This window comes from Eucalyptus grandis, chromosome 7 (genome assembly GCF_016545825.1).
Source record: "Eucalyptus grandis isolate ANBG69807.140 chromosome 7, ASM1654582v1, whole genome shotgun sequence".
Classification (NCBI taxonomy): Eukaryota; Viridiplantae; Streptophyta; class Magnoliopsida; order Myrtales; family Myrtaceae; genus Eucalyptus; species Eucalyptus grandis.
This window is the reverse complement of record NC_052618.1, coordinates 47,109,788-47,253,966: the sequence shown is the minus strand read 5'-3', so window position 1 is coordinate 47,253,966 and position 144,179 is coordinate 47,109,788. Positions and strand designations below refer to the sequence as shown.

Genomic DNA, 144,179 nt, shown 5'->3' with positions numbered 1-144,179 from the left:
GCTCAAGCCAATCTATATCATGAACTCCGAACTCAGTCTAGGATTATAAGAAATCGCATTAATTTCCGACAAATGTAAAAAAAAAAAAAAAATAGGACATGGTCCTTCAAATTTACTCTTTTATGTTTGTAATTTTTGAATTTCTCATTCAATCTCTGTCGATTAAAATAATAAATGATATAAACAAATGTTGGATTAATATTTTTAGTACAAATTAATTATATGCTCTTCTTAATTTTTTTTTTTCATATATATATTTAATATATAACATGTCGGAATGTGTCGGATTTTTTTTTTTTTTTTTTTTTAGAATTAACGTGTCGCGTGTCATGTGTCCATGTCGGTGCTACATAGAGTATGGGAACAACAAGGTAGAGGAAGTTGTGGTGTTCAAGAGGAGCAGTAGCAGCTGCGTGGAGATGAAGAGGGTTCATGGGATCTGGAGGATCGGGAAGATCAATTTATCAAAGCCTTAATACAGTACAATATGAATTAGGGCATTGTGAAAGACTCAATTTATCACCCTTAATAACAGGAGCATTTCATGGTTTGCAATGCTGCATATTGAATCTTTCTAAAATGTGATTAATATATGCCCTTTGAGACAAACCCAATAAACGACGAGAACGATTTCTATGGATCTCAATGCCAAGAACAAAAGATGCCTCACCAAGATCTTTTATGTCAAAAATTTTCGATAACATCTGTTTTGTCTCATGTAGTAAACCAATGTTACTACTAGCAAGTAAGATATCATCTATATAAAGTATGAGAAAAATGTATTTCCTCCCATTGACCTTGGTGTATATACACCGATCTACTTTGTTATTAATAAATTCGAATAAAGTGACAATATTATGAAACTTTAAATACCACTATCTAGAAGCTTGTTTAAGGCCATAAATAGATTTTTTTCAATCTACATACAAGCTTACCTGAGTCATCTGCTACAAAACCTTCAGGCTGCACCATATAAACCTCATCATTAAGGTCTCAATTTAGAAAAGTAGTTTTAACATCCATCTGATGTAACTCCATATCAAAATGAGCTACTAATGCCAAAATCATTCTAAAAGAATATTTAGAAGAACTTGGAAAAAATGTTGCTTCATAATTTATTTTTTCTTTTTGAGTCAAACCTTTAGCTACCATTATGGCTTTAAACTTTTCAATATTCCCTTTGGAATCCCTCTTAGTCTTGTTTACCCATTTGCACCAAATAGGTTTACAACCTTTAGGCAATTCAACAAGCTCCCAAATACCATTGTGTTTCATAGACTGCATCTCATCTTTCATCGCATCTAGCCATAAATTTGATTGAGGACATGAAATAGCATTTGTATAAGTCACATGATCAACAACGTAGCAAATATCATAATCATGCTCTCCTAGGTAGACAATATAGTTTGGTGGTATAGCTGAACATCTTTTCTTCATCAACCTTCTGAGTGGAGCTACTTCAACCTCATTCTGAATCTGAGGGCCTTGAGTGATTTCATTAGGAACTGCCTCAACAATAGGATCCTAGGCCACAACAGGCTTAGTTTGTGGCATATGAGGCTCCATAATTGTCTGCACAGGATGAGATAAGGATTCAGTAATTCCTACTATACTATCATCTTCAATAATTTGTGAGCAACTACCCTTTTCAGCTACATCAAATTCCAAAAATTTTGCCATATGATATTCCACAATTCTTATACCTCCATTAGGGTTATAAAAACAATACCTCTTTGAATGATCTGGGTAGGATACGAAGTAATACCGAGTAGTTTTAGAATCCAACTTGCTCAATGTTGGATTATATAACTTCACTTCTGCCAAACATCTCCAAACTTTAAGATGATTCAATCTAGGTTTACGTCCAGTCCACAACTCAAAAGGAGTCAATGGAACCGCTTTAGTATGAACACAATTTAGAATATAAAGAGTTGTTTTTAAAGTTTCACCCCACAGAAAATCAGGTAAATTGGTCGTACTAATCACACTTCTCATCATGTCCATAAAAGTGCGATTGCGCCTTTTGGCCATACCATTTTGTTCAGGACTTCCAAGCATAGTAAATTGACCTATTATCCCAAAATCCTCTAAGTATTTAGCAAACGACCCTTTAAGTTGTCCAGCATTACCATACTTGTTAAAATACTCACCGCCATTATTAGGCTTGACAACCTTTAAGACTAATTCTAACTATTTTATTCTTTAATTAAGTACAAAATAATAGTCATTAATGACTTTGTTGAAATAAAATTTCTGCATAGGATTCGCTAAGATTAACTTAAATGACCTCTAACATGTCAGAACTAAAGACTGCTGTTTTATTATTTATCTCGACCATTTTACTTCCACAATAATTTATAGAAATCTTTAGATAACTGTTAAGAGAAGATAGAATATCAACATTGTCAACTTTTTTACTCTTCATTTGGACATGTGTGAGATTATTTCTTAGACAAAAAACTTTTAGAAACAACATTTTCAACCATATACAAGATGTATATATAATTATGTTAAAAAGTCCTTGCAGATGTGTCATAATTTCGGTATTAGACAAGATATAAATTCAAGCCACTAAGGCTTCTATCATTTTTCAGCAGTGTAGTTAGTTGGTAAACCACTTTTTAAGTGTTCCTGAATAGAACGCTTCATGGACAGTAAGCAAATTTTATTACTCTTTTCTCAAGCAGCAAATCATATGTCAACTACTTAAAATTTGAACCAATAAAAATCTCAATAATAATGGAGTTATTAATTACAGAAAATGTGACTGAAAAAAAGTAATGTATATAATTAGCATCATGTGAGTACCGTGTAACTTGACGTACAAGTACACATCCAAAAAATTACATGCAAAATCATATAATCACCTTCAGGCAAAATACATTATATGCAATTGTACACTTCCCACATGATAGCGGTTATAAGAATATCTTCGTGAATTCATTACCTTTAGGCATATGAACCATTAAGATCAGTCACTCCTCTTCCACACCATCATGTATCCCTCCATGAACTAATACACAATCACCTCCTTTGGGAATATGACTACGCATTAGACCAAGAGAGATCCCAATCATTATATGAGACTGATATTTCTCAAACCCAATCAAGCGTGCCACTTTTGTGGTCACAACTTAATTGAATCCTTGAAACCCTCTCATACTAAGAATATAAATGTTACTTCTTATATACATTATATACATGTGATTTTAACTTTAGTGATAAGGGTGATAAATCACTAAAATCACATATCATGCAAATTACACTACTTTATTCTTTAATAAAATTAAACTTTATTATATATTAATAATGAATCACACTTTTATAATATTTATGTGATAACATACCTTTAACACAATACTTGTATTTCCAAAATCACATAAAATACAAGAAAAATACACAAAAATACACTAAAAATACACGTATTTAGGGTTTTATATGTATATTATCATTCAACATGTAAAATAAATACACCATAAGATAGAGAATGCTCATACAAACCTACAACCATGAACCACACGCACATTAGAGCTCTCATGTGCCCGCACGCGCCGCTTGAGTGCACGGTGCGTGGAGCTCATGCGCAAGATTAAAAGGCCAGTCAAAACCGGTTTGACTAGTTCCCGGCTCGATAGTCCGGTCCAGCCGTCCGGTCTGACCAATTGACCGGGTCAGGTCAGTCAACGGGTTGGATCAATGAGTTGGGTCGGGCCCAGGTCTCTGACATCAGCCCTCGTGCGTGTGATGCATGTGTGGCGCCACCGCGTGGGGTGTGTGTTCGACGCCCTGGCGGTGTGTGGCAGCGCGTGGGTGCGCATGGGGCCTCCCCTAGCGACATGGTGCCCACATATTTGCTCATCTCACCGAGTACAATCCGAATTTACAATTTAATTTGATTTTTATTGAACAAAAAAATATGAAAATCTCAAAATTAGGGCAAAATTCTATACCTTTAAATTCTAGGTTATGGTTGCTCTGATAGCACATGTTGGATACAAAATGTGCAATCCCAAGATTTCTATAACCAGAATAAGAACACAGATGATTGAGTAGAAATATTAATATACTTGATTTGGAATCCATCGTTCTTGATGTGGAAGCGAAAAGCGATAATTCACGCGCAAGTCCTTCTCCTCTATTGCCCTCCGTATCACTGGCTTAATGAGACGGTCCCCTCACCCTTTAACGCTAGGTAAACGCTCCTTATGTAAGGATATTTGTGAGAATTAGGGTTAAAGGAGAGACTTGAACACTATATATAAAATTTCCAACCACGCCATCTCATTACGGGCTAAGCTCAACTCGGTTCACACTAACCAGTCCCATATTAGACTACTTAAGAAACATTCTATCTCACCTTAGACCAACCCCGTAAAAATAGTAACCGTAAAATAATAAATTACAATATCAATTAATGTAGTCCACGTTAGGGAAACTCTTACAGAAGAAGGATCGCAAGAAGAGTGTTGATAATGGGTTCGATGCGAAGAGCGAGATGTGGGTCGCAGATCACCATCGGGCGTGTCCAGATTAAGATCTCTTAGCAGCGTCAAGGGAGGCAAGAACTATTACGGCTCAGAGGATGGGAGCGATCATTGGACATTTTCAAGGGCCAAGACCTCTAGCGTCAATGGTTGTCTCCTTCTTGTTCCCGAGAGGAAGAGTTGCTTCAGCGAGGCGGAGTTCAAGTGAAGCGGGTTCGGCGAATCGGACACGATCAGGAGGAGCTACTTCAGTGAGGCAGAGCCTAGGAGGAGCGGATTCAACGAGGCTGAGCCTTGGAAGAGCGGCTTTGATGGCAGTGAGAGGAAGGAGAACGGGCTGCTCCTCGAGCATCATATCACTTCTAGCTTATACCCCATTGGCAATAAACCTGCCACCAGGAGGATTTTCTCTCTCAAGGAAAACGATTTCACTGGCTGCGGCGACATGGGATTCATCGACTTGAAGTTCTTGTCGACTGAGTTGAGGTAGGATGCAAAGATGGGTGCCCTTTGGAATTCAAGATCAGCATTGGGAAGCATAAGAGGAGGGGCCAGCGAGGGTGGTGGCACCGGTACCGCGCAGGGGGCCAATTTCAGGAGCAGGTCATGTTGGGTCACGGTGAACGAGAAGGAGGTGAAGGTGAAGCGGGGCAGGAGGAGCTCATGGGGTGGAGGTGGTATTTTTGGCATCATCAGCACCCAAATTGGATGATGGCTGTGAAGAAGAGGGACGAGGCTGTGCTGTGTAAAGAGTGAAGGACAAGACGGTGTCGAGGAGATCCAAAGGTTTTTGAAAAGCCAAGATTTATTTGGTTTTGTTAATGGAGATATTCCTTCACCCTCTCGAATGCTGCAAACAGAGGATGAAGGTTGTGAAACTGATCTTATTAATCCCGAGTATACCGACGGATTAGAACAGATCGTTGATTTCATCATGGATCTCTGGAGCTGTTACGAAAATATTTTGAGCCTAATCATTGGATTAGAAACATCAGCTAAGTATGGCAAACTCTTCGAAAAGGTTTACACGGAAATCAATTGCTAGAGAGTTTGAATTAAGGGGGAAACTGCAAACATGTCATAAGCATGAACAAACCCTTGCTGATTATCTCAGGGAATATAAATCCATATGTGATCAGTTGAATGCAATAGGCAAACCTCATGGGATGATATAACCAAGATGTTTGGTGTATTGGAAGGTTTAGGTCCAGAGTATGAGAACTTTCGGACAACCATATATTGTTTAAAGCCTCAGCCAGAGTATGATGAGGTTATTGCTCAATTAGAAAGGTTTGAATTGAGACTCAAAACTTTTCTAGGAGTCGTTCAACCCGAATTTGGCGTATTTTGGACAAAGACAGTTTCGGTTCGCTAAAGATGCCACAAATGAAAACTACTTTTCTCAAGCTTCTGGATTTATATCTGAAAGAGGAGGATACAGAGGTGGTCGAAGCTATGGTCGTGGCAGAACTGGTAACAATAGGGGTCGTGGTTTTGAGAGATATCAGAATTACAGAACAGATATCTTCAGTCCAGGGCAAGGAAATCAACACCCTAGACAGAAAATGTTATCCCTACAACAAACCAAGGGTTTAGGCCCTATACTACTTACTCACGAGGTACCAAAATGTCAAGACTTATCCTTCGCAAACTCAAGTAAAAATTTGCAGAATGAAAAAGAAACAAGTAGCATTCGACTAGAGTGTCAAATATGTAAAAAGTCTGGACATGATGCTCTTCGCTGCTGGTATCGGTTTGACAATTCTTATCAAACAGAAGATATTCCAGCAGCCTTGACAGCAATGCATATTGAAGACTCAACAGGCAGTGAGTGGTATCCTGACTCTGGAGCTACAGCTCACATTAGTGCTGATCCTGGTATGCTCCATACTTTTTCTAAATATCAAGGACATGATACTGTTATGATAGGCAATGGATCATGTTTACCCGTAACTCACATTGGCAACACTGCTCAAAACAAAGAACAATACATTACCTCTTAACGATGTTCTAATTGTCCCGAGATAAAGAAGAACCTCCTTTCAGTATCTAAACTCACAGATGACTTCCCTTGTTCTTTTATTTTTGACAAAACTGGTGTTTATGTAAAGGACAACAATACCAACACAACCGTGAAGCTCGGAAGGAAAATTAGGGTCTTTATCAAGCTAATCCACAAACCACGAAGCCTTCTTTACTCGCGACAAAAGACAGTCGGTGAAGACATATGGCATCAGCGTTTGGCTCATACAAATGCTCAAGTAGTTAAGCATCTACAAAAACAGAAGCTTATACAATTTGCTTCTTCATCTCAAGTTGTTTGCAAGCCCATTTGTCAAATAGCCAAAAGTTCAGCTCTATCATTTCCTTTTTCGGATTACGTATCAAGTTCCCCATTAGAAAGAATTCATTGTGACATATGGGGACCATCACCACTGTTCCTTTCAAAAGTTTAGATATTATGTGATTTTTGTTGACAATTTTTCTCGATATTGCCGGCTATATCCCATGAAGTTGAAATCTGAGTTTTATGATATATTTGTTCAATTTCAGAAGCTAGTTGAACGACAAAAGATAATCATCGATTAAAATCTTCCGAGTGATGGAGGTGGAGAGTTCGTAAGCTTTAGATTTCAAAAATTTCTGAGTCATCATGGAATAAGACAGTTCATATCATGTCCTCACACTCCGCACGTAATGGAGTCTCCGAAAGAAAGCATCGACACATCATTGAACTTGGATTAGCTATGCTCTATCACTCAAAAGTTCCACTGAGATTTTGGGTGGATGCATTTGTGACGGCAAATTACATCATCAACATTCTTCCCACACCAAAGTTGCAGATGAACACACCCTATAGCAAACTTCATCATAGACAGCCAAGGTATGATCATTTAAGAGTATTTGGCTGTGCATGCTATCCTTGCTTAAGACCATATGCAAGTCATAAACTTGATCCTCGATCTCTTCCCCGTATCTTCTTGGGTTATAGCACTCAGCACAAAGGGTATCGATGTTTGGTCCCAACTAATAATCGTGTATACATCGGAGGCACGTTGTCTTTGATGAGTATTCCTATCCTTTTACAAAGAAGCTGATCAATGAATATGGACATTATACAAACTTATACAAACTATGGAGTGAAGGCCTACATTTCCTTGAGTCATCAAGCACCGAGTCACCAGCTACTAGATCCACTCATCAGTCAGCCACACACCAGATCCATCCTGATTTCCATGATTGCTGTACCTATCATCCTTGTCACGACAAAGCAATCTCGCATCATTTCCTCAAGGAATATGCAAGATGAGACAATGACAGAAGGACAATTTATAGATGCTGTGCCTCAACATTGTTCTATTTCTCAAGAACAAAATACTACCAGTTCCTTATCCTCACACAATGATCTACGAGCTGAAGGAAGTTCTAATGAAAGGCACTCCAACTCCAATTCCATTCTGTCATCCTCTCAAGGTACAAGTAATACTCATCATATGCAAACTCGACTAAAGTCTGGAATTCAAAACCAAATCCAAAGTATGCTTATTTAGCTGATTATCCAGTTCCTATGGAACCAAAGTCTATCAAGTCAGCTTTAGCTAATCAAGCCGGTATAGGGCTATGAAAGAAGAGATGGATGCACTTGCTGAAAATCAAACATGGACATTGATTCCTAGAACTAACCGGATGCATGTAATAGGTCTGCGATGGGTCTATAAGACCAAACTCACACCAAATGGCAGTCTTGACGGACTCAAAGCTCGTCTAGTCGCCAAAGGCTTTCACCAAGAAGAAGGACTAGACTTCACCGAGACTTTCATCCGCTTGAAACACACAACAATTCGAATAGTGTTATCTCTTGCTATGATAAGACACCGGCCAATACACCAGCTTGATGTTAAGAATGCTTTTCTTCATGGAGATTTGAACGAGACAAAGTGTACATGGAACAGCCACCCGGCTTTATCGGTCCTCATCGCCAAACCATGTCCGTTTACTCCACAAGTCTCTATATGGTCTTCGACAAGCACCAAGAGCTTGGTTTGATAAATTCAGCAAGTTTTTAATCGAAAATGGTTTCTTACGCAGACAGCCGATCCATCGTTATTTGTTCTACATACAAATTCACATACGCTTCTCTTGCTCCTATATGTTGATGATATCATCTTGACTGGAGTTCACCACATCTCTTAACCGATCTTATTCGAAACTTAGTCTTCGCTTTCATATGAAAGATCTTGGGTATCTTCACTATTTTTTTGGGTATTGAGGCCAAACGAACTTCACGACTCTCTTTCGTGTCAAACTAAATATGCTATTGACTTGTTGAAACGAGCTTATATGGCCGATCGTAAACCGCCTCAACACCTCCGCCTCTTCGATCAATCTCCATGGCCGACACCGCAAATCTACTTACGATCCTATGGAATACGTGCTTGGTTGGTGCTCTTCAATACTTAACCATTACTCGACCAGATCCGGCATTTGCTACTAATCTTCTCTCACAAAAGATGCAACAGCCTCCGTTGGAGATTTCCATCGCTAAAAAGAGTACTTAGATATGTCAAAGGTACTATACATCTTGGAATCTATCTCCATTCTCAAAGTTCAAAAGTACATCTCTATGGTTTCTCGATGCGGATTGGGCTGGTTGTCCAACAACACGACGTTCCACAACAGGTTTTTGCACGTTTCTTGGATCCAATCTACTATCCTCGTCGGCCAAGAAGCAACCTACTGTTTCTAGATCTTCAACTGAAGCAGAGTATCGTGCACTTGCTTCGACCACGGCTGAACTCACCTGGATCACATTTGTGCTACGAGATATAGGGATTTCTCTTCAGCCACCTACTACTATATATTGTGACAACAAATCAGCAATTTCTCTCACCGCCAATCTAATATTACATGCTCGAACCAAGCACATTGAAGTTGACTTTCACTTTGTCCGTGAGAAAGTCTCTTCGGATCTATTCGTATTCGCATATTTCTACTCATCTACAATTAGCTGATATATTTACCAAGTCTCTATCCCGCTTATCTCATCTTACTCTCCGAACCAAATTGGGAATCGAATCTTTTACTCTTCCCAATTTGAGGGGGAATGTTAGAGAATCAAGATCGAAGCCAAGTCTCGCAATATTGAGAAGTCAATCACGGAGGTGAAGTCCTCGACAATTATAGATGTGGATCACCAAGGCGGTCAAGAAGCAAAAAGAGTTGAAGAAATTGATAACTCATGGATAATGAGTTTCATCAACGGTGGAGATCATACAGATGTCAAAGACACGGATTACCAAAGTCTCAAGATTGCTGAGTCTCAAGATTGCTGCGGATTACCAAAGTCTCAAGATTGCTGTTCTGTTTTGCTTAGCTGTAAAGTTTGTTAGCGAAAGTTAGTTAGTTTGTTTTTCTAGTTGTTAGTCCTCTGTTTTCCGCATATATACGAGAGGTATTGTAATCGGTTGATGATTATGGAGAACATCTTCTTTTGTTCAATTGAATGGAAATACAGAATCGAAAACTTCTTCACAGATCATCTACTGTCATTCTTCATCTTCATCTTCTGTATTCTTGATTCTATAAGTTCTCATGGTATCAGAGCCAGGTTTTTAATCGAAAATGGTTTCTTCTGCAGCACAGCCGATCCATCGTTATTTGTTCTACATACAAATTCACATACGCTTCTCTTGCTCCTATATGTTGATGATATCATCTTGACCGGAGTTCACCACATCTCTTAACCGATCTTATTCAGAAACTTAGTCTTCGTTTCATATGAAAGATCTTGGGTATCTTCACTATTTTTTGGGTATTGAGGCCAAACGAACTTCACAGACTCTCTTTCTGTGTCAAACTAAATATGCTATTGACTTGTTGAAACGAGCTTATATGGCCGACTGTAAACCAGTCTCAACACCTCGCCTCTTCGATCAATCTCCATGGCCGACACCGCAAATCTACTTACGATCCTATGGAATACGAAGCTTGGTTGGTGCTCTTCAATACTTAACCATTACTCGACCAGATCCGGCATTTGCTACTAATCTTCTCTGTCAAAAGATGCAACAGCCTACCGTTGAGATTTCCATCGCTTAAAAAGAGTACTTAGATATGTCAAAGGTACTATACATCTTGGAATCTATCTCCATTCTCAAAGTTCAGTACATCTCTATGGTTTCTCTGATGCGGATTGGGCTGGTTGTCCAACAACACGACGTTCCACAACAGGTTTTTGCACGTTTCTTGGATCCAATCTACTATCCTGGTCGGCCAAGAAGCAACCTACTGTTTCTAGATCTTCAACTGAAGCAGAGTATCGTGCACTTGCTTCGACCACGGCTGAACTCACCTGGATCACATTTGTGCTACGAGATATAGGGATTTCTCTTCAGCCACCTACTACTATATATTGTGACAACAAATCAGCAATTTCTCTCACCGCCAATCCAATATTACATGCTCGAACCAAGCACATTGAAGTTGACTTTCACTTTGTCCGTGAGAAAGTCTCTTCGGATCTATTCGTATTCAGTATATTTCTACCATCTACAATTAGCTGATATATTTACCAAGTCTCTATCCCGCTTATCTCATCTTACTCTCCGAACCAAATTGGGAATCGAATCTTTTACTCTTCCCAATTTGAGGGGGAATGTTAGAGAATCAAGATCGAAGCCAAGTCTCGCAATATTGAGAAGTCAATCACGGAGGTGAAGTCCTCGACAATTATAGATGTGGATCACCGGAAGGCAGTCATGAAGCAAAAAGAGTTGAAGAAATTGATAACTCATGGATAATGAGTTTCATCAACGGTGGAGATCATACAGATGTCAAAGACACGGATTACCAAAGTCTCAAGATTGCTGAGTCTCAAGATTGCTGCGGATTACCAAAGTCTCAAGATTGCTGTTCTGTTTTGCTTAGCTGTAAAGTTTGTTAGCGAAAGTTAGTTAGTTTGTTTTTCTAGTTGTTAGTCCTCTGTTTTCCGCATATATACAGAGAGGTATTGTAATCGGTTGAGGATTATGGAGAACATCTTCTTTTGTTCAATTGAATGGAAATACAGAATCGAAAACTTCTTCACAGATCATCTACTGTCATTCTTCATCTTCATCTTCTGTATTCTTGATTCTATAAGTTCTCAGCCACCATGTCGAGCGAAGACCGGATCAGATCGGATCGATATGGTCCTTTTTGGGTTATTAGAGTTGATTGCTTCACTGCTATTTCCAATATTTTGCCACTGTCCAGCTCTTTGTATCTCATAGTCGTTTCGTTTTTAAGCGACGGTGTGGGATCATCATCGAAAGACAAAATAATAAGGAACAAAGCAGGGGAAACAATAACGGTCTTGGGAACTCTGTTTTCTCTCTCCTTTATTCAAACGCATGGGAATTGCTTCTTGATCGCGCTGTAGCTGAATAAAGAGAGTGTGCTTAAACAGACAGTCATGGAGGAAATAAAAATCTGCTGCTTCATTTGCTTTGTCTTCGTGTGTTCTTATTCTCGTGCCGAAATTACTGTCTTTAGAGTGTCCTGCTACGGCACAGCACGGTTGATCTCTATAGTCGGTCCGGCTCTCTCAAGGTCCAAAGCAGCGAGGAAACGGAGGAAGGAAACGAATGATTTTTCAGAAGTTGACAGATTGATTCGTGTGTGCATCTTCTCTGCCTTCTGCATTGCTCACTTTAGCATCAGTGTCGATGGGGGGCGACCAGGTGGCGGAGGTGAGGATGCATAGTTTACCCCCGCACCACCGTGACGAGAGACGCCTTCTCACACCACATGCCTCGAGCGCTCTGAGTGTCTCTACTTCAATCTCAGGTTAGAAAACTCAAACGAGCACACAGTACATAATAGACCTTGGTGAGAAATATTGATCTAGGGGTAAGTGATTCTAGATTATGTACATGTTCCTCCTGGAACCTATCTGTATGAATAGGTTTCAATTTGGAACTTAAAATTTACCTTGCATACCTTGGAACCTAAGACTTATCCTATCACAAGTTTTATGGTTTATCAAGATTTCACTTATATAATTAATTAAACGATTGCAGTGAATCATTATCTTTAATGATTATCATTTACTGTTATAATTCATTGACCATAGCTTATATTTAGACGCAGAAGTATTATGAAATATTAACAAAGTAAAAGTCTAAGTTATAAAATGAAAGCTCATACCAATGGTTCATAAATATATAGTCATCATTCATTGCCACAGAGTACCGCTGGATCATGCGAAGACATAAGTAAAAAAAATAAATACAAAAACCTGATCCAAAATTGAGGTTACAAGTTCCAAGTTCTAGATTCTAGGTTCCATCAACCTAATACTTGAAATCTATCTATCGAAATAAGCACTTGAATTTTTGGAATTTAGAATCTAACCTGGAACAGGATAGGTTCCTATCAATCCGATTTTCAAATTTTGGGCCACTAATTTGGTTTTCAAGTTTCAGGTTCTAGTTAGACACTATTCTCACCTCTATGCTCCTTCTATTTATTACAAAGACTGAATCAAGACTCGTTAAATTGTAAATTGTCATCTTTTTTGCAAGTGTAAATTGTTATAAAAAGGGTAAGAGCACTTCGTTTCTAAACCTGAGCGACAATATAATCAGGCTCCAAACCTCTAGGCCAAGGCTGACGCCCACTAGTGTTTTAGGCCCATTGTTTTAGCTAGGGGTGTCAACGGTTCGGTTCGGTTAGGTTTTTTTGAAAAACCGAACCGAACCGAACCGTTATAAAATTTTCCGAACCGAACCGAATACGAACCGAACTGAAATTTTGGTTCAGTTTTTCGGTTTTCGGTTTTTAGTTTTTTGCATTTTTTTAATTTCCTCTTTCCTCTCTGCATCATCTTCCTGGACACTCGCATCATCAAAAACCCCCAAAAGATCAATGACTGAGAGAAAAAAAAAAAACCCTCACCGGACCCTTCTCGACCACCACCGGAATCTCCTCGGATCCGCTGCCCGCGCTGTCCTCCCCGTCCTCGTCCCTGTCATCGCCGCCCGTCGCCACGTCGTCACAGATGGAGGAGACGGCGTTCAGCAGGTCGGGGGGCAGGGGGAGGTTGCGGGAGATGAGGCTGAACCAGCGACTTCATCTTCCTCCTTTCTCTCTCCTCTATCTTCTCGGATAAGACCCACTCTCTTTATTCAAAATGCTCTCTTGCAATTCGCCTCCATCTTTGCATCCATCTTCGCCTACTTCTTCTTCGACCTCCAGCATTGCTGCCTCCTACCCAACTCCTCTCCCGCCCTCCAAGTTGACGCTCGGGTCGGCGAACCATCACCGTCCCGGTTGCACTGTCGCTGCAGCGGTGACTCGCTGCTACTACCGGGGGGGGGGGGTCAGCTCTCGAGCCGGGCCACCATGGATTGGAGGGAGGCACGTGAAATCGAGCCAAAGGAGACGAGAGTCGGGGGAGAATAAAACCGAATTTTTAATGGTTTATCGGTTTGTGGTTCGGTTCGGTTTGGTTAACTGATAAAAACCGAACCAATAAAAAAATATCGATTTTTAATGTGAACCGAACTAAAAACCGAACCGAACCGAAAAAACCGAATTTTTCGGTTCGGTTCGGTTCGGTTTTTGACACTCCTACAGAGTACTTCATAAATGGGCTGTGGATCGACCTCCCGAGGCAGGCGCGTTTTTGTTATTTTCTAGTACATAAGACGGATTTACATCAATTTCCGACCGCTGCGCTTGTCCCATGTAATCTGCACGATGCAGATATGGGTGGCCCCCCGTGATTAACTCACCGCATGTATGTATGAGATTGGGGAGAGATAAGCAGAGTTGCTAAAACTAGGAGTGTCAAAAACCGAACCGAAAACCGAACCAAACCGAAAACCGAACCGAACCGAACCGAAAAATTCGGTTTTTTCGGTTCGGTTCACATTAAAAACCGATATTTTTTTATTGGTTCGGTTTTTATCGGTTAACCGAACCGAACCACAAACCAATAAACCATTAAAAATTCGGTTTTATTCTCCCCCGACTCTCGTCTCCTTTGGCTCGATTTTGCGTGCCTCCCTCCAATCCATGGTGGCCCAGCTCGAGAGCCCCGCCCGCTCCAAAGAATAGCAAGACACCGCCACCGCCGCAAAGGACAATGCGACCGGGACGGTGATGGTTCACCGACCCGAGCGTCAACTTGGAGGGCGGGAGAGGAGTTGGGTAGGAGGCAGCAATGCTGGAGGTCGAAGAAGAAGCAGGCGAAGATGGATGCAGAGATGGAGGCGAATTGCAAGAGAGCATTTTGAATAAAAGAGAGTGGGTCTTATCCGCAGAAGACAGAGGAGAGAGAAAGGAGGAAGATGAAGTTGCTGGTTCAGCCTCATCTCCCGCAACCTCCCCTTGCCCCCCGACTTGCTGAACGCCGTCTCCTCCATCTGCGACGACGTGGCGATGGGCGGCGACGACAGGGACGAGGACGGGGAGGACGGCGCGGGCAGCGAATCCGAGGAGATTCTGGTGGTGGTCAAGAAGGGTCCGGTGAGGGTTTTTTTTCTCTCGCCGTTGATCTTTTGGGGTTTTTGATGATGCGAGCGTCCCAGAAGATGACGCAGAGGGAAAAAGGAAATAAAAAAAATGCAAAAATTAAAAACCGAACCGAACCGATTCGGTTCGTATTCGGTTCGGTTCGGTTCGGAAAATTTTATAACGGTTGGTTCGGTTCGGTTCGGTTTTTCAAAAAACCGAACCGAACCGAACCATGGACACCCCTAGTACTCTGGCCCATGCGAGGACCCATATTTTTCTTAGCTTTCTTTCCAGATGTATGCGTGTAGCTTCGACTAAAATGTCACGTGGACACGACGTGGCCCGACCCTACATCGTGTGGTCCAAGTCGGACCGATTTTCCGGACCTCGGATTTCCCCCTTTTATTTTGAGGATTGCCGCTGGGTAGGGACGGATCCGCCGTATCTCCTTGCTGCTTCTATCGTCGTACTAGAGTTTACGAGGAAATGGGGCGTATTTGAAGGGTAGGATTCAATGAGATCAGTCTTCTGATTCTGTGTTGCTGGATATTGTGAACTTCCATCCATCTTCTTGGCCGAAAAAAGTGACTACGAAAATAAAGACAAGGAATATCTTTTACGAATGATACAAAATAAGACCGTTCATAACGTTGCAGAGATGTTTTGCATGCGTTCTTTCCCCTGGCCGCTACATAACGACGTTGCCATTACACTTCCACGATAGTCCTTGTTATGTGAATCAGAAACACCTAAAGATAACCGCCGCACATCTTTTGTTGTACCCCAATCCACTCGCAACGGTACAATACCGACACATTGATTGGACTTATTTTCTCAAAAGCTTAAGCTTTTATGAATATGATTGGTTGAATATAGAATGTATGGTATGAGTGCGAATGCCGATGAGCTCTCCTGTGTTTATCAATATGCTTATGGCTCTTGTTACTTATCTGGTAAATTTCATGGTTGTCTATCTAACATGGTTACGCTTGCACTTATGCGACCCGACTAATACAAGGGAAGGGGCGCGACTAGTTTGGTGGAATATTTCAGTTGTATCAGCACTTGTACCTAGGGGTGTCAGTAACCGAATCGAAAATCAACCCAAACCCGAAAAATTCAGTTTTTTCGGTTTGATTTTCATTCGGTTCGGTTTTCATTAAAAACCGAAATTTTTCGGCTCCGTTCGGTTTTTAGCGGTTAATCGAACCGATCCGAACCAATCCGAACCAATAAACCGAAAAATAGAACCATTAACCAAACCGGCAAAGGGCCAACCCTATTTCTCTCCCGTCTCCTCTCGTCCTGAAGGTGCGACGGCGATGACAACGGCGACTGTGACTGCAACAGCGACAGGGATGGCGATGGTGGTAGGGACGGCGATGGCAACGGTGACAAGGACGGCAACGGCGACAAACCGAAATAGCGATGGCAACGTTACTACACTTTCTTCTGTTTCTGTCGGAAGCTCCAGTGGCGGGTTGGACGATCGGAAGCTAAAAGAAGAAGAAGGCGGACGGGACAGCGATGGAGGGAGACGCGCTCGCCGAATCGCTGAACGATCTCTTCCTCAACCTCTCCACGATGGTCAAATCCGAACTCCAGGTACCCCGATCTCGTTCCCTCGTCCTCATTTCAAATTCCTCGAGGTTTTCTGCTCCATGCGACGAATGAATCCGCCCTCGAGATTTCCGCGATCGATCGGTGGGGTTATCTGATCTGACGGATGATGGAATTGGATGATGGTGTCTTGCGTCGGCCGATTGGGGGGTCCAGGGCGCGAATTATCAGCTGGAGCTGGTGGAGAAGATGAACCAGCGAGTGGCGGAGGAGTACGTGGGGTTCGGCGACGTAGCATCGGGGCTGAGAGTGTTCGTGTCGTGGAGCAGCTGAAGTCCAAGAGCGGGGGCTTCGACGAGTACATTGCGGCAGATCGAGGCGATCGAAGAGCAGGTGACGCACTTCGAGTCCGAAAACCAAAAGTTGAAAACTGAAAAACCGAACCGAACTGAACCGAAAAGTTCGGTTCGGTTTGGTTCGTATTCGGTTCGATTCGGAAGATTTTTCTAATGGTTCGGTTCGGTTTGACACCCCCTACTTGTACCTCCGCACAGCAAGGACAGGTTTGCAATACGCGATAGAGGTGACCATTGGGCTAAGATCAGGCCTCACTTGTTGCCTGAGCCCGCCCATATCATAAAATTTACAAATGAATTGGCGAGCTCAACTAGGACCGGACCCAAGATGGGTAAGCTGAACTTTCTCACGTAAGACCTTTGCCCGAGTTCGCTAATTTATCTTCCGGGACTAGGCAGCTCAAGATGACTAGCTGCCTTTGGATGATCTCTGATCCCTGGCCTCGCCCCTTCTCGTGCCCATCCCTACACATGCAGTATAGTTTTGACGATGAGCTCATTAATCTCAAGCCTTAGCCTCACGAATGGATAGAGTATTTATAATTCAAACCAAGCATTTTGCAATAGATGAACAATTATTATAGTTAGAGATAATACATCATTCGATTCGAATTCTGTATATCTCTCAAGATTGCACATTATCTTCCTTGATTGATCCTTATTGATTGTAATTGATATTGTAATATTTTGTTTCTCTAAATAGTCATCCTGTGATGATGGTAAATAGACTCATATACTTTTATTATTAATATATTGAAATGTACAATAGTTTCACGTTTCTCTCTTTCCATAGTACACACCCGTGGGTGCATCCGGGGGGTCACATGGCTCTGCCAGCCGTGTTTCGTTCCTTCACGGTTGCTTCACAGTTTCAATTGTTTGAGACTCTTCCACTATTCATTTCAGAAAATAGATATCACCACTATATTCATCGCCCTCAAACTGACCAAATCATAAAATTTTGTTGACAGAAGCATTTTGCATAGGCTGCATCGCTGTTGACTTTTTTGCTGCTCGTTTCGGAATATAGATATTGCCGTTGGATTATCGCCCTTAGACGAGCCAGATCCCAAAATTTTGTTGACGATTGCATCTAGCCTTTTGTCATGTAGCCAACACCAAACTACCCACTGGGCACTGTTCGGTTATTTATTTATTTATTTATTACTTACATCTTTGCCAACTCCACAACTCTTCCGCTGCTCATTTTGGAAAACATATATCGCCACCTAGTTCATCCAAACCAAATCTTGAAATTTCATTGACAGCAACATAGGCTGCATTGTTCTCATTGCTTCGCCAAGTCCACAACTTCAGTTGCTATTCGAGATTATTTCACTGCACATTTTGAAAAGCATATATTGCCATCAAATTCGTTGCCCTTAGGCGAGCTAGATCTTGAAATTTCATTGACAATATCATCTTGTATAGGTTGCATCGCTCTAGTGATATTCAAATCTTAGATGAGTCAGATCCTAAAATTTCATTGAGTTGCTTAGCCAATACCGAATTGCCGATCCAAGCATTATTATGATTTTATTTTACTTACATATTTTTAGTTTGGGGATGTATGAGATATTTAAGATATTTTCTAGAGATATTTAATATATTTCTCATATTTCTTGTAATTGTGCATATATAAATGGGAGGTTCTTCATATCTCCAATTGTGCATATCCTTGGTCATATTTGATTGATTCCCTGCACATTTTTAACTCACTTATCTTGTGGTATAATAAGAAACATATTATGTTGCTTGATCTAGCACAAAAGTAGAACCTCGCCTATCATACGATGGATTGCACATTACGTTCTTTGATTGACTGTAATTGATATTGTAAAATTCAGTTAGTTTACATAGTCATCTTATAAAGTTTGTGAATAGATTCATGTACTCTTCATCGTTAACGTATCGAAATATACATAAATTTCTCTACCCGCGTCAACCTTATTTATTATAAATATGACCCACGAGCTATGAGCGCCGGCTACTCGTCCCCAACCCTGCATCCTCGAAAGCTACGTGACCTGGTTAGTGCTATTTATTGATCACCCACCACTCAACGTGCAGTGCCAGTCGAGTTTTCGCCGGAAGCGACTACAAAAAAGCAGCCGCCATTTAAACAGCAGAAAAAATATTCAATGTTTAACTGCATGCACGCTTGGCATACTGTTCTATACCTTGTTCCTTCTTGGCTACTGCTATGCCTGAACAATCGAGCCATTTATATCTTCTGATGCCATCGGGTCGACTCCTGCGGCTGAAGGGGCTGCGAACGGGGGGTGGTTGAGTTGGATCAGTGAGATTCAGCTTTCAATCAAAGCGCACATGTGACCGGCCCCGAGTCCTGCGCAATCGTGATTGATGCTGTATTTCCTAAATTTGGCTTCGAAGGTGTCAGATCCTTTAGGACCTTTTCATTAACGGGTTTCACCTATGTTTAATGGGGTTAGTTTGGGCGTAAGAGAAGGATAATACATTACGATAGACACTCCCTACAGAAACTATCTAGGGCAAGGTGGTTCGTGCAAGAGAAGAGAGCAGCGAATCACTGGTGGAGACAGAGACGAAATAAACTAGGACCCGCGCGAGGATTATTCTGGAATGAGTTATATATAGATTCACGCCAACCAAACCCTCGAAAGGAGTGCACGAACGATAAGATTCCGTCTCAAAGGCCTAGGGAAAACCCGCCCCTACTGTCTAAACTTTTTAAACATGCAAATATGTGGGGCCGCAAGAATTTATTCCGTTCGAAGAAAATAGACATGAAAAGGGAAGGCAATATAGCAACATCGTGGCATTTCAAATAATTGGGGAGAAAGGTCCAACGAATTTCATCTCGACGTGGAAGAATCAGGCCATTCACAGTTAACGGCACTACTCTTTCTCGGTGCAGTATGAAAATTTAGTAGGCTTGCACATAGACAAAATTGAAACGACAAGCCCTTCGCGACTAGATTGAATGGACACAGCAACATCGTACATGCTTATTGGTGGGTTGAAATCTTACGGGTGATAATGGCCTTAGTTGGTGGAAAGATTTCTCGATTTTAGGGGCTTTTTTATGAAAAGAACTCGGCATCCCTGTTCACCCATATTGATCACGGCGTTAAAAGTACCATGAATAACTTGGATGGATGGATGGATGGAAAAACGCCTTGCTTCAAAAGATTTTTTGGAAATGTTTTCCGGCGTCTAGTCCCCAGAGGATTTGACAAAGAGCACAACAATATTGCTTCTCAAGAGAGCCCCAGTTTGTACCCAAAAAAAAAAAAAAAAAAGAGAGCCCCAGTTTAGTTAGGTTTTGAAACCCAATGGAAGATCGAAGCGAATCGGTGCTGATTGCGGATGAGCGAAATCCAGTCAAATTAAGTAATTGTTTGGGATCGGGAAAAGTGCCAAAAAAATTCCTAAACCTTTTGTCTTTGTGTCGATTTAGTCCTAAACCTTTATTTGGTGCTGATTTAGTCTTAAACCTTTTAGGTTTTGCCAATTTAGTCCATTCCGGCCAATTTTGGTCGGATTTTGCTGACTGGATGCCCACTTGGCGCGAGGCTGCCCTTGAGGCTTGAGCGGCGAGGCTCACCCTTGTCGGATCTCGGCGAGGGCTGAGCCTCGCCCATGGTCGACGAGGGTGAGCCTCGCCAGCTCGCCAAATCTGGCAAGTGAGAGGGTTCAAGCAGGGGGAGAGAATCAGAGGGGTAGACTACCGACAACCGCACCTGAGCCGCGGCCATCGGCCTACGGCCACACCTAGTTTTAAGTGTTGAAGCTCCGGTAGGCCTCGGTCCTTTTTGTGCCCTGCGTTGGTCAGACTAGGCTGAAGCCCGCAGTCGTCCATCGCACAAGCTCCGTCCTCGACCTTCCTTTGTTTGATGTGCACATCCTGGATTGTTCTTCAAGGATTCAGTTCGAGATCTGAGGGCGTTCAATCTGGGCGGGACCTAAGAGAGAGAGAGAGATAGAGATCGAGAAAGAAAGAAAGAGAGAGAGAGAGATAGAGATCGAGAAAGAAAGAGAGAGAGAGAGAGAGAGAGTCCTCTCCCGGCCAAGCCGAGGAAACCCTGGCCATGCGAGACCACTGCTGCAAAGCTGCCGTCCACTGCTACTCGCCGCTTCACCGACCCACCGCCATATCCGGCGAGCTAGCGGGGCTCGCCCTCATTGCCCAGGCCTCGAGGGCGGCCGCGCGCCGGGCGGGTGAGGCTCGCCCTTGCCGGATCTAGCAACTAGCTAGAGGAAGAAAAGGAGAAGAAAAAAAGAAAAAGAAAAAAAGAAAATTGAAAAAGTATTAAAATATTAAAATATTATTAAAAGTTATTTACGTCGCGCCGATTAGGTCACGTCAGCCGACCGGTGTGCAATCAGCAAAATCCAGCCAAAATTGGCCGGAAATGATTGAATTAGCACAACCTAAAAAGGTTTAGAACTAAATCGGCACCAAAAAAAAGTTTAGAACTAAATCGGCACAAAGATAAAAGATTTCGGACTTTTTTTGCACTTTTCCCGTTTGGGACCGAATCGGTGGATTTGATCAAGCTCAATCCAATACAAAACCAAATCTAATGTTCAGCTCTTTGAAATATCCTACATCCTTTGACAATGAGGCTTATATATTCTTTATATATATATCTTTCTTCACCAATTAGTTTAGACGTTTAGGTTGGACTTTCCAACAAGCTCAATGCCTAATTAATTAGTTAATCAACAGAAAAGACCATACATACTTAAAAGCTAGTCATATAAACATTTAAGATAATCTACATATAAACGTTTAACTAGTCATTTAAACGTTTAGATTGGATTTTCTAACAAGCTCAATGCCTAATTAATTAGTTAATCGATAGAAAAAACCATACATACTTAGAGCCAGTCATATAAATATGATTATACATTACTATCATATTTTGTAACACATTTCTTATAGAAATAGAAGATACACTCAGATTGATATATCGTTGCACTCTATCTCAAAAATCAATTCAAAACTTTTCGAGGTTGATTAAGCCATTTTTTCCTTTTTCATACTTGAGACCAGCAAGGCTTGAGTAAGTGACTAAAGATCGTAGGTCAGATGCTTCGTTCTTTCGTTCGTAACCAACTTATTGAAAGTAGATTTTCATAAGCGAAAGCCGCAATGCAAGAAATGCCCCAGATTAATCTTTGGATCATGGTAATCTCTGTTTAAAATTCCACATGGATTGATGATATATTCAGAAGGTCATCTTCGACTGATAAAAGACGCATTGAAAAGATGAGGAGCTTTTTACTCCTTTAAGCGAACAAAGCCATAGCTAAAGAGAAAAAGCATTTACTACTCAGTCTACTACTACATCATTTTATTTAACGCGAGTCGAGGTTCACGATAACCCCGCTCTCTGTCCCATGAAAATATTATACATGTCACCGCAATCGTACACAGAGACCATGATCGATTGTACGCCTGGGGTCGGCCCGCATTCGACATTCGAGGGAAAGGAACACCGACCATTAGGGTGACTTCATATCACCTCCGCAGTCAGCGTAGCCACCAGGTTTCACGGTCGCCACCGGAGCCGAGGTCGCAGAACGTGAGGGATATGATCTCCACCCCTGCCTCAGCGATGACGCTCACGCTCGCCCGGCGAGCCACGAACCTTCGGCACAGAGGGCACGTCACGTTCTTGTAGCCGAGCCACTGGTCCAGGCAGGCCCTGTGGAAGACATGGTCGCAGCACTTCAGCTCCCTCACCTCTTCCCCGGCCCTGACCTCACACAGGCACACCGCGCACTCCGCGGGCGGTCCGCCACCGTACTGGGCTGTGTCGAGCCCGTGGATTATTCTGAAGGCTCCTGGCTCGCCGTAACCGTGCGAGTGGCCGAGGACGGAGGACCTGAGGGAGTAGTCCAAGGCCCATTTGAGCGGCCCGAGGAGGGCGGACAGGCGAGCTGCCACGGCGGCTTTGAGAGGCAGGAGTTTCGGGACCTTGCGAGAGAGGGAGGAGGAGATCGCCCAGAGCGCGGCCAAGAGTGCGAGGGGAGAGAGGGTGAAGATGAGTGAAGAAGACATGGTTTGTCGCGAGAAAATGACGTGAAAGCTTAAGCTGGAACGTGTGTCACTTCTGTTGTTGGAACGACGGTGCGCGCGCGCCTTTTATAGACGAAGATCACCCGTCGATAAATTGCGAAACTAGAGTAACGTTGGGCGCACGTAACTCTTATGCTAAAATGACATATTACCTTAATTGACATACTGTAAGTAGGTTTTTAAATGTGTATTTAATTCAATGTTCAATATAAAAAAAAAAGGTATATATTAGGGGTCAGCATAGTTCCAGGGTTAGCCAATAATTTGTACATGCTAACTCTTATACTGACATGTTAATTTTACCTGACTTTCTTGCTCAGCTTATTACACAATTTTCACTTTTGCTCTAGTACTGCTACAGTACACTGCAGTGATGCTATAGTACACCGGTCCTAGAATATGGAACCCGTTTCGATGGGTACGTTCTGGGTAAAATTAGGAACGTTGAACATCGAACCTAAAACAAGTATTTTTCTTTTTCTTTTTTTTTTAGTTTCACGCAATTTTACAGCATTTCATGACGTCAAAATGATGAGTGTGTAATATGAAAATCACTCATCTAAACTTCTATTTCTTACGATCATCCTCGTATCATTGCGCAGTGATTAAGACGTTTGGGTCGCGTTCCATTCTTCCACCATTGCCGATTTCTTAGACTTTGGAGCTCCTCTCAAAAGTCATGGCCCCACGCGACCAACCCATCTAAAAATAAGAAAATCACGACGGACAACATTAGTCGACTTCGACAGTCCCTTTCCTCAATCTTTGCATGCTTCACGAGTTTGACCCCTCACCAACGAGGATAGGACGGAAAAAGACTCCCCGTCGGGTCCCTCTTAGGGCACATTTGTTTGAACCTTTGGAGAAAATTTTTAGGAAAATGCGGAGGACTTTAAGTTAAATGAGTTTTTTAAAATACAAAATGTGTTTGGTAAATTATAATTTGTAAGTCTATTGGGAAGTACCTTTGAGTAAAATAGTGTTTGGAGAAATTTATGTCTACAAAAGACTTTTGTGATTAACAAAGAAAAAAAGTAAAAATAGTTGGCAGGCGAAGGGTAGGCGGCCATTGGTGGTGCTCAAAATCTATCGCCGGCGATCAACGTTTCAGGTTGCAAGATCTCAGGCAGCTGCCGAGGACATCTTCTCCTCCTCTTCATCTTAAACCACCATCATCTTCTCCTCCATCTTCTTCTCCACCATCTCAATCTCTCTTCTCTAGGACCATGAAGAAGTAGAAGCCCGGTGATCCCAATGTTAGAGGGCTCCACTCTCTTCGACCTCCTGATCCTTGACTTCCTCGACCAGAACCTGCTTAACTGTAAGTCCTCCCTCGTTTGCTACTCCTTCCACGCCGACAAGTCCCACCACTGCAAGTTCCTCTGCTCCCTCCACACCAAGCACCTCCCCACCACCCTCACTCGCTACCCCAATGTTGCCACCCTCGACGTGTCCCTTTGCCCTGGCGTCAACAACGCCTCCCTCGCCATCGTCGCCGGCGCCCGCGAGGATGCCCTCTGCTCCCTTGCCCTCCGCGTCACCAATTCTTCACCACCGCCGGGTGGATCCAAGTCGCAATGAATCCAGATCTAGTTGTCGTGAACATAGATCTGGGTTGTCGCGACTCAAATTTGGGTCGCCACGACTCGCGGGGGGTCATGCGACCCAAATCAGCGGCTCTTCGCCGTGGTCGCACAACGACTTAGATTTGGATCGTCGCGACTAGCAAGGGGTTTCATGACGCCGCGACTTGGGGAGGTCACCTAACTCTTCGGCGACGGTCGCATGAGTCGTCGTGACCACACTGGTGTCTCTCTAGCCATCGTCAGCCCTTTGCAGCCAGGTACAACCAAGCTAGCCACCTTCAATGGAGACAATGAACAGTGTCACATAACAAGGGTAAAAATGGATAAACAAAAAGTTCATGAAGACAACTTCGGGAAAAAAAGATTGCATAGTACCGGCATGGGCATGCCGAGAAATCTGAAAGCCAAGGCATCCTAGGACTTGCCTAGGATGCCTTGGCTTTCAACCTTCTAAATGCCCACTTTTCTCTAATGGGGTTTGCAAAATTTTTGCCAAACACTCAATATTTGACCCAATGGTCCAAAGTCCCTTCCAAACTATATTAAAGAAGAAAGCAGAGGATAAATAAGAAAGGAGAACAAGAGTACTAGAGGACCAACCCTAAACTCCCTACACTATATTATATATAAATATACATTAATATATATACATAATACATATATTCGGGGTTAGTCTAGATTGGACCGACCTTAAACTCCCAGGATCGATGATTAATTTGCATAGTGGTGGTCCAGAGATCTCAGAACCAAGAACCGATCAAATCCTCCCACAAATTAGACTAGAACTAACAGGATTGGGCCGGTTTAGGGTCGGTCCAAGCTAATTCAAGCTCTGTTATCGTTCCCTCTCTCCTACATGCATGTATTGACTTAAGCATCGGAGGGCCATCCACACGGCACCGAGCAGATTACATGGGCGAGCGTAGTGGTCGGATTCGCGTATAGACAGTTAAGTCGTCTTCGAAGTTGATGTAAACCCGTCTTATGTACTAGAAATAACCAAAACCGACTGGCTTGGGACGTTAGTCCAGAGTCCATATATGCGGTACTGTAGCCCATGACGGACCCATATTCTCCTGGAAAATGCTGAGATAACTACGCCGTTAGCTTTGAATAGGAATGGCCAAACCTCAGCCACACATTTTCCATCTTCAAAATGGGAGATTTTGTTAAAAGGTTTCCCATTTTTACTATATAAATACATTTTCCAAAGCAGGTCACCATCAGTTCGGTAGAGAAAATATTCAAAGAAGGTTCCGAATGTCTAGAATCATTCACAAGGAGACTTATAAAGCAAATCTTATTGCCTTATTTAAAATAACAAATCAAAGTGATAATATTCAAATAATAAGGAATATATGAAGAACTTAGTTACAACTTTTAATATAGTAAATATTATTCTCCAACCATAAGAAAAAGACTAGGTGGATATTGTTCCCAGATATTAAAAAAAAATTGATAACTTTGGGGAAAAAATAGGAATGTAATTATCTTGAATATTTTGAACTTCTAACTATTCTAGGATTCTGTAATCAAATAAATAATAACTGTGGAGAAAGATCCGTTAATCTCTACTTCTTTTAATCTTGTTAAAATGGATGGAGTTCGTATTGAAAGTAACTTCAGTAATGAAAATAATGATGTTGATGAAGACGAGATCAACAATATAACCGAAGAGGCTAGTAATGAAAGTGTCACGTTACCAAAGAATATGAATTTTTTTTTCCATTTAATAGATCTATATAGTGGCATTAATGATTTCTTTTTAGTAAGTAATAATATTTTTCTACTTGTATTTATTTATACTTTGGTATCGAATTTATTTTTATTTCTTTATATTTAAGAATATTGATTTTTGTGAACCCACTTATGATCTTGTCTCTCAATTTGAGCTTGTAATAAGGAAATATATAAGGAAAAAATAAAAAAGAAAGGGAAACATACAGTCAAAAATTGAAACCAGTTAGAGAAAGTCGAGGAAGCCCACCGATTTCCGAAAAACATGTTTGTAAAGGATGGTCATGCTAGCCCCTAAAGCTCTGTTATCTTTCCCTCTCTCCTACGTACATGCATTGACGTAGGCATCGGAGGGTCATCTACACGGTCGTGCAGATTACATGGGCGAGCGTAGTGGTCAGATTCTCGCACCGACAGTCAAGTCAAGTCGTCTCTGAAGTTGATGTGAACCCGTCTGATATAATAGAAACTAACCAAAGCCGACTGGCTCAGGTCGTCAGTCCAAAGTCCCATTTACGCAGTACTCTGGCCCAGGCATGGACCCATATTTTCCTGGAAAATGCTGAGATAACTATGCCGTTAGCTTTGAACAGGAATGGCCAAACCTCAGCCGCATATTTTCCATCTTCAAATTGGGAAATTTACTTAAAAATTTTTCATATTTATTATATAAAAATACATTTTCCAAAGCAGGTCACAATCGAATTTGTTGAGAAAATATTCAAAAAAAGTTCAGATTGTCTGGAATGATTCATATGGAGACTTATAAAATAGATCTTTGTCTTATCAAAGTGATAATATTCAAATAATAAGAAATATATGAAGAACTCAGTTACAACTGTTAAAATAGTGGATATTGGATAAGAAAAAGATTCGGTGGATATTGTTGCCAAATAAATAAATAACTTGATAACTTAAAAAAAATTGGAATGTAATTATCTTGTATATTTTGAATTTCCGATTATTGTAAGATTTTGTAATCGAATAAGTCACAAATGTGGAGAAAGGTTCGTTAATCTTTTTATTCTTTTATTTTTTTTATTGCAAGAAAGTAAGAGGTATTCATTGTCGTCAAATTTTAGTTTGTATCTATATATTTTAAACATATAATGCTTAATTTTTTCTTCTAATCTTGTTAAGATGGAAGGAGTTCATATTGAAAGCTACTCCACTAATGAAAATAATGGTGGTGATGAAGACGAAATCAACAATGCAACTAAAGATGCTACTAATGAAAATGTCACAACACAAGAGAATATGCAAATTTTTTTCATCTATTAAATTTAATAAATCTATATAGTGCTATAACGATTTCTACACTTGCATTTATTTATATTTTGGTATCTAATTTATTTTTTATTTCTTCATATTTAAGAAAATTGATTTTTGTGAACGCTCTTATGATTTTGTCTCTTGATTTGAGTTTGCAATAAGGAAACATATAAGTTAAAAAAAAAAAAAAAAAAAAAAAAAAGAAAGAAAGGAAAAGGAAACATTCGGTCAAAAATTGAAACCAGTTGAGGAAGTCAAGGAAGTCCACCGATTTCCAAAAAAAACATGTTTATGGCTTCCCTTTGATCGTCAGACCGTCATATTTTCCTAAGCTTTCTTTCCAGATGTACGCGCATTACTTTTGACTAAAATAACAAGGAGACACGACGCGGCCCGACCCCACATCATGTGATCCAAGACAGACCGATTTTCTGGACCTCAGATTTCGCATGTTTATTTCAAAAATTGTGCATGCGACTACGCCAGCGGCCAATTGCATAGACAAGGCGGCTCTTGCTTCTTCACCAAGTCCACAACTTTTCTTGTTTGAGACGTTTTGGAATACAAATATCACCACCAGATTCATTGTCCTTAGATGACCCAAATCCTAAAATATCATTGACGACAACATAGGCTACATCGCTCTTGTTTCTTCGACAAGTCCACTTTTAGCCGCTATTCTAGACTTTTTTGCTCTTCTTCTTTTTTTTTTGAAAAATAGATATCACCATTGGATTCATCACCATCTGACGAGCCAGAACCAAAAATTTCGTCGACAACATCATTGCTCGTTTTGAAAAAGAGATATCGCCACTCGCCTTTAGACAAGCTAGACCCTATAGCCAACACTGAACTGCCCACCCAAGTATTATATGATTTTACTTTGGTTTCATACTTTGAGTTCGGCGATATTAGAGATACTTAAGATATTTTCTAGAGATATTTAAAATATTTTTCATATATATTGTAATTATATATATATATATATATATATGAGGTTCTTCGTATCTTCGACTGTGCATATCCTTGGTCATACTTGATTGATTTAATCCACCTCCTGTTTAGGTAACTCGCTTATCTTATGGCATAACAAGAAACATATTATGTTGCTTGATCAAGTATGGAAGTAGAACCTTGTGCTAGAAATGACATATGGTGGATTGCGCGTTATGTTCTTTGATTGATTCTGATTGTGATTAATATTGTAAAATTTAACTGGTCTTGATAGTCCCCTTGTAATGCCACATCATGTATTCTTCATTGTTTAATATACAATAATTTCTCTATCTGCGCATGATCCTTATTTATTATGAACATGACCCACGAGCTATGAGCGCCGGCTACTCGTCCCCAACCTTGCATCCTCGAAAGCTACATGACCTGGTTAGTGCTATTTATTGATCACCTGCCACTGCACTTACCCAACGAGCAGTGCTAGTTAAATTTTCACCAAAAGTGACCGCAGTAAAGCCGCTGGCATATTAAACAGCGGAAAAATATCTCAAGGTTTCACTGTATGTACGTCTAGCGCATACTGTTCCCTACCTTGTTTGTTCCCGGCTACTGCTATGCCTGAACAATCGTGCCATTTATATCTACTGATGCCATCGCGTTGACTACTGCGGCTGAAGGGGCTGCGAGCAGGGGTGGTTAAGTTGCATCAGTGAAATTCAGCTTTCAATCAAAGCGCATGTGACCGTTTCCGAGTTCTGCGCAATCTGATCGGTGCTATACTTCCTGATTTTGGCTTCGAAGGTGTCAGATCCTTTAAGACCCTCTCCTTTCGTTCACGGGTTTCACCTATATAGCTGATGGGGTTGGGCATTATGGTAGACATTCCCTCCAGAAACTATACAGGGCAATGTAGTTCATGCAAGAGATGAGAAATGCAAAGCACCGGTAGAGATAGAGATGACGGTGAAATAAACAACGACCCGTGCGAGGATTATTCTGTAACGAGCTAAATTTAGATTCGCGCAAGTCAAGCCCTCAAAAGAGTGGATGAACGATAAGATTCCGTCTCGAAGGCCTAGGGAAAAACCGCCCCTACCGTCTAAACGTTTTAACATCTACATATGTGAGACCGCAAGAATTCATTTCATTTGCAGAAGATAGACATGAAAAAGGAAGGCGATATAGCAATATCGAGGCATTTCAAGTCATTGAGGGGAAAAGTCTAATTGTCTTTAATCCCGACATGGAAGAATCAGGCCATTCACAGTTAATGACTACTCTTTCTCTATGCAGTATGACAATTTAGTAGGTTTGTACTGCTACAAGTTTGAAGCGACAGTCCCTTTGCGATTGAATGGAATGGCCACAGCGACATCAGGCGTGCTTATAGGAGGGTTGAAGTCTTGGGGGTGATAATGGCCTTAGTTGGTGAAAGTGATAATGACACATATAATCTCTTAATTTTTATGATCCTGAACTTTTAATTTAGTCCATAAACTTTAACATAATACTCAATGTAGCTCTTGAACTTTTAGTTTATTTAATATGATTCATAAATTTTTTGTATATATTCAATATAGTCCCTCAACTATATGAAAATGTTCAATGTAGTCATTGTATTATCTCAACATCAGAGACAATCATAGACTAAATTGAATATATATCAAAAGTTCATTAACTGCATTGAACAATTTAAAGCTTAAGGATTACATTGAACAAATTAAAAGTTTACAGACCACATTACACATTAGGCTAAAGTTTAGGGATCACAATTGAATAAATTAAGGATTAGTGCACACTAAAGGCGTGTTTAGTAACCATTCTACTATCGGGAAAAAATTATGATAAGAAATTATTCTTTTTTATTTTGTTTATAGGAACAATTTCTAAGTATTTTAAGGCGTTTGGTAACTGTCCAAAATTTTTACTTTCGAAATAGAATTGCATTTAATACCATTTTCAAAATTTCTAATTCAAATAATTTTCTTTTAATTTTTAAATAACTTTATTACTTTTTTCTTATTTTCTTTTCTTTCTCTTCTTCTTATTCAAGTTTTGGCCGATTGCCCACCAGGGGATGACCAGCAACCGGCCAGACGAGGGCTGGTGACCTTGCCAGTCCTTAGGGAGGCCGCGCCTTGTCGGTCTCTCGTGAAGCCGTGTCTCGTCGATTGAGCCTACTAGCAACTAGGTGAGGTCAAGCCTCACCTAACCATGGCTTAGTCGAGCTTCACTAGTGGCTGGGCGAGCCTTTGGTGAGCTCGCCAAACCTCGCCCTAGCTAGGTGAGACTCTAGTGAGCTCGCCAGATCTCACCCAACCGGTTGGCGGTGGTGACTAGCGACGGCAATAGTGGAAGAAGAAGAGAGGGGGAAGAAGAACAAGAAGAAAGAAGAGAAAAGAGAGAAAAAAATAAGTTGGCTTTAATTCTAAAATTCTTCTTGAGAACAAAGAATCAACTTTTTTTTACTCTTTGATTCTGTTCCAATCTCGGGAACAAATTTGTTTCCAGGAATAAAAATTTTATAGAATGAATTTCTATTCCAAATCTATTTCTAGAAACAAAAAGAATAGAAATTTTTACTATTTGGCCGATTGCCAAACGCACCCTAAGCCAAAAGTTCATAAAACATTTGTGTCATTCTCTTAGTAGGAAGTTTTTTCAATTTTAGGGGCATTTTACTGCAAAGAACTCAACGTCTTTGTTCACTCAAACCGATCACGTGTGACAAGTATGATGCAACTTGGATGGACGGATGGAAAAACGCCGTGCTTCGAAAGATTTCTAGAAATGTTTTTTGGAGTCTAGTCCCTAGTGGATTTGACAAAGAGCACGACAAAATTGCTTCTCAAGACGGCCCCAGTTTAGTCATGTTTTGAAACCCAATGGAAGATCGAAGTGAATCGATGCTAATTTCGGACAAACGAAATCAAATTAAATTAAGTATTTGTCTAGGGCTGAATTTGTGGGTTTGGTCAAGCTCAAGACTGATTCGATAAAGAATTAAATCGAATGCTCAGCTCTTTGAAATATCCTACGTTCCTTGACCATAGGGCTTATATGTTCTTTATATATATACATATATCTCTCTTTACCTATTTACTTAAGCATTTAGGTTGGACTTTCCAGCAAGCTCAAATGACTAATTTATTAGTTAATTGACTGAAACAACCCCAAACAACTTAAAGAAAGTCTTATAAAGACAATATATACTTGGATTGATATAACGTTGCACTCTATCTAGAAAAAAATTCGAGACCGAACCGAACAAACTTCAGCTTTTGAACATTCGCAAATTGTCAAGGTTCGTTAAGCCTTTCTCATGCTGAAGACGTGCGAGGCTTGAATAAGTAACTAAAGATGGTAGGTGAGATGCTTCGTTCGTTCGCAACCAATTTTATCAGAAGTAGATTTTCATGAGCCAAGGCCGCCAGCATACATCGCTTTTCCTCAACTTTTCGAGGGAAATATACGTGGAGCGTGCTTAAGTATACAGATGCAGGAAATGCCACAGATTTAATCTTTGGATCATGGTAATCTCTGTTTAAAAGTCTACATGGAGCGATGATAACTTCAGAAGTTCATCTTCTTGAGGTTCATCTGCTAAAAAGATGCATAAAAAAGATCACAAGCCGATCCTCCTTAAAGCGAACAAAACCATAGACAAAAAGAAAGCATTTAAACTCAGTCTACTACAACATTATTTCATTTAACGTAAGTCGAGGTTCACGACAACCCCGCTCTCTGTCCCATGAAAATACCATACATGCCATTCGCAATTGTACACAGAAATCGTGATCGATTGTACGCGTGGGGTCGGCCCGCATTCAATATTCGAGCACACCGCCCATTAGGGTAACTTCATATCACTTCCGCAGTCATCGTAGCCACCACGTTTCGCGGTCGCCACCCGAGCCGAGGTCCCAGAACGCGAAGGATATGACCTCCGCCCCAACATCGGCGATGACGCTCATGCTCGCCCGGTGAGCCACGAACCTGCGGCACAGAGGGCACGTCGCGTTCTTGTAGCCGAGCCACTGGTCCATGCAGGCCCTGTGGAAGACATGGTCGCAGCACTTCAACTCCCTCACCTCTTCCCCGACCCCCACCTCGCACAGGCACACCGCGCACTCCGTGGGCGGTCCCCTGCCGTACTGGGCTGTGCCGAGCCTGTGGATTATTGCTAAGGCTCCTGGCTCGCCATGGCCGTGCGAGTGGCCGAGGACGGAGGACCTGAGGGAGTAGTCCAAGGCCCATTTGAGCGGCCTGACGAGGGCGGACAGGCGAGCTGCCACGGCGGCTTTGAGAGGGAGGAGCATGGGGACATTGCGAGCGAGGGAGGAGGAGATCGCCCAGAGCGCGCCCAAGAGTGCGAGGGGAGAGAGGGTGAAGATGAGTGAAGAAGACATGGTTTGTCGCGAGAAAATGACGAGGAAGCTTCAGTTGGAACGTGTGTCTCTTCTGTCGTTGAAGAGGCCGTGCGTGTGCCCTTTTATAGACGAAGATCACTCGGCTGTAAATTGCGAAACGAGAGTAACGTTGGACGTGCATTAACTTCGATACGTAATCGACCTATTAATTGATACGACATACTATAAATAGGTTTTATATGTGCATTTATATTCAATGTTCAATAAAAAAAAATAGTCATGAATGTATTAAGGATGAGCATAGTTCCAGGAAAGAATTGGGACCAGAGAGTTGGATCGGTGCCCACCAATCTAGTTCTAGGTTTCATAATATGTATTATAGATATCAAGTTCCAAAACTACCTAGAACTGGAACAAGTCTTTATATTTTTCTTGATTTATGTCTTCGCGTGATTCTATGGCATTCCATGGTGAGTAATCTGAAACCACTAGTCTATGTTTTCATTTCTGGTGATATCTATGTTTTGCTTTATGAATATTTTATAATTTTTGTGTGTCTAATATGAGTTATGATATCAAATGATGATTTACGACGATCATTCAATTAAGAGTACATGTGGAATCTAGATAGACTTTAGTATCTATGATAGGGTAGGTTTTAAGTTCCTAGGTATGTAGGATACGTTTCATGTTCCAAAGATTATGGAATCGGATTTCAAGTTTTAGGTGGAAGGAATTTGAAGCCGCTTATCCCTAGCATGTACAATTTTAGTGCACTAGTTTTAGATATTTTCATTAAATTGTCACCATTTAAGAAAAATGAAGAACTTGTCTCTTGGTCCATGGTAGATCGGGCGAACAGAGATTTTGGATCCAACATATGGTTGTGCTCTGCTCACGGTTCAATTCACGGTTGGCCAAAGTCTAAATAAGAAAACCCTGAGGAACTAAAGTGAGCAATCATCCTCGTATGTTGGCGCAGTGATTAAGACGTTTGGGTATGATGGTTTCGAGTTCGATTCATCCACCATTGCCGATTCCTTAGACTTTGGAGCAGCTCTCAAGGAGTCACGGACTGGCAGCGGGACTCTATGAAGTACTCGGTATCATGCGGATGGAGAGGACCACAACACTCGATGATTATGATGGGAGAATAGTAATAATTTGAACAATATCGAATCAACGCAGCGGAATAAAATTATCTCGCATCTTGTGTAAACCTAATAGGAATCAATATAGTAGAGTAAAATAAATACCAAGCACGCAAACACAAGACGATGTTTTACGTGGAAAATCTCCTCGATGTGAGGAGATAAAAAACGATCGGAGTCCACCCGAAAATCTTCACTATCAACAAAATTGGGTGAACAATGTTATTCTCTAGCAAATACTAGAGGTACATAGCAGCAAACACCTCAAGAAAATTATTCTTGGCAAGTACACATAAACTTTACAAAGATCAAAGATAAATCTGACCTAAAACACTGGTTTTGATCAATCCACGAAAAATCTAATGTAGGGAGTTTCAAACGAAAATCAAACCGTTCAGATTCGAGAAAATTGCGCCACGAACATGTTGACAAAATTTCAGCTCAATCAGACCACAAATCGACCTCCGATACCATATTGATGTAAATAAGATATTACATAAAATCCAAGATTTTCTGCTTTATCTTTTTCTCTTTTTACTATTTTCTTTTGTAGCTACCACTTTATATAAATAATGAGAAACCTTATTTCTTCATATAACTTATCATATGAACTCAAGCCCTTTTTGGGCTTGTAATTCATTGGGCCTCCTCCATATAGGAGTGAACCCAGCTAACAGATTAAGCAATAACCAATTGGCATCAGATACGCCATATAAAAACAGATAAGCCGCGTAGAAGAGAGGGGGAAGTTATGTGACGGATTGGGATGGGTTTACTTGCGACGGAGAACATCGCTCTACTTCAGCAGCCTCCTTCCTCATTCTTTGCCTGTTTCACATGTTTCACCCCCTTCATTAGCGAGGATGGTATGGAGAAAGAGCCGACCGTCGGGTCCCTCCTAGTCCTGGTCCCACTCCCGTCCTCGCCTGAGTGCATAATTGCGGTGATTTCTGAATGAGGTCCTACCATCGCGTGGGTTGAAGGTGGGGCCGATGCTGAACCGGAGGTCACTTTCGGGGACTTTGTTTCTTGTCCCGCTGCGGGATTCCTAGAAACTTAGAAAGGAACATGGGGCGTTTGTCCTTTGCGAGCAGCCGCTTGAAACACGTTCTAGTCCGAGGAATTGTTTCTAACGACCTCCACTTCATTATAATATGGTCCCGGATGAAATTCCGATCCTAGGATCGAAAAATATGCTTTTTCATTTAAAGGCCGGATCATAATGTTCTACGAATTGTGTTGGTAGTGATTAGCTTAATGTACTAGAAGAAGTCTGTAGAAGAAGTCCGTATATTACCCATGTAGTCGAAGCAATTGGGGAAAAGAAGAAGAAAAAAAGCCATGCGAGAAGCCTGACGTGACGAACGTTGTCCCATCAGTTGAGGAACTGATTGAAGATATTTTTATGCTTCTTCATTTTCAATCGTCTAACGCAATAGGAGAAGAGACATAATGGGAAAGAGATGTTTTGTTCAAATGCAATATGTTTTCATCCTATCTGATTTCGTACCAAGCATTAGAATGGGTACTTAGGGTGCGCATGATAAAATTTCTACTTCTCATTTCTCTGTTTCTCATTTCCTAACATGTTTGGAATAAAAATCTATTAAAATCTATTTGATAGCGTAATTTGATTTTTCTATTTCTGGAACAGATTTCTATTTCGAAATAGATTTGAAGAAGAAATCAAAAACTAAATTTTTTAATTTATTTATTTCAGATTGAGAAATCAATTTCTGTGTAGAAATCAATTTTTATTTTAGAAATTTTGTCATGCGCACACTTAAGCATCGACCTTTGTTATTTACAGTCATTTTCATGCCATAAGGGGTTACATCATGGGCTGGAACGTGTTGCACGCCGTGACGTTAGTTATGCATTAAGCTAATGGAGAGTGGGTCCTTTGGCCAATCGTTTTTGGGAGCAAAGCAGGAGATTCATCCGGGATTTGGCCTTTTACCGTCCGGTCAAAAGAAACTAAACGAGCACGTTCACATCACAACGGCAGCAAAAGCAACAGTTGCGTACGACGCATCGGGTGGCCAGTAGTCGTCAACGAACGGCACCTGTGGCTGTCTGAGCTATGAAACACGAGGTTCCTGTTCTTTTCCTTCGGATATATTTTTCGTTCCTAATATTAGAAGACATGGCAGCTCTTTCAGCTTCGTCAAAGTAGAGCCGTAGTTCCCTTTTGTTATTTGGCTTTCGTATTCCCCTGGAAGTCCCAATTCCAAAACACTTCTCACGCCGTTGATCTTACATTGCATTATCTAACAGTGCGTGCCTCAAGTGGACAACTCTGTCTTAGCATTTTGATAAGGCTCCAATGATGAACTCATAAATCTCAAACTTTTAAGTCGTGGGTTGTTGTAACTTTGGACCTAATATTATAACAATAGTGAGATGTTTATAATAATGTCTAGAGGGATCCATCAACTTCCTTTCAACTGAGTCATAGTTCCAAAACATATATTTAATTACTAAGGTCCATCAACTTCCTTTCAACTCAGTCATAGTTCCAAAACATATATTTAATTACTAAAGTCTTGTATTGGTTCATTGAGAATGGGGTTGCTGGGATGGAAAACTGGTTCCCAACTTATGTGGTTCCACTCTTGCAAAGCACCTTTTAGTTTTATACATGGAAGAAAAGGTTGAATAAGCCTCAAATTTTTCCAACTTCGGCTAGGCTTCCAATGTAAGAGTTTTCCTAATGTGGACTACATTAATTATTATTATAATTTACTGTTTTTACGGCTACTGTAAAACATGGCTAGTCTAATGTGAGATAGAATGTTTCTTAATTAGTCTAATATGTGGCTAGTTAGTATGGGCCGAATTGAGCCGGACGGGCCTATTTGGAAACTCTATAAATAGTGCCCATGTCTCTTCTCTAACCCTAATTCTCACTTGTATCATCACCTAAGGGGTGTTTACCTAAAGCTACACGTGAGGGGGCCACCTCATTGAGCTAGTGATACATAAGGCAATAGAGGAGGACTTGCGCGTGGAACATTATATTTCCTCTTCCGCTTCAAGAACAATGGATCCCAAAACAGGTGGATTAATTTTTCTACTCAATTATACATGTTCTTGTTCTAGTTATGGAGATCTTGGGGTTACATAATTTGCGTCCTATATGTAGTATCAGAGCCTCCATAACCTTATAACACAAACGCAAAGGATTTTGCCCTAATTTGAGATTTTTGAGATTTTTCGTTCAATAAAAATTAAATTAAATTATATATTCGGACTAAGCTCTTCGAGATGAAGAGAACCATGGGCGGCATGTCACTAGAGGAGGCTGCACGCGCCCCCTAGGCATCGAACATGCGCCACGCACTCAGGTGGCGCGTGCAGGCGCGTGGAGTGTCCATTCAGTGCGTGGTTGGTGGCGTTGAATTCGTATTGCCGTGTTCTATCTTGTGATGTATTTATTTTACATGTTTGATGATTTTATGGATGTGAAAATACATACAAAACCCTAAATACGTGAATTTTTAGTGTATTTTTGCGTATTTTTCTTGTATTTTCTATTTTTTTAGAAATATATGTGTTGGGTTACTGGTATATTATCACATAAATATTACAAAAGTGTGATTCATTAATAAAAATTAAACTTTATTGTATTTTATTAATGAATAAGGTAGTGTAATTAGCATGGCATGTGATTTGAGTGATATGATGCCCCTATCACTAAAGTTAAAATTACATGTATATGATGTATGTGAGATGTAAAGATTATATCCCTGGTATGGGAGAGTTTCAAGAATTCAATTGAGTTGTGACTGCCAAAGTGGTACACTTGATTGGGTTTGAGAAATTTCGATCTTGTATATTGATTAAGATGTCTCCTGATATAATGTATAGTCATACTCCCAAAGGAGGTGATTATGTATTAGTTCATGGAGGGATACATGATATTGTGGTGGAGGAGTGACCAATCCTAATGGTTCATATGCCCAAAGGCGATGAATTCACGAAAATTGAAATATATTCTCATAACCGCTATCATGTGGGGAGTGTACAATTGCATGTCATGTATTCTGCCTAAAGGTGATTATGTGATTTTGAATGTAAATCTCTAGATGTGTACTTGTATGTCAAGTTACACAATGCTCACATGATGTTAATTATATATATTGCTTGTCTTTCAATCACATTTTCTGTAAATGGTAACTCCGTCACTATTGAGGTTATTGCTGGTTCAAACTTTAAGAAATGGAGAGAAGATCTTCTGTGTGCTATGGAGATGGCAAATGTTCATATGGCTCTTACTATCGATCGGTCGGTAGATCTTACTGCTGAGAGTACAGAAGCTCAGAAAGCTCATTTTACTGCATGGGAAAAGAGCAATAGAATTTGTTTACTGTCGATGAAGCGTTCCATTCAGGAACAATTGAAAAGTGGTTTGCCTGCATATTGCACTGCTAGGCAGATGATGGAAGCCTTGATGGCTAGAAACCGTGTCTCACCTAATGCTGAGATAGAAACACACATGCAAACACTATTTACTATGAAGTATGATGGTTCTGGTGGAGTTAGAGATTATGTTATAAGAATGGTAGATTTGCAGACAAAGCTTAAGGCTCTCAATGTTGTTACTCCCACTGCTTGCATTGTGCATCAAGCTATAAATAATATTCCTCCTGATTTTGGGATTATCAAGACCAATTATAGTTCCCAAGATGAAACCTGGTTAGTTAATGACCTAATTGCAAGGCTGGTGGCAGAGGAAGAAAAATTGAAGAAAGATAAAAGGCACGTTGTCCTTTATGCTTCTAACTCTGGCATTAATAAAGGAAAGAAGGTGAAAACTTATACTCATAAAGGCAATTATGAAATTGCTGGACTTTCCAACAATGAAGGAAATTCTAAAGATACTGGACCTTCTAACAGTTTGGGTCCCAAGAAAACATTCACAAAAAAGGATGGTGTTTAGTGCTACTTTTGTAGGGAGAGAGGACATGTAAAGAAACGCTACAGCAAGTTTAAGGCTTGGTTGTCTAAGAGAACTGAAAGTGAGCCTAAAGGTAATGATTCTTTGGCATTTGTTTATAAATCCAATCTATCTGAAGTTCCAACCAATTCCTTGTGGCTAGATAGTGGTGCAACTAATCATGTTGCATTTACCATATAGGGGTTCATAAACCGAAGGACGCCAAATCAGGATGAATCAAAACTCACTATTGAAAATAGCGTTGGAGTTAACGTCGAGTTCGTATGAGATGTTATTTTGATTTTAGATTCTGGTTTTTGAATGATGTTAAGAAACACTTTAAACATACTTTCTTTTAGGCAGAATTTAGTTTCGGTGTCTTGTTTGGACATGTGTGGATACTCTTTTAAAATAAAGAGTAATACTATTTCCATGTTTTATGATTCAAATAAGATTGGTGTTGCAATTTATCCAATGGATTACATCAATTGAGTTTATCTTCCAACGACATGTACGTTGCTTATTTAGCTGAAAAAGTTGTTTCCAAAAGGCCTCTACCTAAGGAACAGTTTTATGCATTGTGGCATAAACGTCTTGGTCACATCTCTAAAGAAAGAGTAGAAAGGTTTATAAAGGTTGATATCTTGCCTACTCTTAAAGGTGATCTAGAGACTTGCGTAGACTATTGTAGAGATAAGATGACTAAGATAAAGAAGAAATCTGTCGTACGAAGTTCATACTTGTTGGAGGTTATTCACACTAATATTAGTGGACCATACACGGCTACTTTGTGCAGAAATTTTTATTTCATCACATTTATTGATGACTATTCCCGATATGGATACTTATACTTGATTAAAGAAAAGTCCGAGTCTCTTGATAAATTCAAGATTTTTCGGACTTAAGTGGAGAAACAATTGGGAAAAGTTATTAATATTGTTAGATCTGATCGTGGTGGTGAGTATTTTGGTAGGCACGGAGATGCTGGACAACTTAAAGGGCGGTTTGCTAGATACCTAGAGGATTCTTGGATAATAGGTCAATTTACTATATTCGGAAATCCTGAACAAAATGGTGTAGTTGAAAGGCGCAATCGTACTCTTATGGACATGATGAGAAGTATGATTAGTATGACCAATTTACCTAATTTCTTATGGGGTGAAGCTTTGAAAACAACTCTTTATATTCTAAATCATGTTCCTACTAAAGCGGTTCCATTGACTCCTTTTGAGTTGTGGACTGGATGTAAACATAGCTTGAATCATCTTAAAGTTTGGGGATGTCCAACAGAAATAAAGTTATATAATCCAACATTGAGTAAGTTGGATTCCAAAACTACTTGGTGTTACTTCGTGTCTTACCCAGATCATTCAAATGGGTATCGGTTTTATAACCCTAATGGAGATACAAGAATTGTGAAATCTCAGACTGCAAAATTTCTGGAATTTGATGTAGCTTAAAATGGTAACTGCTTACAAGCTATCGAAGATGATAGTATGGTGGGGATTACTAGATCCATGTCTCATCCTGTGCAAACAATTATGGAGCCTCTTGTGCCACAAACTGAGCCTGTTGTGGCCTAGGATCCTATTGTTGAGACAGTTCCTGATGAAATTCCTTAAGCTCCTCGAATTCATAATGAGGTTGAAATAGCTCCACTCAGAAGATCAACTAGGGAAAGACGTTCAGCTATACCACCAGACTATGTTGTCTACCTAGGAGAACATGATTATGATATTGGTTGTGTTGTTGATCCGGTAACTTATATGGATGCCATCTCGTGTCCTCAATCAGATTTGTGACTAGATGCAATGAAAGATGAGATGCAATTTATGAAACACAATGATGTTTGGGAGCTTGTTGAATTGCTTGAAGGTTGTAAACCTATTGGCTGCAAATGGGTATTCAAGACTAAAAGGGATACCAAAGGAAAAATTGAAAATTTTAAAGCCAGACTGGTAGTTAAGGGTTTCACTTAAAGAGAATGAATAGATTATGAAGCAACATTTTCTCTAGTTTCTTCTAAAGATTCCTTTGGAGTGATCTTGGCATTGGTAGCTCATTTCGATATGGAGTTACACCAGATGGATGTTAAGACTGCTTTTCTAAATGGAGACCTTGACGAGGAGGTTTATATGGTGCAACCTAAAAGTTTTGTAGCAGATGACTCAGGTAAGCTTGTTTGTAGATTGAAAAAGTCTATTTATGGCCTTAAGCAAGCTTCTAGACAATGGTATTTCAAGTTTCATAGTATTGTTACTTCATTCGGATTTATTAAGAACAAAGTAAATTAGTGTATATACACCAAGGTCAGTGGGAATAAATATACTTTCTCATACTTTATGTAGATGATATCTTGCTTGCTAGTAGAGATATTGGTTTACTACATGAGACAAAGCGGATGTTATCGAAATTTTTTGACATGAAAGACCTTGGTGAGGCGTCTTTTATTCTTAGCATTGAGATCCATAGGGATCACTCACGCCGTTCATTGGGTTTGTCTCAAAGGGCGTATATTGATCGCATTTTAGAAAGATTCAATATGCAGGATTGCAAACCAAGAATTGTTCCTGTTGTTAAGGGTGATAAATTGAGTCTTTCGCAATGCCCTAATTCAGATTTTGAGAAAGCTCAAATGAAGGATGTACCTTATGCTAGTGTGCTTGGAAGTATCATGTATGCTCAAGTTTGCACTATGCGAGATATTGCTTTTACAACAGAGCTTCTAGGCATATATCAGTCAAATTCAGGACGCGATCACTGAGTAACTGCCAAAAAGGTTTTAAGGTACTTAAAAAGAACAAATGATTATATGTTGATTTATAGACTTGTTCCAGACTTGCAACTAGCAAGGTATTTAGATACAGATTTTGCTGGTTGTCAAGATGATAATGTGGCATCCTAGAATTTCTTGCCAATCTTTAGGGGTGCTCTAATTCATGTTTTTGCATTGAGATTTTGGCCAAACTTTTAATGGATAAATTTTGGGAAATAAAGTTCTATCTTTGGCCATATGTATTATAAATTGGAACTTATGAATTTATGATTTGCAAGTGTATAGCCATTTAATTTGCAATTTAGTACTTTGATTAAATAGGAATTTAATTAGTTTTAAAAATGGGTCAAATTGTGATTTAATTAAGCTTGGGACTTAGGCCCAAGAGTGTTGGGCCTAAGATGGGCCTTAATGGCTGGCCCATAAGCCCATGAAGAGGCCGTCGGTCGCATGAAGGAAGGGGGAAGTCCGGTTGCGTGCCTCCCCCATTTGTCCCAAGAGTATTGCCAAGTGTCCCCCATGCACACCTAATGATAGCTAATGATGGAGGGGAAGAAAAATTAAGGGGGGATCATGCCGGTTTAAGCGAGAGAGAGAGAGAGAGAGAGAGAGAGAGAGAGAGAGAGAGAGAGAGAGAGAGAGAAGAGAAGAAAGAAAGGAAGAAAGGAAGAAGAGAAGAGGAAAGGAGGAGAGGCCGTGCATCCGTCATCCGTCGCCGCCGTGTCCAGTCACCGTGTGCTCGCCGTTTGATTGGTTTAGAGGCAAGTGGGATCCTTGATCTACTCTTGCATGTTGTGCCTAGTATGTGTGCTTGCATGGTGATAAAATTCGGATGTTTAGGGTGTTAAAAGTTGAAGTTTTAAGAAGGATGTTTGAGGCTAGTAAACTGTTCTTGAGAAAACAGTTCGACATTTGATGTTCTATTGGCTTGCATGTGATGTTTGAGTTGGATTTCAGTCATGACTTATAAATTAAAGTTGTTAAGGACTTCATGAAATATAACATACTCAAATTTGGGACAAAACGAACAAGTATAAGTGGGTGAAATCTCTAATCTTTGGAAAGACTAAATCTGGAAATTTCGGTAACTACCTTTGATGAATGCATGGACTGTAAGGCCAACTTTTTGTTGCAATTTCACTCCGATTTCTTAACAAAAGATGTAAAGTACATCCTGAGGTTTAACATATCAAAAATTTAGAGAAAACCAATAAAAATAGGTAGGTGAAATCGTGGTTTTTCGGAGGGTGTTGAATCTGGAGATTTCGGTACGAGGAACAGAATTTTTAACCGCCTATATTTAATTATCTAGGACGAATATGACTTTTATTTCTTCATGATAAATATACCTTAGGGTCTTGACTACCATATAGTCGAATTTCATAATTTTTGAAGTTCATGAGGGTATTTAATCGGAAATAATTCTAAAACAGTGTAATCTGACGCGTTCGGACTTAGTCAGTTTCAATGCGTGGGCCATATCATTTTTTATGAAGTTATTTCTGCAAATTTTTCTTCATGAAGTATCTCTCTTTATGTCTTCCCTGTAACATATTCAAATTTCATAATTTTTGAAGTTCATTTGCCTATTTAACTAAAAATGTTTCAAAAACTGTGCAAGTTAAGTGGTTATAATAATGGTGCTGTGATGCTCGGCCTATACCGCATGATATGAAGGCGATATGAAGGCTTTTTGGTGTAGTGTTCTTCATGAAATATCTGCCTTTATGTCTTGACTATCACATGTTCAAATTTTATAATTTTTAAAGGTCATTTGGGTATTTAATGGAAATATTTTCTAAAACTGTGCAAGCTGGATTGTGCGAATTTCATAGGCTGTAATGCATTGACTATCCTGTTTTGCATGCGTCCCATAAATTGTATTATTGTAAGTGATTGAAGCTTGCTGCAGACGTGATGATATTTGACATTAGATATATATAATGAAAAGCTGAAATTGACTTGATTGCCATCACATCATGTGCCATGTTGATATTGAGACATAAATTGTGAATATGAGTATGATAAATGAGAATACCATCGAAGGGGTGAGCCAACAATGCCCCGGGAGTGTCGGGATGCCCGGTAAGGGGAGTGCCGGATGCCCGGGATGTGGGGGTGCCGGATGCCCGGTGGTGTGTGCCAGAGGTTCCTCGCGATGCCAAGTGGGGTGCAAGCGATAAAATGTGGGATGTAATCACTAGTCCCGGGAAAGAGAAATGTGGTGACCCAATTGAAAGATAAAAAGTTGAAAGTAAATCATGCATGGTATGGTGACATGTATGCATGGCTATATGATATGATATGCATGAGTGCATGGAGTATATGCACATTAGGCATGGATATGCATGAGTGCTTGATGAGGAACACATGGTTGTATATGCATCTATGGCATGATGGTAGATGCATGAATGCATGGTGGTGTATGCACATATGGTACGATGACATATACATGTCTACAAGGTAAGTTATGCCTGGATGCATGAATGATATGTGCTTTGTTTGTGATGTCTTGATTGTTCTGTGTGATGCATTGAGTAGTTTAATGGATCATTTACTTGCTGAGTGGTTGTACTCACCCATTTTGGGGACTAACATTTCATATTAGAAAGATGTCTCTCCCTCCGGTCACACGGGGTACCTTTACGGCCTTCCATCTGACGTGGAGGTCGAGTGTTCGGAGATTAATTTATACGGGTTCGCATGCTGGTGATGTATGATGTGGGCCTAGCTGGGGGCCCGATCATCCAGGAGTTCTTGTCGGTCCATGACTGCCGTGACCGAGTGATTCGGGGGATGTTGCCGCCGCCACCGCCTGACGCACCGGGGTGGGTGTGATGACCCGCGTGAGGAGTGGAGAGCTGACACTTTTTTAGGATAGCTGACACTTGTAGATGGAGGATGACACGTGATCGATATAGGGGTCGAGATCTCTTTTGGGTTGTGGCCAAGTTTAGTTGAAAAATCTTGGCTTTTCTTTTTGGTTGTATCGACCCGATAAATCCATCATGAAAATATGTAAATAAAAGTGGCTCGGCTTCATCTTTTCATATGATGTGTAGTTGGTGTGCATTGCATTATGATTATTGGAGGGAGGAATGGTGAAACTTGTTTATGCTTCCGCTAATAAGTTGCGCCGGGACCGTTTAAAAAAAAAAGAATGCCTATGAACTACGATGCTTCTACTAAGAGATGTAACTAATGTTCATTAGGTGAAGCGATAGGTACCTGTGGTGACCTTAGGTGTTTTCGGGATGCCACAGATAAGAAGTCAACAATAGGATACATATTTATGTTGGCAGGAGGTGCAGTATCATGGAAGAGCGAAAAACAGAAATCCATATCTTCTTCTACCATACAAGCGGAGTTTGTAGCTTGTTTTTCAGCTGCTACTCAAGCTATTTAACTCCGGAACCTCATTAGGGAGTTATCAGTTTTTGATTTTGTGAATAGACTCATACAGTTATATTGTGACAATAACTCGGCAGTGTTGTTTATTAATAACAATAGAAGTCTCAAGGAGTCTAAACACATGGAGGTCAAGTTTTTTACTATAAAAGAATCGGTGCAGAATGGTGATGTCGCAGTAAATTATATTCATATAAATGATATGGTTGCAGATCCACTAACTAAAGGCCTACGCCCGTGTGTATTTGATCGACATGTCATTAGTATGGACCTAGGAGCATCTAGGCATGCTGTTATTTAGTGGGAGCTGCGTTTTATTTTTCTTTGAATAAAGTTTATATCTATTTTGTTACAATTTAGTAACACTTTGATATATATGTGTGTGTGTGTGTGTGTGTGTGTGTGTGTGTGTGTGTGTGTGTCAACTTTTGCATTCAATAAATATTTTTTGGATGGATTGTTATTATGATATATATATAGTTAAAAGTCTCAAGGTATTGCTTAAACCTTGAGTAAAGGCTAGGGGCATTTGGTTATTAGCCTTGTGCATATGTCTTGTGATACATAAAGAAATGTTAACCGTAAGGACAAGACATATATGGGTTCATTGGAACCATAAAACATTCTCTAATGGCACAAGTGTTTTTTTGTCTCGCCTAAGATAAGAGAATGGTGACTGAAAAATGGGATCTTTCTATGAGAGATGTTATCTATTTGCCACACTACCATATTGAATCCATATCAATAAAGTTGAGAGCACTCGTGACCATGGAAGGCTCTGTATGTATACATGTAATTACCGCCATGATTCAGTGTTTAAGACTTTATGGGATATAGTTGACTATTAAGAATTATTTCTAGACCAATGTGTGCACATAAGGTACGATTTTAATTAATATAGTCCAAGTGGGAGAATGTAAGAGTTTTCCTAATGTGGACTACATTAATTGTTATTGTAATTTATTGTTTTTACGGCTACCGTAAATTAGGACTGGTCTAATGTGAGATAGAAGGTTTCTTAATTAGGCTAATATAGGGCTGGCTAGTGTGGGCTAAGTTGAGTCTGAACCACAATGAGGGGGCATGGCTGGAAACTCTATAAATAGTACTCAAGTCTCTCCTTTAACCCTAATTCTCACATGTATCCTTACCTAAGGGGCGTTTACCTAACGCTACACGTGAGGGAGCCGCCTCATTGAGCTAGTGATACGGAGGGCAATAGAGGAGAAAGACTTACGCGTGGAACATTGTGTTTCCGCTTCTGCTTCAAGAACAATGGATCCCAAAACAGGTGCGTCAATCTTTCTACTCAATTATGCATGTTCTTGTTCTAGTTATGGAGATCTTGCGGTTACGCAATTTGTGTCCTACATCCAGAACATGCCATATGGCAATACCTGGCATATCAAGAATTCTCAAGAAACAAAATGAAAAAGGAAAGCGCACTTTATCTTCTTTATTCTCTCTCTCTCTCTCTCTCTCTCTCTCTCTCTCTCTCTCTCTCTCTCTCTCTCTCTCTCTCTCTCTCTCTCTCTCTCCGTTGGTGTTAGCCCACAAACACTATGTCCCCGTCGAAGCTACCTGCGTCGCCACCACTGCAACCATCATGCCGATGTCGCCACCACTCTTGAGCCGTAGCCTCATCATCCCTTCATCCTCGTCCACGCCCAGATGAGCCACGGCCTCGTCCCCGCCGCCGATGCACCACAAAAAATACTGCCTTGGTTCGCTTCGCCACCTCGTCTCCTCCATCGGCAGAGGAGCATGTCCCGTCTCCTCTATCGCAAAGGAGACGCGCAAATCTTATTCAATCTGCGTAAGGACAGAAAATGATATCTTCCAAGAAAAAAGATGAAAGCGTGCGGACAAAGATTTGGCCACAAGAGAGACTATCTTAAGCACCCATGAAATTGAATCAATATTCTCAAAATCCTTAGACAATTATGTTGACCGTAATGCAAGGAGGAGGATCAGCTTCGTACAAAGGAAATCAACGAAAAAGGGAAAGTGGGGTGTAGTCTTCACGTATCCATCAATGTGGGCAGAAAGAAAAGTTGCAAGAATAAGAAAGAAATCTTCACGGATGTTGATTTGAAAAGGAAATTGAAACCCTAATCATTGGCCTATAAAAACGTTGTTCGCGTAGGGTTTTAAAGGGAGGCCACACAATTGAAGACATGGCCCACTGAATTGAGGGAAACAAAACACGTGAGAAAGAGAGAGGTCCTTCGGCCAAGCCTTGGTCGAAACACCGCTCGTGCTATCCCTCCACCACGGAGCCCAGCGACATTGAGCACCTGCCGCCGCAAGCTCCAACCTCAATGACGAAGCTGCTGTTCGGACGTGCCACCAGCACCGACGCTCAAACAGAGAGCATCTCTGAAATTCCCGTCCAAAACTAGCTGTGATCCAAGCTTGCTCGGAGCCTGCTTCGCAACGTTTTAAGCTGTCCCGACAAGTTCCAGCAAGCGTTTGGGCCACGCTTCACTTTTGCCGCTAGAAGAAGTTTGCTCTCAATCAACCTTGAAAGGAAGTCCATTCGGTGGAGAGTCTGCAATGGTGCAAAGGGAAAATAAAAAATATAAATTGTGAAAGTGGTGGGAGTCAGGCGAAGAAAATGTGATCTGGATCCAAGAAGAAGAAAGTGAAGTGGAGATCTTGAAGGAGAGAGAAAGCATCACAAGAGGGATAGTCCACAAATTCATTGCGGTCCTTTCTTCTTTTTGCTCTAGCCAAGTTGCGGCGTCCATCGGGCCTACTCGTCCACTCGGTCAAGAACCACCATCGAAGTTTGTGTTTTGCAGGTCCATCTCGCCGTCGACGCGGTCGCTGTTTGCTGTCGTCAACATTGCCGCACGCTACCCACCGCCATCCGAGCCTCAAAATTCACATAATTACGGCAACAAACCGAAGGATTCTCGGCGAAGGCCTGGCTTTCAATTTGAAGATTTCTTTTTCATTGCTTGCGGTGTGGAATTTACGTGCGTGCAGGTTATTTGGGTCAGAGGGACACGTGAACCCGGTCAAAAGGACCATGTCAGTTTGAAGTCCAAGAGAGCCTTCGTGAGCCAGGCCCATCTCTTGGAACTTCAGGCATCCATCAAAAATTTATCGACCCATCATCATTGCTCGACACCACCAAATTGGTCCAGTGATATTGACAATCCTCGATGCTCCAGCGAGTCCTCCACCGAGCTCAGAGCCATCACTACCGCAATTCGTATGATTCGTTGTCTCTCTGAGTTTGGAAACGGTATCCGAGTGATATTGCAATTTAGGTAATAATTTTCATCAAATTGATCTTCATATATTTTTATTGCCTAATTTGTGAAATTGCTATCTCATATGAATCTTTAAATGATACTATCGTATCCATAAATATAAAGTATCTTTTTAAATTAGGAAATCTTCCTAATTTCACAACATGCATACGATTGACAGTCCGATTTCACGCTCGAAATACGACTCGCAATTGCACAGGAAATCGCCAATCCAATCTCACGCTTGAGATTCAATTCACGGTTTTATTTAAAATTGACCAATCCGATCCCATGCGCGGGATATGATTTGTCAATTTGTGGATATCGATCTTATCTTGCCCGATTTGCTATTGTGTCGTTTGAATCAATTTCATTTTCATAAAAAAGAAAATAAAAATAAAAATTAGAATTAGGGCATTCTTTGCACGTCATTGCATATTAGAATAGTTTAATTCTAGATAATATTTTATAAGTTTAGATAGACTACATCTTAGGTTAGAGATTGCTAAGTTAAGATAATATCTTGGTTTAAATTAGGGTTTAGTCTGACCTAATCATTAATATAAGTTGGATAGAATCTTAATCTAGCTAGATAATTTTCACATTTTCCTAATTTCGAATTTCATAAAAAAAAAATACAAAAAATGCCTTAGGATAAGTTAATTCCAATAGATTACACATTTATTAAGAAAACACAAAAAAAAAAAATCATCATGCATATGTCATATATAATTAGATTCATGAAATGCATGTCATTTAGAGATTGTTGCTAGGTTCATTTAATTAGAAATTACCCATCATTAGATTAGGTCATTTAATAAATGTCATAGCTCGCATATTAAATTGCACATTGCATGTCATTTTAGTTGAAATAATTTTGTACGCCATTGCATTGCATTGCACGTCATTAGAATTAAGTCATTTTGGTTAATTTAGATTGCATATTTAATTATTGCATGTTCATTAAGAAATCACAAAAAAATTTACTCATTCATATAGTTTAGGACATGTTGCCATGCCATATCATTTCATATTAGATTAGAAGCATTACATTGCATATGGATTATATTCTCGTGAAAAAGTGAAAACAAAAAAAGTTTGAGTGATGTCGTGTTAATTAGAAATCATATCTAGGATTGTTTATGTGAATTCTAATCTAACATTGCAGATGCTTTCGTTGCTATGAGGTAAGTCCTGCATTTTATTTATTTGCTTTATGGGTGTTAAATTGGTGGTTTGCGTACCCATATGATCACCTTACATGTTAGGGAGATAGTTTAAAATCAATTCAAGCTACCTACAAAACCTTTTTGTCAAAATAAAAAGAAATGGTACCGAAATGGCGTTAGAGAAATCTAGCGTAACCAAGTCTCCGTACCCAAATCTCTGGTTCGTAAGAGTAAAGTAAATCTCCTGTTACTTTACTTGGGTTTCTAATCGACCCACCAAAAATAGATTAGTGGCGACTCTTAGTTAAAAATCAATTGCATGTTAAGAACTTGAACCTAAAGTCGCAAATTGGTATGGGCTTGGGAAAGCCCGAGTTAAATCTAGGCTTAACAATCCATTAGCCAAACCCTAGGTGGTTCACCCCGAAAAATATTGGTCGCGACAGTATTATCAATTTGTGCATAAAATTGGCATAACAAATTTTGTGGCAGATTGCGGGAGAATGTTGAAGTCAGTGAGCCACATTCAATTCCCTGATCGGAACTTGTTACATCACTCGGTAAACTAATTAGCTAATAATTATGTTTAACCCAAACAATGCTAACTGCTAAGCAATGGAGCAACTTCTCGCTGCTACCGATCTCCTTAGGCGATGAGATAATTGCTGTAAGTTAATCTTGATCTTTTAATTGGCAACTGAATCAAGTGACCATTAAGAATAAATATCTTTTACTTAGAATTGACGACCTATTCAACCAACTGCAAGGAAGTTTGGTCTTTTCTAAAATTGACTTGAGGTTAGGATACCATTAGTTAAGGATCAAGAAAGAATACATTCCTAAGATTGCATTTAGGACTCGCTATGGACACTATGAGTTCCTAGTTATGCCATTTGGACTAACAAATGCCCCAGCCGCATTCATGGATTTGATGAATAGGATATTTAAGCCTTATTTGGATCAATTTGTGATTGTCTTCATTGATGATATCCTGATGTATTTTAAAGGACCCAAAAGAAACATGCACAACATCTAAGCGTAGTGCTGCAAATAAAGCTTAAGAAGTGAACTATGGAGAGCGAGTTATGAATTTGAGGATTAAGTTATGATCATTTGAGCTAAGTAGTGGCTTCCTATTAGAGGATCTCCATGGAAGTCTTGATGCATTACATGGAAGCTTTCAGTGTGTATAGATTGATCTTGGAAGTCATGAGTTTGAGTGGTCATTTGAGACATGAAATTATTTGTGGTTTATATGTCGGAATAATAGGTTTAATTGATGGAGGTCAACTTCTAAATTTTTGGTAATGATCTCAATTTGAAAAGGTTCTGTAGAATTAGTGGATATGATCAATTGTGGTTATACTCTTTCCAAGGTGGAATGGTGAAAGTTCAAGTTGTGGATTTGATGGGTGATTAGTCCAAGTGACAATCCTTTAGGGTGAGACATGAGATATACTCAATGGAAACTAGACAAGTTCTTATCTTGGTGGATTGTCGATCTTTGAATTGAATAAGTCTTGATGGACTATCGATATTTGAACCGAATGAATGGTGTTGTATTTTAGGCTTGAATCCATGTTGTAGTGAAAGCGTAGTGAATGTCTTTGTTGGACTGAACCGGATGAGTTATTAATGGTGTCGATTTTGATGGTTCTCGGCTTGAATTGATGGTGACAAAGGTATAGAAATAATTAGGCTAAATGGTGTGTTCGATTGAGCCAAGAGGTTGCAAGCTACCTTCAGAATCAGTAAAATCCCTATCAATACTAGGCCAGAATGGTGGGTTTGGAACCCTACTTCAATGGAAAGGGGGAATCGCCCTTTCACAGCCGCTCCTCTACAACTACCTTTGTCTTCAAATTTGAATTTTGATTGTTGGTTGCACTTAGGATAGAGCTTGAAATTATACAAAGGATCAAATTATAGAACCCTTCACTAGTACCACTAATGGAATGGAATGAAGGCGGAACAACACAAACCCATAGAACTATTGAGACCATTGGATGTACTAGAGTGGAAATGGAACCATGTGAAGATGGATTTCATGCAAGGATTATCAAGGACGTCAAGTGGCCATGACTCCATCTAGGTGATAGTAGATCACTTGGCTAAGTCTGTCCATTTGTGAGCAATTCGCATAGACTATCCGATGGATAAATATGCTAGGATATATGTAAGCCGGGTAGTACGCTTACATAGTGTCCTTGTAACTCTCACGTCTGATCAAGATTCAAGATTTACTTCAAAACCTTTGGCGAAGTCTTCAAACCGCCTTAGGGACAAAGCTCTAGTTTAGTACCGCTTTTCATCCACAGATGGATGGACAAACGGAGAGAGTAATTCAGACACTAGAGGACATGTTGAGAGCTTGCGTCGTTGATTTTAAAGGAAGTTGGGATGAAAAGTTAAACTTGGTGGAATTTGCCTATAACAATAGTTTTCAGAAAAGTATAGGCATGACTCCCTATGAAGCATTATATGGAAAGAGATGTAGGACTACTGTCTGTTGGAACAAAGTAGGTGAAAGATAGGACCTGAGTTGATACAAGTTACTACAGAAGCTATCGAAATCATAAGGAAAAGACTTAAGATAGCTCAAAGCCGACAAAAAGACTACGCAGATAAACACAGAAGACCTTTGGAATTTAGTGTGGGAGACCATGTATTCCTTAAAGTATCCCCGATGAAAGGAGTATCACGATTCGAGATGGAAGGGCAAGTTGAGCCCTAGATTTGTTGGACCTTTCGGAATACTTGAAAGGATATGAGACGTAGCTTATCGACCGACATTACCCCCTAAGTAGGAAAATTTACACGATGTGTTCCATGTATCGATGCTGAGAAGGTATCAACTTGAACCTGGACACATACTCGATCATGACGCCATCAAAGTGGATGAGAAAATGAAGTATCTGGAAGGGCCGATACAAGTACTGGATCAAAGGGAGTAAGTTCTTAGGACCAAGAAAATTCCATTGGTTAAGATATTTTGGCGACATCATGATGTGGAGGAAACCACATGGGAAAGTGAGAAATAAATGAGGGAAAGGTATCCTCATCTATATATAGAGACTTGAATGATGTCCAATTTCGAGGACGAAATTCTCTAAGGAGAGGAGAATTGTGGCATCCGAAAATTTTGTGACGACCCTTAGATATACAATAGTCACCATTTCTTTTTCTTTTCATCTTTACCAATGTGCTAGGTAATGTAATGGTTCGATCGTCGAGTAGATTATAGTCTTGCCGGAAAATTTGCATAAGTTCAAGTGAGACCAATCCTATCTGTACCTTGCCAACCCGTGTACATTTGTTCCGATGACACAACACAACGATGCAGCCAAAGTATACATGAAATAAGAAAGGGATTTGGACTTTAATGCACTGATATTTTGTGGGCCGAAGGAGGGAAATTTGGCTTTGTATTGACATCTTCCCCGCCGATCATTATGCAGCATTGTCGAGTTCTCTCTCTCCGTGCAAGCAATCAAATTGATGGTTACGCATGTATATAAGTTTAAGGATTAAATTTTTGAATAAAGTGGGCCAAATATTAGGGCCATACAACCACGGATTCGCTGGCCCAAATGACCCAAGAAACCCCCTTAATTGTCGACTAATGGAGTCAATAATCTTGAAGATTGTTGACCGAAGGAAGCCCAGAAACAGCCACGTGAACTTACCGATCGGTGGCCAGCGCATGGAGGAGAAACCGAGCTGAAGACACGTACACCCCCAGCTGTCTTCGGTTCTTGTTGCCACCGAAGGACTTACATGCAGTTGACTAATTAGTCAACAAATGAAGGAACAAAACTCTCGGACATGTGAGGAGGAGAGAGAATGAACCGAAACCAGCAAGTGAGAGAGTGAGACACCGAGCGAAACTTGAGAGAGAGAGGTTGAGCGAGAGAATTCGTGAGTGAGCAGCGAGAGGGTGAATGGCGAAGAGGAAGAAGGGACCGCCTTCTGCTGTGCTCGAGCTGCCGCCGTCAATGCCGCTAGTCTCCACCGCCGTTGAGCCGAGCCCGAGACCCACGAACCCCTGTTTTTGGCCAGCAATCGAGTAGAGAGGTTTAAAGGCAAGTAGAAGTTCTTCAATCTATGTTTTGCTTGTTGTTTTATCTAGCTAAGAGTTGGTAGATGTGAGAAAATGTGGAATTTGGAGTTGCATGTCGATTTGTGATGAAGGAGATGAAGCTGGACTAAGAAACCGAGCAAAAACAGAGCATGCATTGTGGATTTCGAATTTGAGATGGAACAAGAATTTAAAAATCTGACTATGGAGGGTTTTTGGAAGTGATAAGGCTGTGTTACAGTGTAATACACTTGTATCTATTTGATTGTGGATGTTGGAGGTCGAAATTTAAGGAGTAGGAGAAACTCTCATTAGGTTAATGGACTGTTTTGTGGAGAACAGTGTGACCCTCGGTGACCTTTTGATTTTTCTGTAATTATCTAGCCACAATTTGATTTCGAGTTCTTGATGAAATTTTTAGGGCATATCCTCATGAATAACATATAAAAAATTCAGAGAAAAAGAACAAGGTATGACCATCGAAATAATTTTCCTATGAAAATATCAAATCTGGAATTTTTACAGAATGATGGTTAAGAAGAAAATCGAGATTTTACCCTCGGTAAATAAGGAATATGACCTAGTGGCCTTCTTGAGATTTTTTCCTTTAGGTTTCATGGATAACTTGTCAAAATTTCATAATTTTCTGAGCCCTTTTAGTAAATAATTTGGAATTGTTACCAGAACTGCGCAATTGTAGAAATTAAGCTGCTATTTCGAGATTTCCACAGAAATTGTCCTATAAGAAGTATGGTTTTCGAATTGCTATGTGACTTGGTGATGCTGATGGTGGGATATTGTGATTGATAAAAGGTTCATGAGATATCTTGTTTGACATATGATGATGCATTTGTGAATTAAAATGCTAAGTTGTTACCGTTGAACCCTCGGGTCAACAATACCCCGAGAGTCGGGATGCCCAGAGGATCGAGTGAGTCGATGCCTTGTGGATGTCCGGTGGGCTTAAATGGCTGAATGCTAGAGGTTTTTCCTCGGGAGTTTCGGGATGTCCGGTGGTATGCTAGTCGGTACGTAATTCTGGATGGCCAAGGTAACCATTTTCATGGGAGGACCTCGAGGTTTCTCGTGATGCCAAGTGGGGTACGAGATGCCTGGAGGCGTGATTCGCTCCAAATGCCCGGTGGCCTTAAATGGCTTAATGCCGGAGGCTTTCGCAATGCCTAGAGGGATGCGAATGCCGGAGGGACGCAAACATTGGTCTTCCGGGGATGAAACCCTTTTGAATAATAAAATAAATGATTCTACTATAAATGTGTGGGGTCTGGATATAAGATTGAGTGTATTGCATGGAACGAAACATGACATTTCAGTTTGGCCCTATGATTGAAATTTGTCTATCTTGGATATGTTATCATCACATGGAAGGATTTTATGATTTTGGTGCATACATATCCTCTATTTCTTGTCTTGTCTACTATACTTGAATCTGGATATTAATAGTAATGCTTGATATAGCTTGATGAATCTTTTACTACTAAGTGGTTGTACTCACCCCGTTTGGGGACTAACATTTCAGACTAAGTCAAGATACCTCTGCTACCACCGCCATCAGTAGATGGACCGAATGATTGAATATGACCATGAGGAGGAGGACAACAGAAGAATGAACTTTTGGACGCCGACACTGATCGATGGATTTTAAGTATACGACTGTTGGAAAAGATGTCGGTCATCTTTTGAAGTATAGCCGAGTATAGAAGACTACGGCATTTTGGTGTACCGACTAAAGATGTCCATCTAGTTTTATGTGAATAAAAGTGTTTGGCTTATTACCTATAAATGTGTTTAGTTGGTGCGTATCGTTTTCTGAATATAAGGAAGGGAGTTGATGGATGTGCTTCCGCTATAGAAATTGCATAGGGACCGATTGAGTGATATAAACCCTCAGGACTTATGGACCCACTATAATTTTATGGTATCATAGTGACATATTATCAGGACAACTAAAAGGAAAAATCGAACTGTGGCAACCCTGACGGATCGAGGGCCATTCATGGGTGCCACATTAGGTATTTAAGTCCATACATATCTCATGTTTAAAGCAACACATTTTAATTTTTAAGATTCATATAGAATTAGGATAATTTTCTTTAAATAAAACCAAAACAAAAAAAAATGTTATTTAGGTTATATAGATTTCATAATGTGCATACTACATGTTGCGCTTTAGTTAGTGGGTCATAGGTTAATGTTTTAATATTCCTGTTGTGCAGTTTTTTTTTTTTTAAAGAAAAGCCAAAGATTAGTATTGCATTATTATGTTATTTTTTTAATAAGAATTATTAAGTCATTTAAAAGAAGAAGAAGAAAACACAAAATTCATTTATTTAGTTAATAGGTTAGTTCATAATTAATCACATTTCATGTCATCATTATTAGTGCAGGTTGCATATGTGTAATAAAAAATCATTAAAAAATCATAAAAAGAACATGCCTATAGAATTACCACGTCATACATCCCATATCATTTAGCACATGTATATTTAGGGTTATGTAAATTAGAATGCACACATATTGTAATGACTTAAATTATGTCACATGAATTGCATCTCATATGTTATTAAAGTAAAACTCATGCATATCAAATTTAGATTAAGATTGCATATAATTAACATTTAAAAAAAAGAAAAAGAAAAATTAGGTGTCATGTCATTTAGAAATCATGTTTAAGGCATGCATTTTGATTAGCATTCTTGTTAGTTTTTCTTTAGAGAGTGGACCTTAATCAAGTTGTAGTTTATAATTTCTTACAATTTATCACTTCAGTTGATTGAATGTTATTTCATTGATTGTGCACCCGCATGACCACCATTTGCATGTTAGTAGCTTAGGTTAAAATTAATCAAGACTACCTGCAAAATATTTTTTAAATTAAAATGACAAGGTACCGTAAGGGCGTTAGATTTTTCTAGCGTAACTATGTCCCCGGACCTATTGAATCTCTAGTTCGCAAAAGTAAAGTGTTCTCACATACTTTACTTGGGTTTCTAACCAACCTTAATTGGTTAGTGGTAGCTCCAAATTGAGTATAATTGCATGTTTAAATGAGTTAATTTATTAGTATCAAGTCGCGATTTGTAGGATTTGGGATGGTTCGTGCCAAGTCTTCGGACTTAATAATCCAATAACATTCTTTGAATAATTCACTCTCGGGAAGGTCGCGACACGGACCTAGCAGAAGAGGCAATTTTGAACCTCTTCTTGGTATAGCTGGGGGAACTGCCACATGAAAGTTGAATATGAATTGATCTAAATAAAAATACTCCGAAGAAAACCAAAAAAATATCCAATACTGCTTCCAGCTGTTCTCAATTAGCATCGGAAGGCAAACCAAATAGGCCCCAATGATCAAAGACCATGCTAGGATGCTGAGAGATCTCAAAGGACTTAAAGACAATCCAAAGCTTCTTGTTGGGAATAACGGATCCCCGAAAACCGGATTCGACACTAAATCGAACCTTTAAAGCAATGCGGAAGACGAAGCCCGGGAATAACACGTATCACCGATCGTAAAGCACACCGCGGATTCGAGCGTACCTTGTTAGCCACATATTAGACACCAATGCCGATAAGAGGAAGCGAAACTGGCCCTGTTCGATTCGATGACGCCTTGAAGGGAAGGAGAACGTGCCTTGTGCTTACTGTTCCTTTTGGAGGGAGAGAGAGCGTTGGGAGAAGACGTACGTTCGTTTTCTGTTTTCGACCGGTGTCATCTCTCTCTCTCTCTCCTCCCTTTTATACTTTCTCCCATCCACGGGCCCTATTCCCGTGGGCCGGGCCTTTTGGGCCCAGCATGGGCGGACGGGCCTTAAGCCCATCACCAATTAAAACCATCATCTCCCACTCGCACATGGTAGGCTGAACAGGATTCTCTTTACCTCTCTTCAACATTCATACCGGTGAATAATCCGTGCGACTAGCATACTTTGAGAACTCGTTGCTATACATCTGTTAGGAATATATAGCAGCTCATAATGGGCGTCACACTCCGAGTAGATTTAGTATGCAGTACCCTAGATCGATTGATCACATTTATATCTCTCTTGATCTCTTTTAAACAATGATATATATATATATATATATATATATATATTGTATTCACAATTATGATTATCCCAAAGACAGTCATAATTGGTTAACCGGTGAATACAAAACTACAATGTGATTCTCCAAAATCGATCTTCCTCTTTCCTTCAAACTCTCAATTTCAGTTCACCTTGTTTTTCTAGAAATGCCCCATTAGATCGAATCAACTCATGACCATTGGCAACATCCTAAGATAGCAAATATTAAATAGAAATCTTGAGAATAAGTAAGAGTCATAAGAGGACTAAAAATTGAGGAACTCTTTTCCTCAAGAGTCTCACACGTCATAAAAGTTGAGATCAAACTTTTTGCCACTCTTATTGGTCGTCTCATGCATACGTAGTATGAAATACGTATTACGGTATTAACTCCTTTCCCATGGAGCATATGTCTACACCTTTCAATACCGTACAGATGATAGTTCAGACATACCCAATGTCTAACTTGAGTTCACATATCTACTCATTCACAAAATTCATCATAACTCACATCTGGCATCATAGACAGATAAAGTAAAATATGTGGGGTATTTTACTTTCGGACATAGTAAGTATTATGTCCTCATCTTAACACCCAGTTAATGCGACATACGTATTTTAAGCTTGAGTTCTCGATTATCACCTAGATAATAAGCTTTAAAAACAGTCTCATCTCTATTTATCACACAGTAAATAGAGGCGATTACCCGTGTGAGTGGGCTAATCTTATTTCTGTCCGACATACTTCCTCAACTTAAAATAATGCACTGAGCATTAAGATGCATAAAGATCAAACAAAGATTCATAGGCATCAATGATGAAAACACAAATTCATCAAATGTGAACACTTAGGGAAATTACAATATTCAGTACATAGGTATTGAATATGGCCACAAAACACATCTCTAGGTATTGGCTTTATCATAGGATCTGCTACCATTCTATGCGTAGTATGTACTATAAGTTCACATCTTTTCGTGCAATCATATCATTGACAAAGGTATACTTGGTATCTATATGTTTGGTCTTGTCATGATATTTTGGATTTTTGGTGTACGCTTTTGCTGCTTGGCTATCACAGTTAAGGAACAATGAATCTGCAGTACTTCAAATAACACCTAAATGATCCAATAATCTCTTAAGCCAAACATCTTCTTTTATTGCTGCTGATAATGCCACGAACTCAGTTTCCATCGTGGACAAGGTTATACACTTTTGTTTCTTACTACTCCAACATATGGTGCCATTATTCGGTAAGAAAACAAACCCAGAGGTAGATTTTCTGTCATCTAAATCTCCTCTCCAATCAGCATCAGAATAGCCTTTGAGTTGCAGATCCTTTCCATAATAACTCAACATATAATCAGCAGTCCCCTTTAGATACACATCATAGCGCACATTAAGCTCCCAATAGCACTAGCATAAGGAATATATTTCATTTGTTCCTTCTCTTGTGGAGTCCTTGGACACAGTCTATGGCTCAATCTTTTACCTTTTGCAATAGGAGTGTCAATGGGTTTACAATCCCATATCCTTCAATTCAAAATTGGAAGACAACCAACTTTTGACAGCATTGACAAGCTCCATATTGCTTCCGGCAATTAGTATATCATCAACATATAATGATATGATCACAAATTGATCCTTGGATCTTTTGATATATACACAATGGTCCTCATCAATCATCGTAAAATCATATGCCATTATGGCATTATGAAAACGTATATACCATTGTCTTGATGATCGCTTAAAACCATATATCGACCTCAAAAGTCGACATACTTTTCTTCTTGGCCTTTCACTATGAAACCAGCAGGTTGTTCCATATATGTTCATTTCTCTAATTCTCCATTGAGGAAAGCAGTCTTTACATCCATTTGATGTAACTCAAGATCCATACTAAACACTATTGCCAGAATTATGCGAATCAAGGTAAATCTCACTACAGGAGAAAATGTATATTCATAATCAATTCCTTCCTGTTGATTATACCCATTCGCCACAAGGCGAGCCTTATGCCTTTCTATCGAGCCATCAGCCTTTTGCTTTATTTTTTAGAACCCACTTGTTCCCAATAGCTCTACGCCCTTTTGGGAGATCAACCAATTCCCATACTTGGTTTGATTTCATTGACTCCATTTCCTCTTTCATTGCATAAATCCATTTTTCCTTATTAAGGCAATTCAGAGCCTCATTAATATTTCTTGGATCATCCTCATCTTGTGGAGTAATTATAAAAGTGGCGACTTGTTCGCCGTATGGGAGATAGTACACTTAGCACATCATTCCCAATTATGCTCCCACTCGGATTAGATAATGACGATATCATCTCATCATGTGGTTATAATTGAGAATGAGTTGAATTCAATTCATCACTTCTCATATTACTCCCACTTGGACGAACTCCACTAATATCATTATCTTGATCCAAGGTTTCAAATAGAGGAAGATTACTCCCTATTTCGCCTTCTTAGGAAATTCATCCACTAAGAATGTGACATCCCGTGATTCAAATTCAGTTATACTCCCACTTTCTTACTCACCTATAAACACATACCCTTTCGAGTGTTCGAAGTATCTCATGAAAATACTCTTCTTTCATTTGGGACCATATTTCCCAAATTTGTGAGAGGATTCATTATAGGCAGCACAATCCCATGACTTAAGAAAACGTAAGTCCGGTTTTCTACCTGTCCATAACTCATATGGAGTGGAACTAACTGATTTGGAAGGCACCCGGTTAAGTATATAGGCAGCAGTTAACAATGTATCACTCCAAAAAAGTTATATGTAAGTTAGCATGCGCCATCATGGACCCAACCATTTCCAGTAGGGTTCTGTTTCTTCTCTCTGCAACACCATTTTGTTAAGGAGTATATGGAATAGACAATTGTATTTCTATTCCTTTTCATCACATTATTTTCTGAACTCATCAGATAAATATTTTCGACCTCGATCGGATCTCAATACTTTTATTTTCTTGTCTAATGATTTTCTTCCAAGTTCACAAACCTTTTGAAACAACTTAATGCTTCAGATTTATGAGAAATCAAATAGACATATCCGAATCGAGTATAATCATCTATAAAAATGATGAAATAAACAGCCACATGCCTTCCTCTCACATTCATTGAACCACAGACGTCAGAATGAATTAAATGCAGAGGAAATTCAGCTCTTTTATCTTTTCCAAATGGTTTCCTTGTCGTTTTCCCTACTAGGCAATGCTCACATATGGGCAAATCGACTTTTTCAATGTTGCCCAACAAGCCCTCTTTGGCTAGTCTATTCATACGTTGTTGACCAATATGACCAAGTCTAGCATGCGACATAATCACATCATTATCATATGAATTTGGAAACGTGAAACAAGGGAATAACAAATATTGACATCACCACAGTCAACATATAGTACAATGAAACCATCTAGAAAATGACCACAACCATAGTAGTTTGTATCCAAATACAAATCTACACCTCTATTATGGAAGTTCATATAAAAAACAAGTTTAACCAACACCAAAACAGACGTTAAATTTCGACGAATCTCTAGAGCATATGGAACGTCATGTAGGAACAAGATGCGTCCACCATGCATGTTCAATTGGCAAGTGCCAATCCCTTTAACTTCATTTCTGGAGTTATATCCCACATAGATCCACTTAGTTCCAATCGGTATCGTCGGAATTCCACGAAGGATTCTCTATCTTTCGCTACATGGTCTGTCTTTCCTGAATCTACAGTCCACAAAGGATTGGATTCATCAATAATTCAGAACTTGAACATAATCAAAGTTCTCAAATGTACAAGAGGTGTTTACCTTTTTCGGCTTACAACAGTTGCGAGCATAGTGACCTTTTCTTGTCACAATTGTAACACCTCACACTTGACTTTTCTTCACTTGAGGACGTTTTCCTCTTTTGTGTTGGTTAACTCTTGATTTCTTACAACAAGGACTTGATCCTTCGTATTCCCACATATTGAACGAATCAATACGCTTGCACTTAGAGCTCAAAGCCCTTTCTGAGCTAGGACCAGCATAGCCAATGTCTATTTTCGGCTCAAATGCCGATAGGCAGTCCTCTACTAGCTCAAGGTGGCGCACAGCATCCTCTAGATCTTCCATAATATGGTCAAGAGATTCTAGTGCTTCTAGCTTTTCCAGCACATATTGAATCTTTATATTCAATATTCCACAATTGTTGCCGTTCATATCAGCAATTACGTTCTTAGTTGCTGAAACCATCGATCTGAACACATCAGACTTATATGCACGAATAATTAATGCCTATCATTTATGCATCCATTTTGCACAGACCCATCATATTAATGAACAATTTCAAGTAAGGTTTTAGAATAAAAAAGTCACTACGTTTCCAATCATCCTCCAAAAATCCTAACTTAAAACTATCATTAATATGATTGTCATATGCAAAATCAATTCTATGAAGCTACAAAAACTTCTAAACTACCCACAGCTAATTACCCACAACATAATACAACAATCCATTACACTAAGTAATATACACAAAAGAAAATATCAACATAGAAAAAGATATTCACACTCAATATCATCTCAAAACTAATCTAAGAAATAATTAGGGAATGTTCCTTCTAATATATCAGTCAAAATATATGAGATTTTTGAAGGCACATTTGCCAATCATGGAATTTTTTTGGAGAACTTTCATGTCGCCTCCAATGCGCATTCACTCTGCGCCATGTGGCGCTCAATCTAAGGGTTGGAGTTTTGGTTAACTCAATCCTATAGTACTCTCTAACAAAAGCTACCACTAGCCTCCTATAATCCGGGACCACGTTGACCTCCCATAGCCGATCTAACACTGCTTGCCATTCAGGTGGAAGAGTGTTTATCAAAACCGGCACCTTCTCAAAATCCAACATAAGATAACCATTCCAGATGATTTCCTGTATCATCTGATTGACCTTGACCACGTGTGATACTAAATCACCGTCATGCCACCGATAATCAGCTAACTCTTTTATCAGCCATTTCAGTCTAGCTCTTCCTTCGTCCGTTCTCGGGATTGCAGGTATCATTGCATAACGCATCATAGTTCCTGCAACAAATGCAGAACCAATAAATGGATCACTTATAATCCACAATAAACAAAATGGAAAATACATAATTTTCCATGATTCATGCAACAAATGCAGAATAAAAAATGGATTACCTCTAACCCACATAGACATAATTGAAAAAAGAAACAAATTCCTTTCTTTTTTTTTTCGATCAACGGTCAAAGTCAACGGTCAACGGCCGTCGGTTAACGGTCGCCGGTCGTCGGACGTCGGACCGATCGGACCGGTCGGACCGGACGGGCCGGTTCGGGCAAACCGACGGCACGTGCCGCGCGCGTGCGCTGGCTGCCGCGGTTCGAGTCGAGTCGGGTCGCCGGCCGGTGATCGCCTGGCAAAACGTCGTCGTGCTGACGTCACCCTAGCGGTTACTGACCGTTAGGTGATGTCATGCTGACGTCAGCACGCGTCGGTCCGCGGACCGGCGCATGCCGGTTCGCCAGCCGGCGGCGAGCACGTGCCGGTTCGCTGACCGACGGGTGTGTCGCACGCGCTGGGCGAGCCAGAGCTTCCGAGCGCGTCGCGCCCACGCGCATCGGCTTTTGGCCGCACGTGTGGGCGCATGCGGCGTCTCCCGGCGGCACACGACATGTCGCCGGACTCGCCTCGACGACCCCTTTATCCATATGCTTTCAGAATTTGATTTTGACTTACGAAAACTATTAAAAATGGCTGAACAGTGCTCGGGTGTCGGGATTTCTCGCCCCGATCCGTGCCAGCCGATTTTCTTCGCGAAAATTCAATCAAAAAACATCAAACAGGTCGGGAAAACGTGAACTAGGGCTCTGATACCAATGTTGGGAATAACAGATCCCCGAAAACCGGATTCGACACTAAATCGAACCCCTAAAGCAATGCGGAAGACGAAGCCCGGGAATAACACGTATCACCGATCATAAAGCACACCACTGATTCGAGCGTACCTTGTTAGCCACAGATTAGACACCAATGCCGATAAGAGGAAGCGAAACTGGCCTGTTCGATCCGATGACGCCTTGAAGGGAAGGAGAACGTGCCTTGTGCTTACTGTTCCTTTTGGAGGGAGAGAGAACGTTGGGAGAAGACGTACGTTCGTTTTCTGTTTCCAACCGGTGTCATCTCTCTCTCTCCTCCCTTTTATACTTTCCCCCATCCATGGGCCCTATTCCCGTGGGCCGGGCCTTTTGGGCCCAGCATGGGCGGACGGGCCTTAAGCCCATCACCAATTAAAACCATCACTTCTAACCATATCTAAAAAAAAAAAAAAAATCAAAGACATTCAGAAAACTAAAAAAGATGAACGTAAAAATTCCCTGGATGCTCGAATTATGTCCATGTGCTGGAAAGAAAATCACAATCGCATAGTCTGTGGAGGATCATAACACATGGTATCCGTGATATGATAGAAACTAACCAAAACCGACTGGCTCAGGTCGTCAGTCCAAAGTCCATTACTCTGCCCCAGGCATGGACCCATATTTTCCTGGAAAATGCTGAGATAACTATGCCGTTAGCTTTGAATAGGAATGGCCAAACCTCAGCCGCATATTTTCCATCTTCAAATTGGGAGATTTACTTAAAAGGTTTTCATTTTTATTATGTAAAAATACGTTTTCCAAAGCAGGTCACGATCAAATTTGTTGAGAAAATATTCAAACAAAAGTTCAGATTGTCTGGAATGATTCATATGGAGACTTATAAAATAGATCTTCTTATCAAAGTGATAATATTCAAATAATAAGAAATATATGAAGAACTCAGTTACAACTATTAAAATAATGGATATTGGATAAGAAAAAGATTCAATGAATATTGTTGCCAAATAAATAAATAAATTGATAACTTAAAAAAATTGGAATGTAATTATCTTGTATATTTTGAATTTCCGATTATTGTAAGATTTTGTAATCGGATACGTCATAAATGTGGAGAAAGGTTCGTTAATCTTTTTTTTTTTTTTTTTACTACAAAAAAGTAAGAGGTATTCATTGTTGTCAAATTTTAGTTTGTATCTATATATTTTTAACATATAATGCTTAATTTTTTTCTTCTAATCTTGTTAAGATGGAAGGAGTTCACACCGAAAGCAACTTCACTAATGAAAATAATGGTGGTGATGAAGATGAAATCAACAATGCAACTAAAGATGCTACTGATGAAAATGTCACAACACAAGATAATATGCAATTTTTTTTCATCTATTAAATTTAATAAATCTATAACAATTTCTATACTTGTATTTATTTATATTTTAGTATCTATTTTTTTTATTTCTTCATATTTAAGAAAATTGATTTTTGTGAATCCTCTTATGATTTTGTCTCTCAATTTGAGTTTGCAATAAGTAAACATATAAGTAAAAAAAAGAAAAAGAAAAGGAAACGCACGATCAAAAATTGAAACCGGTTCGGGAAGTCGAGAAAGGGCCTACATGGTAACATTTCTATTTCTTCCAATTTCTGTTCTTTTGGTAAAACTTTTGTTCCCGAGAATAGATTTGGAACAAAAACAAGGAAAAAAAAAGTAGATTCTTATTCCCGGAACAATTTCTAGAAATAAGCTAATTTTCTTTTTTTTTTTTTTCTTTTGTTTTTCTTGCTTGCTACGGCCTTAGGTGGCCGCCGCCAACACTCGCCACCTTTGGCCAGCTACGGCCATCGTCGGCCAACCGCAGCCCCACTAACGACGATGGGTGGTGGCGGTTGACAGTCCGTGAGCAAGAATAAAAAACAAATAAATAGAAAAAATAAAAAATCATATCAAACACATTTCTATTCTTTTTCTATTTCAAAAATAAAAATTTTGGGTGGTTACCAAATACATTATTTTACTCAAAAATTATCCTACGAGTAGAAATAGAAAAGAACTATTTCTAAAAATAAACTGTTTCCCGGCCAAGAAGAATTATCATACACACCCGAAGTCTACTGATTTCCAAAAAACATGTTTGTGGCTTCCCTTTGATCGTCAGACCGTCACTTTGTAAAGGATGGTCATGCTAGCTGCTCCCTATTTTCCTAAGCTTTCTTTCCAGATGTGCGCGCATTAGTTTTGACTAAAATAACAAGGAGACACGACGCGGCCCGACCCAACATCATGTGGTCCAAGACAGACCGATTTTCTGGACCTCAGATTTTGCATGTTTATTTCAAGGATTGTAGGTGGATAGGGACGGATCCGACATACTGTTTTGCTGCTTCAGTCGTTGTACTGGAGCAAATGGGGTGCATACGAAGGATAGGATTCAATAAGATCGGTCTTTTGATATTATGCGTTGCTTGACATCACGAACTTCTAACCTTTTTCGTGGCAAAAAATAAGTGAATACGAAAATAAAGACAACGAACATCTTAAATGAAAAATACAAATTAGGAACTTTTATAACCTTGTAGGGATTTTTTGCAAGCGTTCTCTTCCTTGGCCGCAACAGAACAACGTTAGCATTATGTTTCAGCAACAGTTTTGTCGTGCAAGTCAGAAACGCTTAAAGATTACCGCCCCACATCTTTTGTTGTACTTCGATTTACTTGCGACTGTATACACCCACACATTTCCTTAAAAATTTAAAGCTTTTAGATATATGGTTGTCGAATATGATCTAATAATGTATGGCATGAATACGAACTCTGATAAGCCCTCCTGGTTTTGTGGATGTGCCGACGACTCTAGCTACTTTAACTGTTAATTTTCACGGTTGTCTGTCTTACGTGGTTATGCCACCTCCCATCTGCTGCACTTATGCGAGCCAGCTAACACGCGAGAAAGGGCGCAACTGGCTCAGTGGAATATTTCGATTGCACTGACACTTGTACCTCCACATGGCAAGCACAAGCACTGCAATACTCGATAGAGGCGATCATCACGCTCGATTAGGAGTCTAGGACTGGACCCAAGATTGGCAAGCTGAACTTATGTAAGGCCTTTGCCTATGTAAGGCCTTTGCCCAAGTTCGCCCAGTTATCTTCTGGGATTGGGTAGCTCAAGCTGACCACCTGCCTTTGGATTATCGTTGATCCATGGCCTCGTCCCTTCCCGTGCCCATCCCTACAAATGCAGTACAGTTTTGGTGACGAGCTCATTAGTCTCAAGCCTTAGCCTCACAAATGAATTGAGTCATTATAATTCAAACCGAGCATTTTGCAATGGATGAACAATTATTATTGTTAGAGGTAATTTTTCCCTTGATTCTGATTGTATATTTTTTAGGATTGTGCATTATCTTCCTTGATTAATCCTAACTGATTGTACTTGATATCGTACTATTTTGTAGTCATCATGCAATGACTATAAATAAGCTCATGTACTTTCTTTATTAACATATTGAATTGTAAAAAAAAGTTCATATTTATCTCTTTTCGCAATGCACAACTAAGTGTGCATGCGACTCCGCCAGCAGCCAATTGCATGGACTTGGTGGCTCTTGCTTCTTCACTGAGTCCACAACTTTACTTGTTTGAGACGTTTTGGAATACAAATATCAGCACCAGACTCATTGTCCTTAGACGAACCAAATCCTAAAATATCATTGACGATGACATAGACTACATTGCTCTCGTTTCTTCAACAAGTCCATAGTTTCAGCCGCAATTCTAGACTTTTCTGCTCTCTCTTTTTTTTTTTTTTTTTGAAAAATAGATATCGCCATCGGATTCATCACCATCTAACGAGCCAGATCCTTAAAATTTTGTTGACAACATCATCTTGTATAGGGTACATAGCTCTCATTTCTTTGCCAAGTCCATAGCTTCAGTTGCTATTCGAGACTTTTTTGCTATTCGTTTTGAAAAATAGATATCGCCACTCGCCTTTAGACGAGCTAGACCCTATAGCCAACATTGAATTGCCCACCCAAGCATTATTATGATTTTATTTTGGTTTCATACTTTTGAGTATGGGGATATTAGAGATACTTAAGATATTTTCTAGAGATATTTAAGATATTTTTCATATATATTGTAATTGTGCATATAAGGTTAAAATTCACAAACCACATTGCATATTATGTTAAAGTTTAGGAATCACATTGAATAGATTAAAAGTTCGAGGATTAGTGCACACTGAAGGTGCATTTGATAACCATTCTATTCCAAGGAAAAAATTCTGATCAGAAATTATTCTTTTGTATTCTGTTCCTAGGAACAATTTTTAAGCATTTTAAGACGTTTGATAACTGTTCAAAATTTTTACTCTTAGTATAGAATTGTGTTTGATACCGTTCTCAAAATTTCTAATCCAAATAATTTCCTTTTAATTTTTAAATAATTTTATTACTTTTTTTCTTATTTTCTTTTCTTTCTCTTCGTCTTATTCAAGCTTTGGCCGAGTGCCAACCAGGGGATGATCGGCGATCGGCCAGATGAGGGCTGGCAATCTCGCCGACCCCAGGGAGGCCACGGCTTGTTGGTCTCTAACAAGGCCACGTCTTGTCGGCCAAGCCTTGCTGGTAGCTAGGTGAGGTCGAGCCTTGCCTAACCATGGCTTGGCTAAGCCTCACCAATGGTTGGACGTGCCTTCGGCGAGCTTCTTGGCCCTGGCCAGGCGTGCCTCTAGTGAGCTTGTTGGATCTCGCCCAACAGGTTGGCGGTGGTGGCTGATGACGGCGATAGTGGAAGAAGAAGAGAGGGGGAAGTAGAACAATAAGAAAGAAGAAAAAAAGAAAAATAAGTTGGCTTTAATTTTGAAATTGTTCTTGAGAACAAAAAATCAACTTTTTCTACTCCTTGATTTTGTTCCAATCTCGAGAACAAATTTATTTCTGGAAACAAAAATTTTACCAAACGGATTTCTATTCTAAATCTATTCTCGGAAACAAAAGAATAAAAAAATTTATTATTTGGCTGATTGCCAAACGCGCCCTAAGCCAAAAGTTCAGAAAACGTTTGTGTCATTTTCTCTAAGTAGAAAGTTTTTTTGATTTTAGGGCATTTTTCTGCAAAGAACTCGACGTCTTTGTTCAAAACCGATCATGGTGTGACAAATATGATGCATAACTTGGATGGACGGATGGAAAAACGCCATGCTTCGAAAGATTTCTGGAAATGTTTTTTTTTTTTTTTTTTTTGAGTCAAGACGGCCTCAGTTTAGTCATGTTTTGAAACCCAATGGAAGATCGAAGTGAATCGATGCTAATTTCGGACAAACGAAACCAAATCAAATTAAGTATTTGTTTAGGGCTGAATTTGTGGGTTCGGTCAAGCTCAAGACTGATCTAATAAAGAATCAAATCGAATGCTCAGCTCTTTAAAATATCCTACGTTCCTTAACAATAGGGCTTATATGTTCTATATATATGTCTCTCTTCACCTATTTACTTAAGCATTTAGGTTGGACTTTTCAGCAAGCTCAATGACTAATTAATTAGTCAATTGACCGAAACAACCCCAAAAAACTTAAAGAAAATCTTATAAAGACAATATATACTTGGATTGATATAACGTTGCACTCTATCTAGAAAAAAATTCCAGACTATACATTCGCAAATTGTCAAGGTTCGTTAAGCCTTTCTCATGCTGAAGACGGGCGAAGCTTGAATAAGTAACTAAAGATGGTAGGTGAGATGCTTCGTTCGTTCGCAACCAATTTTATCAGAAGCAGATTTTCATGAGCCAAGGCCGCCAGCATTATTCATTGCTTTTCCTCAACTTTTCGAGGGAAATATACGTGGAGCGTGCTTAAGTATACAGATGCAGGAAATGCCACAGATTTAATCTTTGGATCATGGTAATCTCTGTTTAAAAGTCTACATGGAGCGATGATAACTTCAGAAGTTCATCTTCTTGAGGTTCATCTGCTAAAAAGATGCATCGAAAAGATCATGAGCCGATACTCCTTAAAGCGAACAAAACCATAGACAAAAAGAAAGCATTTAAACTCAGTCTACTACAACATTATTTCATTTAACGTGAGTCGAGGTTCACGACAACCCCGCTCTCTGTCCCATGAAAATACCATACATGCCATTCGCAATTGTACACAGAAATCGTGATCGATTGTACGCATGGGGTCGGCCCGCTTTCAATATTCGAGGGAAAAAAGCACTCCGGCCATTAGGGTAACTTCATATCACTTCTGCAGTCATCGTAGCCACCACGTTTCGCGGTCGCCACGGGAACCAAGGTCGCAGAACGCGAAGGATATGACCTCGGCCCCGACATCAGCGATGACGCTCATGCTCGCCTGGAGAGCCACGAACCTGCGGCACAGAGGGCACGTCGCGTTCTTGTAGCCGAGCCACTGGTCCATGCAGGCCCTGTGGAAGACATGGTCGCAGCAATTTAACTCCCTCACCTCTTCCCCGACCCTGACCTCGCACAGGCACACCGAGCACTCCGTGGGCGGTCCCCTGCCGTACTGGGCCGTGCCGAGCCTGTGGATTATTGCTAAGGCTCCTGGCTCGCCATGGCCATGCGAGTGGCCGAGGACGGAGGACCTGAGGGAGTAGTCCAAGGCCCATTTGAGCGGCCCGACGAGGGCGGACAGGCGATCTGCCACGGCGGCTTTGAGAGGGAGGAGCTTGGGGACATTGCGAGGGAGGGAGGAGGAGATCGCCCAGAGCGCGCCCAAGAGTGCGAGGGGAGAGAGGGTGAAGATGAGTGAAGAAGACATGGTTTGTCGCAAGAAAATGACGAGGAAGCTTCAATTGGAACGTGTGTCTCTTCCGTCGTTGAAGAGGCCGTGCGTGTGCCCTTTTATAGACGAAGATCACTCGGCTGTAAATTGCGAAACGAGAGTGACGTTGGACGTGCATTAACTTTGATACGAAATCGATAGCTTAAGTTATACGACATATATAGTCATGAATGTATTAAGGATGAGTATAATTCCAGACCAGAGAGTTGGATTGGTGCCCGCCAATCTAGTTCTAGGTTTCATAATATGTAAGATAGATTTCAAATTCCAAAACTACCTAGAACTAGAGCAAGTCTTTATATTTTTCTTGCTTCATGTTTTTGCGCGATTCTATGGCATTCCACGGTGAGTAATCTAAAACCACTAGTCTAAGTTTTCATTTTTGGTGATGTCTATGTGTGAAACTTTTACTTTATGAATATTTCATAATTTTCGTGTGTCTAATATGAGTTATGATATCAAATGATTATTAACTACAATCGTTCAATTAAGAGTACAAATGGAATCTAGATAGACTTTAATATTTGCGATAGGGTAGGTTCTAAGTTCCTAGGTATGTAGGATATGTTTCATGTTCCAAAAATTATGGAATCGGATTTCAAATTTTAGGTGGAAGGAATTTGAAGCCGCTTATCCCTAGCATGTACAATTTTAGTGCACTAGTTTTAGATATTTTCATTAAATTGTCACCATTTAAGAAAAATGAAGAACTTGTCTCCTGGTACATGGTAGATCGGGCGACCAGAGATTTTGGATCCAACATATGGTTGTGCTCTGCTCACGGTTCAATTCACGGTTGGCCAAAGTCTAAGTAAGAAAATCCTCAGGAACTAAAGTGAGCAATCATCCTCGTATGCTGGCGCAGTGATTAAGACGTTTGGGTAAGAGGGTTTTGAGTTCGATTCATCCACCATTGCCGATTCCTTAGACTTTGGAGCAGCTCTCAAGGAGTCCCGGACTGGCAGCGGGACTCTATGAATTACCCGGTGTCGTGCGGATGGAGAGGACCACAACACTCGATGATTAAGCGATAACCAATTGGCATCGGACACGCCATATAAAAACAGATGAGCCGCGTAGAAGAGAGGGGGAAGTTACATGACGGATTGGGATGAGTTTCCTTGAGACGGAGAACATCGCTCTATTTCAGCGGCCTCCTTCCTCTATCTTTGCCTGTTTCACGTGTTTGACCCCCTTCATTAGCGAGGATGGTATGGAGAAAGAGCCTACCGTCGGGTCCCTCCTAGTCCTGGTCCCATTCCCGTCCTCGCCTGAGTGCATAATTGTGCTAATTTCTGAATGAGGTCCTGCCATCACGGGGGTTGAAGGTGTGGCCGATGCTGAACCGGAGGTCACTTTCGGGGACTTTATTTCTTGCCGGCTGCGGGATTCTTAGGAAGGACCATGGGGCGTTTGTCCTTCGCGAGCAGCCGCTTGAAACACGTTCTAGTCTGTGGGATTGTTTCTAAAGACCTCCACTTCGTTATAATATGTTCGAGGATGAAATTTCGATCCTAGGATCGAAAAATATGCTTTTTCATTAAAAGGCCGGATCATAATGTTCCACGAATTGTGTTGGTAGGGATTAGCTTAATGTACTAGAAGAAGTCTGTAGAAGAAGTCCGTATATTAACCTTGTAGTCGAAGCAACTGGGGAAAAAAAGAAGAAAAAAGGCCATGCGAGCAGCCCGACAGACGAACGTTGTCCCATCAGTTGAGGAACTGATTGAAGATATCTATATGCTTCTTCATTTTTAATCGTCGAACGCATTAGGAGATGAGACATAACGGGAAAGATATGTTTTGATCAAATGCAATCTGTTTTCATCCTATCCGACTCTGTACCGAGCGTTGGAATGACTACTTAAGCAACGACCTCTGATATTTACTGTCGTTTCCATGACGTAGGGGGTTACGTCATGGGCTGGAACATGTGTTGCACGCCGTGACGTTACTTATGCATTAAGCTCATTGGAGAGTGACTCCTTTGGCCAATCGTTCTTGGGAGCAAGCAGGAGATCATCCGGGATTTGGCCTTCTACTGTCTGGCCAAACGAAATTAAACGAGCGCGTTCACATCACTACGTCCGTAACAGCCACAGCAGCGTACGAGAAATCGTGTGGCCAGTAGTCGTCAACGAACGGCACGTGTAGCTGTCTGAGCTATGAAACACGAGGTTCCTGTTCTTTTCCTTGGCATATTTTTTCGTTCCTAATATAGGAAGACATGGCAGCTCTTTCAGCTTCGTGGATGTAGAGCCGTAGTTCCCTTTTGTTATTTGGCTTTCGTATTCCCCTGGGAGTCCCAATTCCAAAACACTTTTCATGCCATTGATCATAGGTTGCATTATCTAACAGTGCGTACCTCAAGTGGACAGCTCGTCTTTGCATTTTGATAAGGTTTCCAATGATGGACTCACAAATCTCGGACTTTCAAGTTGTGGGTTGTTGTATTTTACAATTAACATTCTAACAGCTGTGAAATTTTTATAATAATGTCTAGAGGGGTCCATCCGCATTGACCATCCTTTCAACTCAGTCATAGTTTTATACATGGAAGAAAAGGTTGGAAAAGCCTCGAATCTTTCCAACTTCGGCTAGGCTTCCAGAACATGCCATATGGCAATCCCTGGCAAATGAAGAATTCTCAAGAAACAAAATAAAAAAAGGAAAGCGCACTTTATCTTCTTCATTCTCTCTCTCTCTCTCTCTCTCTCTCTCTCCGTTGGTGTTAGCCCACAGGCACTATGTTGCCGTCGAAGCTACCTACGTCGCCACCACTGCAACCGTCGCGCCGCTGTCGTCACCACTCTTGAGCCATAGCCTCATCATCCCCTCGTCCCCGTCCACGCCCAGACGAGCCATGGCCTCGTCGCCGCCGCCGATGCACCACAAAAAATGCTGCCTTATTCGCTTTGCCGCCTCGTCACCTCCACCGGCAGAGGAGATGAGCGTGTCCTGTCTCCTCTATCGCAAAGGAGACGCGCAAATCTTGCCTCCAGTTGAATCTACAAATTAAATGAGCAATGCTACCTATAAGTTATGATTGGAAAGTCATATATAGTGTTCAATTTGAATGCTGCATATCCTCAAGTGCTTCTTTTAAATCTGAGTCGATTTAAAGTAAATCCGAGGAATAAATAATTGGGAAAACAAATTCGAATTTGTTCTTTGGTTCTACTTTAACCATAAAGTGATCGAACTTCTACAAAACAAGTTCTTCCAAAGATGGAGGAGATGTGAATGTGCAAGAGCAAACCGTGCCCGCTCCTAAGAGCAAAGAACTTCGTAATAAATGCTACTTCGATGTGGATGGCAAGGATTTTTAAAGTACTCGAAAAATAAATTCCAAGACTGGAAACTTAAAGGAATTCAAGAGACCATGTTGACATTAATGAAAATGCAAGGGGAGCTAAAGCGAAGAACGCATAAATATAAAGAAATTAAATTGCAAACCTTAGCAAGAAAATCACCGAGAAGTAAACTTCATTGGAATTAAAAAATGAATTGAAAGTTTAGATAAATTGACGCTTAAACAAGTACATTGAAATGAACACAACACTGGCATTCACAATGAACGCCATAAACAATAGTTTCGGAAGGTATTGCTTCAAAAGGAATACGTCAAAGAAAAATTCACTAAAGTTTTTGCATAGGTAAAATTCACCAGAGTTTTCGCATGAGTTTTTTTCTTGGCATCAGATTGCGTGTAGTTTGAGCGCATCTTCTTCCTTTGGGTTCTCTCCTTTTATACTCATAGGAATCCTATTCCTTTCAATGGTCCTTAAGATTCATGCGCAATCTCTTCTTTTAAGTCCTAAATGTTTCCATGATATTCTCCAATTCCATGACTTCAGCACCTCTTAAAGAGTAATAGTGTGTCCCGCAACAACTTCCTCCTATGACATGAGGTAATCCATCGGATAATTGGTTGCAATGTCAATAAAGAATGACATCATTTCCTTAAAAAAAAAAAAAAGAGAGAAAAAAAAATCCTAGGAGAAAATTCTTGAATGATGAAAAAGGTGGGGGCGGCAAGGCCGAGGAGGTGGTCATAGGGTTGGAAGTCTAGGTGTTGAAGCTAGGATTGAGAGGGGGCTGGGGGTCGAGTGTGGCGGAAGGGGTAGCAGCGATACATTGAGGTATATGGAGTGCGAGATCGAGATTGCCTTTCTCCCTTTCACGAATTGCTTCACATATCTCTTTCTCGCTTTACAACAAGACACCATTTCTTCTCTTCATTCTCTCAAGTAACAAGTCCCAAGTGGCACTCGTAGTGAAGGGCTCAACCATGGCTCACGGATACAGTTTTGTTAATCACACTTTGCTTCCATGTACCCAAAACAACCTTAAAGCCCGCCCCCCTCCCCAAAAAAAAAGGGGGCCCCTTGCCTGCCATTATTAGAAGAAGGCAATATATATATAAACAAAATAGACTTGGTGGAGAGAGAGAATGTAAGATATGGGACCCTTGACTTGGACAATTTCTTCTTGCCATCTTCTAAGGAGGGCAAACGAGGTCATTCTAGTAGTGGATTTAGAGCCACCCAAAGGGAATATTTCTCGAATTTCTTGAGAATATCTAAAAGGCAACGATGAATAATCATTGGCTCGGAATATGAATCCTTTATAAGTCAATTATTGATGGGACAAGTTTTTTTTTTTTTTTTTTTTAGCCTTACATTGACATTTGATTATGATAGTTTTGTGATGGACGGTGAATCAGGTTCATATCTCGATATTTTACATTGACTAGTCATTCTAAAACAAAAGTATTCCCTCAAAAAAATCTATGCTCGATGATACTACACTATCATCAGGTTCCTAGACAAGCTCGGCATCAGGACAAAGTCTTGGACGGCCTTGTTGGGATCTTTTTCAAGGATTTTTTTAGGAAATACGAAGAGCATTTTCCTAGGGAAGTCCTGAGTAACGATGAGGATGAAGAAAGGCGCAAGCCGCGGAAGGACGGTTTGGGCAACTTCTTTTGAACGGGCCAGGCCCAAATAATCGTCTTGGGAGAGCAACTTGGGCCCATTTTTCTGTTTGGTTTTTTGGAACGGAAGCCATTAAATCTTAGGAGACAGGATTTCTTTTCAAAAAATTTATAATGTTGTGATTATGATTAATGTTTCACCCTTTAAAATTTCACTTAGAGAGTGCATTTATTTTGTAGAAAATAAATGACTTGAAAAGTATTTTCATAAAAACGATTACTTATATCTCTTATAAAAATAAATCAACAAAAGATATTTTCGTTACCCATGAAAATTAATAAACATATATAATGGTCAATCATGAAAATATTTTCATTGAATATTATAATTAAGCAGTGGAAGAGATTTTTTTGGAAACATATGTTTTGATTTATTTATTTTACACAAAAGAAAACAAACATACTTATTCTTTTTGCTCAAGGGCTTTATTTTGCTTTCTCAAAATATTTAAGTTTTTCATAACACATAAAAATGGGTATGCGGCTTCTCCTATAATTTGTTTTAAAATATTCTAAAAGTTTGAGCATTATTATAATAGCGTAAAGGATGAGTTACGCTTGGTATTATCAATCCGTGCATAAAATTGGCATATCAAGTTTTGTGGCAGATTACGGGAAAATGTTGAAGTTAGTGAACCACATTCAATTCCCTAATCGGAACTTGTTACATCACTTAGTAAACTAATTAGCTAATAATTATGTTTAACCCGAACAATGCAAACTGCTAAGCAATGGAGCAGCTTCTCGCTGCTACTGGTCTCCTTAGGCAATAAAATAATTGTTGTAAGTTAATCCCGATCTTATAATTGGCAAGTATTTCAGGATTTGATATTTCAATCAATAACTCGCCCCATGAAAGAAACTCTACTCAAAATGAGGAAATTATTTTGCGCAAGGACAAGTTTAAGATCTCACTTTCTCACAATCGATCGAGAAAAACCGATGCTACTATAAAGGATCGCTACTCAAAATGTTTAATCATTGAATCGGTCTTGGATTTGTAAGATCACTATACATACGTAGTTTATGAGACGAATTACGCAAGAGAATTAAATTAAAAAAGAGAGAGAGAGAGGATGAGATATACCTTTTTTTTCCCACCAATCCTGCGCGACCTCTTTTATTTTTTATTTTTTTTCGTGAGAGTGAATTGTGATGACGAGGCATCGTGGAAGTCCACCACTAATCGCTTTAATCCACGTGGAGCACGCTCATTGGGCCGGGCCGTTGGCGAAAAGTTCCTGCATGCAATGCAGTACCTGGTCCTGGTCCAGCTCCTCCTCCTCCTCCTCCGCGGCCGCGGCTCCGACTTCCGATCGCGTCGCCTCCGTCTGCGCTTCCCTGCATTTTTGTCGATACCTGACGGCGACCCTCCTCCCAATCTCTCTCTCTCTCTCTCTCTCTCTCTCTCCCTCTCCCTCTCTCTGTGAAAATGGCGGTGCAAGACGGCGGCGGCGAACCACCCTCGGGGGGCGCTCTGGGCGCGGAATCGCTTCGCATTCCACTGGTACCGAACCATGTCGCGAGCTCCGTTTCATCAGCGCGATCGCCGTTGAGACTTGTCTCGCGTGCGCTGCCTGAGATCTCCTTCTCCATCCTTCTTTCCTTTCTTCTTCTTCTTCTTCTTCTTCTTCTTTTTCTCTGCGTTCGACGGGAAACAGAGGATAGAAAAAGAACGGCTTTTTCCGGCTCGTTTTGCTCAACGGTGTACCGAGACGAAATGGGTCGCCCTTCGTTGTCGTCGTTCGGGCCTGTTCCATTCGCGTTGCTTGGTTTGGGAGACAGATTTCGCCGGCATTGTTGATGCCCGATCTCCGTCGAAATGCATAGGGCGAATCGCATATCTCGCCTGTGTTTATTTTGCGCATGAATGGCATTCTCTTCTTGATCTTCTTTTATAAAAAGGAGCTCCTTTTGTTGCTTCACCGGAACAGAGGACTGCCTCGGTTGTGTTTTCGGGTTTTCTTCTTTGTCATGGTTCGAAACTTACAGGTCCCATCAAGAAACAGAGCATAGAATGCGGTGGAATGAAAAGGGTTGTCGATTGATGAGGTTTGCTTTCACAGGGTCCGACGGAGAAGCAGCCAAGAAGAACTCGCGAGGAGGAGGCTACTGGAGAGAACGCGGGGTTGACGGAGCTGCCCACCGAGATAATCTCCAACATACTGTCGAGGCTGCCGGTGAAGACGCTCCTGCGGATCAGGTCCGTTTCGAAGGGCTGGCGCTCCATCATCGACCACCGGTCGTTCGCTGATTTAGTCCTGGCTCAGTCGCTCGGTTGCTCCGACGTCACCTCGCTCATATCCATCGTCGGCAACATCGAGCCGACTCGCTTCGGCCGCAGGTTCTTCAGCTTGGACCATCAGACTGGATTCGCGGTTCCCTTGGGCCAACTGGACCAGACCATCAACTCGACCGGGCAGGACTGGCAAAGCGTCAACGGGTTGATTTGCTTCGACATCGGGGACCTTACGTACATGTGCAACATCAGCACCAGAGAGGTCAGGGCCCTTCCGCCCGCGGGTCCCGATTTCCCCGTTCACTTGCACCGCGGCATGCACAGCTTCAGCGCCTTGGGCTTCGATCCCGTCACGAGACGGTACAAGGTCATGAAGACGTGGGTTTCGAACGCCCTCAACCATGCGGGCGAAGTTATCACCTCGCACAAGATTCTGACGTTGGGAACCCATTCGTGGAGGAAAATCGATAGCGGCCCCATCGATTTTCCCTGCGGAGGCAGCGTTTGCATTAATGGAAGCATTCATTTCCTCACGCTTGACTTGATGAGCAACAAAATAATAGTGGCGTTCGATGTCGAGACTGAGAAGTTTAGGACTTTAACATTACCCGATGGTGCCCTGAATCAGGTGCAAAAGATGAAGTTAATAGCATTTGGAGGCTGTCTGACGGTGTTGGACTATGAACATCTTGAGGATGAAAACAGCATGTCATTATATGTACTTGAGGATTACAAAAATCGAGTTTGGATGGAACGTCCAATTGTGCTGCCCCGTAGTTGGAAAGAGGATCTAAGTCGTTCTGAGCGGTTTCTCATCGGTAGTGTCCGTGCTGGAGAAATCTTGCTTGCTCCAAAGGTTACGGCTGGTGAAGTGTACTTCCTATCTTATGATGTAGAGAAGGGGACTCTGAAGAAGGTTCAAGTCCATGGTCTACCGCCGTCTCTATTGAGGAGTCCTGTGATCATCGCTTGCGCACCCATCGGATATGTGCATAGCATTTTGGCTTTGAGTGAGGTTTAGGCCTTCTTTATATAGCAGTAGTGCAGGCAAAGACATCGGTGCACATAATTGATCATCTGATGGGCTTTCAGGTTATGGTCTTCTGAATAATGCCTTCATATAAGTTGCATGTTTACTTTGACACTTGGAGCTAGTTTACATCTCTTAACATTGTGCTTTATACAATTGGTTATTTTCATAGCATTACTTTTCATGTTTATAGGCACTGCCAATTGTTCATATTGTGCTCGGTTGGCTTCGCATGTTAGGATTTCTACGATTTTCATTCCTAAGTAGGCTCCTCAAATATTTTGACTCATTTCTGTTGCGATCAACTAGAGTGATTGATGGAGATTTCCAGGGGTAGGTGCTGAAACAGCTCTTCCAGAGGAAAGAAAGTGAAATTGTTTCATTCGAATGGGTCAGAAGAAGCCTTCATCTCTTCTAATTTGAACGTATTTATTTGTCAAATCTCTCTCTCGGCGAATTTACAAGTTCTTTCCTATTTAGTCTCGAACTGAAAAGAGATCATCAATCTGCACAATGTGACCCGATTATTAAGCATTGAACTTCCTTATACTTACGTTATTCCTTGCTCTCACGGAAGATGACTGCAGTTTTCTGCTTATTGTTGTTGTCGCCATTACCCGTTCAGCTATTACATTCATGAAGGGTGTTTGCACCTGCTGGTGTGCATTCTTTTAGAATTAGTGATTAAAGTAAAGAGCCTCCATCATATATTACAAAGTGAGTCAGCTGAGAGTTATCACCGCTTGGCACTAAGCTGATATAGATATTTGTCTACATCATCTTCGGTGTTTATTCCATTCCTAGACAAGTAAATTTTTTTCCTTTAAACTCTTCTTCTTGAGGAGTGTTTTTCTACAGTCATCACATCAGGGGGATTGTCCGAGAGCCAAAGTTCTCCCCCTAGCTAATCTTCTGTAACTTGTAATAGTCGCTCACATCCTAAGTTGTTTTGATATCGCGTTGAGAAGAACTGGAAGAGTAACAACTCGTTCGAGTGGCAAAAATTTTGTCCATGGGTCGGTTGCGTGCTGGTATTGTAGATTGGTGTTAGTGGGTACAAAGACCACCGACATTAGCAGATGCAACTGATTGATAGATGATCAGCAGAGATCAATTTAATGACTTCTGCTGCGATTATGTGGCCGCTTTGTGCGATCCTCAAGTTGACGTCACTAGCTAGCATGTGCAGTGCTCGCATAACTATTTCATGGCAGTGTAGATTCTGGGATTGATACCAATGTTCTATACCCCCATCTGCAGACTTTAAACGCCTTGTGGAGCCTAAAACATATTTAGCAGCTGTATACCAGAATCAATGTGGTCGTTTCCGATTTTGTGATAATCATGGAGTTCCCCTTCCACCTCCTTACCAAATGACTCTCACCATGTGTTCTAAAGCACTACTTTTCCAAGCTTCAAGCCTTGCCAAAATACTTTCTTTACTATGTCGGTACAAGTTACCATAGCGCTAATCGTCAAAATCCTTATACATGCGCCCCGACATTGTACCGTCATAAAATGGGAATTCTATGTCGTATGATTGTACAAGGTTCCCCGTGTTCCAATCCAAAATTGCGGTATGTTACTTTTTTTTAATTTTGAATGACGTCGTACTAGAATGTACAACGTTTGGTCGTACTTGAAGTCAATTGCCGTATTTTTTGTTGTAATTTTAGCGGACGTTTAGCCAAGGCGCATGACGTTCAATCGTATCTAAGGGCCAACATCATCGTGCATTAATTTTTAATATGATGAAATATCTTACCAAAAACGTAAACATTCTATTGTGCTTAGAGGATAATCATCATATGCCTCTTATATAAGTATATACCGAGTGCTCACATTGCATTCGCAAGTAAAAGAATAATTTCATAAACATTAAATAAGATAGCACCTGATGATTTACAAGCAGATAGCTGTATGTATATATGTATGTATGTATGTATGTATTAGGCATATGGCATTTAGTTAATACTTAAAGCCAAATCGTCGTACATCAATTTTTTATACGAAATACGATATTTTATAAATATGTACCACTTTGTATTGTACCCCGTAAATTAGAAATTTCTTTAGTGGGAAGGTATGGCGGTTCATCACATTCCAAGCCAAATTACATTTGTCCTGAAGGATCCTGCAAATGGCATGCCTTGCTTGTTCGGCATTTCTTTGATGAGAACTACTTATTTCCAAATCCATCTCTGCATCATCTTCAAAGGGTTGATCTTTTGCTCATGAAAGTTTCCTTGCGTTAAGGTGTTTTGGAAGATTACCACTTCTTGATTCGAGAAACTCATCCGATTCCACTTATGCTCAATTGGCAACACTATCTTCTCAATTTTCGATGATTTAATATAATTGAGAATAATAATACAGAAGAAAGGAACAAAGAATTTATGTGTATATTTAAAAAATACATCTTCACTTTGTTAGATAACTATTATAATATCTCCATCAAGATATGCATAATCAATGGAGATATCCGTTGAATTTTTAAAATATCTTTTACCCTAAGAAATCTCTACTTTCCTCTATCATCCCCTCTCAACTTTGAGCTTGAGTATGAATTTGCCTTCCATTGAGTGTAGTACTTGTGAGTGAGTGTTCTTCCCTCTGTTTAAAAGCTAGGTGAGGCTCCCTCCTGTGGCTTGTTCGGTGATTCACGTGCTTGCTACTTGCTAGTAGGGCCTCGGCGAAGATGGCGGATCAGAGCGAGAAGAAGCTGAGAACTAAGGAGGACGACGAGGTGAGTGGGAGAGATGGCGAGGCGGTCTCGCCAGAATTGCCCGTCGGCATCATCACCGACATACTTGTCAGGCTGCCCGTGAAGACGCTGCTGCGATTCAAGTGCGTCTCCAGGCCCTGGCGTTCCCTTATCTCCGACCCTTCCTTCGCCAGTTCGTTCCTGGCTCGTTCCCTCGCTCGTCCGGCCGTCGCCTCCCTCGTTTCCATCTCCGACCTGAGCCAGCCGGTCCCGTCGCTTTACCAGTTCTTCAGGTTGGACCACCAGACGGGGCTCTCCGCTCCTGTTCCTCTGCCAGACATGCCCTCTGAAACCGTGAAGATCTCGGAAGGCATCCATGGCTTCGTTTGCCTTGACGCCGGGGGTCTCACTCGCGTGTGTAACCCCAGCACCAGGGAAGTCGCAGCCCTCCCTCTCACCAGCCCCGATTTCCCCGACGATCTCCAGGGTGAGATCAGCAGCTTCGCTGCATTAGGTTATGATCCGGCCTCGAAACAGTACAAGGTCCTCAAGACGTGGATTCTGTACAGCCCATACGGTGGTGTAGCCGCTGCTCATAAGGTTCTGACGCTAGCTACTGATTCATGGAGGACAGTGGATGATTGCCCTGTTAAGTTTCCCTGGGATGATTGCATCAGTGAAGAAGGGGCTATACATATCCTGACACGTGACTCGATGAAGGGGAACATTGTTGGCACACTCGATCTCGCGACTGAGAAGTTCAGGATGTTATTGCTTCCTGAAGGTGTCCGCGCGGTTAAGGTCGAGCTGAAGCTATTCAGAGGGCATCTGGCCTTGCTAGAGTGCCGACGCCTTTGGGACGACGACACCATAACGATGTATGTTCTGGATGATTACGGGAGTCGGGCTTGGAAGGAGCTGAGGATGGTGCTGCCCCGTAGTTGGAAGGAGGGCATAGGTTTTCGTAGATCATTATGCATTAGCATTCCACGCAACGGCTACGGTGACATTTTGCTCATCCCCGCAATTATACACAAGCAGTCTGAGGCGTATTTGTTCTCTTACAATGTCGAGAGCAAGAGGATGAAGAAGGTTCAAATCCATGGTCCCCCTTTTCACATTTTTTATGAGTATAGGGCTCTTTCCTTGAAATGCAGACCTTTTGATTTGGTAGACAACATATTGTCATTGAATCATGTTTAACTCGTGAAACAGATTTAGTCGGAACTTCACGTGATTATATCCTAGTAGTATACTATGGGAAGAGAAAGTCGCATTACTGATCATATGTTGTTATCGTCATCGGAAGTTCAAAGCACATAAGATCGCCTCGTATTCTTACTGTACTGGAACATGTTATCTGACTTGCAGCATCCATAGTGCACTACATGCTTTTGTAGATCAACATCCGATCATCCCTGCAGATTAGTATGCATTGCGACTGTTATATTGTGAATTTTTCGTTTCTTCTGCATTCATGAACAATGTCCCTGTTCATTAATTTTTTCAGTCTTTATGTACATGTGCAATCCGCGTTCACTCTCCTGCTAGCATCGAACCATAGTTGCTAGTTTTAGTATTTTTCACTTGCTTGTGCTCTCTCGTTAGCTTTCACATTCATTGTAATAAACATTCTTCTAGCCCGTTGACAAGTTCTTTCCTCTGTTTTTAAACAAGTTCTTTCCCCATTTGGACGAAAGAGAGATTGCCATCCATTTTTCCCCTTGCCATCAGATAAAAGTTGTCTTGGGTCCTGGATACGCACATCTCTGTATGTATGTGTTTTTGGAGAAGCAAGTATTCAGTCGAAAAGCAGGGGAGTTTAGAAGCAGGTCATGATGTTGAAGCCCCTTAAAGATGTCGACTTTCAATGAGAGCGATCTCAATGAACAAGATTGATTTTTCTCTCAGTTCATGCACACGCATTTCATCTAAGCGGCTCTTCCACTTTCCTGTCGAGATGTTGTCTTCTGCCAATCAAAATCTCATCAGGGTAATCAAGCTCTTTATTCAATTTTCGGTTCCTAAAAGCCATCATACACCTGAATTTGTGAAAAAGCATTACTACGCCGACATTCGCTGTCTGACGACTAACATGCGTAACAATTCGGTTGTATCATCATCTTTAATTAAAACTTCTGTCGAGGAAAACTTCTACGTCATTCTCCTCGATTCGTCCTAGTCATCACCATCAGCTTGCTGTGAATTGGATGCCGCCTAGTTGCGGATGGATTGTAATTAACGCAGATGGTAGTGCGTTTCAAATCTGCATTGCCTGCGGCATTTTGCACGATGTTGAGGGTCAATGGCTATCATCTGGGTTTATCGTTCCTCTGGGCTGGTGCTATAGTGTCATTGCCTAGTTGGTCGCTATTCGAGGATTTTCCATGGCATCGAACTTGGGTTTCTGTCGAGTCATCTGTGAATGCGACGACCACCATCATGTCTAATCGACTCTGCTCTTCCATCAAGCCATGCCATTCCCCTTCTGCCACTTATCCGAGATTTTGTCAGTTCCTTATTCATTAAGACCGGACTTGCAAGCTCCAACATAGTTATGGCGAGGCAAATTTTTGTCAACTGATTCTTTTGCCTCGTGGGCTTCTCTCCATGCTTGTGGCTATGTCAGATTCTTATTCATCGACATCCAAGCATCACTCCCAGCAGCGATAACAGATCCAAGCAACAAGTTATGAGCCGACTTCACAGTAAAAGAACCCGTCCTCGACCAGATGAGGAGTCGGACAATGTGGACAAGCAAGGGACTGGAATACTTCGTACGACGTTTAAGGAGGAGATGTCCCAAGAGTGATTTGGCAAAAATGGACCAATCAACAGTCGAGTTATCCCAATGTCAAGATCAGCTTCTGTGAGTGAAAATCAAATTCGGACAAAGCCGCGGACAAAGCCGACCGAAATGGAAGGATGGAGTGGAAAAACCAAGATTGCAACCCATTTTCCTCGGACCTTTTCACCGATCCTTTCGATTCGACTTTCTAAACGCGCCCTCTTTAAATTATTCACCCTATAAATAATAGTCCGCTCGCAATACCCGACATGTCAATTATAGATCTTCTCGTGCCATCCTATATTTATAGCCGACGAACGTTATGGATGGAGACGCAAAACAACTTTAGTCTTACAGCCTGGCTTGAATAGCCTCCGAAATTAGAAGTTTCGCCATGATTTTCGGCCACTTGGACGAGAGAATCTTGAATAGTCAACGGGAGCCGATACGCCAGCAAAACCTTTTTAATTTTTACTAATGATAGTTGGCCGAAGGATCGCATGTAGTTCCGACCCGTGTCCAAAACTCAAAGATCATTCAACCCTGCAAGTTTTCATTTTTCCATATCCACCGCAACGCGCATTCTGGTTTTGAACCATTCTAAGCCGTTCTCTAATAGGCCTCCGCCACAAAAACAAGGAAAGTTCAGCCCCACGTCTCAAACGAAACGAAACGAAACGAAAGAAACGAACCAGACATCATCCGATCTGATCCTCCCCGATGGCTGCTGCTTCCGCTGCCCTCCAATCCGAGCAGCTGAAGCAGCTCCGGGACATCTTCGCACGCTTCGACATGGACGGTGACGGCAGCCTCACGCATCTCGAGCTCGCCGCCCTCCTCCGTTCGCTCGGCCTCAAGCCGACCGGGGACCAGATCCACGCCATGCTCGCCGAAATGGACGCCAACAGCAACGGCTCGGTCGAGTTCGACGAGCTGGTCGGCGCCCTGCTGCCTGACATGACCGAGCAGGTCTTCATCAACCAGGAGCAGCTGGCAGAGGTGTTCCAGCTGTTCGACCGCGACGGCAACGGGTACATCACGCCGGCGGAGCTGGCTGGCGCGATGGCCAAGATGGGCCATCCCCTGACGTACCGCGAGCTGTCGGAGATGATGAGGGAGGCCGACACCAACGGCGATGGCGTCATCAGCTTCCAGGAGTTCGCCACCATCATGGCCCGGTCCGCCGTGGATTTTCTTGGCTTGCGTTAGCTTAGGAGGTGGCGGTTCATCACGATTCAGCTTCCGTGGCCGATCGTGAGCCGAGATCCGCCCAAGGAAGATTGTGAATGATTTGACTTGGTCCTGGTTGACTTTTAGGATTTAGCTTGAACGTGTCCCTGGCCTGCAAGGCTATTGTCCAGGGTGGAGAAGGAGAGTTCTGTACAAAGAAAATTGAAGGCCAACCCTTTCTCCAAGTTTTCTGTATGTAAATTATTCATTTTCTCACCGAATTTATACAAACGATCTATTTGCTTAACAGATGATCCGTTCACTCGGCAATTCATGATTTCCGATTTCACAGTGCGAATCAAATCGCCACACGGAGTCGAACTTGCTTTTTGTCCGGTTGATGCAATAAAATGTTGGTGCCATTACCTTAAGCCTGTGTACTATTTAAGGTAAATATCTTCAGTTTCCTGCATAGCATGGACAAAAAACAAGGATGCCACATGTAGCAGAAAACCAGAAGAGCTATGGTGTGAAATACGTAGAGAAAGGATAAAGTAAAATCGTGAATTGCTGATCCTTTGGGGAAAAGTATTAAAAAGTTCTAAACCTTTTTTCATTTGTGTTAATTAAGTCATAAACCTTTTTTTTTTGTGCCAATTTAGTTCTAAACATTTTTACTTCGTGTCAATTCAATCCTTTTCAGCTAATTGTGGCTAGATTTTGCTGATTAGACGTTGGCCGACTAACATGCCATGATCGATACTAACATGAACAATTCTTTTAATGATAGTTTTTTCTTTTTCTTTTTTTTTTCTTTTTTCCTTCCTCTCCTCATTTGCAGGACCTCGGCAACTAGCTAGAGACAACGGCTAGCGAGGCTAGCTTGAGGCCGCCCAAGCCGCAAGGGTGGCCTCACATCGAGCTACCAAGGCTCACCCTCACCAGATTTGGCGAGGCTCGACCTTGCTAGCCATGGGCGAGGCTCGACCTCGCCAAATCCAGCAAGGGTCGAGCCTCGCCCTTGTCGCCTAGTGCGAAGGCCAGCTCGAGGCCACCCAGCACAAGGGTCGAACCTCTATGTATTTAGTGAATAATTAGAACAAACGTTTGATGTCAATTATTTAGTCCGATGTAAGTTGTAGATATGTGGAATAAATTGAGATTAGGGAAAATGGGATGTTTTCTTAATGCAAACAAAATCCTCTATGACTTCTTCAGAGAACTTCTTGAATGTACTTTAGAATAGCTCGAAAAAATGCATTCATCTTGTAGAGGCTTATGGATATTAAAGATGGTATTAGTTTAAACATGGAATTTAAATAAAAAGAATTTGGTTTGATGATATTTATCACTTAATTAAACAAAAGAATTTAATAGATAAAATTCATTTCTATGAAATCGACCCCAAATCACACTCCCCTTTTAATTCAATTCAGCTACGAACTAACGTAATTAAATGCGTCGCATGTGGCCAATAAATATGGCATACACATCAATATTCAAACGTCGCTAGCACAATACAAATTGGGCGACTTGTTGAGAAATGTGACATCAATAAAGACAATTCTTACGAGATGTTTGTAAAAAGTATGTGGACATTTATTAAGTATACTATATGTGAAATAATTCAGTTTTCATGGCACTGACTGTGCAGTATACGAAGCCAATCAGTGAATTGAAAACTATAATATTTTTCAAATTGATTGTTTAACACGTGGCGAGGCACTCTTCGACAAAATAAATTTATGATAACAAAAGAAGCTGCCCAACCTGAAATGACAATACATATGCCTACTCTAATTCATTACAAAGAGAAGAAGATTGTGTATATCATAGGTCTCCCATAATTTGAGAATCTACAGAATCTACAGCAAAGCTAACATATGGTACAGCTTTTTCTCCTCTATTTTTTTCCTCCACAGAGAATCAAGCGCATCTGAAGCTTGATGACAGCAGGTAAATCTCCAAAACCTATATACTCTGTCTACCATATCCAGAGCTCGGCACGAGCCAGTGAGTGGATTTCCATGCTCGTAAAATCTATACCCTGACGATTCTACAAAATTAAACGGGTCTGCAGGAATTAGTATTTCCTGGACCGCAAGATTTACAGGATGAATTAACCCAGAAGCCATCTGTTGGTCATAATCACATTCACCTCAACCTATCATCAATTGATCTTGCTTTGTACCCGACCCACTGGACCCTTTGATTGTACATGGGGAAAAACTCCATCTGAATCACTAATGAAGTGAAATATGGGATAAGGGAGCAGACTGTCACGAAAAGCGTCTCGACCCAAAAGGCTGGCGATGGTGCGAGGGCTTCGATAAGGAGCTTGTAGGCAGTGGTAGACAGAGTGGGAGACATGGCTCCATACACCAAACAGAAGAGGTACCAAAATATGATTGAGCCCCAGATGACTATATGATGTATTAAGGTTAAGTACCTTACAGTTAATGCCATCTGCAGATTCACCGACCATACAATGCAGGTGTACATTGTTGCACTGAAGATGTCCCTCCCAGCAACGTGTCCGTTGCTGTTGAATGCTTGGTGCTCCAGTGCCCTTGTGCACAAGAAGAAAATTATAGCTGCGGTGGAGAACCCATTAAACATCCAGCGGAGTATCCGGACCCAGCGGAAGAGGCGATTTTGAACCCCTTCTTGGTATAGCCGGGGGAACTGCCACAAGAAAGTTGAATATGAATTGATCTAAATAAAAATACTCCGAAGAAAACCAAAAGAATATCCAATACTGCTTTCAGCTGTTCTCAATTAGCATCGGAAGGCAAAGCAAATAGGTCCCAATGATCAAAGACCATGCTAGGATGCTGAGAGATCTCAAAGGACTTAAAGATAATCCAAAGCTTCTAACCATATTAAAAAAAAAAAAAATCGAAGACATTCAGAAAGCTAAAAAAGATGAACTTAAAAATTCCCTGGATGCTCGAATTATGTCCATGTGCTGGAAAGAAAATCACAATCGCATAGTCTGTGGAGGATCATAACACATGGTATCCGTGATATGAATAGCCTGGCCATAAAATGTTTTCCAACTGTAATAGAAATTACATATTAAGAAGCCAGGCATACCTCTAGACACAACCTTGCTGATACATCCTGATCGAAAACTCCCAGAGCAACCACAGGAAGCGATGAGAAGAAGACATTATAGAATGACAAAAACCAGTCGTTGTATGCGGGTTGTGCTGAAAAGGCCGCATGTGCCTCATATAAGAAGAGGGAGAAACCAAAAGCGATGTTCTTGAAGAAAAAGTAGCATATCTGGCAGAAAAAAAACCTGAGCAACATTACCACACGAAGCTTTACCTGATAAAAACAACATTTGTCTTCATCCTATGAATGGTATACTTGTCTCTCACTCAAGAGACCAAATTATTTATTTACTTATTTATCTACCTTGTTTTGCCAAAGAGATAATAACATGCTGACAGATGATCATGTCCTTATCTTCAAATCAATACGTAAAAGGACTTACCATCATCGAAATCCTTCTGTAACACCAATGCCCATGAACGAGTAGCAGGCGTTCGAGAAATCGAAACTGTGCAATTGCAATATCACTGGCCATGACTGCCTGAAGGGTTTAAATAACAACCAAAGAGAAGCATAAAAGGCATCAGAAACCAACACAATTGTTGCCGGTGGATTACATAATTCTGAAGGTCTTGTAATGGCATGTTAGGCACCTGCATTCCTTCAGCACCACTAATTCCAACTCCAATATCTGCTTCTTGAAGCATTCCCACATCATTGGCACCGTCACCTATAGCCAATGTTACTTTCCCAGCTCCAGACTTGACCAGCCTTGTGACCTATGTTTTATCAGTTCAGGCAATAAAATCAAATGATTTCAAAGGATCATCTATTATGCTAAGTTTATTACAATAAAACACTGCAAATTATTTCAAAGGCTCATTTGTTTTGCTAAGTTTAGCACAAAAAAACATTTATGCAAGTGAGCATGGAAAGTTGAAACGAATATTATAACTCACCAATGCCTTCTGTTTTGGTGATGAGCGACAGCAAATAACAGATGCACAGCCGAGTGCAAGATTTAGAAACGTGTTCTTCATGTCATCTTCCAGAGCATAAACAAGTGATTTTCCATCAATGATTAAAGCAAATTCTTCGGGGGGGCCACTTGATGTAGCCAATGAAGCCATCCCTCTTCTGATCTGATCGTAAACACTCTCCTTTGATGCCTAAAAGACAACCATCACTTCATTTAGTATCCATGTAGTATTATCTTAACCTATGGATTTACCCACTGCCAACACTAGGTCATACGTTTCCCTATATATATATATATATATACAAGGTAGGTCATACAACTGTCTTCTCTTCGTCTTACAACAGAATGGAATCATCAGCCAGAGCCAAGGAGCAGCAGATGTCCATTCTGTAAACCGCTGAAAACTTCATCGGGTATAATTAACACTAAGCCCACGAATCTAAGTGGATTATGAAATTGTATAACGAGTTAGAAATTGATTTTACTGGAGGAAAGCCAGCCACAGTTTTGATTTTTGAGTCAGCATGCATAACTAGCACTTCAGGAGGAAGCTAAGTGTTCCTGCGTTTTCATTGTTGATGCATCTTTTCAACTCATTTGAAACTGAAGATGCCTTCAACCATGGTTTGTTACAAAGTTAAGCTCAATATGTATTTCTTGTGTCCAACTAAAATTCCATCTTTTGCTGTCTTCAAGATCTCGCTTCAAAATCATGTCTGGTGTAGAACCATTCTAGCATTGATACCGAGACCAAGTTAAATTAGGCAAGACTTTTTTACTAAATCGTGCAAAATCCCTAAGCAAATAAGGCAGCCTGATATTTGCATAGTTCAGTGGACTTGTAACTATACTCCCTAACACTTCATAAACAGGTGAGAGCGTGTATAGTTTCGTGGATGAAACAGTTTAAAAGATAACTGGAAATCATTAGTGTTCAAAGGGATACCTTCATTATAGCATCCCTATCATGTGACTCTTCTAGAGCCTCAATTTCTGGCATTTCTAAACTGATTATTATCTGATTCATTCCTCGCCTGAGCAGACTGCAAGCAATCCTGCAAATTTATTTTCCAAGTGAAGAAACCAGACACGCAAATATAGATAGACTCATCTTGAAACTATGACATCTCAGTGTACCCAATGTTGATAGCAGTCTCCATCTTGTCTCCAGTCAAAACCCAGATCTTAATTCCAGCTTGGGCAAGCTTGAAAATGCAATCTGGCACCTGACAAGAAGGAAAGAGGAAAACTTATTCTCAAGCGCCAAAGCATTTTCCAAGGCCAACTGACATTCCTTTAACAGCATTAGGCATATAAGAAACCCACCCCATTCTGCAGTTTGTCCTCAACAGCAGTGGCACCAAGAAGAGTCAATTTGTTTTCAATCATCTCCATCGCTTTAGCAATCAAAGCATCGCGATTGGCACTAACTGAGTTCTTTGCCTCATTGAATTTCTCATTGAACTTGTGGTATTCTTCCTCATTGAGTTCACGATAAGCAAGTATCAATGTCCTCAAGCCTGCATGAGCATATTCATCCACGTGTTTCCACGTACTCTCTTTATAATCATTGCTGTCCTCGGAAAGCCTTCCAAACATGACACTGCATTGAATATGCACCAATGATGGTACAGAACACAAGGAAGAAGAATACTAAAACTTTTGAGTAGTCATGGTCCTAAAAACAAACCTGTCAGCGCCTTTACAGAGCAGTAATATTTTTCCTTTCTCGTCTCTTACAACAACAGACATCCGCTTCCTTAAGCTGTTGAATTCTAAGACATTTAGAACCTGATATACCCTGCAAACAGGAAGTTTTGCATACAAAAAGAATATTAGAGATTAAGAATGAAAATAATCAACCTGAATGTCAGAATTCAGATATGCACCCACAGAACATAAACAGAATATGCATTTCGGGACTTGAGATTGATAGCGAAAAAAGATCTTTCCAGTTAAAAAGGAAAATAAAGTGGAGAGATCTTTAATGCAGTAAATTCTTATTCTAGTGAGGAGCGATAAATATCAAGACAAATTGCACATTGCCATCCAGCAAGGGAAGTTTATCCGATATCACAAAAGATCGTTCTTTTATTTCCATCTACCTTTCAACTTTCCTTCCAGATTCTGGATCCAGCTCGCGAAGTGAGATACTCGTCTGTGTCCTCTTGTAGAACTCAAACCCAAGTTCTCTTGCCGCAACAACAAAAGCAGCTTCATCTGGTGATTCAGCTTCATATGAGACTTGTCCCATACTTTGTGTAGGTATGACAGTATGACAAAGTGCCAGCAAACGAAAGAAGTTTTGTATGACATCTGCATGAGGCACTTCTACCCATTTTCCATTCATAATCCTCTCGTCATAAAAGTTGAAGCCTTTAATATGTGGCTCTGTACCAGGTGAACGCTCCATGTCGTCACAGCCATTCAGCTTGTCATGAGCTAAAGGTAAGCCATTCCTCCTATGCATAGCCCTCTCTACCTCTGTGACATTGCGGCCATAAGCTGTCCCAGCAATCGAACATTTGATGAATTCCATTTCATTGCAGGTCAGAGTTCCTGTCTTGTCTGAAAGTATTGTATCAACTTGGCCAAGTTCCTCATTCAAGTTTGAGGTGCGAGCACGAGCCGGTTTGTTGGCTTCTTCATAGTACATGTCAATGTCTCGATTAATGAACATGCTTTGAAGAATTTTGACAATTTCTAAAGACACGTATAAGGAGATTGGGATGAAATAGTTAAATAACATCAAACTCGACAAGAAGTGATAGATGGCAGCTGCAGGAGCTCTTTTAGGGTCAAAAAAGATGGTGGAGCGGTCCGGCCTAAGATACCACCTTTTCATCCTCCCATTTTCTAGGTCATCTTTAGTCCAAATGCCAAAGCAAATAGATCCAACAAGAGACATAGAAAATACTATTGAAAAGAGGAGATAGATGATCCTATCCATCTTCCTCTCAATTTTACTCCTCTTTGATGGGGGGTCTGTTGCATTTTGCATGACTTTGGTATCATGACCAGTGAATATGACAGCCCCATATACAAAATTCGTGTTTTGCAATTTCGAGCCTCGAAGGAGAAGTTGCCGCAGAGAAAGGGGATACTGCTTTGCTTCAAACTCCATGCTTCCAACAAAAGAATACAGATGAGCATTTGGGTCTTCACATTTGACAGTTGCCTTGAAATCCCGGAACATTTGGTCCGTATTATAGCCAGATGTTACCTCCAAACCTTGTTTGAGTTTCAAATTCGTCTCCCCATCAAGGTTCATGGTCTCAACATAACAAATAGCATCTTCATAAGTAGACGAAAGCAAAAGAAGGTCTGCAGGAAAGAATTCATCCTTCTGTACCTTCACTATATCTCCCACTCTCAGGTTCTTCCATTCAGTGTCATGAAATACTCCATTATACTTATGCACTTTCACCTTTCTATTATTTGCCTCAATATCCTGAAAAATAAATCACAGGCCAAATTACTCAGTTAAGAAGGCTAGGTTTGACAACTTAGATGAATGAAGAGCAATCGTCATCATCAGCACATACAATCTACCCTTAGGTCATCCTCAATTCATTAAATAAGCATCTCCGTCTTTTTTAGTCTGAGATTTCCACTTTCTGATTGCTCCCTCCAAGTAATTTCTAATATACATTTACTAAAGACTGAAAATGAAATGAAGAATTAATGTGTATGTGAGAATAATTATGATATAGCACTCAAAATTATAAGCATGCATGTAAACATACGTACCACATGAAATCAGGGAAGATGCTGGCATTCAAATCTGTCTTATACATTATGATAACATCCTAAACATCACACATGATATCTTTTTTGGGATTCTTCTTTAGATGAAAATGCTCGCAGATTGCTGTCTCTCATGAAATTTCAACAACCTACTAGAATGGAAAGTTCAATTGTTTCACATCTTAATCCAATGATAGCCAAATGCTTAACTAGATGCATCGCACAAATTTAAGGTGCTACCAAACATGTATCTTCCCAGCGGTTTCAAAATATAGAGCTTCAGCAGAAAAATGTTCAGCTCCTATATTTTTGGAGATTAACTTTCTATATTATCACACAGCTCCTAAGATGCCAAGTATACGGCACAATATGGAGTTTCATATTCAGGAACAGATAATAAAGGTGGGTGGAACATAATTAAACACAAACAAGTCAAATCGAGAAAGCATAATCAGCACCTGCAGTCTCCGCCGCCAGTCTTCAATGGCTTCCTTGGTCATGCTTGCCCCTACAACAATGATAAGAGGGATAATGGCACTAACAGCTGTATAAGGCGCCAGGGGAGTGAAGGCCAGGATCCCGACGACGAGGAAGAAAAAATTGGCCACTCTTCTGAACTGCTCAAACAGTGACTTAGGGAAGAAAGTTGCGAGCGAGTACTTTGTAGTGCTAACATAATTGGTCCCGTATTTTCTAATGCTAGCCTCGAAAGACTCCGGTTCGTTGCAGTAAACCACCCTCGAAAACCCTGGTCCTCCAATTCGGGGATCATCTTGTTGCGAAGGACCTTTCCAACATGCGAAGGAGTAGAGTTTGCTCAGAAGAAGCTTCCTTCTTGTTCCACCGGCCATCAATCAATTCTTTTTCGGACCGGCGCCACGGAGCACTGTAAAGAAACCACAAAGCCAGAGAGACCCAATTGCTAAAACCGAGCAATGCTCTTTCCTTAGCTGATGATCCCACATAAACACAGCTCAGAAAGGCATCAGATAGATCCCCCACAACAGAGAACGAAGGAACACGCCCGAACCCAACGCGCCGGTAGCACCCCAGAAAAGGGAAGGGGCGCCAACAGATGAGCCGAGCGAACGTCGCGAGCGACAATGCAAAGGGAGGGGGGAGAGAGAGGAAGGACCCCAAAAAAGCGAGATTTCTCCAAGAAAAGCCTCAAGAAAAGAATAATCTTGGAGAGGAGAAGAAAGAGAGGAGTGAAGCTGAATAAAATAATCGGGCCCAGCTCTTCCTCACAGGCGACGATGTCCGTTCGTACGGACAACAACATCACCCAGCTACGCAGAAGCTCGGAATGTAATCTCCGCCCCCAGAAAGAACCGCCGATCTAAACCAAAAAAATGCGAACTTTATAGTTTATGCTACAGAAGACCGAGTCGAAGCAGAACCCACCTTCGACGCAGCGATCGGCGACCAAGAACGTGGTGCCAACGATATTTTCTCTCCAAGACGGCGCAAGCCAGGGGCTTTGAATGGGCTCTCTCTTCTCTCTCGCCTGCTTTCTTGAGTCTTGACATCTCATCATCGCAGCGTTTCATTTTCATTTCTTGTGCTTTCCTGTCGTCTCTCTCCCTGTCCCTCTCTCTCTCATTACGTGTATTCGGCCGTAACTGTCCCTGGTACGTTCATACTGAGGAAAAAGTCCGAACGGCCTTAACTGCCCCTCCTACAATCACACTGAGGAAAAGTCCGACCCAAAAAAGAAGAATGCCAAGAAATGGAGAAAAGAACGAAAATTGGAAAAATAAGGCTTTGGCGGATTCAGTGCGATAAGTAAAACGACCATCCTTGCTTCCCACGCCGTAGAATTTTCGCGTTCGTCTTTCTCGAACCGGACAGGACGGAAAATTCGTTTTCTCGAGATGGCGAGATCGTCCCGATATCCGCGGCAATCGAGTACGCCTGTCGGATCAAGAGCGACGGAAGAAAGAAAGAAAGAAAGAAAGAAAGGCGGCGTTTTTCTAGAAGTAGAAGAATGAGGTAGGGAGACGGGCAAATGGGGAATCAAGAAAAGGAGCAGCAGAAGCCTCTCCAATGGTGGGGACTCACGATCTTCTGGTGGGTTGGTGAAGCTCTCATGTTATAGACACGAGTTTTGGTTGTATTCTGGTTATAATTGATGATGATGGCTTGTTGGCCAAATAGGATAAGCAATGGAGGTTAATTGAGCTGAATCTACTAATAATCTAAGGAAAATTAGGAAGAAATTGTTCTTTCAATTATATGCCTATTATACGGATGTTAATTTGATCATAAACTTTTTGATATTGGCCAATCGAAAATACTATACCGGTATTTTGCGCAAAATTTAAGAATACTAGTGAAATTGAAAAGTTTAGAGTCGAATTATCTTACGTATGATATGTTGACGATTAATCGGACGATTTCTTTGAAAAAAAAAACAAGAGGAATAGTCTCATCTAAAGATGACACATGGTACGACTTTCCGTACATAGACTTTCCAACATAGCTAAGACCAATTGCTGATTTATTTTTCCAATTTGCACTTCCACTTACCAAACCCAAAGAAGGAAACGAAGAAAAACTTAAGAGGTGTTTGGAAAAGTGGCATTCGATTGGGGATAATAATACTGGTAATGTCATAATTTTCGTAAATCATTCACTTGAATGTCATAATTTTTTTATAATCCTTTGAATACCATATCTTGTATACAGTGCTTACTTAAATATCATAATTTTTATTCTAATCACTTAAGTGGGTTATGACTTTTCAATTGATCAATTGAGTACCATAAGCTTTTAGAAATGTTCACCATAAGTATTATGCCACGTTAGATTTCCAACACTTGGGTCAACATTTTAAAATTTTTTTGGTACTCAAGTGATATATTCAAAGTTACGATTCTCAAGTAATCGTTTTCTAGAAATTATGACATTTAAGTGATTGAAAAAGAAAATTATAGCACTCAAATGAATGTCTTGTGGTGTCTTTATCTTCATTTAGTTGCACTATTATTATCATTATAGCAAATATAAATTTCTCTACAACAAACCGAATTAATCATAAAACGGTTGGAGAGGAAAAATCATAAACAGTTGGCTCTCGCGTCAGCTTCGCATGGAAGCGTCTCTCGCACTTTATCCTTTTCATACGAGAGGAATTCACATCCATCTTTATTCCTAAAGTGGCTCCGCCATTAAGCATTGAACCATTAGCAGAAACTAGTTTCATTAATGATTCTCTCTCTCGAAGACTCGGATGCACGAATCCAAAACGAATCATCGGCTACACGCCGTGTAATTAAGGAACTTGGGTAACCTAACAATGGTAAAAATTGCAAGGACGTTTTGGTGGAAGGCCGGCCAAAAATGGCCGGTCGTATTAGATATTAGGTTTACTTTCTATTTTCCTAATGTGAATTATGCGTTGTTTGTTATTTGAAAGGTTGACATACTACCTATAGAGGTTTGGGCCGAACTCGAGAACGCGATATGAACCACTGAACATCACAAACTCACATGTACGACTTGGATCTAATTCATCCTCTCGCTTTATCAGAAAATTCAAGATGAAGCCACTTGTCCACCTAATCTCTATGTACATTACTTGATGCCGAAGCACTACGCATTCTTTTTTGGGCCCGTTTGGATTTGTTGATGCGTTAAGTGTTGGAGAAAATTTCCTTATTTGTTTTGAAGTTGATAAAATATTTCCATTAGTCTAGTATGAAGAATTACAGACTCTATCGTCAAAGTCTAAAGATATCCAAACTCAAAATTTAAAGTCTACCCTAGCTTCTAGATCGACGAAGAAAAGATTTATCCAATGAAGAAGACTAATCCAGATGCAAGTATATCTTTAAGGATTTGGTTCATACGGTTGAAGAAGATCTCACGACTAGAGATAACATTTGTGATCAATTATTCTTATCAAAACCAATTAGAATAATTAGATCTATTGATTGACGAAGTATACTTGGAAGATTTTACTTATGGAAACCTAAATCCTGATTGTATGAGTGAGTATGATTGGTGGGCTATCATCACATTCCTTAAATAACTCGAAATCTCCCTAATTGATTATGTCCAACGAGTAGATTGGAAGAACTCTTGGGATATGCCAACGGTTATAATGGCATAAATGAGTATATAAAAAAAGACGCTCAAGTTATTCAAGTGTGCGTGAAAGAAAAATTCCAAAATCTGAAGCCACTAGTTTTTTGTTGATTCAATCGTTGAGCTTAAATTATACTCAAAAGTGAGATTAAATACTTGTGAGACATTGAGAAAGTGTAGTGGGGTTTTTACACTATAGAATCAAGGACTTGAGATTGTAAAAATCTTTTTTGATTCATAGTGAAATTCAGCCAATGGGTTGTCAGTGTGAGAGAGTGGACATAGGCTTGGTCTAAGCCACTATAAACTTTGCGTTTCAATTCTCTTTCCCTAAACTCTTTACTTTAATTCGTAGTAATAACTGTTTACAGTCTTTAACATCTTCAATCTATTATAAAAGTCGAATTAATGTGTTAAGTCTTGCAAAAATTTGTTGAACACCTATTCACCCCCTCTTGGTGTTATTACTAGCCCTATCATTAAGGAATCCAACAAGATTAGTAGACTATTCACATACTCACCTTTTTTTGTAAGCCATGACGCTTTTATCATATAGACAAAACTTATCCCTGGTGATGACTGGATTAATTTCTCTTTTGAGTCATGGTCGGTTGATTGTTAATCAAATGAAAATACCTATATGTGTAGATACACGCTTCATTGGTTAAATACTCTCTTTCTCTCTCCCGCCTATTACCTTGAAACCCTAAAAGCTAAAAGCAAACCCGAGTTACTTCTTCTTTCTTCCACAGCCTTCGCTTCTCTACTTCCCCTAAAGAATCCAACTATAGAAAGAGTAAATCATTTTATAATTTAGGGTTCAAATTCGATGCCAAAGCCACTGTTTGAAACTCCTTTTCCGATCGAAACATTCATCTCTCGTTTGACAAGGAAGCATGTGAGGAAGAGGCGACTCGGGGGAGTCTATACGTCACTACGTTGTACGCACGGACGGCTTTGTCAACTTCTTAGTCGTCCAGCTACAGCCGATCACTAATCTGGAAACTATTTATTATCATTATCAACATTAGCCGTCTGGTCACAAGAATACAATGAAGAAGAGACAAAAGGAACCTGACAGACATTAGAAATATTAAATTAGCAGCTGCTGATAAAGTTATATTTACGCGGTTTCAGTCGCCTTATTCAATTCGGCCCCTCCGTCGGGTCATCGACTCGATGTCCGAAGGACGCACATGGCGCAAAATTAATGTACACCCTCTTTTGTTCGTGCTCTCCCATACATGTCGCTGCGGAAAAAAAAAAAAAAAAAACTTACAATATGACTAACGATAGTCATCTCAATTCGTTCAGTCGAGCACGCTCGTCCAAATCTTTTGGCTTAGCAGAGAAGAGAAAAGCCGAGTCAACCGAGATGACTCTGAAGCAGAATCAGTGGTGGGTGGGGGCGTCGTGGATGGCAATTGACAGATTAAGAATCCTTCCACACAAGCTCGGATGATAAAGCGCGAATCATCTTCAATCCTGTTGGCGAATCGCCATTCATTTCCGACGTCAAAAAGGCTTCGAACCCCGTCAATTTGCCAAAAGCTTTTCGAAAAGGCCAATAGAGCATAGCATGGTGGCAAACATTATCGGCCATCTTTTCTTTGTACAGTCAATTTTTGCGATTATTGGAGTAAAAAGCGAGATTCACGTGGTGGGTGGTGCACCACCCACCAGATGGTGCGATATAGATCCTGACTCGTGCATTTATAGCTTTGGTGCCGAGCCAGTCGTTGAGCAGCACGATCGTTCAAGTTGACTTGTAGGGAGGTCCAGGAGAAGTTGTCGAGTCTTACGAGGAGGTCCCAGCTCACCTGAACCGTTTCGCAATCCATCATATGCGTAAACTCGCCATGCGTCTTCGACAGAAAATTGAATAGAGCATTAATCTCAACATGATTTGGAAAGAATTGTAGAGACAAGTATATGAACATAGCAACTGCATTTTAGGCCCATTCCGCAATTGACGGGCAAGAAGAAGAGCAAGGCCTGTACAAAGAGGAAAAAAAGAGTGTAACTTTCGAGTCTCCGAACTCGTGCTCGAGCCATATTACTTTTGCGTACTATTCTACTACGGGCCACTGAACCGGGCTCAAATTGAAAGTCACACCATTGTACTCTGTCGTTTAAGAGGTTGTCATGTTTGCATTCTACATAGAAATCACAAGAGCCGTCAATGACTTCGACATTTACCCTAGATACTACCACCGTAAAGAATCCTGTCGCTAGGAGCTTGTCTGAATAGCTCAGACCATCCATGTACGATGTGTGTGCCACATACCTAATCTCTACATGCAAAGATGGATTGCTGAGTGTTTTACAATTCCGAAAGTTGGATACGGAGGGGGCCCGGAACATTGCCTCAAGTGCCTCGAAGGAATTAGGATGTGGAGCTGCTCCGCATGCAAAATAGAAGAGGACTCGACAAGCTAACCCGTTGATGTGAAAGCCAGGTGGAATCCACTTATTTGATGTTGGAGAAGGTACGCAATCAGATGGATGGACATGCTGACTTTATTTTCTTCTCCGTCCACAAGTAAATTATCCATCAAGCAATTAAGCGTCCTCGTTTATGTTCCCTGATTCTAATGGAATTACCCTGGGGGGTGATTTTCTTATGGCCACCAACAATAAACTGCTGTGTTATAAAGTTTAATCCAAAAATTTAAATTAATAGGTGATGAGACACTTTAACGTCTTTTTTTACGTGTAAGTTGGATTATAAGTGATATATGAAATTTGACTAATGAGAATAAACACAGATGTGAAAAGAGCAAAGTCTAATTATGATATTAGGTTAGAAAGTTCGATCCCAAAGTTTAAACTAGTAGGTTGAGGAAATCTCCAACATGCTGAAATATTATTATAAGGTTATCCATTTTGAATGGGCTAGAAGCTCTATTTGTGCAACATTATGAAAATTCAGGTCTGGGCAATCTGACTGATGTATGACAAATCTTGGCAATGATGAAGTTTTGGCTCAACAATCTCTATGATATGTATGGTGCTCGATACGAATCGAGGAATTTAACCCTACCCAATAGAGACCCATTAATCATCAAGTAAAGTAACCATGAGCGTTTGAAACCTCACATTGATTAAGAAAACAACATCCGCAAGTTTAGTAGCATTTAAGTTTGGTTTTGGATAAGGTGGTTAGAATTCTCAACAACCATGATCCTAAGTTCTTTGAAAAAGTCAAGGAAGACACCGTCACTGCTTTGGGTGGGGTAAGAAGGCCAAAACTTTGCGTTTTCTATTCTTTCCGTGGCTTGTGGCATGCTTACCTCACCGACATCAACTGCACCGTTAGCGTCCAGTTTTCAGCACCAATGGACCGATCATGGGGTCAATAATCAATATGGCGAAGGTCGAATGATTAGAATCTAGAAACGACCGTCGTCTACTCCTCTTGTGGCTCCAGGAGGAAATGATGCCACAAGAATGTGTTTAACAATGTGCACAGCGAATGATGATTATATATCATGGTGGTCACACTTACGGTGTTGCTCATGCCAGCATTCGATTGTACTTTAATCATTTTTGAAAGCATGAATCTGATTATAATTATCTAAAATTGTATTCTTCCGATGTGTTTGTATTTCATCCAACTATATTTGTGTTTTGCAATATATATTAATTAATAAAAAAGTGAATACCACCAGCTATGAAAATGATTGGTTTGTTGACATTGACCTACAATAGGAGGTTTTTTGACACGGTGAAACACGTGTTTCATGTAAGGTGGTGTATTCATGTATTGTCTTTGATACTCGAAGGTATTAGTATGCGTTGACTTGATTAATTCTCCTTGCGAAATTAGTATAAAAAGACCGAAGTTATAAGAATCTCTAATATTATTATTTTTTTAAAATTTTGTTAACAACTTTTTAAATTAAAGAAAATGAAAAAAAAAGTAGAAAACAAACGGGGCCCGGCACATCGTGAGGACTAGGGGTGATCGGTTCCCGGTTCGGTCCGGTTCCAAGGTGGAACCGAGAACCGTACCGGGAAAACCGGTTCCCAATTTTGGGAACCGTGGACCGGACCATCGGTTCCGGTCCGGTCCGGTTCGGTCTAATAGGATCAATACTTTCTTTTTTCACTAAATAACGACCATTCATTAAAGAACGATCATGCTTCGGACCGATCAATCCAATTCGGTTCCCAAGCGATTTAATAAAACTACTCACACGTGTTTTCACGTGCAAAATATTCAAACTTCACTTGCGTGAATATTAATCATAATTCATGTGTTTCACTCTTAATTTTAAGCATAAAAGCCATGAACAATTTGAGTAAAATTTGTGCTTGGCTTAGGTTTTATACATAATCTCTCTTCTATGCTTTGAATGTTTAGTCGATGTTGGATTCTTTGAGGCTTAAAGTGCCTTGTCATTTGCAAGTGAGGAGAGCAAGAGAGAGAATGAGCATGAGGAACTCCTAGAGCCTTATCCCACATCGAGTAGAAGATAAAACTAACAAATAAATTTTTTAAGAGCTTTGGTGGTCTCTTGGCCATATGAGAGATTGTTACCTCAATTGTAATTCCAATTGCAACAAGTTTCATATATAATATTCATATATTATATGTGTTTATATATTATATGTATATAAATTATATATAAAAATTTAGTCGGTCGGTCCGGTCCCGGTTTGGGCGGTTTCTATTGCACACCCCTAGTGAGGACCGAGGAGGGCCTAAACGAGTAGCCTTTCAACCACTCCAACTTTACCTAAACCATATCTAGACGGAGAACTTTTCTTCAACAGACGCAGTGACGTCCCATGTACTCTAGGATTGATTAGCTCTTTGTCATTATATGCCCTGAAACATCGAAGGGTTTGTTGGTGCTCCCACGGACACGATGTTGCAATTCGTCAAACCGATCGGAAAAAAAAAAAAAAAAAGATTATAACACTCGACATGCAATAATTAGTTTGGATGGGCGAAAACACCTACAGGAGTGCCTTAAAAAAAGTACTCCTTATCTTCCAAACTTCTTATTTTGCGTGATCTTAGTCATCCACATCCAATCTAGGTTAGAATCCTTTCATATGATATGTAAGGCGGGTTTCGTCTAACTTTAGAAATGGCATTTAGATGTAATGTAAATGCTAAAAGCCAAAATCCTTTAGGGAATGTGAATAATGTTTGATAAAAATTTTGTGAAGTGACTTTGGATTGAAATAATGTTTGGCCAATTTTTTTTTTACAATGGGCTTTGATTGCATTTTTTAAAATATATTGTTATTATAAAAACACTTAAGCTCTTCACCAGAATTGGTGAAGGGCTCAAGTTGTAGGTGAGCCAGATCTAACATCAATAATTGTCGGCTAAGTTGCATAACCTAGGTGAGGGCCACTTGAGATTGCACGACTTCGAGTGACCCTTGACGAGAGTCGAACAACTTCAGGCGGCAATATGTACAATAATAATAAGATGCAAAACCGAAAAACGAAAGAAATGGTGAGAGTAGTTTTGGCAAAAAAAAAAAAAAATTATTCAACTCTAGTTGCAGTATTCCTCAAATGTTGAAATACCTCAGTATTTCCTCGAGAGGCTTGTGAGGTCGAAAATCCTTTGAGGAAGTTGAATCAAACGTACGTGTGTGTGTGTGTATTCGCAACCAATGATTCGATTGAAGGATTGGGATCAAGATAACATCATAAACACGAAATAGACTTCAGGCATTATTTTTATTGCATCGGTGTAAATCAACAGAGTGGAAAGTTCGATGATCCGATTTTTATCACTGGAAACGAAAGATAGATCCGAATGTTATATCCAATTGGGTTTCATCGAGCAGTTTTGCATTGTCATGGAGCCCAATTTCATAGAATGGAGATAGCCCAATTCTGGTGGAGTCCAAGCCTCAAATCCAACATGAACTCAGCCCGAGTTCGTCCGACTCGGCGACTCGGCTCAGCGGCGCGTGACCATTCTGTCTCCAGCTGGTCGTATCTTCTTCAACCGAATCTCTATGCCATCCGATCTACAGCGCAGACCCACAGAGATCGCTCGCTCGCTCATGGTGTTTTCAGCCCCCACGTAGTAGAAAAAGCTCCGGAATTTGCCTATCAAGGTGAGCCCTTTCGCCTCCCCTTTCGCCTCCCCTTTCGCCGCACGCCGCGCAAATTCATGTATAGCTCGAACTTTCTGTGCTATAGGAGCAAAGGGCCCCTTTCTCTCTCTTTCAATGACAGTTCCTACTTGTTGACTGATCGGTTCGACAAGTACCCATTTGCCCATTCGCCGTCGCCGTCGCCGTCGTGTTGCTGTGCTTGTTCTTGTTGCTGCGCGCGTCCTGCTTGCTGTGGGCATAGTAACTGTAGGGTGTCTATAAGCCCTTTGTTGTTGTATGGGTTGAGGCAATCCTCTTTGCTTCAGTGTTCAGCTTCTAGGAGGCTGTACTTTGGCGGGGCAGACCGGTACTATTGTCGGCTCCCAGTCCATAGCATTGACCAGGAGGTCTCGGATTTGTATGAGGAGGGTTCTTGTGCTTTTAGGGAGAGAAGTGGTGGGGGAAGAAATGGGGGGAGGAGGAGGAGAATCAAGTGTATGGTTTCGGAGGAAAGTAATCAAATTCGCCGGTTGAGATGTTTCGAGGATGCGGAGGCCGTGCTTAGTCTGTTGAGTGAAGAAGTGGATGAGGAGTGTTTTGATTCGAGAGGGAAACGTGGGAGCAGTTCGTTCAAGAGATATGAAGTGCAGAGGGAAAAGATCCATGGCAGTGAACATTCGAGGGGTAGAAAGAAAAAGGGGTCAGCTTCTAAGGAGAATAATTCGAAATGCAAACTTGAGAGAATTGAGATTGAGTCAAGGGATGATGTTCGCATGCAGGACAGAGGAAGAGGAGATTTTAGGAGAGAGGAGAATCGCAGGGCAAAGAAAGAGGCCTCTAGTTGTTCATCTTATCATTCATTTTCATCTTCCGGTGGTTTTGAGAGTGATCTAGAAGAGATCAAAGATGATGGATTTGCAGGGGAAACATCAAGTGGCCACTGTAAAGAGTTAAGAAGGAGACAAGAAAGTAAAACCGACAATGAGATGTCGGAAGAAGACAGAATATATAGAGAAGAAAGGGAGAAAAATGATACCTTGGAGAAGAAAAAAGCCATGGCCAGGAGTAATGTTGAGTGGGATTGGAGAAAGAAGTCAGAGAAGAAACTCAATGAACAGATGGTTGAAGAAGCACAATATCAGAAGGAATCCTTGGAAGGATGCAGTACAATGTCAAGAACCCATGATTATGATGATAGAAAATCTTCCACTTCCCGCATGCAATTCACTGGTGCAGAAAAGAAATCGACTTTTTCTACGAACTTAGATCCTAGAGCATCTATTAGTCACAGACAAAATGGAAATGAAGATGTTAACATCTCTGAATTGGAAAGGAAAAGCAAAAGGAATGAAGAAGTTTGTAGAGCCTGCGGCAGTGATGTTAAAGTGTCGTCCCAATCTGAAAAGCAGATCAGTAGCAGGGAGGAGAAACCAATGGCTTCATCTGGTTCTATTTTGAAGAATAGAAATGAACGTAGGAAACCGGTTGGCCATGTGGCTGAAAGAGATGAATTTGCTGGAAATACCCAGGAATTTTCTCAAAAGCTGGATATCCAGAAGATGGACACTGAGGAGACTTCCAGCTTGCATAGAAAGTCTAGGAGGAATGATTGGGAGGTAAATGTGAATTTGGGCTCTAGCTCGGCTCAGAAGAGAGAAGAGCAAAGCCACCCAGATGATCAGATCACCATAAAAGGTAAATCTGGGAAATCCCAACAGTTTACTGGGCCATCAGAAAGCAACCAGACAGCTGAGGGAGTGTCCATTGTACACTCTAGTAGGATAAATTTGCAACAGAAAACAAACGTGGTTTCATATTCATATCCAAGTGAGAGGGAACAATATTACCACACAGATTCACAGGCCCTCCATTTGGCACACTCAAGTGGTGAATCCCAAGATGACGTGAATAAGTCAAAATTTCGTGCTAGTGATAGCTCCCAGCAAACCTCTGAAAAAAGAATGGCTCGTCAAGATACGAATTTAACATCAGTTGTGACCCTGTCTGGGGAAGCCCAAGACAGACAAAAGGAAAGCAGAGGAAAAGTCGTGCAGTCTGACTCAGCTTCAGGCAGCATGCCTCCCAGACTTACTAAACAATCTAGTTCTCATCAAAAAGTTCTAGAACGGCCTTCTAGTAACCAGAATATTAATTTGGTTTACCAACAGAATGTGCAAATGATAAACCAGGAGGTCAACACAGTAAATTCACAATCTTTATTGACACCTCCACCTTCTCAATTGGTAGCCAGGGGCCCTTCTTATGCTGATAAGACAAGTGGCATGCCAACTGAAGAGAATTTCTTGGAAAGTGGTTCTAATACCTTAAGTACACGCACAGAAACTCAAACTTCTGCTTTGCATGCTCAACTTGATAGTGGAGGCAGAAGAGATGGGAACCATGAGGAATTGTTGTATATTAGAACTCATGAAGATGCTCTTGGATCAGCTCTTCGTATGGAGGAATCATCTGGAAAGTTTGTCAGGGAGTACATTGAGAAGGCCAGGCATGAAATTAGCAGTGAGGCCGAAGTAGATACATCTGATGCTAAGTCAGGATACAGTAGCAAAGATAACATCCAAGCTATTTCCACTCAAGGTGCTTCAGAAGACATTCAGCTAAAGAATCATGACTCAACACATCCTTCTGGGAGTCCTGGATCAAAAGGCCATTCTGATGAGATATGGCACGAAATTGATCCATCTATTCATGAAGTTTTGAAGTTGGAGGAACCTGACAGCAGTACAACAAGTGGTCCTGTTGCTGTCAATAGATCTGGCAGGTCCTTGTGGAATATCATGGCAGATATTGTTCGCCTGCGCTGGGGTTCACGAGCTGAATCATCCACTTTAGCTTCGCGTTCAGGTAGAAAGAGTACAATGAATGAGTCTGTTAGCAGTGAGACATGGTTTTCTGGCCATGAGCATGGCGAAAACAATGGTGACAATGTCAAGCAGGAAAGAAGCACACCGCAGAAAGTAACCTCTTCTGACCAGCTACATCCCTTGCATTCTTTAACTAGAAACCGTACGTATTCACCAAGAGGTGAAAAAAGAACACCTTCTGAAGCTGAGATTCTATCTCCTGTTAAGTCAGGAAGCAGTTCGGCAAAGATGATCTCCTCAGGTTCAGCACAACAGGAAGAAGACTTCGGTTGGCATGAAAAAGTGCAGGACACCAATAGCCCTCCTCTTCCTTTGGAATTGGCGGAATCCTCATTACCTCAGCCTCCGAGAGTAACATCTCCTCCAAGAGGAGAAGCATCTTCAGATACTGGTGAGAACCTTTTAGCTGGTAGTGGCCTTCGTGAAGGGTTGGACCAAAATGCCGAAAAGTTAATTGAAGTTGGAGGAGCGGAGGTTACAAGTTCACCGTTGAAACAGAGGAAGTTCCAACGGGCCAAGCAAGTAACAAGAGATAGATTTGATGAATGGGAAGAGGCATACAGACTTGAAAGCGAGCAGCGGAGGATTGATGAAATGTTCATGAGGGAGGCACTTGTGGAAGCAAAGAAAGCTGCTGAAAAGTGGGAAGTGCCAGTTGGAGCAGTACTGGTGCAACATGGGAAGATTATTGCTCGTGGATTCAACCTGTAAGTCTGAGAACTTTAATGGCTTATGCTTTCTGTAATCAATTGATGTTACTTCAAAATCACTTGACAAGGAAATATAATATGTAGAGTGGAACAGTTGAGGGACTCTACAGCCCATGCTGAAATGATATGTATAAAGGAGGCCTCGAATGTTCTTCGGTCATGGAGACTTGCGGTAGAACTCTGCTCCAAAGCTCATTAGTTATTGGTATCTAAGTTTTAGATGTTGTTACTTACTAGCTGTTTCTAGCATAAAACATACCCTATTCGAACCTTGGGGCTAGCACTTTTCGTAATAAGTTTTAGAAGCATGAAAAAAGCATGAAAAAAGGCATGGAAAGTGATGCCTAAGCATATAAGATAGAAATTTGATATTCATCTGGATTTGCGTATTTTGAGCCTCTTTTGTTGTGAAATAACTGAGTGCCAACGAGACCACATTAAACTAAGTTTTTGCTTTGTTGCCACAACTGTGTATTTATGAACCTAATATCTATTATTTCCCCAGGAGACAACATTATACGTGACATTGGAGCCTTGTCCCATGTGTGCTGGGGCAATTCTTCAAGCTCGAGTTGACACTCTTGTTTGGGGAGCTCCCAACAAGCTTCTTGGAGCTGATGGCAGCTGGGTCAGGTATGTTGAGTTCATTCTGCTACTTTTTGATGTTTTTCCCAGCAGAGATTATCAGTTATCTTTGTTTCTGTAATATTTTCTGGTTCCCAGTTGGTTTTTTGTTGCATGTATGGTGGTTGCAAGACACTTTTCAGGGCTCCACTTAGATCGCTCTATTGGCCTAGATAAAAGCCAGATAACAATTTGGCTTCTATTGCTATAGGGCAAGAATTGTTAAGTAGTAGCTGTCTAGCATCCATACTTTAAAGAATCTTATTGGCTAGTATGAGCATCACTGACATATGATGCTACGTACTTCTTTCCTGTAGCATATCCTGAAGACCCATCCTAAGGGGGCAACCTTCTACTCGAAGTTTTTATTTGTCAAAATATCTTTTATGCTTCATGTCGGAAGGAGAGAAAGGGGAGGTGACTTAAATTAGGATCGAAAATAGGAAGAAGTTTGAAGTTTTCTCAAGATAAGGGGGGGGGGAGAGAAATTTGAAAGTTTCCTCCCTAATATTCTTTCCTCGCCAAATCAATAAATTCTCAAACAATGCATTGCGAATCGCATGTGGACATTATTACTCGACCTCTGTTAAGAACTGAGTACAAAGAATTCATCTCCCTCTGCTTTATTGCAGGCTTTTCCCAATTGGTGAAGGGGCGACTGCATCTGGAGGCACGGACAAGCCGGCTCCTCCTGTACACCCGTTTCATCCAAAAATGACCATCAGGCGAGGGGTGTTAGAATCAGAGTGCGCAGATGCGATGCAGCAGTTCTTCCAGCTGAGAAGAAAGAAGAAAGAGAAGAAATCAGAGACCCCACCTTCATGTCTTCCCATCTCGCCCCACCCATCAAAGCTGCTCAACAAGATGCATGACATGTTCCACCTCATGTTTTGTTTGTGAAAGAACAATGATGATTGCAAAAATAGTCACCAATCCAGAAGCACGTGAGAAAACCCTGTATCATACTTTTGTGGGATGAGCACATAAACCATAATGAAAACCCTGTGCGATTGTCCTTGTGAAATTACTCGTCTCATATGTAAATTTTGAGGTTTTTGCACGGTCCTTTAATTCGGCAGAGATTCTTGTAACCAAGAGGGATAAAATGCGAGGAATTCTTTTTTGTTCTTGTACAAACATATTTGTAGCTGTCATGCAAGATCATGCGTCATTCATCCTGATTGTCGACTCTTTTAATGCCGTCTTATTTGTCGTGATTACGAGCAATACGAGTGGCTGAGCATTTAGCACAGGAATGAGCTTGTACACTTCGTGTAAGGAAAGCCAATAGACGCAAAGAAGTAATTGATATGTCATTTTCCAGCTGATTATGATGAAGACTGCATACCAATGATTAGATCCGAGGTTTAATCCAAATTGTGGGTGGAAAGGGTTGGTGCTGCAATTTAGTAAATATTTATCAATTGCTCTTTAATGTTGCTTCTTTTCTTTTGCTGCACGATGGCAGATTCAAGAAAACCACTTGGAGTGAGATTTGAGGAACAGCAAGAGAAAAAAGTGGAACTCGTCTGTTTGGTAAGGTGGCAATTCAGCCTTCCAAAAATGGAAATTTTTATTTTCGAATTGAAAGCAGAAGATGAGCGGTTGGCGAATCTCTTGCTCAGCAGCTTTCAGGAAAAGCTGGAAACATTTAGGTCCGTTCGCTTTGTGGAAAATAATTTCCTGAAAAATAATTTCCGAATTTTTTCGTATTCGTTTCACGGAAAATGAACTAATTGTGGAAATTACTGTCTATCAAGGAAAAAGTCTTTTAAAAGAGATGAAAATATTTTTCACTTTTCAAATTGGGAAAAACATTTTCCTTACTCTCTCCTCTCGTAACTTATTAGCCCCCTTCTTTCTTGTTTTCTTTTTCAATAATTTGAATTTTAAATTCTTTTTCTTTTTCCTTTTTTTTTCCCACCTTCTTCTTTGGCCAGTCGCCGGCATGGCTATAGTTGGCAACTAGCCATAGGTGAGCTCGAGGCTTGCTGATCTCTGGTGAGCGGTGAGCTTGCCGCTCGTCGACCTCTGGCGGCGAGCTCTAGCTTGCGGCTCGCCGGATCGACGAACCAGCGGCGAGCATGAGCCTTTGGTGAGGCCAAAGGCCAACGAGCTTAAGGCTCGCCCTCACGCTTAGACCTTAGTGCTCGCCAATCTGCGGCGAGTGGCGAGCTTGAGGCACACCGCTCACTAGATCGGCGAGCCGGTGGTGAGCGCGAGCCTCTGGCAAGGCTAGAGGCCAGCGAGCTCGGGCTTGCTGCTCGCTGATCTACTCGTTGCTCGCGAGATTGACGAGCCAGCGGAATTTAGCCTTTAGCCAGTCACCGGTTGTCGCGTGGTCGGTGAACGGCCAAAGAAGAAGAAGAAGATAAAAAGAAAGAAAAATAAAAATAATTTAGAAAATCGATTTTTAAAATATATTTTTAAAATTGATTTAAAAAATAATAAAATTATTCAAAAAAAATATGTAAAGGAAAATATTTTCCTTACTAAACAACAAAAAATACTTTCCACTTTATTTTCAAGTTTTGGATGAACATAGGAAAATAATGATATTTATTTGGAAAATGATATCTTGGAAAATATTTTCAAAAACGCTTATTTTTCGTGAAACGAACAGGCGCTTCATAGGAAATCACACTTTTGAGGGCGGCAAAAAGGTATTGTTGCAGTAATTCAATTCAGAAGATATTGAACTTTTGGGAGGACATTGCTGTGCTCTGTAAACTCCCAACTTAGAAATCATGAATCGACCCCAATGTTCTTGTCATCACAGGAGAACCATACTATATTAAGGCTTAATCAGGAGAGAGAGAGAGAGAGAGAGAGAGAGAGAGAGAGAGAGAGAGAGATATCTCAATGCACTAATAGACACGTAAGGCTTAATCAGGAGAACCATACTTTATTAAATTTAACTTTGAGCTAAATTTGAACAAGATGCCTTTGTCATGAAGGAGGTTTTAAGACTACTAGTACCAACCAAGCCACTGGAATAAACAACTTGTTGACGTAGAAAATAGGAAAAAATTCCATGTTATCCTACTAATAAAGGGAAAATTACCAATTCAATCTTAAATCCATATGGTATTAAAACCAATTCAATCTTAAATCCATATGGTCTTAAACTTTTTAACGTTGCCAATATAATCCTAAATTTTTGCTCTAGTGATCCAATAAGATGTTTCTATGACTAAAAATAAAATAAAACTAAATATAAAATGTTTTGAGTAAAGTAGTCCATGTCAGTGACGATGATTGGACGTCATATCACACCAATTTCCGATAGCAATTAGACGGAAGAGTTACATTGAAATTTCGCACAAAAGATTTAGGACTACATTGAAAAAATTAAAAAGTTCAGGATTTAATTGGTATTTGTATAATGAAAGTTTACGATTGATTTGGTAATTATCTCTGCTTGCAACCCAACATAAAGGCACTAGCAATTCAATAATCATTTGGTGAATGCGCAAGAGAGAGTCCTATTCCAGCGATGACAAGAAAAAAAAAACCAGACACACACCGTTAGAACCACCATCACATAAGAACTGCACCTAAGCCTCATTCCCCTGTTACTCCAATCTTAAAGGTAGGAGTTCATGCGAGGCCCCTGCACCAGGAGCTAACAGGTTGGCTGACAAGATGGCGCAACTGTTTCCCCAAACAACCTCATTTTAAAATTCCTTCATTGCACTACAAGAACCATAGAAACGATGTACCCATCGCAGGAGGGCGACATCTCTCCCTCCACCGAGTGCATTCGATCTTCTTAGGTCCCCCTCTTTCGTGATTTGCATATATAGAGCCACCAAGTCCCTCCTTCAGGACCCATCTCCATAAAATGGCCCTCGTACATTGGTATCAAATTTCAGCTATCATCCTCGCTTGTCAACTGGTGATCACATATGCACAAGCACCGGCTGCCTCACCTGCTACTCTTCCGCTAGCACCGCCGGCTTCCACAACGCTGCCACCAGCAAGTTCAGCACCAATCATCCCCGTGACACCAACTCCACCGACTTCCAGTCCGACGGCATCCCCAACCCCAAAAGTTGCACCAGTGTCCAACCCACCAGTTTCAGCCCCTCAGCTTCCACCACCTCAACCGCCACAGAGCCCTCCCACCTCTACTCCTGCACAACCACCAGCATTGCCTCCACCACCTGTTGCTTTGCCACCCCTGCTGCCACCGCCTGTTTCGCCACCACAAGTATCCCCGTCACCAGCCCAAGCGCCACCTGCCCCAGCTCCTGTAAAAGTGCCACCAGCACCAGCACCAGCACCCCTGTACCACCCCCATCACCACCGCCACCTCCGCCAGCAGTGCCATCTCCTGCACCAGCACCCACCAAACACAAGAGAAGGCACAAGCACAGGCACAAAAGGCATCACGCACATGCACCAGCACCCACTCCACCCAGCCCCCCAGCTCCACCTACGGTTTCAGACACAGAGGATACATCCCCAGCACCTTCACCAAACTTAGATCTGGTAATATAGCAAACGATTGATGCATGATCAAGTTTCAATCACGATACCAATCAGCAGCATGTTATAACAAACTATTTCTTGCTTGTTTACAGAATGGAGGATTTGCCTTCCATCGACAAGGAAAGCTGTGGATGTGGGCAAGGATTGGATTTTCCATGGCCATTCTGCTGGCGGTCAGAGGCTGCGGCTTCTAGAGCAATTTGCTTCCACAGGACATGTTTACACTTGAAGAAGTTGGCCTTATAAGAAAAAATGAAGCCAATAGAACAAATAAAGAAAATATGACCGAGAATTGTAAGGCATTTTTGTATTCTTTCTCCATGATGATATACTATTGGACAATTCCAATTCTTTTTCATTCAAAACAAGACCTTTACAAAGTCAGTCAATTCAACAAGAGTAAGTACAGCATGGAGAGGTACTCGCCATTTTGAACTTTAACAGGTCTGATCTTTATTGCTCCATCTCAATTTCTTCTCGCAAGTCATAGTCCACTACAAGGCCAAGATTGTCTACTAACTTGTGATGCCGAAGACAACCAGCACACTGATGAGAAGCATAAACAAAACATCAACATAATAGAAAAGACTGATCTAAAAAGACGCAAAGTTAGGCCAAAGAAACACCAGTAAGAAGTAAAAACATGAGTTGCCACTGTGGCATCTTAACGTTGTGATCACGACTTATAAATGAGAAAAAAAAAAAAGAAGCCCTGTCATCAAATTTCACAACTCACCTTCATATTGATGCAAAGCAATATTATATGGATAAGTGAAATTTCCTATCTAGTTGTCTTATTTCTTTTTCAAGCGCCTGAGGACACTTCATGATTGAAAAAGACAAACGAGGATGTAATGGAATGCCAAAAGTTGACCAACTACCAAATGTCACTCTTTGGAGTTTAAAGCCTCCTGAAAGGTGTGCCTAAAATACAATCTGGCGATCAATAGACTGAGCATTATTATTATTTTTGAAAAACACTGATAATCTATTTTTAATCATCTTTTCTGCAAATGCAGGTCAGGCGACTAGGACTTCTCTTTGGTAATAATCATTTTGGTTAAAAAAAGAGAAAAACAGTGAGCAGAATGAGTTTATTTGAACCAAAGCAGTAAGTCTCCCAAAAATTGCATACGTTCTTTTGAGTACCCAAGAATCTTTTTAGATTCACAATTTACAAGATAGATTTTGCCAATGCCAAGAGAAAATTAACGAATAGGTTGCTCAAGAAGAATTTACTACTGTGATAGCTTTTACCCTCAGAGCATTCAATTTCTTGTAAAATGTGACAACTTTTATTCTAATCATCACAAAAGAACAAGACGGATCACAGATACTGTGAAATAGTGCACATAGAGTTACCTGTACAAATATAAGACCTCGTTCATAGGCTAACTTATTCACAAGCCTTTGTGTTCTTTCACCGCATTCATTACAAGTGAATTGTACAAGCAATCTTCTCCTCGGGTGTTCCAAATTAAGATGAAGACGCTGCCAAGAGGACATTAATTAATTAAAAGAGGCCAACAGTGAGAAATGCTTGAGGCATGAAATAGCAAAAAAGCATGCATCAATTGTTCTCCATCTAAGACCAAGCATGCAAATGGTGTAAGCCCCTTTATTCATAGCATAAATGCTCAAGGGTAGATAAATCTTCAATTATTAAAGGAAAAAAGACAGAAGTCAAAAGAACAATGTACATCCATGCCTTTTCTCTTGCAGGAAAAAGAAAAATGGAAATTCTACATGGAAAGAGTTAAAAAATTTGGAACTCATTGAATAAGAAGACAATAAGTGGTTGGCAAATCTGACTTTTTCCTCAGAAAGAACTTTTGGAGTTGATTCAATCGTACTTCGCCCCTTCTTTCACACATATGTCTAAGGGAGATCCTACAATATAATCTTGCAAGAAATTCACCTTTATAAATGAATCTCATGGATTATATGTTTCACTCATGTGATAATTCAAGGGATCGAGGTAAGACTGTTAGGCTACTAGAAGGTTATGATGTGGCAAAGGTAGATAACACAAGTTGATAAGAAGCTCGAAGCATCCACATTCTGCAGAAAGTGACAACATAGCGAGATTACTGCTCTCACAAGCATTTTAGCTAGAAACATGAAATATGATGTAGACTTCCTCCCTCTCCTGACAGCATCATTCTCTTGCATCATCTTTGTGCCTGGCCAGCTATAAACCCCAACTTACGCTTCCAGAGGATACTACCTAAGCAGTTGTTCAACTACAATAAAGAAATGAAAATAAAAGCACCATATGAAAGTCGTCCTAGGGATTGACTACGGACGTTCATTCTTCAAAAGCAAACACTAAGCCCTAATGCCGTCACATGGACACACTCATCAGAAATATATACTACATCTGCACAACGAATTAGGTTCGTAAAGTGACACCTCTAAAAGATTCAGGCCCTTTCAATGCACATCAACTCACTTAGATTAACATAACAGTTCATCACAAGCATCATCGTGCGCTCCAATCGCATGTCCATGTACTTCATACCTGAACCTACCCAAAATTGGGATTTCATGACAACCTGACATAGCACATTTTCCTCCTATCAATTCAGCAACTTGACGGAACAAGCGTTCCAATTCAGGCGCACAATTAATAAAGAACGCATGGACATCCTCCTACAAAGGGATTTGGGGACAAGGCATTGAATCCACATCGACACAGTCAACAGAAAACGCAATCCCGAACCCGGAATCATCACGTACCGCGGTCGAATCACTCGGGGGCGATGCCTGGTCCGTCTCGGATTGACCCTCGAGCGAGCAGAGCACCAGAGGCAAACCCAATCCCCGCTTTCTCGGTCCGACCGTCGGGAGCGAAACGCGCAACCTGCGGCGCAAACGCGAAATCCAACCTCAGGGCCACTAAATCGAGCAGGACCCTCGGACGACAGCGAAACAAAGACGAGAGAGAGAGAGAGAGAGAGAGAGAGAGAGAGAGAGAGTGTTCAGCCTTGGCCGGCGACCTGGAGGAGGCGAGGGCGGGCTCGTCTCTCGGAGGCCGAAGAGGACAGCACGAGGAGGAGGGCCGATGAAGAAGGGCTTGTCGGGAAGAGGAGAGAGGGTGAACGGCCGGCGGGCGAACGGTCGGCGGGTAACCGGTAGTGACCGTTGCCGCCATTGGAGGATTTACGCGAGCTTTTCTTCTGCAGCGCCACCGGGAAATGGAAACACTCCTTTGATGCAGTTCTACTTCCTTCTCACCTTCAACCAGTGATCTTTATTTATTTATTTTTTTAATTTTTGTAAAAACTCAAAAAATAGAAGATAAAAATGTGTCCTGGCCTTTTAATTTGATTTCGGCTGCGGAATTTAAGGGCGTTCATGGAAACGTTCCAAAAAACGTTTCTGGAACATTTCTGTACGGATTTTGTTAGAAGAAAAAAAAAGAAACGCGTTTGGTTGCGTTTACATTTCTTTTTTTTTTTTTTTGTTTAGGAACAAAATAAGAACAAAAAAAAGAAAACAACAAATTGTTGTTTTAGTTAAAAAAAAAAATGAAGAAACGTTTTCTCTTCTCTCTTCTTCTTCTCTTCTTCTTTTCTTCTTCTTTTTTTCTTCTTTTTTCTTTCGCCGATTCTTTGGCCGGCGACACCCTCGAGGTCGGCGACCTCGCCGAGCATCGCCGCGGGCAAGCTCGAGCTCGCCCGAGATCCGGCGAGGCCGAACCTCGCCGTGGTTGGGCGAGGCTTGGCCTCGCCTTGGGTGCAGGCGAGCTCGGCGAGGCCAGCTTCTTAGTAGAAAAAAAGAAAAATAAAAAATAAAGGAAAAAATGAAAAATAAAATAAAAATGTTTAAAAAATTAAAAGAAATAAAAAAGAATAAAATTTACCAAACGTGTTTCTATTCATTTTTTATTCCTAACAAACGTTACCAAACGTATTTTTTTGTTCAAAAATTGTTAGGAGACGAAACAATTTTTTTTTTTTTTTGTTCCACTGAACAAAAAAAAAACAAAAACATTACCATTCGCACCCTAAGTTTTCCATCAATGATTTTACACGGACACCGTCATTTTATTTGATTTATTATAACTCAAAACTCAAAATTTTGATTATGTACATTAGAACAGGTGCGCACATGTGCCAAAAATGGTAGAAAGAGCGGCCCCTCTCAACATTATTATAGAAGTTTCATATTTGTAAGGGAATGTTCAGTTTATGCTGTAATCACTCATTTTTTTTTTATAGTAAATCTATCACCGTCCCCACGGGAAATGATTGAAACACATGAATTAACAAAAGAATATGTATATATGTTTATATAGATGAGGTTTTTCATTCGACTTACTTATTATTCTCAACATGACTAAAGTTGTTTCTAAAGATTTTTTGGAAAATAAATCCCTAATCACTCAACCATGGGATTTAAACGCTTGTTGATCAGTTAAACCTTTAATTTCAATGTATCACAATATTTTGAAAGGAATCTCGATAAAAATTCAAAGAGTTATGACAAGTTACTATCGAGACCTATTCCTAGGACTGTAGAATTATCTTGTGAAGTAATTGATAGGAATTCAATTGTCCAAATTTCATCCAGCTATAACTGCCTAGCTATTTTTCAGAGTTAGACAGGTAGATATTCACTTAAAGGGACAATTTTTCTCTTTTTTTGGCACTTGCAGTTTCATTACAGATTTGAATAGACTCTAGGGCCAATGGAGTTATTTACATATGCAAGCGCGAAACATGAGATGATGTCAGAGGATATTGAGCTATAGGAGGTGTTGAGGCAAAGCCTAACAACCGCCTTTCATGGCCATTTGAGCAAGTGATTCAGCTGAACAACTTCCACATATGAACTTGTCAAAGTTGGCCTATACAGAGCATTGGCTTGTGGCAGGGCTTCTGTTTCGGACCCGTCCACATAAGTTTCGCTGTCACCTTGTCCTAGACACCTTCCATAAAAACTGGAAGCATATATACCTGCTCCTAGTTTGACACATCTAGAAAAAGAATTTCCCTTCGGTTTGGTGCGAAACGGATCGTGCGCTGGCAGGGGATCTGTAGGCAATCTGCAATCGATGATCATGGATCGTGTAAATGGTTTAATCACCCGAAGGAAAGAAAAAAAACAGGGAAAAAGCTTCATTTCTTCTCAGTTTGGGAAGACTGGAAAGTGAGAGGAAAGAGGAAACGATTGATTCTTCACCTTTTTTTACCCAGTCTCTTCCAGATGGAGATCGATGAGGACGAACAGGTCGAGGTGATTGTGAACGCGGTTGTGATGGGAGCTGCTCTGGTGCTCATTTCGAGCATCGTCATTGGGGTTGTCATCGGTCTTGCCGAACCTGGCGATGGCTGATCCATCCTGACCAAAGGTGGTCTTGCTACGGAATTGGGATAACTTCTTTTCAGTATGTGGTTCCGCTGTTTCGGCGGCGATTAATTTATGCCATTAAGTTACTGCTCTTTTCCCTTTTCTCTTGATCAGTTGACCACATCTTCCAAATAAGCTCTGTGCTTGTGTCAATTTCCCCTTGATTCTACTTGAAATATCAGATATGTGAATAAAAACAGTGGAGAGTGACCAAAGTACGTCGCAATTTTCCGCTGCCGACATGGTGTCAAACAAATAAACAGAAAGAGGCGACGAGGAGGATGCATTAACTGGGTATGGATGCATTGACGGCTTTCTATTTCATCCACTTCATTCTGGGGAAAAGGGAACAAAAAAAAAAGAAAAGAAAATGTTACAAGTTTGAAGCATGTTCCTAAAGTACACCGAACGCACAAAAATTGATTCGGCCAAGTTGTTCCATCAACTAATGCTAAGGCGAGAAAATCCAATATCCACTTCCTGACAGAAGTTGAAAATTTCGAATTCCGAATTGTATTCTGCTTGCAACTCAGGCCAAGTGGTTGATCACCCTTCTTCATCCACTTCATGGAAGGGAAGGGGTACTGTCTTAACTGCTCTAAAATTTCCTGCATTGTTTAGATGCTCATTCTCCAACCTGAGCCAATCAGAAGTACTCCTAATCAATTGACATAGTGGATACAGATCATAAATCATAAAACCTGAATGCACGAATATCTCCAACGTCCATACAAAACTTGAAAAGCTGAAATTTTATTACCTGAAGAAATTCCACAGGCCTCTTCTGAGTACTTCCAGGGCCGCTAAAAATAGCCCCATCACTCTATAATCAACATTTCCAAAACTATAGTGGAGGACCGTTTGTAACCAAGCGAGCCTGAGGACGAGGTTCAAACCCTGCATGATTATTCAGAGCTCTTAAAAACTGCAAGGATAAATATGGTTAGTCGGAATCAATCACAAATGCTTGTTCTCACCAAACATCTAGTTCTCTATCCTGTCTCCCGCGTCGAAGCACCTTAGGCAACTCGTTCTGTTTATCATCAAGTTGGGTTCTCTTATATTTTCATCCTTGATTCCTTGGAACCGTTATTGTACTATGTGTTAGAAGAATATATTCATATTCATCTTTTGAGCTGTGAGAATCGATATTGTCCTAATGTCCTGCATTAGATTTTTCTTCCCATGTTTTTGTTTCTTCAATCCTTTGTTTTGTGTGCGATAAGTGAGAAAGAGAGAGGCCATAGTAGATACCATTGACAGGAAGTAAATAGACTTTTGGCGAAGCATCAATTCGTTCCTCAGCCATTGGTTCTTCGAGTTCATCTGGAGCAAGCCCCAATCTTTTGCAAAGTCCCAGTACAATTGGTAAATCGTGGCGCCACTCGAGATGACCACAAGTAGGATGAGCCATCCGAGGCTCTGTTCTTTCTCATAAAAAACTTTGGCTCCAGCTGCTAACATGGCCGACACGTACTTTCCTAGATTCACGAGATCGCTTGTGTGTCCTTCATCAAACCATTTTCTAGCGCACTGCATATTTGATAGATAATACTCAATCGGGCCATTATATGTCTGCTGATTTCCTAAAGTAGTCAACAATTGCCTAAGAAAAAGTGGAGGGTTTGAGATCAACCTGCATTGCCCTCAAGTAGTAGGGAAGAAAGGACACTGCATAGGCGAGGTCTCGGTAGTGCTTGTTCCGCATGCAATATCCGTAGTCCTGAGTCTTATAGCTTCCGCTTATGTAATAACAGGTTAAGTACTCTAAGTTTCTGAGCATTGGAATCTGCCAAAAATATCAATCATGTACCGGGAAGTCAACGATTTGATTTCTCTATGCGCCAATCCTTGTGTAAAATTTCTATTGAGCAAAGCTCTACCTGACTACAGAGTTGATCAGCCATGAAGAAGTCCAGCATAACCACCTGTGGAAAATTCAAAATCGAATTAGTCAGTCCGATTGTTTACCCAGTGGATAGTCTTTGTTCAGTCAGAATTACTGGACGTCGCTGGGCAGTCATGTTAAACTGGGATTCATGTTCATCTTCTGAAGTCAGAGCCTATCAACCCACTTTCTTGTTGTATGCATATTATTTCACCAAATGGGGATACAAAAATATTGTACCTTGTAGAGGGGTGAGAGGATGATGTTCCTTAGCACTTTAAGGAGACGGTATCGACTAGATCGGTAGAAGATATTGCATGGACATACAAGTAATAGAAGGAAACTCTGCACGTTCAGAGATCATACTTTTATCAGCAACAATAGCGATCAGTATAGGAGGCTATGCATCGGTAGTAGAATCTTATACAATCATGTTCGTGTGTATTTGTGCTTTTCCATCCTATTGGAGGTATTTGTTGTACTTAATTTGCTAAGAGAGAAGAGATAAGTACCAGTAGCAGAAGCCCAGGAATTGACTGGACTTGTTCGTACGAAGACCTTTTTGTGAGAAGAGACAGATGGGCAAACATGACACCTACCACAACAGCCATCGACGCGGCACAAATTAGGAACACATCTCTGTACTTGAGCTCCTCGGTAGGGGTCAGTTCAAAGATGAAGCTATAATTTATACGTGCCTTTCGCCATGCAAAAATGTTGCATCCATAGAGAAAGAAGTGCAGAAAGAACAGGCTGAACATGCTGCACGGACAGGATCACTTCTTTTAGCTTCTTTTCGCCCATTATTATGAAGAGAAACGCTAAAAATTAACGGTACTTACCTGAGAGCGGGGTACACAGTTTCCATGTAAACTTGATCTCCCTCTCCCTGTCTTCTGTATATGCCGGTGACATGAGCCATGATGACATATCCAGTGAAGAGCGCAATGAAGCAACCGGTGAACAGCCCTGATGTGCAACAGTGTGGGAAAACATTTTGAGTTTTTATGCATAACGTAATCATTTAGTTTCGCTGTTCCATCTTTTCTGTTTTTTGATTACTTTGAGTTAAAGTATGCTATATTTCCATAGATTTTTCATTAGATAATTTTGTATAATGTAATCATTTAGTTTCGCTGTTCCATCTTTTCTCTTTTTTCATTACTTCGAGTTAAAGTATGCTATATTTCCATCGATTTTTCATTAGATAATTTTGCACAACGTAATCATTTAGTTTCGGTGTTCCATCTTTTCTGTTTTTGATTACTTGAGTTAAAGTATGCTATATTTCCATCGATTTTTCATTAGATAATTTTGCAGTCTACCACTCTTCTCTCCTCTATATTTGATTCAATCACAAGACAGGATGCTCGCTTTTTTCAACGGCATTATCATCTCATGGCAGAGCTGCAAAGGAAGCTCTGCTTAATTCTAATATTCCTTTTCTTTTCTTATTTCAGTTGCAGTTAGTTGATAATGGAAAACCGTCCTAACTCAGTAGATTTTATCATGAATTCTTTGCTACAGAAGTTAGCCCTAAAACTTGATATCTAAGACAACCTATGCACATTTTCTAGATTGGGAATAGCTTCTTAATTTGTCATGACCTTAAATTACGAGTCTATAAAATGATTTGTTAAGCCTTTCCACTTTTCAATCCTCTACGGCCATACCCAGTGCAAAGATAGCTATGTGTCGTATCATGGGACCAGGGTCTATAGTTCTACCAAAAATAATTAGTGCAGTGTGCACCAGCAGTCATTTTATGAGCACTAATGGTCTGATGGGTCCAGCCACTCTCTCTTTCAGTCTCTTGCTCTAGAATATTGTCCCAAGTTAAGAGAACATACAAGGTGGATTTCAAAAGATATGTTGTCTGAAGATACTATCATGAAGATTTAAGTTTTTCGTATCTGAGTCATAAAACTGACCGACAAAAAAGGTAGTGCCGTGTGACTCTGTATGCTGGAGTGGCTTCAGGTACTTCAGGGCTTTTCTTCGGTCAGCTTCAGCAAACTGCTTGACAAATAGCTCTTCAACTTCATCTCCCAAATGCATCACCTGTCAATTCTGACACCCGATAAGAAAACTCCTCTGCCTTACAAAGTTGTAAATGCACATCTATATAAGAGTCGGGGAAAGAACAAATGATTCAAGGATCATTCCTTGTGCAGACAAGAAATTTAGTACAATGACCGCTAGGTTTGGTCAGGTAAATTATAGGACGAATGGATAAGTGGATAAATATCATCCAATGGGTCACATGATTTCACAGCATTCTGCTGCAGGAAGTACGTAAATTAGGAATTTTCTTTTACCTTGTCAGAGCTATTGAAATAGGAGCTCTCTGCCACTTTCAGATAAATCGGGAGAACTTGCTTTCCCGTAACCTGAATCATTAATAAACAGAAGTTAGAAAACTCAATTTCTCTGTTATATGCGTAACAATTATAGTATATATGCCTATGGATACAAAGATAAAGGAGAAAAATGAACAACTGTTCCACTTACTTTGTCAAACTTCTTTAAAATTTTTACAAATGCAAGGATGTTCAAGTTCCTGAAGAAAAATAGAACAACTTTATTAAGCATGAGGCTCACACAAGTAAGTTCACGCATAAAAGGTAACCAAACATATAAGCCAAGGTACCTGTAAGTATTCAGATAACCCAACCCTTTGTATAGTTCAATGAGAGCTTTTTGATCATCTTCTCTGCATGCTGCAGCTTTGTCCTGTTAATTTGTGTCTTATAATTGCCTTCAGAGTTGGACTTCTTTGAGACCGGGCTGATCAGATCCTCCCAAACCAGGTCACTGATCGCTGAGAAGGCCCGAGATGGCGTTGTCAGAGGAATGTTCACCTTCAGGTTCTTCCCTTGGCAACTGAAAGACCGACTTGAGAGTGACCTCAATTTATTACTGTACTCCCTCTTTAGAGTTCCAGACTTCCCCACCTCGTCCCATTTTGCAGACTCGGTCAATGGCAGCTCGTCACTTTTCCCAAGTTCATCCAATTCCAAGGCTTTTTCTCTTGCATTTGTTCTTGATCTTGTCCTTTCACTGTGGACTCCTTCTCTGCCACCCGAGGAATGGAAAATATTAACAAGCAAATGTGATTAGACGCGAGCTTAATGAAAATTTTAAGTTTTATGTGTTAAATAATGTGATCATAAAATTTGGCATTGGTAGTGCAGCACAGAACCATTTTTATCCTCATTTACCACAAGGCACGGCCGAGGAAATGGAACTATCCTCCTCCCCGACATCATGGACTGACGACGGATCTTTTCCACTTTGTTCACTGACAAATGCTTTGAGCTCGACTAGGATCTCTATCTGCCTCTTCAGGTACTCTCCTCTGTCCAAGAACTCTTTCTCCTTGGTCCTGAAGAACTTGTTCACTTTGTTGAGCTGGTGGTCCAAGCATGCAAAGAACTCCTTGGCTGCTTCAAGGTCTGAAAATTGCTCCACCAACTCAGTCTCATACAAATCACCCTCTCTGTCTGAAGATGCAAGTTTCTTGTGCACCTGGTGTGAAATTAAGAAAGACAAGCACGAACAAGCCATCACATTCTCTTTACTGAAATAATCATCAAAATGAAAAAATCTTTTTTCTTTTTTTTCCTTTTGGTGCTTGAGGAAGTGAGGAAAATACTTGAATGGCACCATTGGTCCTAGACTGATGATGCCCAAAGGACTGAGCTTCTTCAGAGATGAGAGGAAAGTGTCGGCCTCAGTGACAGGAGTACTAGGATGATGTTCATGTTCTCTGTTGGGCAATGAGGTTGGTTGGGTGTTTATAGGGAGATGGATTCTTTTCAGGTCCTTCTTGAGTTGCCCGTAATCAACAAAGGCCTCTTTCCACTCAGGCACAAGCTGGCCTTCATACTGCTTAGAAAAATTCACCATCTTGTTTTCTTTCAACACTTTGAAAAATTTGAGATGGTAATAATGATGATGATAATGTGTGTAGGACTCAGCGTATAGCCTGTGATGAGTGTATCAGTGAAAGGCCATGATCGTGCTATTTATGGCCTTCAAAAGAAGGGAGTGACTGATTGATACGGCCGTACAGAGAGATGCTCCAACCCCAAGCACCATTCGTATAATATCCTCCTTTTTTGCACGTAGTATTCGATCCCTATGCTTCCTCCACTTGAACACACGCTCGTGCACACACACAGAGTGTTAGCAGTCGAGGTTTGCTGGAAAATGACCGAATTGCCGCCTCATGTGGCGGTGGCGCCTCTCTTTATCCCCTTCATCTCTCTCGCTCCCTCTCTCTCTCTCTCTCTCTCTCTCTCTCTTTCTCTCTCTCTACAAAACGCGTGTCTGCTATGAAATGGTGGGGATTTAAAGTTTCGTTTGGAATGAGTGGGGCCAAGAAGCATGCACAGAATAACATATGTGCGTGTGGGGAAAAATAAAGTGCCCTTTGAATGTTGATTAGCTTTTCACTTAGTGTGTGCAGAAACAAATCTTGTTGTTTCATCAGGTGTCTGCACAAATTTAGGTGATTTTTTTTTTTTTGGTAGCTGAAGCGTTAGTGATAGTACCTGGAGATTGCAAAAACTTTCGGAAGAGAACGATCATTGGCTTAGCTAATGAAAACACCACTGTCAACTCCAATTGGACCAGCCCGATCTCCACTACTATTGATGATAGAAAAAGCAAAACTAATCCCGCCCCGCCCCCCACCTTCTCCCCCTTCTCATAATGGTAGTTCTCAAAGCGAGTAATGTCGGGTATATGAAAATCAATTTAACGAAGCTTGGTGCAGCACTCGGTGCTGCACAAAGAGTTGATGATTATACTCTAAAGTTATATTACTCCAGTCAATACATATCTGCAGTTATCTGTCAAACCCTTTTATTCCCATGTGGAGATAAATGAAGTTGTGAATGAAATATGGCAACATGGTAGCTGGTTTGGGAAGAACTACGAGAAGCGGGTTCCCAGCGTTTTCTGTTCCCATATTTCTGAACTACCACCAACTTGCTATCCACATGAAACCAAATATTCCCATTTAATACTCTCTCTCTAAATATTCCCATTTAATACTCTCTCTCTCTCTCTCTCTCTCTCTCTCTATGTCAGATCATTAAATAATTGTGGAGAATCGACAACGTTCCTATGGTGGCTGACTCAAAAGATTCGCAACTGTTCCTGTCTTGCCGTGCTTTTTCTCTCCCTTCACCCCCCCCCAACGCCTTTCCCACGACGACCGCGCACGAGAGATTTTTAGGTGCTTCTAAAGCAAGATGTGCCCATTTTACTCGATCAAATGACCAATTGGCAAGTGTTACGAGCTTCCCATATTAGCTCTAGGAAACCGAAGAAGTTAGATAAGAGGCTTGCCAAATGTTGATTCGTTGTTGATGACGATGAAAATGTCGTGTGTTGTAGAAGAACCTAAAAGCTTTTTCCAAAGAAATGTAGACACCAACCATGTAAAGATATGCAAAAAATCTCACTACACTAGGATATTTTTTGTGTTTGTGCTCTCAATTTTGACTCTAAAAATTTTAGGGAAGTGATGTCTAACGCCAAATCTACAAATAACAATATGCACGTGTCACGGGTTAATAGATTCTTGGCTGTGAAATAGCTTGTGCAGCGCCTGGTAAACTAAGAACATCACACCTGTCTTCATTCTAAAGATTGTTTTTAAGATTGGTGTGGCGAATCGCATTCTCATATTGGATCGTATTATGCCGTTTAGCTTGAACATCAAGTCCCTCGAGTAGACATACAAAACACCTCAGCACAAATCGACCTGCCATGGCCAATCCTGACTAGTTTATACACGGGAGGTCAACCTTACCTTTAGAACTCCTCAAAGTCATAACCGTTCTATCCTAGAACTCATAACACAAACTCCTTGATGCCACTCCTACAAACCAATTGTATCATCCCATTTGCATCACTCACTCTTCACCTCAATTCCACAAAATCGTACTCTTTAGCTTAAAAGAGTATGAGAGAATTCAGTTTGTGACATTCTGCCCCATCCAATTTCACAACGCTCAAGTTGCTGTTTTTTTTTTGTCGTTTTCATACGTTCCATGACCCTCAATGCCACCTCCTTGAGACTTCCATGAATGATAATGCTTGCCCAACCGAACAAGTCATTACACTCCATCTCGTAGCTTCCCTCAATTAGAACTATTTGTAAATCTCTAGTTGCTTGTGCTCTCCTTGACATGTGTGGCATCCATAGCCAACTGTATTGGCTTGGTAATGCCTTCTTTCATTACTAGGCTTCTCATGATCTTAGCAGACCAATGGAGGTTTCTCTCCTTGTTGGAAACGGGGTAGCCTACCTCCTCTTGATATTTGTCCATTGATCTAGGAATGTTTTCCTATTTGGTGAGCAATTTGGTTCATTCCTATTTCCTCTATTGCCATCATAGAATCTTGATAAGAGTCACACATTGTTTGAATCCTCTTAGCCTCAATGATTACTCTTTGCCCTCATAGGACTTGGGTAGATCACAAGCTTTCCCTCAGTCACTCACCTACTAGAGGTATCTTGCTTTGATACCATTTGTCACGGGCCAACATATTCTTAACCATGAAATAACCTGTGTGGTGTTTGGTGAACTGAGAACACTAGGCTAGCTTTCCTTCCAAACATTGTACCTATGAATAGTATATCAAATCACATCTTCACACTAGTTCATACCATGCCCACTTTAGTTCGATCATCTAGTTCCTCGAATGAGACATAACACTTCAACATAACAATTTGTTTTGGCATGTTATGGTCTTATCAAGAGAGCAACATTATCTTCCAACTTGTTTGTGCACGAAAGGCCAACCTCGCCGTTAGAGCTCCTTAGAGTTATAACCGTTATATCCTAGAACTCCCAAAACAAATGCTTTGATGCTACTCTTACAAATCAGTTGTATCATCCCTTCTGCATCACTTCACTTTTCACCCTAATAGTACAAAACTCCACTCTTCAGCTCACAAAGGTACAAGAGAATTTGGTCCACAACATGCATGTTTGTTTCTAGTGTGAAAGCTTGTAACCAACAGGAAAATTGTTCAAAAGTTCTAAACCTATTAAACTTTTGCCAATTTAGTCATAAATTTTTGATTTTGTTAATTGAGTAATAAACATTTTCATCTTTTGCCAATTGAATCAATCTAGTCAATTTTGGTCGGAAATTATTAACATAACTCTTTTAAAATAATATATAATGATGTATTTTTTTGAATTTTTATGCTTTTTCATTTTTAAATACTTTTTATAGTTTTTTTAAAGGGTTTTGGAGAAGGCTAGCGAGGGCCGTGATGCCCTGGCTAGATTGGCCAGCGAGGGCCTCAAGCAAGGTCGTTGACCTTGCTTGGGGCCAGGCGAGGGCTGTGCCCCTTGCCGATTCTAGGTGAGGGCTTGCACGCCCTCGCCCAAGGCTGGCAAGGGTCGGCCGGGCCTCAATTGTTGTTGGTGAGGGCTGGCCAAACCCTTGACTGCCCTAAATAAATAATAATAATAAAAAGAAGCAAATAAAAGTAAAAATAAAAATAAAAAATTATAAAAATTCAAAATATCATTAAAAAATTGCCAAGTTAGCACTAACCGTTCATATAAGTAATTTCTAATCAAAATTGGACGGATTGACTCAATTGGCGAGAATGTGAAAAATGTTTATAATTCGATTGGTAAAATTAAAAAATTTAGGATTTTGGACAATTTTCCCTATAACAAATAGACCATCCAGTGGCCTATTTTTACCACAATTAATTTTGGTTCATCTACTTGTTCGGACGATGAGTCAGAGCTATTTCTCTTCTCTTTGGCCAAATACCGAGGCCATGCGTGTGTTTACTTGGCATGTTGAATGATATCCCTCGCGCACTCAAAAAAAAAAATCTAATTTTTCTACCAAATCCTTAAAGGTGTTGATTCGCACGACAATATGGTAACCAAGCACGACTCATGAAATGAATAAGCCATATGTCTCGTAGAGTACGTGCCTTCTAGAAACCTAGCAAAGGCCATTAATACTTGGCCAAAGTGTTTCAACTGGGTCAGAACTATAGAACGTAAACAAGGAAAACAAGTGAACATGTTAGAGATGACTCCGATTTCTTTTAGGGTAAGCATTCTCTTCATAGAAGCTCCCAAACTAACTTTTTCAGGATATCTTAGTTTATATATTCCTATTGGAAAAAATATCTCAACCACTCATAGAACTTTAGGTAAAGATAAATTGAAAAGTTTTGGCCCCACAAATGAAACGAATTTTTTTGAACTGAATCATTTAAGGTCTTTAGGGTCAATCAGACCAATCATAGACCATGAAAATGATGGTCCGATTCAGATAGCATTTTTTTTGGGTGCGCCCTCGTAGCTAAGCAATCCACCCCCTTTGTGTTCCATTTTCTCTAGATCTTTTAATTACATTATCATCCCATCATATTATAATTTGTGTGGCCAAAAGCGTCTTGATTTGACCCCACATATCTAAGTGACCCTGGTGTACGTTGATTCAAGAGGAGTATATTGGTCAGCGTTACTTTTTCAGTCGTTCTACTTACTTCCAGACCTCTCCTAAGACCCAGAGAGACACTTGGAGTGTCAAAAGCCCACCGGATAGATTATGTTTGGGAGCACCAGCAGAAGCGGAAATCTAATACCTTGGTCTGGAGAGATTATCAAGAGAGTCTGTGCTCGAATTTATCAACATATCTAATTAAACCCGCTGTCACCGAAACACTTAAAATTCATGGATTATGGACTGGTTAATATACATTAATGGCTCTACTTTCCACCATATCCTCAATGGATGCATATACCTCAAAAAGATCTTTCCTTGAGTGTGACCCTACTGTTTAGCCCACTGCCTTTCAATGTAGACATCCTTCCGCACCAACATTGTCTCAAACCCCAACATTGTCTCAAACCGAATCTTTATTTTAGCTTGGCCACGTTTAGAGAGGAACAACATCTTCCCAAAGTTTATACCTCAATAGCCTTGGCCTAGCTTGGTCCAGCAGGGAGCCAAGGGACCCATCCATCACTTTGATTAAGGAGCCACACTTGGGATTATCTTACTTGAGATAATCACAAAATGCTGATTCACATTTTTGGGCCCAGCAAAGCCAAACCATTGGCTTTCGTACCACATGTTGGGTTAATGTAGAAAAACTTCGATATTTATGCGAAAAGATGTCTAAGAGGGAGCTCAAATTTAAACATGTCAATATATCTAATTGGATTTGCTTTTACTCAAAAGTTTGGACATTTTCAAATGTCTTGACGTTTTCTTCCGCTTTGATATCTAGGAAAATCTATCATCTCCCACAATGCTAAATCTAAGCCTTGTGTCTCAAGTGGCTCCTATGTCTTAATGCGCTAGAAGCTAAAAATATTTTCTCTAGTGAATTTCTTCAACTCAAATCTAGCAGAAGCCAAAGCAATAATTGACGATAGATAAAATCTCCAACAAAATCAATCAACAGTAGGCCAATACTTTGATATAGTACTTAGATTTAAGTTAGGGGTTAATTTTCCCCTTAAGGCACGGGCCCTCGCTATGGCCCCACATGCTGCGGGAGTCGGCTTTGATATCATTTATAAGGATCGGGCCTCATTGTGTAATATTGTCCGCTTTAACACCGAGTCCTTATGGCTTTAAAACGAGTTATACGAGGTTAGAGGGACCCAAACCTTATAAACTACCTCATGACTCCCCCCTAAGTGATGTGGGACAGGAGAAATGCCCTTAGTTTCACCTGCGTACTGCCGAGGCGATCTTAGTCCATCTCTCCATACTGCCCCGGGTCTGGACCATCACACTTTTAAATCAATTTACCCAACCCTCGATGCATCCTTCTATTTCTAAATGCTTTTATGTTGAACCGGGAGATCTAGCCATAACCTGAGAGATTCATGGGAAAAAAGTGCTAGTTGGAGCAATTGAAAGCATCTTTATATTCTTCCTTTTTCCCCTAAGACTATACTTAGCTTCTTCTCCCATTCGCATGCGATGCTGGTTAGGCACGCTGTCATGCTTAACCAATGTTGCCCCTTCCGCACGAGAGCTTGTTGCCAAAAATGAAAAATAAAGAGAGTGCACGAAGACTTCTTGGTTGAGAATAGATATAATAAGAACGTGAACGAAGTGGATTTTCAGTCTAGCCAGCATGAGGACACTGAGAAATACATAAGGGCAAAATCGCTTTTCAGTTTTTTCATTCTTAGGGATTGACCTGCCCAAGTCCGATGATTTCTGTAAAGAAAACTAATATTTCCTTAAATCACCAAAGGGCCTAAGCAAAGGGTTTTAGTCTTGATATCTCAATAAGAATTTCTTTTTGATTTTGGTGATAATTTGACTTATATTTTCACGTAAAAAATAAAAACAATTGGTTGAATTATGACACTCCCTATTTTCTTTTTCCTTTTTTTTGGGTGCATTATTGTGTTCTTTATCTCATGTTCGATATGGTTACGTTCGGATGTTATGTTTTTCTGTGTAAAGCGCGATTTTCTTGCCGGAGGAAGTGCTAAGAAATATTCCAGATAGGACCTGTCTTTTATTACCTTGCTATTGCTATTATTATTATTCTTATTCTTGCTTTTATTGTTAAATGGAAAGCAATGTAATCCAGTTCAAAGTTCCAAAGAGTTCGTGACCGATTATGATTCCTAGCATAAGATTCTTCATTATTGTGCTGCAAGAAAATGCTTCAAAACCAATTTGTGGAGACACCTCTATCAGAAGAGAGTATCCTAATCAATGAGCGAAAAGATTCTCATCCTGTCTCCTATGAAGTGAGACTGACTGCAACTTCGAGTGCGTTTTTGAATGGATACCTCTTAATAAAAAAAATAATTATATTTCATGCAAGTCATTTTTAAGAAAAATTATAAGTTTTCATTTATTTGGTAATTTAGGAAAAGTGATTTTCTTTTTATTAGAAGAGGAAGGGGAACCTGTTTTCTCCTAATTTAATATTATTGTTTTTACCTGGATAATGTTTTCATATATCAATTAGTTTTCTGTTATTCAAACACTAAAAGTCAGAAAATAATATCTCGGAAGTAGTTTTTCTTCAAATAACAGGACCATTCTTCTCTCTCTGTGTTATCATCCTAACATGTATATGTCGGTGATTCGACTCAAGCATAGACTTGTCCTACTAATTCTAGTGGAACATCCTATATATATTTGGAGCATATTTGTCACGATAATATTAGACCATAGCCACCTAGGGTCTGTAATTGAAGTATATGCTTTGCCTTTGCACCTTTCGTGCAGACTATGATCCCTTCACTGGTAAATGCCTCCTGGAAGCGATTCGGATTCTTTCTTCTTATTTGTTTAATGAAGAATACGATAATCTTCCGGAGAGTTCTGAGAGAATTTTGTGATTGGATTGAAAGCCACTTCAATTTAACTGAGTTGAACTTATACCACATGTCAGGGTGTTATTTAAAGTCAGATCGAATTGTTGGCAATGATCTTGATATGTATGGTTTCTGAAGACGTATGCAAGGAATCGATTCTTGTCCGGAAGTCGAATCAATTCGACATAACGAACAAGTGCTGCAACCGTGCTCAAGTAATTAAGTAACTAATGTATTGTGGATATTTTGTTGCAGCTAGATAAGGAAAGATTAGTAGTTGCAGGGTAATGTTTTCTATTGATACGTGCAATCAACGATTTATAAATCTAACGATTATTTCTTTATTAAGGGCACTAATGATTAACAAGACCCGCTTCGCAATATGTGGCACTTAACATTATTTGCTAATAAATAGAGAACATGATATCAGCGCTCAATATCAAGGTGAGATAAATTCACTACAAGAGTTCTAGAACTCAAGTAACAAATACAATTAAATCTTAAAACTTTTTAGAAAAATTATTAAGCTATTTAAAAATGTTTTATCAATATGAACTTCATCGATTAATTGTATTGGATGGAAATCCTATATACATAGCCAGGCTACGCAGGCCATTTCATGCATGATTTCCATCATAGACTAACCAAATTATCTGATTCATTTTATAACCCTAATGGAGGTACAAGAATTGTGGAATCTCAAACTGCAAAATTTTTGGAATTTGATGTAGCTGAAAAAGATAGTTGCTCACACGCTATCGAAGATAATAGTATGGTGGGGATTACTGGATCCCTGTCTCATCCTGTGCAGACAATTATGGAGCCTCTTGCGCCACAAATTGAGCCTGTTGTGGCGCATGATCCTGTTGTTGAGACAGTTCCCGATGAAATTCCTCAAGCCCCTCAAATTCAGAATAAGGTTGAAGTAGCTCCACTCAGAAGATCAACTAGGGAAAGACGTTCAGCTATACCGCTAGACTATCTAGTCTACCTAGGAGAGCATGATTATGATATAGGCTGTGCTGTTGATCCCATGACTTATACTGATGCCATCTTATGTCCTCAATCAGATTTGTGGTTAGATGCGATGAAAGATGAGATGCAATCTATGAAACATAATGGTGTTTGGGAGCTTGTTGAATTGCCAAGGTTGTAAACCTATTGGTTGCAAATGGGTATTCAAGACTAAAAGGGATTCCAAAGGAAAGATTGAAAAGTTTAAAGCCGACTGGTAGCTAAGGGTTTCACTCAAAGAGAATGAATAGATTATGAAGCAACATTTTCTCCAGTTTCTTCTAAAGATTCCTTTAGAGTGATCTTGACGTTGGTAGCTTATTACGATATGGAGTTACACCAAATGGATGTTAATACTGCTTTTCTAAATGGAGACCTTGATGAGGAGGTTTATATGGTGCAGCTTGAAGGTTTTGTAGCAGATGACTCAGGTTAGCTTGTTTGTAGATTGAAAAAGTCTATTTATGGCCTTAAGCAAGCTTCTAGACAGTGGTATTTCAAGTTTCATAGTGTTGTTACTTCATTTGGATTTATTGAGAACAAAGTAGATCAGTGCATATACACCAAGGTCAGTGGGAGGAAATATATATTTCTCATACTTTATGTAGATGATATCTTGCTTGCTAGTAGTGACATTGGTTTACTGCATGAGACAAAGCAGATGTTATCGAAAATTTTTGACATGAAAGACCTTGGTGAGGCGTCTTTTGTTCTTGGCATTGAGATCCATAGGGATCGATCATGCCGTTCATTGGGTTTATCTCAGAGGGCGTATATTGATCGTGTTTTAGAAAGATTCAATATGCAGGATTGCAAACCAGGAATTGCTTCTGTTGTTAAGGGTGATAAATTGAGTCTTTCACAATGCCCTAATTCAAATTTTGAGAAAGCTCAAATGAAGGATGTAACTTATGCTAGTGTGCTTGGAAGCATCATGTATACTCAAGTTTGCACTAGGCCGATATTGCTTTTGCAAATGGGCTTCTAGGCGATATCGGTCAAATCCAGGACACGATCACTGGGTTGCTGCCAAGAAGGTTTTAAGGTACTTAAAGAGAACAAAAGATTATATGCTGATGTATAGACATGTTCCAGACTTGCAACTAGCAGGCTATTCAGATGCAGATTTTGCGGGTTGTCAAGATGATAAGAAATCAACGACAGGATACATATTTATGTTGGCAGGAGGTGCAGTATCATGGAAGAGCGAGAAACAGAAATCTATATGTTCTTCAACCATGCAAGCAGAGTTTGTAGCATGTTTTTCAGCGCTACTCAAGCTATTTGACTCCGGAACCTCATTAGGGAGTTATCAGTTTATGATTTTGTGGATAGGCCTATACAGCTACATTGTGACAATAACTCTGCAGTGTTGTTTATTAATAACAATAGAAGTCTCAAAGGGTCTAAACACATGGAGGTCAAGTTTTTGACCATAAAGGAATCAGTGCAGAATGGTGACATTGCAGTAGATTATATTCCTACAGATGATATGATTGCAGATCCACTAACTAAAGGCCTACGCCCGTGTGTTTTTGATCGACATGTCATTAGTATGGGCCTAGGAGCATCTTGGGATGCCGTTATTTAGTGGGAGCTGTGTTTCATTTTTCCTTGAATAAAGTTTACATCTATTTTGTTACAATTTAGTAACACTTTGATATATATATATATATATATATATGTGTGTGTGTGTGTGTGTGTGTGTGTGTGTGTGTGTGTGTGTGTGTCAACTTTTGCATTCAATAAAATATTTTTTTGAATTGATTATTATTATGTTGAATATATATTGTTAAAAGTCTCAAGGTATTACTTAAACCTTGAGTGGAGGCTAGGGGCATCCGGTTATTAGCCTTGTGCATATGTCTTGTGATACATAAAGAAAGGTTAACCATAAGGACAAGACATATGTAGGTTCATTAGAACCATAAAGCATTCTCTAGTGGCACAAGTTTTAGTGACACCTAAGGTAAGAGAATGGTGACCGACAAATGGGATCTCTCTTTGAGAGATGTTATCCATTTGACACACTACCATATTGAATCCATATCAATAAAGTTGAGAGCACTCGTGACCATGGAAGGCTCTATGTGTATACATGCAGTTACCACCATGATTCGGTGTTTAAGACTTTATGGAATAGAATTGACTATTAAGAATTATCTCTGGACCAATGTGCGCACATACAGTACGATTTCAATTAATATGGTCCAAGTGGGAGAATGTAAGAGTTTTTCTAATTATGGACTATATTAATTGATATTGTAATTTACCGTTTAACGTTTACCGTTTTACGGGGTTTGGTCTAAGGTGAGATAGAAGGTTTCTTAATTAGTCTAATATGGGCTGGCTAGTGTGGGCCGAGTTGAGCTTGGCCCGTAATGAGAGGGACTGGCTAGAAACTCTATAAATAGTGCTCAAGTCTCTCCTTTAACCCTAATTCTCACATTATCCTCACCTAAGGGGCGTTTACCTAACGCTACACGTGAGGGGGCCGCTTCATTGAGCCAGTGATACGGGGGGCAATAGAGGAGAAGGACTTGCGCGTGGAACATTGTGTTTCCGCTTCCGCTTCAAGAACAATGGATCCCAAATTAGGTGCGTTAATCTTTCTACTCGATCATGCATGTTTTTGTTCTAGTTATGGAGATCTTGGGGTTACGCAATTTGCGTCCAACAAAAATTTCTTCTGATTTTCCATAAGCAAATAAAAGATGGAAAAAAGCCCATATTTCTTGGAGTAAAGGCGTTGATTGTAATTGACTCATTCGAATTGATGATTTCATCAATCTCATTTGACTGCCTCTCCTAACATCCACCAGATGCAAATCTCACAAGCGTGCGCATAAGCATGGAGTTTTTCTTGGTATGCCATGACCGATAACAATGAAAAAAGAATGTCAACAGAGAGAAATGATTTCCTCTAAACAATTACAGCTGTAAATATACATGGCGAAATTCCTCTCTTCACGAGTCAATCGTAGAAATGAAGTTCATTTCACCTTCTCTGTCACGGGATGAACACCCGAAGATAAGCAGAACAAAAAGAAGAACAGAGTCTTTTTTCCCCCAGAAATTCTATTAATTCCTCAAGGTAGATCACATTAAGGGTCATTAGGTGAATACAGTTCAAGAGCATGCCAATCACACGAGGAATATGTAATAGACAAACTACAAAGAGGTAAAATAAACCAACTGCAGATCTAACCAAGAAGCTCTGTTAAAAAAAACCAAAAATCATTTAATACCGGTGCCTTAACAATACGAATACGGCAACCAATCAAAGAATAAGAACAAGAACATGTTTACATGTAGACCTACTGAAAAAATGAAGCAAGAAGAAAAGACGTGGAAGCAAGCCTCCAAGATGTAACGAAGCGAACCACCGGTGAGAAACATGTTGATATGTCTTTTTGCCACTGTTGGAATCCGATGCGTCTCCAAATGTTGTAGAAAGGAGGAGATGGTCCATCAACTCAATCAAATGGAGGGCATTTCTTAAAAAAGATCGTTAATGACCTCTTTAAATTGGAAAAAAAAAAGATGCAGATATTTACAAAAGAGAACAAAGACTAAATGAGTAAGTTTGAATAGGTGTGATCTATTTCAAGATGGGCAGTTCTCGCTCTGGAACTGAAATGGCCCACTAAAACCAGTTCCAATTAAAACTAGGAATTGGCTGTTAGTTCCATAGACCCAGCTAGGAATCAGAACGTTGGTTCAATCCAGTTTTCGGGTGGGTCCATGGCTAGAGGCGACTGAAAGTGAGAGCAACAAAGGGAGCAACAACACTAGAGGCAATCTAGAGCAAGAGTGAGAGACAGAGAGAGGGATTGATGAGGCTAGAGGCCACCGAGAGAGAGATAGGGAGGCGAGGCCGTGAGATAAGTGAGATGAGAAATGGGGAGAAAGCTGGGACTCTGATTTGAAAGGTTAGAACTTAAAAAATTATTATATATGTATATATCAATTCAAGTGAGTGGGAGGGTGGTTCCACAGCTAAAATCGAGAAACGGATTAGTACTCACTGATTTCAGTAAATTAGAACTAGAACCGGATCGATTCCTGTAGGAATTGCCGATTCTAGACAGTCCCCTAGTTTTTTTAACACATCCCTAAGTAAAAATGTATATATAATGGTTATTTGATTTTCAACAATTTTTTTATCATTCTTTTTGAATGACTAATTTTCTAATATGTTAACTGGGATTATATTTCCAGTTTGTCCCACTCTACTCTGAGATGCCCCCTTACAAATACAGAGGTGCTCTCAACATTGGGTTCCAGTTATCCAACACGGTTAGAATCCTGGTTGCTAATGTCCTCAACTACTTCGCGAAGATCAAGGGCGGTTGGGGGTGGTGCCTGAGCCTCGGCCACTCGTGGCCCCCGCCCTCATTGTCACCATCAGGTCCTTCGTCCTCCCAGATACCCCAAACTTGATGATTGAGCAGGGCAAGCGCGAAGCAGCCAAGGCGGAGCTGAAGCGTATCGGCGGCGTTGAGAACGTCAATGGGGAGTTCGACGACCCGATAACGGCGAGTGAGGAGTGGAAGCGAGTGGAGCACCCTTGGATGAACCTCTTGCAGAGGTAGTACAGGCCTCACCTCAGCGTGGCGATACTGATTCCCTTCTTCCAGCAGCTCACCGGCCGATCAACGTGATCATGTTCTATGCCCGTCTTGTTCAACACCCTGGGGTTCACGAACAACACCTCACTCATGTCCGCCGTGATCACGGGGCTCATCAATGGCGGCGCCACGTGGGTCTCAATCTACGCGGTTGATAAAGCGGGTAGGAAAAACCGTTTCTAGAGGGTGGAGCTCAAAGGCTGATCTGCCAGGTACTTGATCTTATGACTTTTGCTACGACCAGATTATTTTGCAATCACTTTGTTTAGTGCATCAGACATATGGTTAAATGTCATAACAAGCAATTTTTTAGTAGTCACTCAATTCCTAGACATTATTAAGTAATCCTATCACATATACTTAAATGAATTTTAATTATTAGATACGATGAGAACATCGTTTCCAATGGTTCATTCATATTCAAAATTATTTATATATTCTATTCATGTTTATAATTTCTTTTGTTTATTTGACACTATATTCGGTCCTTATCATCATGATACATCCCTGAAAATTGAGCATATAGATGCGCAATTATACTATTCATGTTCAGATTGTTGTAGCATCGGCGATTGGTGCGAAATTCGGAGTGGACGGGAATCCAGGCGAGTTGCTCAAGTGGTACGCGGGCATCGTGGTGGCCTTCATCTGCACCTACGTGGCCGCGTTCGCCTGGTCATGGGAGCCGCTCGGGTGGCTCGTGCTGAGCGAGATCTTCCCCCTGGAGATCCGGTCGGCCGCCCAGAGCATCTCGGTCAACATGGTCTTCACGTTCATGGTGGCTCGGGTCTTCCTCAACATGCTCTGCCAATTGAAGTTCGGGCTGTTCCTGTTCTTCGCCTTCTTCGTGCTTGCCATGTCCATATTCAACTGCTCCTTGCCCAAGACGAAAGACATCCCGATCGAAGAGATGGGCATGATGTGGAAGAAGCACTGGTACTGGTCTAGATTCGTTAGTGACAAGAATGTTACTGAAGGAGGGATCGAGATGGGTTACGGCAGATAGAACTCGAAACTTATTCTGTCGTTTCTAAAGGAGGGATCGGGATTGAGATGAGCAACCATAGGAGGGAACCCGCAATATGTGTGAGTGAAGAATTTTGCAAGATATGGACAATATTTTCCTTTGTTTCCAGTTTGTCGTGGCGAATTATTTTTCTGTGTTTAATTCATCACAACAAATTAGTGAAGTTGCAATAGCGATACGGTTCGTCACTTAACCAAACAAAATTGATTTACTATGATTGATGAACAAATTGCAATTTTCAAACTTGCATCTAATAGTTTTTATAAGTATTGAATGAGCTCATATAGTCCTTGATTTGACCCTATGTAAGGAGATCTTGTGCCATTGCAAACGTTTTCTACAGATTTCTCACTACTTGTGCTTGTCATTTGGTACAAGTTCTATCGATAAATCGAATCGATTTGCTATTACACAACTGAAAAAAAAAAAAAAGGTTTATGGAGCTAATCTTCAAAGCTCATCAGAATCTAGACACAAGTTTAAATAGGTCTTCAACTTATTTTGACACCTTTACTGTTTACATAGGACGAGTTCAACCGAAGTTGACCTCATTCGATGGTAGAGATTTCACAAATACCACACGAATCAAGTTTATGCCATAAGTTTTGGGAATCAATAGGGGTCAGGCCATGCATGATTGCATCACCATGGAGCCAAAATACTTTTGCCAGCTTCAAGTTCTTTTAGGAAATATACTGGGATATCGGCAGAGAATGCAATTTATATCTTTATGGCTTCTCATTTAGCCTCCCGATGATCGCAGCATTCAACCACATTCAAACTTTCTCGGCTCTTTGCACTCAAGCTAGACTTAGCAATTCGCCTCAAGCATTCCTCTTGGTAACTCTTCTTCAGAATGCTTCGGGCTTGCCTAATCTTGTTGGAAATAAGAGTGGATATAATGCAGGTAATTTGTGGTTTAACTTAGGTTGTGACTGAAAATGCAATGAAATTCGGCTAAGAATGACTTGCTGCATTCTCAGAATATTCCTTCCGTTGATGACCTTCAGAGGCAAGTCAGACAAACAGCAAAACATAGATCTGAAGGCTGTGTTGAGTTGAAGTAACTTCTAGAATTCACCGGCAACATTGCATTGCTTCGGGTGTCTCTTGATGATTTAAGTTGGAAGTCTGTTGCTAGGTCAGTATCAAGCAAGTCTTTTTTTTTTCAGGAAAAGGTGACCGGCTCCGCACCACCCACGACTAACGATCCAAGATTGGTGAGCATGTTGCCAAAGCCTCATCAAGATGTTGGCAACTAGAAAGTCTCTCCATATGAGATATACCATAGCTAGGCAATGCAACGAGAGTTGTTCGGAGAACCAAGCAATAAAGTCGTTAGTTGGGGTATTAGTATGAATTGTTGTACGTTGGCTAAACCCATTGGTTGCAGTAACGTGGGCTTCTTGTCGGCATTAGCGTGAATTCTTGTCTTTTGTCTGATGGCTGAGCCCATTTGCTTGTGATGATTGCATAACCTATCCAGAAAAGAGGAAAAAGTACTAGCACATGATATTATGTTTACCATTTGATGGCATTGGGTCGAATCGATCAAGAATTTTCTCTATGTTTTTCCTAAACAGAACATACAGCCTCTCCCTATAGATGTTTTTTTTTTTTTTTTTTTTTTTTTTTGGTGACTTAAGGAAGTCCGCACGGCCGGCAGTCGGAGGTAAACCACTGGGGGCGACACGTGTTAGCGGCCGGCAGCCGGAGGTAAACCATTGGGGGCGACACGTGTTAGCCACTACACACGTGTCACCGGGTAAGTCGCCAAAAGACTCAAAGCTAGCCTTCCTGCAACTTACGTTGCAAGAGCTTCAAACACTAGACCTCCTCGATGGAAGTCTAGCGCCTACCTAGCTGAGCCACCACGGTAGGTGGTCTTCTCTGTAGATGTTTCATATTGTTTGCTATCAAAAATTTGTTACCTTAACCCTCAAGATGAGTCACTCATGGCCATTCTTGTAGATGTTTCATATCGTTTGCTATAAAAAATTTGTTACCTTAACCCTCAAGATGAGAGTCACTCATGGCCATTCTACATAGCATATCCCAAGATGGGGCGTCAAGTCAAGCAAGCATAACAAAGAATATAATCCATCCGTCCTTGTTCTTGAAGCTATCCCTCGCATCACCGACAAAACTATCTCGCTAGCTGTATGGCTGCCCGAGCTGCCATGTCTAGGTCGTCGGAACACTATCCTCCTTTATCGGTGGGATAGACCATTGTCGTGTGATACGAGTTTGATTAATGGAATGAACCATTGACATGAAATACAACGAGTTCAATTATTGAATTGAACTAGTGATACTGTTTTGATATTATGGACAAACAGGAAATTATGCTATTGATATAGCCAGTTTGAAATATTACATAATTCATTTTATTCTTCCAATTTGTTATATGTTGGATTGACATAAATGAGTCATGTCATTGAGTTCTAAATATGTAAAGTGGAGGCTCGATTTGCTTATAAGATATGTACTATTCACTAAGCTTTGGTTGCTCACTTCTCTTTCCCAATCTTTTTAGGTTTCTTACTTAGTGGCCATTAGAGTGAGAGCATTGGGCTTTTAGAGTTGGAATGTGGTGGTTCGAGGTTATGCCTTTCGAGTGTAAGGACGGCTGTGTCATCTCCATCCCTTTAGGATTCGGGGTGTGACCCTAATATTGTCACTTTAGGCTCTTATTTAAAATAATATTCACTTTAGAACCTTATTTTAGAAACTGAAGGGACTTCAAGCCCTCATTTAAAATAGGATCAACTTCAAGTCCTTAATTGAGAAGATAAATGTACTTCATACCCTTATTTTAGAAACTTTTAGCGAACTTTTTTTTTTTCCTCTTTTTTTTTTCCCTTCCTTGTTCCTCCTTCCTCTAGCCGGTAGTAGTGAGCACTGGCGAGGCTCATCCCCACTGGCCACTATCGTGGGTGAGCCTCACTTAGTGATGGTGAGGCCCTGTTAGATTTGGCGAGGCCATAACTTGCTCATGGTTGGCGAGGCTTGCTCATGCTAGAGACTGCATGAGGTCACACCCTTCAACCCCACGAGCTTTGGTGAGGCACGACCTCATCAGATTTGGTGAGGTAAGGCATCATTCATGGCTAGTGAGGCTTGACTCTCACTAGATTGGCAAGTGCGAGTGTCGCCTAGCCATTGGCAACCTTGGCCAGAGGTTGCATAGTGGCAACCGGCTAAAGGAAGGAGGATGAAGTGAAGAAAAAAAGAAAGAAAAAAAAAGAAAAAATTAATAAAAATAAGATAAAAACAAAATATTATATGTTAGCATCCACTAAACAGTTAGCCAAAATTAGGTGAATGGACTAAATTGACACAATTGTAAAAAGTTTAGGATTAAGTTAATAAAAAATAAAAAAAAAAAGGTTTATGACTGAATTGGAAAAATTACAATAGGTTTAAAATTGTTTTTGTAATTTTTCTGGAATTTTCCCAACCCGAGTGGATAAGCTCTAGGCCTGCAATTGAAGAGAAAAGCTGCAACGGTGGCCAATATTCCTCTGCCCATTTAATTTCCAACCTATTTTCTTTTTCTCCCTTTTTTTCCTTTCTTATTATGGAATATCAAATGGCAAGTGAATTACCAAAAAAGTTCTAATCGTGTTGAACTTTGTGCTAATAATCTACACCTTTCAATTTGGCCAATTAAATCCTAACTCTTTTTTTTTACCAAAAATATAAAAACCTAACACCTTTAATGATTTGCCAAAGTATGGATGTTGACCATCCTACGTGGTATGACCGATGCCGACGTGGCTAATTATATAATTTTTAAATAATTTATCTAATTTTTTCTACTTCTTTTCCCTTTTTGTGTTAGTCGCCGACCATCGGTGGTGAGAGTTGACCTCACTTGGCGAGGTTCGGCCTCAACAAATTTTGCAAGACTGGTCCATGCCCAAGAGAGGCCTAATGAGGGTTGGCTTGGCCAAATCTGGCGAAGGGGTCCTCAGCGGCTCTCACCCTCCCCCTTACCAGCACTTGCTCTCACCCATGCCAAGCTCGAAAGGGAAGGGAACAAAATGAAAAAAAAAAAAAAAAAAAAGGAAAATAAAATTTTAAAATATTATTGATAAATCATAAAAAATTATTCATGTCGGTGCTAATCGTGTCACCTAGGATGTCCAGCGTCCAGCTTCAATGATTTCTTACCAAAATTAGCCGGATAGACCGCATTGGCAAATTATCTAACGGTTTAAAACTTGGTCAAATTAAAATTTTAGTACTAAATTGATAAAAGTTCAATAAATTTAAGAATTTATTGGTAATATTCGCTCAGACTGTGCCATGGACGCAAAGCCAAAGCGTCGCAACTCGCAAGCTTGGGAGAGAGGTAATTGCTTGGGATTATGACTGGGTCAATGTAAGCTCCTCGGACTAGTTAAATTCTAGTTGGTTCACGCCAAAACGGGGGTTCTCGAGAAATTCCTTAATTATTGTCCAACTGGAACAATTTCCATTAAAAATGTCATCTCATCCTCAAATCTTGTTTCCGCATTCTCTTATGAGATATATATATATATATATATATATATATATATATATATATTTTTTTTTTTTTTTTCTTTCTCAATTTTGTTATTATTTTGGATCTTCTCCGGTTCAGATAAAGTCATTCACATAATTACATGGCGGAAGAAATTGTATATGTCAAGAAAATCAGCCTGAAGCATTTTTCTATAGTGAAATTCATTAGATAAAGTAAGATTGGGTTATTGATTACTCGTCATTTTCTTTTATTTGAATGAGCTGGTCAAATTGGAGATTAATTAACTTTGTTTTGTGCTTGCTTTTCTTCATCTTCATGCAAGGAATACGAATTTCATTTTCCAACAAAAGGAGCAAGGCAAGAATAAAGAATAAACAGGAAGAAACCCAAGGAAATGCATTTGGAAGTGCATTGGCTACAATAAAACTTCTCGGGATTGTCTATTTCTAGCATCAAGATAAGAATAATTCGGGGGAGAGAACCCGGATTTCATTTTCCAACAAAAGGAGCAAGGCAAGAATAAAGAGAGAAAAGGAAGAAACCAAAGGAAAATGCACTCAGATTGGGTACAGTAAAACTTCTAAAGCTTGTCTATTTCTGACACCAAGATAAGAATAATGCAGAAGAGAGAATTATGTAAATTTTATATAATACTATATTATCATGTAGAGTGAGTGGCATTATTTATAAGCATTATGAAATGACTATATTAGATAATAATATTTAATGATATCAATTATAATTAATCAAAAATATGGGAAGATATTTTTATAATCTGAAAAGATATGCAGAATCGAGAGTTATGGAAAATCTCCTATCTATATAACATCCTCAAATTCCAAGTGACGCAAAAGCAGTCACTTGTGGATTGGAGAAAAGATCTTAAAAAAACACTCGGTTCAATGATGCTTGTTGAGGCCGACCAAGCTCGGGCGTCTAGTCCATCGAGTAAGGCAACAGTTCTCTTTAGGCACAACAACCGGTTTCGGCCTGCCATGGCCTCGTCGAGAGTGGCATCGCTCCCGACCAGTTTGTGCACGGGAGGCCTACCCCGTCTTCAGAGCTCCTAAGTGATATAATCCTTCTATCCTAGAACTCCTAGCACCAACCGTCCCGACGCCACTCCCACGGACCGCCAGGTGTTCTACCCTTCGCCTCATACTCTTCACCCGATAACCCCAAGCACCACTCACAAGTGTCACGAGTACGGGAGGATTCACGGACCGTGACATTCTCCCCCATTCACCCGCAACGCCCTCGTTGCGATCTCTGCTCTGTCGCTTCCTTGCGTAAGTTAACCATTGATGTGCCACTTTTGGGAATTCACATCGAACGGTCACGCTCGCCCAACAAAACAGGTCTTGTTCCATTGGTGGCCTCTTTTGATCTCAGCCGCTCGGCCCTTCATCCACCCGCGCTTTTGGCAAGTGTGGCATTTTTCGCCAACCACATCTTTTGGCAGCACCCTTTAAGCCTAACCAGCATCTTGACCCCAGCAGACCAATGGAGGTTCTTTTCTTGTTGAAAACGTGATAGTAGACCTCTTCTTCGAATTCACCGATCGATCCAAGAACGTTGTCCCCATTTAGCAAGGGTTCGGTTCTTCTCTAACTCGCATTCCGCTCGATGAGAAGCCGACTTGTCCTAGCACCCATCCACTGGGACTTATCTGCTTGACCCGCACTTGAGCAAGGAGTCCGATTCTCCGACTTGCTCACTCGCTTACTAGAGGGATTCCTGCTCTGATACCACTTGTCACGGGCCGATCGATTGGGATCGTGACCGCGCGGTGACTCGGGCACTTTAGGATCGGAATGGATCACCAAAGCACCTAAGCCAAGCCTTACACAGTCGAACGCTCACTCGCTCGCCTTACCCGGATCGTAGAGAGAGAAAAGATCTAGAGAGAAGAGCTCTGGAAAGAAGACTTGCTTTGTATTGCGGAAGTAGTGGATGATTACAAATGAAGGAGGACACCCCTTTCATAGTTGAGGGCCTCGGATTACATCCATTGATCTAGAATTATATCGGCGGATGAGATCGCACCGCCTCAACTACCGACATAATGTCAACTACCATCTACCGACATAAATGAAAGGAACAGACTCCCGTAATATGACTCAATGACGGTATCGCCCGCCCTTGCAATGTTCGGGAGAAGGCTCGGTGGGAATCCGAGTGACAAAGGGAGGACCACGGGCGAGTTGGGGTCGACTGGGAACCTCTCGGGTCGTCCATCTTTAGTCCTGTGACATTCTCCCCACTCATTCGAGCGACGTCCTCGTTGCTCTCGGCTCTAGCGAGCAGCCTTGCGGGCTTTGGCACGATCTCTCTTGTG

At 40.6% G+C, this 144,179-nt stretch overlaps 10 protein-coding genes and 2 pseudogenes across 12 annotated transcripts; 6 read left to right on the top strand and 6 right to left on the bottom strand.

Moving 5' to 3' along the window:
• The first annotated feature begins 16,435 nt into the window (after window positions 1-16,435).
• LOC104455725 lies at window positions 16,436-17,416 on the top strand (annotated as a pseudogene).
• A 5,005-nt stretch (window positions 17,417-22,421) lies between these two features.
• LOC104455724 (RING-H2 finger protein ATL46) lies at window positions 22,422-22,952 on the bottom strand. Its single transcript, XM_010070467.2, has one exon. It carries the CDS (start codon window positions 22,950-22,952, stop codon window positions 22,422-22,424), a length of 531 nt encoding a protein of 176 aa, XP_010068769.2.
• Window positions 22,953-32,397: 9,445 nt separating this feature from the next.
• On the bottom strand, window positions 32,398-32,928 carry LOC104455723 (NEP1-interacting protein-like 2). Its single transcript, XM_010070466.1, has one exon. The coding sequence runs from the start codon at window positions 32,926-32,928 to the stop codon at window positions 32,398-32,400; it is 531 nt and encodes a 176-aa protein (XP_010068768.1).
• Window positions 32,929-69,908: 36,980 nt separating this feature from the next.
• On the bottom strand, window positions 69,909-70,439 carry LOC104455722 (NEP1-interacting protein-like 2). The gene has a single exon (XM_010070465.1). It carries the CDS (start codon window positions 70,437-70,439, stop codon window positions 69,909-69,911), a length of 531 nt encoding a protein of 176 aa, XP_010068767.1.
• A 6,452-nt stretch (window positions 70,440-76,891) lies between these two features.
• Window positions 76,892-78,719, top strand: LOC104455720 (F-box protein At5g65850). Its single transcript, XM_010070464.1, has 2 exons — window positions 76,892-76,966; window positions 77,526-78,719. Exons 1-2 carry the CDS (start codon window positions 76,892-76,894, stop codon window positions 78,717-78,719), a joined length of 1,269 nt encoding a protein of 422 aa, XP_010068766.1.
• A 2,707-nt stretch (window positions 78,720-81,426) lies between these two features.
• On the top strand, window positions 81,427-84,244 carry LOC104455719 (F-box protein At1g30790). Its single transcript, XM_010070463.3, has 2 exons — window positions 81,427-82,524; window positions 84,062-84,244. Exons 1-2 carry the CDS (start codon window positions 81,427-81,429, stop codon window positions 84,242-84,244), a joined length of 1,281 nt encoding a protein of 426 aa, XP_010068765.2.
• A 479-nt stretch (window positions 84,245-84,723) lies between these two features.
• Window positions 84,724-85,701, top strand: LOC104453847 (probable calcium-binding protein CML15). The gene has a single exon (XM_010068472.3). The coding sequence runs from the start codon at window positions 84,941-84,943 to the stop codon at window positions 85,427-85,429; it is 489 nt and encodes a 162-aa protein (XP_010066774.1). The 5' UTR covers window positions 84,724-84,940; the 3' UTR covers window positions 85,430-85,701.
• A 1,417-nt stretch (window positions 85,702-87,118) lies between these two features.
• LOC104453848 (putative phospholipid-transporting ATPase 9) lies at window positions 87,119-95,209 on the bottom strand. 3 transcript variants are annotated; one of them, XM_010068473.3, is made up of 11 exons: window positions 93,635-95,200; window positions 91,535-92,880; window positions 91,120-91,230; window positions 90,756-91,032; window positions 90,567-90,655; window positions 90,376-90,484; window positions 89,410-89,619; window positions 89,104-89,229; window positions 88,893-88,991; window positions 88,487-88,678; window positions 87,119-88,075 (listed from the first exon to the last, which is right to left on the bottom strand). In XM_010068473.3, the coding sequence occupies exons 1-11, from the start codon at window positions 94,025-94,027 to the stop codon at window positions 87,545-87,547; spliced, it is 3,483 nt and encodes a 1,160-aa protein (XP_010066775.2). In that variant the 5' UTR covers window positions 94,028-95,200; the 3' UTR covers window positions 87,119-87,544. The 3 variants fall into 3 exon arrangements, 2 of the variants coding, with proteins under 2 accessions (XP_010066775.2, XP_039172644.1); XM_039316710.1 differs by having other exon boundaries at window positions 87,938-88,075; window positions 88,487-88,602; window positions 93,635-95,209; XR_005552900.1 differs by having other exon boundaries at window positions 87,981-88,075; window positions 88,487-88,694; window positions 93,635-95,209.
• Window positions 95,210-102,951: 7,742 nt separating this feature from the next.
• LOC104453846 (tRNA(adenine(34)) deaminase, chloroplastic) lies at window positions 102,952-108,737 on the top strand. The gene is made up of 4 exons (XM_010068471.3): window positions 102,952-106,929; window positions 107,017-107,104; window positions 107,438-107,565; window positions 108,189-108,737. Exons 1-4 carry the CDS (start codon window positions 103,052-103,054, stop codon window positions 108,454-108,456), a joined length of 4,362 nt encoding a protein of 1,453 aa, XP_010066773.2. The 5' UTR covers window positions 102,952-103,051; the 3' UTR covers window positions 108,457-108,737.
• Window positions 108,738-112,342: 3,605 nt separating this feature from the next.
• Window positions 112,343-115,232, bottom strand: LOC120296292. Its single transcript, XM_039318099.1, has 4 exons — window positions 115,050-115,232; window positions 114,790-114,913; window positions 113,413-113,541; window positions 112,343-112,596 (listed from the first exon to the last, which is right to left on the bottom strand). Exons 1-4 carry the CDS (start codon window positions 115,202-115,204, stop codon window positions 112,504-112,506), a joined length of 501 nt encoding a protein of 166 aa, XP_039174033.1. The 5' UTR covers window positions 115,205-115,232; the 3' UTR covers window positions 112,343-112,503.
• A 2,455-nt stretch (window positions 115,233-117,687) lies between these two features.
• Window positions 117,688-123,611, bottom strand: LOC104453842 (phosphate transporter PHO1 homolog 1). The gene is given in 16 exon segments (XM_039318189.1): window positions 117,688-118,042; window positions 118,166-118,302; window positions 118,660-118,938; window positions 119,042-119,194; window positions 119,289-119,333; window positions 119,534-119,638; window positions 119,806-120,055; window positions 120,136-120,262; window positions 121,225-121,354; window positions 121,612-121,683; window positions 121,805-121,853; window positions 121,944-121,992; window positions 121,995-122,366; window positions 122,515-122,821; window positions 122,949-122,989; window positions 122,992-123,611. Coding segments are annotated over 16 exon segments (2,418 nt in total). The 5' UTR covers window positions 123,203-123,611; the 3' UTR covers window positions 117,688-117,951.
• Window positions 123,612-131,428: 7,817 nt separating this feature from the next.
• Window positions 131,429-137,307, top strand: LOC104447269 (annotated as a pseudogene).
• Window positions 137,308-144,179: the final 6,872 nt, after the last annotated feature.

Bases quoted from the DNA above. Each gene is read 5' to 3' on its own strand.
- LOC104455723 (XM_010070466.1), bottom strand. From the start codon at position 32,928: ATGTCTTCTTCACTCATCTTCACCCTCTCTCCCCTCGCACTCTTGGGC.
- LOC104455724 (XM_010070467.2), bottom strand. From the start codon at position 22,952: ATGTCTTCTTCACTCATCTTCACCCTCTCTCCCCTCGCACTCTTGGCC.
- LOC120296292 (XM_039318099.1), bottom strand. From the start codon at position 115,204: ATGGCGGCAACGGTCACTACCGGTTACCCGCCGACCGTTCGCCCGCCG. The intron at 113,542-114,789 runs GTACGTGATGAT...TCCTCTTGGCAG, and splicing joins CCCCGAGTGATTCGACCGCG to CGTCTTCATCTTAATTTGGA. The intron at 112,597-113,412 runs GTAACTCTATGT...GCTTCTCATCAG, and splicing joins GAGGTCTTATATTTGTACAG to TGTGCTGGTTGTCTTCGGCA.
- LOC104455720 (XM_010070464.1), top strand. From the start codon at position 76,892: ATGGCGGTGCAAGACGGCGGCGGCGAACCACCCTCGGGGGGCGCTCTG. The intron at 76,967-77,525 runs GTACCGAACCAT...TTGCTTTCACAG, and splicing joins AATCGCTTCGCATTCCACTG to GGTCCGACGGAGAAGCAGCC.
- LOC104453848 (XM_010068473.3), bottom strand. From the start codon at position 94,027: ATGGCCGGTGGAACAAGAAGGAAGCTTCTTCTGAGCAAACTCTACTCC. The intron at 91,033-91,119 runs GTTTGTTTTTAG...TATTCAATGCAG, and splicing joins CTCTGTAAAGGCGCTGACAG to TGTCATGTTTGGAAGGCTTT. The intron at 90,485-90,566 runs GTACACTGAGAT...ATAAATTTGCAG, and splicing joins GAGACTGCTATCAACATTGG to GATTGCTTGCAGTCTGCTCA.
- LOC104453847 (XM_010068472.3), top strand. From the start codon at position 84,941: ATGGCTGCTGCTTCCGCTGCCCTCCAATCCGAGCAGCTGAAGCAGCTC.
- LOC104453846 (XM_010068471.3), top strand. From the start codon at position 103,052: ATGTTATATCCAATTGGGTTTCATCGAGCAGTTTTGCATTGTCATGGA. The intron at 106,930-107,016 runs GTAAGTCTGAGA...TATAATATGTAG, and splicing joins ATTGCTCGTGGATTCAACCT to AGTGGAACAGTTGAGGGACT. The intron at 107,105-107,437 runs GTAGAACTCTGC...TTATTTCCCCAG, and splicing joins TTCGGTCATGGAGACTTGCG to GAGACAACATTATACGTGAC.
- LOC104455722 (XM_010070465.1), bottom strand. From the start codon at position 70,439: ATGTCTTCTTCACTCATCTTCACCCTCTCTCCCCTCGCACTCTTGGGC.
- LOC104455719 (XM_010070463.3), top strand. From the start codon at position 81,427: ATGGCGGATCAGAGCGAGAAGAAGCTGAGAACTAAGGAGGACGACGAG. The intron at 82,525-84,061 runs GTTCAAATCCAT...TGGCTATGTCAG, and splicing joins AGAGCAAGAGGATGAAGAAG to ATTCTTATTCATCGACATCC.